This window comes from Ornithorhynchus anatinus, chromosome X1 (assembly GCF_004115215.2).
Source record: "Ornithorhynchus anatinus isolate Pmale09 chromosome X1, mOrnAna1.pri.v4, whole genome shotgun sequence".
NCBI lineage: Eukaryota > Metazoa > Chordata > Mammalia > Monotremata > Ornithorhynchidae > Ornithorhynchus > Ornithorhynchus anatinus.
In genome coordinates, this window is record NC_041749.1 from 40,437,045 (window position 1) to 40,580,643 (window position 143,599).

General features: G+C 46.5%; 3 protein-coding genes and 1 long non-coding RNA gene across 4 annotated transcripts in view; 2 read left to right on the top strand and 2 right to left on the bottom strand.

The window, feature by feature from the left end:
* The first annotated feature begins 5,749 nt into the window (after window positions 1–5,749).
* LOC120638054 lies at window positions 5,750–19,140 on the top strand. Its single transcript, XR_005659511.1, has 3 exons — window positions 5,750–6,104; window positions 8,465–8,606; window positions 17,969–19,140. It is a non-coding gene; the product is annotated as an uncharacterized LOC120638054 (long non-coding RNA).
* Window positions 19,141–30,067: 10,927 nt separating this feature from the next.
* LOC103166612 lies at window positions 30,068–32,998 on the bottom strand. The gene is made up of 3 exons (XM_007659402.3): window positions 32,928–32,998; window positions 31,973–32,068; window positions 30,068–31,193 (listed from the first exon to the last, which is right to left on the bottom strand). Exons 1-3 carry the CDS (start codon window positions 32,982–32,984, stop codon window positions 31,065–31,067), a joined length of 282 nt encoding a protein of 93 aa, XP_007657592.2. The 5' UTR covers window positions 32,985–32,998; the 3' UTR covers window positions 30,068–31,064.
* A 17,945-nt stretch (window positions 32,999–50,943) lies between these two features.
* On the bottom strand, window positions 50,944–121,164 carry RAD50 (RAD50 double strand break repair protein). Its single transcript, XM_029050770.2, has 26 exons — window positions 121,059–121,164; window positions 117,229–117,393; window positions 115,708–115,791; window positions 114,957–115,108; window positions 112,978–113,163; window positions 112,593–112,797; window positions 108,300–108,428; window positions 107,867–108,032; window positions 107,233–107,426; window positions 105,101–105,307; window positions 103,726–103,908; window positions 102,514–102,671; window positions 101,326–101,501; window positions 100,739–100,976; window positions 97,594–97,783; window positions 95,201–95,327; window positions 94,856–95,049; window positions 93,469–93,579; window positions 92,882–92,974; window positions 92,689–92,802; window positions 90,325–90,452; window positions 87,978–88,202; window positions 70,758–70,843; window positions 69,510–69,652; window positions 55,749–55,882; window positions 50,944–51,351 (listed from the first exon to the last, which is right to left on the bottom strand). The coding sequence occupies exons 2-26, from the start codon at window positions 117,355–117,357 to the stop codon at window positions 51,165–51,167; spliced, it is 3,939 nt and encodes a 1,312-aa protein (XP_028906603.1). The 5' UTR covers window positions 117,358–117,393; window positions 121,059–121,164; the 3' UTR covers window positions 50,944–51,164.
* A 19,908-nt stretch (window positions 121,165–141,072) lies between these two features.
* The window catches only part of IL5 (interleukin 5), a 2,789-nt gene continuing 262 nt past the window's right edge, over window positions 141,073–143,599 (top strand). Inside the window, exons 1-4 of the mRNA XM_007658048.3 lie at window positions 141,073–141,170; window positions 141,363–141,395; window positions 142,383–142,514; window positions 142,631–143,599. The exon at window positions 142,631–143,599 is cut by the window's right edge and continues 262 nt beyond it. Of these exons, the coding sequence (XP_007656238.2) occupies window positions 141,081–141,170; window positions 141,363–141,395; window positions 142,383–142,514; window positions 142,631–142,774 (399 nt within the window). The 5' untranslated portion in view covers window positions 141,073–141,080 and the 3' untranslated portion in view covers window positions 142,775–143,599. The remainder of the gene's footprint in view (window positions 141,171–141,362; window positions 141,396–142,382; window positions 142,515–142,630) is intronic.

A 143,599-nucleotide genomic window follows, 5' to 3' on the forward strand; every position in this document is an offset into this window, starting at 1 on the left:
CTTACTATGTGCAGAGCACTCTACTAAGTGCTTGGAATGTACAAATTGGTAACACATAGAGACAGTCCCTGCCTTTTGATGGGCTTACAGTCTAATCGGGGTAGACGGACAGACAAGAACAATGGCAATAAATAGAATCCAGGAGAAGAACATCTCATTAAAACAATAGCAAATAAATAGAATCAGGGTGATGTACATCTCATTAACAAAATAAATAGGGTAATGAAGATATATACAGTTGAGCGGACGAGTACAGTGCTGAGGGGACGGGATGGGAAAGGGGGAGGAGCAGAGGGAAAGGGGGGAGAAGAGGGTTTAGCTGCAGAGAGGTGAAGGGGGGGTAGAGGGAGCAGAGGGAAAAGGGAAGCTCAGTCTGGGAAGGCCTCTTGGAGGAGGTGAGCTTTAAGTAGGGATTTGAAGAGGGGAAGAGAGTTAGTTTGGCAGAGGTGAGGAGGAAGGGCGTTCCAGGACCGTGGGAGGACGTGCCCCAGGAGTCGTCGGCGGGATAGGCGAGAACGGGGGACGGTGAGGTGGTGGGCAGCAGAGGAGTGGAGCGTGCAGGGTGGGCAGTAGAAAGAGAGAAGGGAGGAGAGATAGGAAGGGGCAAGGTGATGGAGAGCCCTCAAGCCTAGAGTGAGAAGTTTTTGTTTTGTGCGGAGGTTGATAGGCAACCACTGGAGGTTTTTAAGAAGGGGAGTGACATGCCCAGAGCGTTTCTGCAGGAAGATGAGCCGGGCAGCGGAGTGAAGAATAGACTGGAGTGGGGAAAGAGAAGAGGAAGGGAGATCAGAGAGCAGGCTGACACAGTAGTCCAGCTGGAATATTACGAGAGCCCGTAACAGTAAGGTAGCTATTTGGGTGGAGAGGAAAGGGCGGATCTTGGCGATATTGTAAAGGTGAGACTGGCAGGTTTTGGTAACAGATTGGATGTGTGGGGTGAACGAGAGAGCCGAGTCAAAGATGACACCGAGGTTGCGGGCCTGAGAGACGGGAAGGATGGTTGTACCATCCACGGTGATAGGGAAGTCAGGGAGAGGACAGGGCTTGGGAGGGAAGATGAGGAGCTCAGTTTTGGTCATGTTGAGTTTTAGGTGGCAGGCAGACATCCAGGTAGAGATGTCTTGGAGGCACATCTCTACCAACTCTATCGAATTGTACTATCTCAAATGCTCAGTACAGTGCTCTGCATACAAAAAATGCTCAATAAATACCTTTGATTGATTGGAAAAGCAAAGCAAAAAGACATCTATGTTATTATTATGATTACTCTCAAACGTGAGCACGCAGAGAAGTAACGTACAAAATATTTATTAGAGTAGTGTCACGTCAGTCTCAATCATTTCCAAGGTCACTTATAAATATATAAATATAATTTTAAAATATATAACTTTTAGAAACTCATAAATAATGACATTTAGCCCCTAGTGCTGGAAATTTGCTATATAGATCTTCTGGGAGATGTTCTTCAGCTTTTCCAGGAATTTCTTCAGTTGGATGCTGTTGGTTCCGGTCACCGGACATTTTTTCTGGAAAGGGAAAAGCATTCAACTTATTCATTCACTTGTATTTATTAAGTTCTTACTTTGTGCAGAGCGCTTTTCTAAGCGCTTGGGAGAGCACCATATTACAATAAACAGACACATTCCCTGCCCACAAGAATTTACAGTCTAGAGGAGGAGCTTAGGCCACGGGTGAGAAGGTATTTCCCCTGGCTGGTGTCTCTCCTCTCTCAGGGGACCCCCTCCCCTCCCCAGCCTGGCCCAGCTAAGTCTCTGGTGGACAGCAGGATGAGCTGCTTCTGCCTGGGCATGGCTCTCTACCCTTCTTCCTCTGGGTTGGAGGGACTGTTTTTGCTTTGTTTTGTTGTCTGTCTCCCCCTTCTAGACCCTGAGCCCGTTGCTGGGTAGGGATTGTCTCTATCTGTTGCCAAATTGTACTTTCCAAGTGCTTAGTACAGTGCTCTGTACACAATAAGCACTCAATAAATATGAATGAACGAATGAATTAATGAATGCCTTCTCTACTGAAACTTCCTCCCCAACCCTCATCGGGTGGCCCCACCAGACACCCCAAGAGACACACCGACCGAGCTTTCCTATCGGTCACCCCCCATCAGACAGCCCTACAGACACACCAAGTGGACTCTCTGCTCAGGCACCCTCTCCGCATACCCCCACTGGACAGTCACAGCAGACCAGGCTGCAGGATGGCCCTCAGGTGACCTGAATTTCCAGGAATTTGTTCCAGGACAATTTTGCCCATCACTAAGCGGGAGTTTCTCCCTGCCCTCCCCTGGGATGGATCCCTCCAGACCCTTCTGGGCCCCTGGAGCCCATCCCCTTTCCCTCCCCTCTACCCACTTGCTTCCCACCCTCCCACCACCCCCAATCCTGGTGGCCATGGGACTGACTCTTACTCCCTCCCACCCTCCTTAAGCCCGAAGGCCCTGCGGCTGAGCGTCCTCTACCCCCAGAGCCTCGCGGCTCTGCTGCTCAGCAGCCCTCATCCCCTCAGACTGACAGCTTCGCTGCTGAGCACCCACTACTCCCAAGACTGGCAACCTGCTTCTGAGAGCCCCTTCCACCCAGACTGGCGAAGCTGCTGTTGAGCACCCTCTGTCCCGAGACTGGCGGCCCTGCTGCCAAGGGTCATCGGGATCCAGCGCGACCCTCCCGCCTGAGGTCAAAAGCGGTGGGAACTGGCGGCCTGGGGCCATGGGGAAGCAGCCCCGGTAGAAGACAAGGGGAGTTCCGGCCAGGGTCCCGACCGTCGTGCGGTAGGAGAGCAGGCCCCACTCACCTGGTGCACCAGGTTGAACAGGTTGATGTAGAGGCCGACCAGGTGAGGGATGGTCGTGCAAGTCTCTGTGGCCTGTTGGAGCACGCTGGTGGCCTGGCAGAGCGTTGCTAAATCTTTGGGGCTCTAGAAAGAGAAGAGAGGGTAAGCCAGGTTCCCACCTCAGTCAATCAATCAGCCAATCAATCAACTGGATTTATCGAATGCTTACTGTGTGCAGAGGACTAAACGCTTGGGTGAGTGCAATAAAGGAGTTGGTAGTCATGTTCTCTGCCCACGATGAGCTGACGAGATTTCAGGCTAAAGGGGAACGGTCTGAGGCCCCCCCCCAAGGGTCCAGTTCCCTCACCCACAATCCCGTGAGATCCAACATGCTGCCACATACCCACACAAACAAAACTCTACATATACAGCTGCATGTGCAGTCACACAAAGTTCTCCACACGTAGTTCTATGCATTTGCGGGCACACGCACAGCCAACATAATAATGTTGGTATTTGTTAAGCGCTTACTATGTGCAGAGCACTGTTCTAAGCGCTGGGGTAGACACAGGGGAATCAGGTTGTCCCATGTGGGGCTCACAGTCTTAATCCGCATTTTACAGATGAGGTAACTGAGGCGCAGAGAAGTTAAGTGACTTGCCTACAGTCACACAACTGACAAGTAGCAGAGCAGGGATTCGAACCCATGACCTCTGACTCCAAAGCCCATGCTCTTTCCACTGAGCCATGCTGCTTCTCCATGCAGTTCTATAGACTGCACCTATACATACAGTTCTACACACAGTCACAAGTTCAGTTTTTCACACACAGTCACACACACAGTTCTATACACACATGGCCATACACACAGTTCTAGTGGCTAGAGACCAGGCCTGGGAGTCAGAGGCCCTGCATTCTAGCCCCAGTTCTGCCACTAATCTGCTGGGTAACCTTGGGCAAGTCATTTAACTTCTCTGTGCCTCAGTTACCTCATCTGTGAAATGGAGATTAAGGCTAGAAGCCCCATGTGGGATGTGGACTGTGTCCAAACTGATTAGCTTGTATTTACCCCAGTGCTTAGTACAGTGCCTGGCACATAGTAAGTGCTAGGCAAATACCATTTTTTTTTACAAAAAGGTCTACACACACCTAGCCACATACACAGTTCTAAACATACACAGCCCCTCACACAGTTGCACTGTTCTGCACAGCCACACACAGCTCTACAAACGCAGACACTCACAGCCACACATTCAGCCTCATTCACTTAGTCACACACAGAGTTCTGCAGCCACTCACACAGTCACCATTATATATACATACACATACATACACTCGGTCACACATGGTCACACACACACATTATACTCCCTACAGACTTTCTGCAGGCTGCTTCACACAGTCTCACAGACAGTCACACTATGGGACATACAGTCTAGCGGTCGTTCACACCCACAGCCTCCGCCGACAAGCAATCAAATCTCCCTTCCTCTTCCTGCTCCCAGCTCCGCACTTTGTCTTTAGTTTGTGGTGAAGCTGAGGTGAAGCTTCAGACACACGTTTAGCTGTGGTGAAGATTTGAAAGTCCCAAAGCAGTTTCGGGAAAAGAAGCTTTTGCTCCTCCCAGGATGCCCTGGGGCAGACTGGGCAGATGGGTGCCCCGCTCTGCTCTCCTCTGTCTCAGGCCCAACCGGAGATCGGGAGCTGTTTATCCCAAATCTCCCATTCGTTCCCTGAGGCCCACAAAACTCTCCTGGTCCTTTGGGGCCGGTCTTCATCAGCTCCCTCCTCCTCCTCACCTCTCCTTGCCCTCTTACCCCCCAACCCCAACCCAGCCCAGCGAAGCTAGCATCCACCTCCAGAGGGAGATTGCATCACCCTTCGGACAGAGAGGAGATGAGAGGGCTGAGGAGGAGAGCCGGGGGTTCTCCTGGCCCAGACAGAGATGAGCCAGCCTCTGCCTCTCCCCACCGTCGGCCGGATCGGATCTAGGGGGATGGATTCCAAAGCCCTGCCGCTGGCAGTCACCTTAGCGACCCTACTCACCGAGGATGTGGGTGAGAGATGCCCCGGGGATGCTGGGGAGGCCGGGGGGACTGGAGGGGGAGGGGGCGGGGTGGGAGAGGGGCCAGAGTCATCACCGGAGCCTTGGCTTCCTGTCCCTCGTGCTCCCAGTGCCGTCCAGGATTGGAGCAGCTCTAAGGTGAAAGCCTAGCTTTGCCTCAGGCCCAGCTTGAGATAGGGGAGAGAGGAGGAGGGTCATCGGCTTATTTTGGAAAGGGCTGGAGACAGGCTACAGTCCAGGAGGCAGGAGGTCCTAGTTGGGCATCCCAGCCCTCACAGAGGGAGTGGTGGGGAAGGAATCAGGACACCTGGGTACCACTTCTGGTTCTGTCCCTGGGCACCTCTGGGAAAAGCCCTCAGCCTCTTTGTGCTTTGGTTTTCCATCTGAGGGATGGCTGCAAGGGGGTCTGTGAGCCCACAGGCTAATGTGGGAAGGCCTTTGGGCCCCTCCCGATCCCCCATAGAGACAGTGACCAATAAAACAGGGTCTGTTTAACATTCTCCAAGCTGCTAAAACCTCCAACATCTCCCAAGACCTTCCTGGAGTGGATGACTGACTTCCCAGAACTCAGGGGATCCTAGAAGAAACCCCTGAACATTTTCTCATGGGATTTCCTCCAGTCCCATTGGCCTTCTGGGGTCCAGGGTCAAGTTAGCCAAATCTTGGCAGGCCCCACCCGGGCATGGGGCTTAGCATCACGAGGTCATGGGCTCCTCCCTCAAGCCTGAACTCATCTTGCTCAAGGGCCTGCAATGCTCAGCTTCCTTTGTCCTGGCTTTGTTTTCAGGCCCCTCGCAGGGTCCCTGGCTCAGGCAGTGCTGAATGAGCAGAAACTGTGCGCCGGGAGTGTCGAAAACAAATCTCTGTGGGGTGGGAGCAGAGTTCAGAGGCATTTGGGGGAGGAGTGGAGCCCCCAGGGTGGAGGAGACGGACCAGAGAGCGCCTCTCCTTGGAGGTATCCACCGTGCTCTGCTCCCCAGTTGCCACCTGGCCCATCGCGCTTCTAGAGGGGTCGTGGGGTCATGGGGTCACGGGGTCGCAGCACGGCGGGTCCAGACCCTGGTACTCACCATATGCGGCCGAGGAGAGGACGGCTGAGAAGAGGACGGCAGGTGGAACGAGGAGTCTGGAGTCTTGATGGAAAGAGAAGACACGAGTTAGCAGAGCGCATCGGAGCTGGGACCTCTCTCCCTCTATCTGGGATCCACCCTGGGCTCTGGAAAAGCCCCAGCTTCTCCGGGGGACTTAGCCGGAGGGAGAGGTGAGTTGGGAAGGGGTAGATTCTAGCCTTACCACACAGGGTGGGAGGGTGGGTGGGAGGAGGGGGGGTGTGTTATTGATAACAATAATAATAGCTGTGGTATTTGTTAAGCACTTACTCTGTGTCAGGCACTGTACTAAGCACTGGGGTGGATACAAGCAAATCGGATTGGACACAGTCCCTGTCCCACGGGGGCTCACAGTCTCAATCCCTATTTTACAGATGAGGTAACTGAGACCCCGAGAAGTGAAGTGACTTGCCCAGGGTCACACAGTAGACAAGTGGAGGAGCCAGGGTTAGAACTCATGACCTTCCGACTCCCAGGCCCATGTTCTATCCACTACGCCTTGCAGATGGGGACTCGGTAAGAATGGGTGGCCCAGGCTAGAGGAAGGAGGACACAAAGACAGGGAGGAGGGTTCCCCCTTTTGTTTGATCAGAGATAGAGGCTCAGAGAGACGGGCCTTGGGGAGGGGGACACGGAGGAGAAGCCCCCGTGGTGATGTGGATGAAGTGGGAGGGTCTCTTTAGGGAACAGAAGGCTGAGAAGGGTGTTTGTGTGATGACAGAAGACCCTCCCTGGATGTGGTGTAAGCGATTAGAGGGATTCCCCAAGTGGGAACAGCTCCCAGGTAAGACCTGCCCCTCGGGCTAAGCAGGCTGATAGCTGGAGAATGGACATTGGCAAGGCTGCTTCGGGTTTTGTCTCAGGGTATGGGGCTGACCCGGCTGCCAGTGGCTGACCCCAGGCTCCCCCATTTCTGGTGCCACCACAGAAAGGGACACAGAGGCTCTGCCTCAACCAGACTCTCTGGAGAGAGAAGGCCGGGGTCCCAACTCCAGCCTCCTGGCGCCTTTTCGCCGCCCTCCCAGAAAACCCGAGCAGAGCAAGATCGAGGGGATATTGAGCCCTGGGGCCCAAGAGAATGGACCGAGACCCCCACTGCAACCCACCGACATATTTCTGGGGCCTCACAGCGTGGCTGTAGGTGAAGATGAGAGACCATCCCAATCCCTCTCCAGTCCTGAACTGTCCCCTGGTCATCCCAGGGCCCCAGGCTCCTCAGACAGGTTAATCATCAGGGCCAGGAGCCAGGAGGCTTGGGGTCGCTGCACAGTAACCCAAAGAGCTGTGGAACCTATCAGGTTTCCAGGAAACAGGAGCTCTGAACCCCATCTCTCAGTACAGTGCTCTAGGGAGCCACTGACGGGGCCATAGCGGCATCAGCAGTGCCGACCCTGGACATCCCCTCTAGGTACGTGCAGGCTTCGGTGGGCAGGGGTGTCCTCCCCAGCTTGAATTCACTCCTCAAGAGTCCCCTTGTCCCCAGAAGATTCCTAGAACGGGTTGAACAACACATCTCTCCCCAGATCTGATCTGCTGAGACTGTTCACACATCCGCTTCCTTGTCTCAAGTGGCAATGGTGAAACTTCAAGGACCAGAGTGTGAGAATCACAAAGATTGTGTTTTCACTATGGCAGAAACTGTCCCAGCTAGAGTCAGAAGGGACACCCCCACCCCCCACGCCCCCGACCCCAGCCCTGCCTCCCCACTGCCGACCCGCGCCGGCCTCTCCAGACGGGGTTTCGGTTGCCAGCCGGAATCCGGATCCGCCCGCCGACCCGTCGAGCCGGAGCAGACTCCGGGACTTTCTCTCCGAGCTCCCGGGGCACACGGGATGGGAACGATCCCAACGGCTCCAGACAGAGAATTCGACTTCCCTCCCGCAGGGTGGGAAATCCTGACTTCGGAAGATGCCCAACTCCTCACCCTCCTGGCCGCCAACCCTGTTGTCCCCAGATCTGTCCCACTTGCCCCCTCCCCAGAAACTGGTGAACTGCTTCTTGCCTCATTGGTCCCCAAACCCCATGGCAAAGGGCCCGGGTCTCTTCTTACCTGAGTGTCTTCAAAGACGTCTATCACTTTTGTGTCAATACAGGGAAACTTGAACAAAGGACAGAGATGAAGAGAGAGATCAGGAGATATGGAGAGAGAGATTGAAAGAGAGAGAAAGAGAGAGAAGATAATATGAATCACCCGACACCGGTGCCGGAGAAACATCTCTCTTCGTACTCTGTCCTGGGCTCCCATGCCTCTTTTCCCAAGAAGCTCCGCATCCCGACCCCTCCCCGAGAGGCAGCTGCCCTCCCATTCTGGTCCCGCCCGCTCAGCGGGCCCTTCCCTCTTCCGAGAGACCCCTCCCTCCCCCTCCAGAATCCAAAACGAATAGACCCCCCTCTCCGGGCAAGGAGGTAGAGGGTCCACCCCACCCCCACCCTCCACCGTGAACCAGGAGCATACGTACTTTCCCCTTCAAGGTGACGTTCAGCAACTGAATGTTTTCCTCCATCCAAACAGCCCAAAGTCTCTGCGGTCGTTGCAACACCATCGCCCCGACCCAGGAGGACAGCCAGAAGACTGTGAGCAACGTATGGGGGCCTGGTGCCATCGGGACTCGTCTCGGCGGGGAGGCGCAAGGTGCAACGAGCGGTTTGCCAAGGTGCGTCTGACAGAGCTAACCTGGCAGGGTGGCTATATTTATGGGTGGAAAAATCTGCTGAAGCCATAGGAAACACTTTGTATAGGTGACTTTGGAAATTCTAAATTTCACCAGAGCGGGCTGCACCTTTGAAAATTGCATGGACATCAACGGCTTCACTTCTAGGAGAAACGATGCCTCATATAAAAATGTTCCTATGGAATCAGACTGATAGGAAAATGAAACCTCTTTTGAGAATAAATTAAAAAGTTTCGGTTAAAGGAAATTGCACCATAATCAACTACAGAAAATTAATCTCTCTCATCAGCCTGGTCTGCAGACTTTTAAATTTCCACAGGTAGCCGGAGCCCCGATGCTGAGCAATCCCACCATCTCCTGGGGAAAGAAAAGATACAGTAATAGCAAGAGAGTTCGATCTGAACTCTAGGCGGAGGGTCTGGCTGGCGGGGCAGCATGTGGTCAGCGTGAAGACCATTCCTGGGGACATCCAGGGAGCAAGGGAACATTCTCTCCCCACCACCTGCCTCCTCTTAGAGAGATCAAGGAGACAGAGCAAAGAAGGGGCTGCCTTGTAGATGCTTGGCTTCAGGAAGATGATCCAAAAAGATAGTTCAGATCTCCCCCTATCCGAGTCCATAGAGAGGCCTCGGACCAGGGGGAATAACTGCGGTATTTGTTAAGCACTTGCTATAATAATAATAATGATAATGTTGGTATTTGTTCAGCGCTTACTACGTGCAGAACACTGTTCTAAGAGCTGGGGTAGATGCAGGGTAATCAGGTTGTCCCACGTGAGGCTCACAGTTAATCCCCATTTTTCAGATGAGGTAACTGAGGCACAGAGAAGTTAAGTGACTTGCCCACAGTCACACAGCTGACAAGTGGCAGAGCCAGGATTCGAACCCATGACCTCTGACTCCCAAGCCCGGGCTCTTTCCACTGAGCCACGGCTGCTTCTCTATGTGCCAGGCACCGTACTAAGCGCTAGGGTGGACTGTAAGCTCGTTGTGGGCCGGGAATGTGTCTGTTTATTGTTATATTGTACTCTCTCAAGCACTTAGTACAGTGTACTGCACACAGTAAGCGCTCAATAAATACGATTGGATGATTGAATGAATCCAAGCAAACCTGGTTGGACCCAGCCCCTGTTCCACATGGGGCTCACGGTCTTAATCTCCATTTCGGCAGTCCAACTAGCACCTTGATTTCAGGGAATTTCAATTCCGTCACAGACCGTCCAATTGCGTGGTCCGAAATAATAAATCTGATGATATTCTTTCAACCCTTATTTGCCAAGTGCTGGGGTCGGCACAGGATAATTGGATTGGACACAGTTCCTGTCCCACACAGAGCTCACAGTCTAGGGGAGAGGGAGAACAGGAATTTAGAGAAGTGGCATGGCCTAATAGATAGAGCAGGGGTCTGGGAGTCAGAAGGTCATGGTTTCTAATCGTGGTTCTGCCACTTGTCTGTCATGTGACCTTGGGTGAATCACTTTACTTCTCTGTGCCTCAGTCACTTCATCTGTAAAATAGGGATTGAGACTGTGAGCCCACTGTGGGACAGGCTCTGTGTCTGACCTGATTTGTTTGTATCCGCCTCAGTGCTTAGTAGAGTGGCTGGCACACAGTAAGCGCTCAACAAATAACACGATTATTATTACGTTTACCCCTATTTTCAGGTGAGAAAACTGAGGCACAAAGCTGTTAAATGACTTGCCCAAGGTCTCACACCTGGTCAGTGGTGCAGCTGGGATTAGAACCCGTGTCTCCTAGATCCCTGGCCTGGGCTCTTTCCACCAGGCCACGCCGCGTCCCGAAAGCCTCCCAGAGAGGTCGGCCAGAGTCGGTAGCTCCGTTTCACAGATGGGATGACTTAGAGCAGGGGGAGGGTGACTTTCCAGGGCCCACCCAGGTGGTCTTCAGAAGGTACCTTAGTCGTGAGCCCTGCCCCGGCCTCCATCCCAGTGGGTCCCTGCGGTGGCATGGGGGAAAAGTCCCGGGAATGGCTGGAGCCCAAGCCGGAGTGAAATCTGTCATCTTCTCTGCCTCAATTTCTTCCCTGCCCCCCCACAACAACCCCAGCCTTCATTTCCCTCGTCCGCTGCCTGCTGGGTTAGGTCAGGCTTGGGATTATGGGTGGGAAAGGAGACAATTTCTTAAGCTTCACGTCACACTGTACACAGCCGGGAAGATGTTCCCTCAACCTTTTTTGGCCTCATACCCAAACACAGAGTGAAGACACATTTTAAGGGGGCACTGACTGTATTTACTTAGAGCCTACTGTGTGCAGAGCCCTACAGTAAATGCTTGGGAGGGAGCACCTAAAGAAATGCACCTTGCTTTCTGTCCTGCGGGCAGGGATCATTTCTACCATCTCCAGACAGTGAGCTCGTTGTGGGCAAGGAATGTGTCTTTTTGTTGTTGTATTGTACTCACCCAAGTGCTTAGTACAGAGCTCTGCACATAAGAAGCACACCTAAGGGATAGAGCACAGGCCTGGGAGTCAGAAGAACCTGGGTTCTAATCTCAGCTCTGCCACTGGTCTGTCGGGTGACCTAGGGCAAGTCACTTCACTTCTCTGTGCCTCAGTTACCTCACCTCTAAAATGGTGATTAATAATATGAACTCCATGTGGGATTTTGACTGTGTTCAACCTGATTAGTTTGTATCCACCCCAGCGCTTAGTTCAGTGCCTGACACAGAATAAGGGTTTAACAAATATCACATAAAAAAAAGCACTCAGTAAAATACCATTGATGTATTGATTACATCTATTAGACTCTCCTCTTGTCCAGTAGATTACTCTGCATACAGATAAGCACTCAATAAGCTATAACTAAGTAATTGATTGAAACGGGTGGTAATTAGCTGATGGGGACTAGTTAGGTTTTACCCTCTTCTTCTTCTTCAAGCACCTCTTCTTCTGTTCTTTGAGGCACAGGGAAGTTAAGTGACTTGCCCAAGGTCACATAGAAGGCAAGTGGCATAGCCAGGATTAGAACTCATGTCCTCTCATTCCCAGGCCGGTGCTCCTTCCACCAGGCCACACTTCTTCTCATTTGAATGCTCTGCTCAAGGGCAGAGGGATGTGAGATGTGCTGCCCAGGGGTGCAAAAGACATTGTTTCTTTCCTTTTACCCGCTCCATTTTCACTCATTCATTCACTCCATCGTAATAATAATAATAATACTAATAATAATGTTGGTATTTGCTAAGCGCTTACTATGTGCCAAGTACTATTCTAAGCACTGGGGTAGATACAAGGTAATCAGGTTGTCTCACGTGGGGATCGTACTTATTGAGAGCTTACTGTGTGGAGAACACTGTACTTGGTGCAGAGCAGTGGCTCCATCCCAGCTGCCTCTCATCCACGCACATCACATTCCCACAAACGTTCGCTCAACAAGTCGTGTCCATTTCACCCCAAAAGCTGTGCATGTTTATTCATTCATTCATTCCGTCGTATTTCTTGAGCTCTTACTGTGTACAGAGCATTGTACTTAGCACTTGGGGGAGTACAATATAACCATAAACAGACACATTTCCCTGCCCACATTGAGCTTATAGTCTAGAGGGGGAGACAGACACTAATAGAAATAAATAAATGAAAGATACGCTCATAAGTGCTGTGGGCCTGGGAGGGGAGATGGTTAAAGGGAGCCAGTCAGGGCAACGCAGAAGGGAGTGGGAGAAGAGGCAAGGAGGGAGAGTGAGGGAAGGAGTTTCAATAAGGCCTTCAATAAGGCTTCGAATAGGGGGAGAGTACTTGTCTGTCGGATCTGAGGAAAGGAGGTTTTCCAGGCCAGAGGCAAGACAAGGGTGAGAGGTCGGCGGCGAGGTAGACGGGATCGAGGTCCCCTGAGCAGACTGGCGTTAGAATGTGTGTGTGGACCAGAGCCCAGCCCAGCCCACTGCTCTGGCTGGGCTTTGGGGGCTGAGGACTCTCAGAGGTATTGAGGGCTGGGAGGGGGGCGAGAAACGGGGGTGCACAGCTCACACTTTCTGCCATTAGAATGTCAGCTAGGTGAGGGCAGGGAAGGTATCTCTTGCTTTGGTTGGACTTGTATTATATACTGCACCCAATAAGCACTCAATAAGTACCCTTCTTCCTCCTGCTTTTTCTCCTCTTAGGGATCTGATTATAAACTCCTCGAGGGGCAGGGATCATATCTATCAACTCTGTTACTGTACTCACCCAAGCATCCAAGTATTCTTTCAATCATTACCCCTGCTTAATCAATACCCCTGTTTGGTTGATCGATAAAGGAACTTACCTGTTTATTGTTATAGTGTACTCTCCCGAGTGCTTAATACAGTGGATAGCACACAGTAAGTGCTCAATAAATATCAATGAATGAATGAATGAATGAATGAATGAAAGCAAGAGGGAGCCAGGGAAGGAGATATCTTGGGGATTTCAGAAGTGGACAGTGATTCTTGCTTCAGTGGCTTGAAGAAATTGGAATGGTGAGAGGGGACAGGGAGAGGGGGAGAGAAGGACAAGTAGAAAAAGCAGAGAGATGTAAAAAGAAAAAAGAAAAATGAGGAGCAATTTGGCCTATGAGGAATAGTGTGGCCTAGTGAAAAGAGCATGGGGTCTGGGAATCAGTGGACATGGGTTCTAAACCCAGCTCTGCCTCTTTCCTGCTGCATGTGACCTTGAGTAAGTCCTTCTCTGCTACTCAGTTTTCTCATACATAATATGGGGATTCAATTTCTGTTCTCCTATCTCTTAGACTTTGAGCCCCTGGGGGACAGGGACAGTGCCTGACCTGATTAATTTACCCCAGCGCTTAGAGGAAGTGCTCGAAGCATAGTAAATTCCATGAAAAAATAAAAGAAAAAGAGGAAGGAAAGAAAGTGAGGAAGAAGAGGTCGAGGAGGAAGTGAAAGGGAAGAGCAAGAGGAAAAAGGAAGAAGAGGAAGAGAGACAAGAAGAGAAGCAGCGTGGCCTAGTGGATAGAGCATGGGCCTGGAAGACAGTGGAGCTGGGTTCTAGTCCTGGCTCTACCACTTGTCACTGTGCGACCTTGGACAAGTCACTTCACTTCTCTGTGCCTCAGTTACTTCATCTGTAAACTAGGGATTAAGACCCAGAGACCCATATGGGGCATGGACTGTGTCCATTCATTCTGTCGTATTTATTGAGATGTCACTGTGTGCCAGGTACTGTAACTAAGCTCTTAGGAGAGTACAATACAACAATAAACAGACACATTTCCTGCCCACAACAAGCTTACAGTCTAGATGCAGGGGAGACAGACATTGTAGCTTGTACCTACCCCAGCACTTAGTTCAGTGCCAGGCACATAGTGAGCACCTACAAGTACTATTAAAAAAAGAGATAGAAGAGAAGAGAAAGAGAAGAGGAGGGCATAGTTGGTAAGTAGCTCCATTCCTGTGTGGGAGATGAAGCTCCTTGGGTGAATGAAAGGTTACAGTGAAGAGCAGGAGCAGAAGGAGTTAAAATATTCTCCAGGGAAAATACAATAGTTTGTAATCTCTCTCCTTGAGGGCAAGGATCACTGTCTACCATCTCAACTGTATTGTATTCTCCCAAGGGCTTAGTACAGTGCTCAAGAAGGAGACCTTATTAAATATTATTAAATATTATTTATTGAATATGTTAAATACAGTAATTACATTAAATACATGATGGTATGTCATTATATACCATTGATTGACTGATAAGAGCTTGGATGATGGGAGAGAAAGAGCAGGGTGAGCTGTTTATCGTTTTTTTTTTTAAAGAGCATTTGTTAAGCACTTACTATGTGCCAGGCACTGTACTAAGCTCTGGGGTAGACATGAGCTAATCAATGCAGTTGGATGCAGTCAATGTCCCTCATGGGGTTTACACTCTTAATCCCTATTTTATAGATGAGGTAACTGAGGCCCAGAGAGGTGAAGTGACTTGCCCAAAGTCACGCAGCAGACAAGTGGCCAAGTCGGAATTAGAACCCATGAGCTTCTGACTCCCAGACCTGTGCTCTAGCCACCCTGTTTCTCATGTAGAAAGTTGAGACCTTCACAATTTGTGCCTAATAGAGAAGCAGCATGGCTCAGTGGAAAGAGCATGGGCTTGGGAGTCAGAGGTCATGGGTTCGAATCCTGATCCACCACTGGTCAGCTGTGTGACTGTGGGCAAGTCACTTAACTTCTCTGTGCCTCCATTCCCTCATCTGTAAAATGGGGATTAAGACGGTGAGCCTCACGAGGGACAACCTGATTACCCTGTATCTACCCCAGCGCTTACAACAGTGCTGTGCACATAGTAAGCACTTAATACCAACATTATTATTATTATTCGAGCACCCAAACTTGAGCCTCTCTGCAGCCTTGCCTCGCTGCCCCTCTGGGGCCAGACCGGGAAACTGAGGGAGTACCGGGAGGGTCTCCACATCCATTCTGCCCCATACTTGGCCCACTTGGTGCTTTCCCTGGACTCCAGTAGGAAAAAGGGTGATTTGCTCTCCCAGGTGAACTGGGAGTCCAGTGGCCTGGTGGGAAAAGCCCGGGCCCGGGAGTCAGAGGAACTGGTTTCTAATCCCGGCTCTGCCAACTGCTTGCTGATCTTGGGCAAATCACTTCCCTTCTCTGTGCCTCAGTTTCTGGAGTCGGAAAATGGGGATTTGGTGCCTATTCTCTCTCCTACTTAAGGCTGAGAGCCCTCAGGCAGGACAAGGACTGAGTCTGACTTAATTAACTTGTAGGTACCCCAGTACTTAGAACAGTGTTACTCATAGTAAACACTTAAGTACCACAGAAGAAACAAAGAAAACAAACACTACCTCTGACAACCCACAGCCCTTTGCGGGGCGTGGTCTCTTCGTCCTGTGAACCACAGCCACCTGCTCCTCCTCTCCCCTGCCTACCTGTTCCTGGACCTTACTGGCATTAACGAACTGCCCAATTATTATGGTGGTATTTATTAAACACTTTCTATGTGCCAGACACTGTACTAAGCACCGGGGTAGATACATAATAATTAGGTTGGACACAGTCCCTGTCCCGCATGGGGCTCAGAGTCTCAATACCCTCTGAGACCACTTGTGTCCAAAATAGAGAAGGCACCATCTGAATCAGGCAGGAAAGATCACTCCTTTGGGTCTCACCGTCTCCCTGAGACCCTCCCTGAGATCCTTCCTACGACACTACATTTGTAAGAGCACATCTCTTTCAGGAGACCTTCCTCAACTAAGCCCTCATCTCCTCTCCTCTCACTCCCTTCTGCTTCACATTGCACTGGATTTGCTCCCTTTTTTTCACCCCACAGCACTTACACATCCATAATTTATTTATTTATATTAATGTCCATCTCTCCCTTTCAACTGTAACCTTGTTGGGGGCAGGGAACTTGTCTACTGATTCGGTTATATTGTACTCTCTCAAGTTCTTAGTTCAGTGCTCTGCACACAGTAAGCACTCGATAAATACCACTGATTGATAGATTGGTTGATAGTATATTTTTGAACTCCTCTTGGGAGAGGCCTACTGTAATAAGGTCTTGGGAAAGTTTGAGCCTTGATCCCTCCCCTAAAGGAGCTTACCCTCTAATGGAACTCCACTCCTCTGGGCTCATGGTGGGTAGGGAACGTATCTGTTTATTGTTATATTGTATTCTCTCCCAAGCAATTATTACAGTGCTTTTCATACAGTAAGCACTCAATAAATTCCACTGAATGAATGAATTCATGGTTCCTCCGTCTCCAAAGCTCACTGATAATAGTACTTTGATCTGGTCGAGCAGGGTCGGCAGCCACTTCTCTCTGTCAATGCCCAGATTTTCAGAGCAAGGAAGGGGCATCAGGAGATGCTTGGTATTAGCACGGCCCATCCCTCACAACCTCCTGGAGGGTGGAGGGTGGAGAGGGAGGCAGCAATTTTTCTATCCCTCAGGGCCTTGTGTCTCAGAGGCAGTTCTATGTCTCTATCTCTCCCACTCTCAAACATCTGTTGCTCAGTGAAGTCTTACTCAATCAATCAGTCATATTTATTGAGCAATTACTGGGTACTAAGCACTTGGGAGAATATAACACAACTAAAACAGTCAGTCAGTCGGTTAATCAAATTTATTGAGCACTTACTATATGCAGAGCACTGTACTAAGCTCTTGTACAGTATAACAATAAATGGACACATTCCTTGCCCACATTCCTTGCCCACTTAATGGCCCAAATTGGTCCTTTCGACCTGACCCGAGGCCTGGAGGTGACGGGTGATTTGACAGTTTTGATTGCTTGGAAAGGCGCGATCAGCTAGTCTGTGGTCTTGCAGATGATGTGTGTCCCTTGGTCAATAACAACAGCAGCCATTATGGTACTTGTTAAGTGTTTACTTTATGCCAAGCCCTGTTTTAAATACTGGAGTAGATACAGGTCATTCAGGTTGGACACAGTCCCTGCCCACATGAGGCTCACAGTCTTAATGCCCATTTTACAGATGAGGTTCCTGAGGATCAGAGAAGTTAAGTCACATGCACAAGGTCACACAGCAGACCTGTGGTGGAGCCAGGATTAGAACTCAGGTCCTTCTCACTCTCAGGCCCATGTTCTATCTAGTGAAGCAGCGTGGCTCAGTGGAAAGAGCCCGGGCTTGGGAGTCGGAGGTCATGGGTTCGAATCCCAGCTCTGCCACTCATTAGCTGTGTGACTGTGGGCAAGTCACTTAACTTCTCTGTGCCTCAGTTACCTCATCTGTAAAATGGGGATTACCTGTGAGCCTCACGTGGGACAACCTGATTACCCTGTATCTACCCTCAGCGCTTAGAACAGTGCTCTCCACATAGTAAGTGCTTAACAAATACCAACATTATTATTATTATTATTACTAAGCCACGCTGGTCACAGTGAATCTCGTTAGAGAGCTCCCAGAAGAAGAACACTGCCAACAGAACTGTGGCCGTGTTGAGGTGGAACAGGTTTTCTTCCTCCAGAAATTGCCTTTACCCCCCTCCAGAAAGGGAGTCCATCAACACCAGTAAATATTGGTTCTTGGGCCACACCCTGGAGGTCTCTGGAGCCTTTCCCATCCTCCCAGGACTCAGTTGTCCCAAATTTGCCCTGCTTTTACCAGAAGCCTTTGCATTGGGTCCCAACTAAGCAGTTGTGTAACAATGTTTCTGAGAGTCCTTCTGTCCCACCAGACTTCAGTGCATTCCTGGGCAGACAGACACAGTCCTGCCCCATGATTCCATGGGTGAGTTCAGAGGGGAACTTGCTTTATTTTATTTTTTTATGGTATTTGTTAAGCACTTATGTGCCAAGCACTGTATTAAGCACGGGGGTAGATACAAGCTAATCACATTGGACACAGTCCCTGTCCCAGCCAGGGCTCACAGTCTTAATCCCCATTTTACAGCTGCGGTAACTGAAGCACAGAGAAGCGACTTGACCGAGGTCACACAGCAGAAAAGCGGTGGAGCTGATATTCCTGAGGACAGACCACTTGGAGGAGTGTGCCATCAGCTATCGTCACAATTTGGAACAGGATTCTCTCCCATTTCCCCCTTCTCACCCTCAACAGTGTGAGAAACATGTCCAGTCTTTGCAATCAGGGGAGATCTGAAACAACTTGTTTGAACAGAGATGGTTAGTGGAGAGATAGAACCAGTAAATGAGGAAGTCTATTCTGGGCCTTGTTGACTTCCTTGGGAGATCAGAGAGGTCACTAGATGGCTATCTGTGGCTCCCACTGTACCCCTTGAGGATTTTCACCAGGTCACCCACAGTCCTGATGGATCACTGCCAAATGCTGGGACCTCCCTGGGCAAGGAAATGCCAGCCAGAGTTTTATCTTCAGAGTTTATCTTCTCCTCCCTCAGCTTTTGATAATCTACAAAGAAAGACCTGAATACTCGTACAACCGACCCTGCTAACAATCTCCCTTCCCTCACCCAGTGGCCTTGAGGGGAGTTAAGTGGCAGAAGTTGGGGTTTTAATCATTCAGCTGTATTTATTGTGCACTTACTGTGTGCAGAGAACTGAACTAAGCACTTGGGACAGTACAATGCAATAGAGTTGGTAGGCACGATCTTTGCACGCAAGGAGCACAAGGGGTGGTTTCTGGAGGAGAGTGAAAGCTCACTATGGGTAGGGAACTTATCTGTTTATTGTTATATTATACTCTCCTAAGCACTCAGTACAGTGTTCTGCACACAGTAAGCTCCCAGTAAATGCAACTGACTGACTGACTGACTGAGCAGAGGGTGAGCGAACTGGAGGAATGCTAAAATTCATGAAAGAACAAACCTGAAATTGCTGTTTCCGAATTCCCACAGCTCGAGACGAAGATGAGTGGGATTTCACAGCAGCTGTGGGGAAGTAAGTTACTCAAACACAGGCAGGGGGGTAAAAACATAGGGAATTTGTCCCCACTGGAGTGGCACAGACATTTCAAGACTGTAAAGTCTTTGAGGGCGTAGAGCCTGTCTACCAACTCTACTGTACTCCCTTAAACACTTTAGTTCAGTACTCTCCACACCAGAAGCACTCAATAAATACCATCGGTTGATGGAAAAGCCTTTGGAGAAATTCGGGGATGAGCGTCGTTAATGGGTGGCTGGAGGGAAAGTTGGGATACAGAAGGGGAGAAGTCGTAACGGTCCAACCATCAGGTGGTTCTTTCGGGCTTCCTGACACCACTGTCAGGGACAGTATCCTGGGCAGGTTGGATGTTGGTCTGCCCTGGTTCTGACGGTGCGGGCACGGTCTGAAGACCCTGCCTCTGACTCCCTTGAAGACCGGTCATGTGTGTGTGTGAGTGTGTGTGTTCACGCATGTGGGTATGTGTGCTTAATCTCCAATTGGAGATCATGGGGCTACCACCTTCTGGGACTGCGGGAAGCCCCAAGTGAGCAGATGAGTTCAGAGATTCCCTCAGCGACTGAGGGGAAGGACTGGAATCACTGCCGTCACAAAAACAGGGCTGACTGTATTACTTTCGGGCCGGGTTCCTGCCCTCCAACTGCCTCCCCCGCCCCCGCCAAGTCCCACCCCACCTCTGACTTCCACGAGGCTGTGGGCCCCATTTCCACACACGGGACTTTTTCACTCTGTGGTGGACTGAAGAGAGCCTAGCATCAAGACATATCTGATCACCCGGAAGGTGGCTCAGTCGTCACTGCCACCTCACGGGGCTGCTCCGGAAGCCTGAACGCTTGATCCCCATTACTAAATTTAGCATGGCTGCGGCCTTCCGCTCACTCACGTTACCCCTGGTAAAGGGTGTGGGGGAGGACAGAAGGGATTTGTGTTTTAAAATAAAATTTTGAAGTAAAGAGAGAGAGTGAGAGAGAGTGAGTGAGTGAGAGAGAGAGAGAGACAGAGAGAGAGAGAGAGTGAGGCGGTGGGGAGGGGCTCTCTGAAAAGGAAGTCGTAAGTCAAAAGTAACTACTGGAACCTCAGATGGTCTCTTCGTGAGGCCTTTTGGATTGCCCAGATCGGTCGATCCGGGGTGGTCGGTTGGAAGCTGATGGTTGCCAACCGGGCCTCGGTCTTGCCTTGTGCAGGCGGGGAAAGAGCCGTAGCGGGTAGAGAGGGGAGGACGGTTTTGGCTTCCTTTTAATTTTGTAATCAGGAGCGGACAGAGTGAAAGTCGCTGCCTGTCCTGAGAGCTCTGGCTGGTGGCATTTCCCTGACTCACCAAGTCTTTCTGATGGGACCTGGGGTTTATCAGGCACCTTGGGCTCTCGAGGAGACTTCGGTCCAACCTCTCAGCCGGATAAGGGGCTGTCGGCCCTGGTCATGGGAGAGGATGGGCGGGTGGGAAGGTCGGGGGAGGAATCCTCATTTTTAGTTATTACACAAACCGGTTTGTGAAAAAAAATGCACACACACACAAAAAATGCCAGTCCTGGCACAATCAACGGATGACAAAATTTCCCCTCTGATCATAATGAAAAGCTGATAAACTGATAAAATTGATAAACATTTCGGCTCAGTTTTCAGAAAACTCTAACCTTTGTGCCGAAGAGTTTAGTCAAACGGAAACGAGAGCCTCCGAGGAGTGTTGCTAGCCAGTCTGGATCTCTTTCTTTTCTTTTTTTTTTTTTTGGCGTGGGGGTAGGCAATTATTCAATCCGTCATGCCAGCGAGATGGAGGCAAACACGCCCTGAACAGCGTCTGAAACCCAATATGCCGAAGACAATGCTAGAGGTCTTTGACGAAGAGTTCGCCTACTGGAAGCTAACAAGTGTTGCTCACTTCACATCAAGGCTCCAAGCGCTTCCCTTCAAAATGAAACCAGACAGATTGCGTAGCTCCTGCTGCAGAGAGGGAGGGCTTGCCCAGCTCCGCTCCCAGTGTTGTCCCCGGAACCTGTGTCCTCCCCAGCCAGCTGTGTCCCACCCTACCAGTCTGGCCCTGCTTCCCTCAAGCCCCCAACTACCCACTTGACATCGTCATCATCATCATCATCATCATCATCATCGTCATCATTATTACTATTATTATTCATTCAATAGTATTTATTGAGCGCTTACTATGTGCAGAGCACTGTACTAAGCGCTTGGGATGAACAAGTCGGCAACAGATAGAGACAGTCCCTGCCGTTTGACGGGCTTACAGTCTAATCGGGGGAGACGGACAGACGAGAACAATGGCACTAAACAGCGTCAAGGGGAAGAACATCTCGTAAAAACAATGGCAACTAAATAGAATCAAGGCGATGTACAATTCATTAACAAAATAAATAGGGTAACGAAAATATATACAGTTGAGCGGACGGGTATCATTTTTTGGCAAACGTTTACTATGTCTCGAGCACCGTTCTTAGCACTGGGGTAGATACGTGTTAACCAGCTCAGACACAGTCCCTGTCCCACATGGGACTCGCGGTCTAAGCAGAAGGGAGAATATGTATTAAAACCCCATATAATAATAATAATAACAATAATAATAGTACTTCTTAAGCACTCACTCTGTGCCAAGCACTGTTCTATGCAATGGGGTAGATAACAAGCTAATCAGGTTGGACAAGGTCCCTGTCCTACATGGGACTCACATGCTTAATCCCATTTTACAGATGAGGGAACTGAAGTATGGAGAAGTTAAGTGATTTGCCCAAGGTGTCATGGCAGACATGTGGCAGAGCTGGGATTAGAACTACTTAGCCACTGTTGAGGAAACTAAGGCAAATATAAGTTAAATTACTTACCTAAGGTCATACAGCAAACAGTTAGCCTAGCCGGCACTAAAACCCAGGCCCTCTGACTCTCAGGCCTAGGCTCTTTCCACTAGGCCATGTTGCTTCTCATGAGTCAGTTTGTGCTCCTTCTCCTTTTCTAAGGAATTCAGACTCATTTACGTTCTCCTCCTGTTTCTCTGCTGTGCTCAGAAGCAGTGTGGCCTAGTGTAAAGAACCCGGAAGAGGAAACCAGAAGCCCTGGGTTCTCATCTCAGCTTTGCCACTTACTTGCTTTGTGATCTTGGGTAAAGTCACTTTCTCTGTGCCTCAGTTCCCTTATCTGCAAAATGGGGATTCAATACCTGCTTTCCCTCCCACTTGCTCTGTGAGTCCCATGGGGGACCTGATTGTCCTCTATCTACCCCAGCACTTAGTACAGTGCTTGGCATATAGTAAATACTTAGCAAATACCCAGTTATCATCATTATTATTGGTATCATAATTATTCAGAAGTCTTCCCAGGCCACTGCAAAATGGCCGGTTTTTCTTGGCTCAGAGTTTGAAGACTGACTCCAGTTCTTCTGGCTCCATGTCTTCCTCTGGGAGATGGGATGGGGAAATGGTGTCCTTTCAACCAGCACGAAGCTGCAGCAGCATGGCATACTGGATAAAGCATGGGCCTGGAAGTCAGAAGGTCACTGGTTCTAATTTTGACTCCACCATTTGTCTGCTCTGGGATCTTGGGCAAGTCACTTCACCTCTCTGTGCTTCAGTTGCCTCATCTGTTAAATGTGGATTGAGATTGTGAGCCCCACCTGGAACAGGGGCTATGTCCAACCCGATTTGCTTGTATCCACCCCAGTGTTTAGTACAGGCTTGGCACATAGTAAGCACTTGAGAAATGCCACAACTATTAATATTATTGTCAAAGATGTCCCGGAGTCCCTGTGGCAGGCTCTGAGTAGATGAGTAAGGATGGAAATCAATTAATCAATGAATCGATGTATTTATTGAGAGCTTATGGTGTGTAGAACACTGCACTAAGCGCTTGGGAGAGTACAATGCGACAGAGTTGGTAAACGTGTTCCCACAACAAGCTTACAATCTAGATCAATCAATCAATCAATGGTATTTATTGAGCCTTTACTATGTGCTGAACTCTGTCCTTGGGAAAGAACCAGATAAAAGAGTTGGTAGAAGCATTCCCTGTCACAACGAGTTTACAGACTAGAGGGAGAGACAGATGTTGATATAAATAAATAATGGATATGTCCAAAAGTGCTGTGGGGTTGAGGGAGGAGTAAATAAAGGGTACTTAGAGGGTACATATCCAAATGCAAGGGTGACACAGAAGGGAGTGGGAGAAGAGGAAATGAGAGCTTAGCTGAGGAAGGCCTCTTGGAGGAGATGTGATTTTAATAAGGCTTTGAAGGAAGAGAGAGTGATATGAAAGCCTTATTAAAAGGAAAGGAAGAGGGAGGGCATTCCAGGCCAGAGGCAGGACATGGGCGAGAGGTAGGCGGTGGGATAGATGAGATCGAGCTATGATGAGTAGGTTGGCATTAGGGGAGCAAAGTGAGAGGGCTGGGTTATAGTAGGAAATTAGAGAGGTAAAGTAGGAGGGGCTAAGGTGACTGAGTGCTTTAAAATGTACGGTAAGAAGATTTTACCCCAGTTACCACAGATTTTACTGTGGTTGTCCATCCACACCAGGTTCTTGAGTGAGGAAACATGGATTGAATGGCTTTGTAGAAAAATGATCTGAGCAGCAGAGTGAAGTTTGAGCTAGAGTGGGAAGAGACATCAGCAAGGAGGCTGATGCAGTAATTAAGGGGGATAGGATAAGTACTTGGATCAACGTGGTAGTAGTTTTGATGGAGAGGAACGGGTGGATTTTTCAGGCGTTGTGAAGGTTGAACCAACAGGATTTAGCGTTAGAGTGAATAAGTGGGTGGAATGAGAGAGAGGAGTCAAGGATAATGCCAAGGTTACGGGCTTATGAGACAAGACGGTGGTGCTGTCCATAGTGATGGGAAAGTCGAGGGAAGGACAGGGCTTGGGTGGGAATATGAGGACATGTTAATTCTGTGGTGTTAGGCTAGCCAAGTAGTGATGTCCTGAAGACAGAAGGAAATACTAGACTGCAAAGGAGGTGGGAGATCAGGACTGGTGATGTAGACTTTGGAATCATCTGCTGGAGGTGATAGTTGAAGCCAAGGAAGCAAATGAGTTCTCCAAGGAAGTAGGTGTAGATGGAAAATAGAAGGGGTCCAATAATTGAATCTTGAGGGACTCCCACAGTTAGGGAGTGGGAGGCAGGGGAAGAGCCTGCAAAAGAGATTGAGAATGAGTGGTCAAAGAGATAAGAGGAGACCCAGGGGAGGACAATGACAGTGAATCCAAGGTTGGATAATGTTTCCGGAAGTGGGGGATCCACAGTATCGAAGGCAGCTGAGGTTGAGGAGGATTAGGATGGAGTAGAGGTCGTTGGATTGGCAAGAAGGAGATCTTTGATGGCCTTTAAGAGGGCAGTTTCTGTGGAGTTAATGGGGAGGAAGCCAGATTGGAGGAGGTCAAGGAGGGAACCAGAAGAGAGGAAGTGGAGGCAGTGCGGGTGGAAAACTCGTTCAAGGGGTTTGGAGAGGAATGGTTGGAGGGAGATGAGGTGATAACTGGAGGGAAATTTGGAGTCAAGGGAGGGGTTTTTTTTAGCATAGGGAGACATGAGCATTTTTGGAAACAGTGGACATGCAATGGAATAGGATGGTATGGAAAAATTCCCGTCTTCTGTACTGACTGCTGGGTGTAGAGGAATGGGGATTAATGGGATGGGATGGATTAACATTGTTGGATAATAATAATTATGGTAAAATTATGGTATTTTATGGTATTATAGTATGGTGCGGTAATATGGATGAGGAAGGGATTGGTTCCTTAGTGTTTGCTGAGCCCCAGCCATGTTTGTTGAGCCTTATACTAGGTGTTTAGGGGACAAAAATAAAGTTAAGGGCAAGATCTCTACCTTGAGGAACTTTACAATCTCATGGGATGGAATTCCACTGAATGGGATGAGAGGGGGAAGGACCTGCAGAACGTGGTGGGAACAGCGTGGATCTGGGTGTCAGGGCACTTGGGCTCTAGGCCCGGCTCCACCACCAGTCTGCCGGTTGAGTCATCTTGAGCAAGTCACTTACCTTCTTTGAGCCTTGGATTCCTCATCTATAAAATGAGCATCAAATATCCACTCTTCCTTCTTCTTAGCGAACCCTATACGGGTTAGGGTCTCTGGTGGATCTGATGATCAATAAACAATAATAATAATAATAATTATGGTATATGTTAAGTGCTTATTATCAATCAGTAATATTTACTGAGTGTTTTGTGTGTATAGAGCAATATGGAAGTGCTTGGGAAAGTATCATACAGCAGAATTGGTAGATGATCATGAATCTAACACAGTCCTTGGGCCCATGGAAGGCACCTTATAAATAGGAGAAACTCCCTGAGATAGAGGGTCCCTGTCTAATTTTTATTTCTGTGTTCCTTCCCAGAGCTTATAGTACAGTGCTCTTCCACACAGTAAGAGCTTAATAAATATTTACTACTATTCCTACCGATCAATCAAGCAATCAGTTGTATTTTATTGAGCACTTACTATGGTCAGAGCACTGTACTAAGCACTTGGGAGAGTACAAAAGAATTAGCAGCTACTTTCCCTGCCCATACTCTTCGTCCTCCTCCTCCTCCAACTACAGAGAAGAAATGTCCACCTGGCTGTCTCTCTTGAGAGAGTTTTCTCTCTTCTCGCATTTTCTGCAAGGCGCAATTCCCTGCCAAACATGATAATAATGTTGGCATTTGTTAAATGCTTACTATGTGCAGAGCACTGTTCTAAGCGCTGGGGTAGATACAGGGTAATCAGGTTGTCCCACGTGAGGCTCACAGTTAATCCCCATTTTACAGATGAGGTAACTGAGGCACAGAGAAGTGAAGTGACTTGCCCACAGTCACCCATCTGACAAGCGACAGAGCAGAATTCGAACCCATGACCTCTGACACCCAAGCCCAGGCTCTTTCCACTGAGCCACGCTGCTTCTCTATTGACAGTGATGACAGTAGGTCTGGAGCTGAGGGACTCAGAGAGCTATTGACACCTAGTGGAAAGATTCTGTAAAGTGGCCAAGGTAGAAAGAGAGAGAGAAAGCGTGTACGTGTGTGTTTGTGTGTGTATGTACGTCCATTGGCCCAGCATGGTCTGGTGGAAAGAGCACAGAAATGGGAGTCAGGAAACCTAGTTTTAAATTCTGGCTCTGCCATTTGCCTGCTGCGTAACCTTGGGGAAGTCACTTGGACAAGGCCTCTAGACCGTAAACTCATTGCGGGCAGGGAATGTGTCCACCAACTCCATTACGTTGTACTCTCCAAAGCACTCAGTATGGTGCTCTGCACACAGAAAGTGCACAATAAATATGATTGATTGGTTGATTTAACTTCTCTGCACCTCAGTTTTCTCGTCTGTCAGATGGTCCTTCGATACCCGTCTCCTTCCCCCTTAGGCTGAGAGTCAGATGTGGGACAGGGACTGTGTCTGATCTGATTATCCTGTATCTATCCTAGTGCTTAGCCCAGTGCTTGACGCATGGTGAAGTGCTCAGTGAAAGCCAGCATTATAATCATTAGTGTGAGAGGAGTCCACCTCCCCTGCAGGTCACGAGGGATCTGACTGGTATCTGTGCAGCGGGAGAAAGATGAAGCTGAGATCAGACCTAGCAAAAGAAGGGTAAGGTCACGAGATGGATTCACTCATTCATTCAACTGTATTTATTGAGCACTTACTGCGCACTGAGCTCTGTACTAAGCACTTGGGAGAGTACAATACAACAATAAACAGACACATTCCCTGCCAGTATTGTGAGTTTACACTCTAGAGCGGGGGAGGCAGACGTCAGTGCAAATAAATAAATGACAGATATGTACATAAGTGCCATGGGGCTGGGTGGGAGGACGAACAAAGGGAGCAAGTCAGGGCACATCAGAAGGAAGTGGGAGAAGGGGAAAGGAGTGGTTTAGTCTGGGAAAGCCTCTTGGAGGAGATGGGCCCTTAATAAGGTTTTGGATTGGGGGAGAGTAATTCTTTCACCCAGAGCCATAGAATGGCTTGTCTCCAAACAACAGACTGTAAATGGGGCCATTGTGGAATGTGTAGGGTGTGTGTGTGTGTGCATGTGTGTGTGTGGGGGGGGGGTGTCTGATCCAGTGGAGGGCCACTGGATGGGTGAGGCTGAGGTGTGGGTCCTGGGGGGCCTCAACCCTAAAGAAAGAATCTCCAAGGGGCACATCTTATTAATTTTTTATGGCATTTGTTTAACACTTACTATATGCCAGGTACTGTACTGAGCACTGCGGTTGATAGATGATAGATTGGACACAGTCCCTGTCCCACCGGGGCTCAAAGTCTTAATCCCTATTTTACAGATGAGGTGACTGAGGCACAGGAAAGTCCAGACAAATGGCGGAGCCGGCATTAGAACTCAGCTTCTCTGATTGCCAAGCCAGTGCTCTATCCACTAGGCCAGACTCGGTGGTAGCTCACCCGAATTTGCTGTACAGGGGAGGCAAATGGGAAGGCGAGGAAGGAGGTTGGGGAGATGCACGGAAGCAGGGAGGAGGAGGGAAGGAGGAGGAAAAGGAAGGAGGGGGGATAAGAGAGGAGGGAATGGAGAGGAAATAAATCAGTGATATTTATTGAGCACTATTCTGTGTGCAAAGCACTGTATTGAGCGCTTGGGAGAGAACAATGCGATGCAACTGATAGACATGTTTCCTGCCCACAGGGTGGGAGGAGAGGAGAATGGCAGAGCAAAAAGTCCCTGCAGTCCTGCTGAGTAATAATAATAACAATGATAATGATAATAACAATGATAATAATAATTGTGGTATTTGTTGTTTATTATGTGCCAGTTACTGTACTAAGCAGTGGGGTGTAAAAAAGAAAATTGCATTGGACACAGTCCTTGGTCTACATGGGTCTCACAGTCTTACTCTCCCCTTTTCAGGTGAGGAATCGATGCACAGAGAAGTGAAGTGACTTTTCCGAGGTCACACAACAAACAAGGTGGGGAGCCAGGATTATCACCCGGGTCCTCTTGATTCCCAGGTCCGTGCTCCATCCACTAGGCCATGCTGAGTGACCTTCAAACACTCCAGAGTCTTGATTCCTAAGCCAATGGTCCTTGGAAAGGGGGTGGAAAGGAAATGGAGTACTTGCTGCCCCCCGAGCTGAGGAGATCCCTGGGTGTCTGCCAGGACTGGGAGTTTGCCTGCAAATGGGATGCTGACTGCACAACTGTCCTCCGGCTTTCCTGATCACTTTCCCCATCGAGAGGCAGAAGGGAGCGGCTTCCGGCTGCCCCGGTGCTGGTGGTCTCTCTCCCGGCTGATGCCTGGGCTTGGGGGCGGGGGGACCTGGGACTTGGGTGTCTGGGGAGCCAGGAGGCTGGCGGAGGGCAGGCTCAGAGGAAATGGAGAAGACACACTAGATCAGCTGAGGCTGAGGAGGGGGAACACCGGTGAACTACTAATGTCGGGGTGGGTGTAGGTGGTGCCTGGGCAGTGCGCTCATCACTGAAAAGGAAAAAATCATCAGCCTCGGTCTGCTGCTTCCTGTCTCCTTGCTCCTCTGTCCCGTCTCCTCCTGTCTCCTCTCCGCTCCCTCCTGTCTCATTCATTCAATCGCACTTCAATCGTATTTACTGAACACTTACCGTGTGCGGAGCACTGTACTAAGCGCTTGGAAGAGTACAATACAACAATTAACGGTCATTCCCTGTCACACCAGCTCTTCCGTCCATCTCTCCAAGTCTCCTTTCTCCTTCCTCCTGTCTCCTCACTTCCATCCTGTCTCTTTGCTGCTCCATCCTGTCTCTTCTCTGCTCTCTCCTGTCTCCTCCCTGCCCATTCCCATCTCCTTTCTGCCCCCTCCTGACTCATTCAGTTGTATTTCAATCATATGTATTAAGCACTTAACGTGTTCAGGACACTGTACTAAGCGCTTGGAGAGTTCAGTTCAACAATAAACAGACACATTCCCTGCCTATGATGAGCTCTCCTCTCTGGCCCCTCCTCTCTCCTCTTTGCTCTCTCCTGTCTCCTCTCTACCCCCTCCTGTCTCCTCTCTGCTATCTCCTTGCTGTTCCCTCTCTGAACCCCAGCCTCTCCATGAAGCCCCTCTCCGCAAATCCAAGCTCCTCCTTCCTGCCCTGAGTTTGGAATTCTTCGTTCTGGGCTGCCTAGCCAGAATGGAGCAATCAGTGAATGATATTTATCCATTGCAACTTCTACACAGGGCACTGTATTGAGCGCTTGAGAAGGTACAACAGAGGAACACATGATCTTGCCAGCCTGCTAAATGGGGGGGAATTACGGGGGGGGGGTGTCCCTCCAATTGGGTTTGGAAGAAGCCTCCTTCCCTCGACCCCGAGACCGCGACCCACAAAACCGAGATTTGGAGTGATGGAGAGGGAGCTGTGAGGGGTGCAGAACTGTTTGGGGAGCCCAGGGTGCCTACCCTCAGTGCTTCCCTCCACTCCCAGCCGTCACCTATCTGGGGGCAGGGAGGAGGGATGGGGAAATGTGAGGCAGAATAAATAGGAAGTATCCTGGGGAGAAGGGTCTAGAAACAGCTGTTCCCCGGGCTTCCCTTCCCTCAGACCGGGTGGTCCCTTCCACAACCGGGGATCCCCCCAAGCCCACCTGCTCTTCCCAAGGTGGGGCAGAGCCAATCGGAGAGCGACTGCCAATCCCCCTTCAGCTCCCCTCAACCCCCGCCATCACCACCGACGTCCTTCCCCGACCTGGAGTCTCCCCAGTGGTTTGGCTGGGGAATCCTCAGTAGAACCTGGGGACAGACACCGCAACACCTCCAACACACACCATCTCGATTTCAATCTTTATTTTCTTGCTGCTAGTTTGACCCAGTTTGGTGCCCACCGTGATACAACTGATTCTAGACAGCTGCTCAAAGCAAAGCCTCTCTCTTTTTCTCCCTATCCCCCTCTCTCCCCCTTTCTCTGTATATATATATATATATATATTATGAACTCTGGTAACAAAAGCTTACAATAAAAAAATCTATAAATACACAGAATAATAATAATAATTGTGGTATTTTTTAAGCACTCACTACATATGAAGACACTGTACCAAGCGCTGGGGTAGATATAAGATAACCAGGTCAGACAGAGGTCACACAGGTATTGACTCCCCCCTTCGGCAGGTGGGGAGACTGAGGCACAGGGAAGTTAAGTGACTTGTCCTGGGTCACAAATCGGGCAAGTGGCGGAGCCAGGATTAGAACCCGGCTCCCTTAACTTCCAAGTCTGTTCTCTTTCCCTTGGGCTCTGGAGGCAGGGTTCTTGCTCCGGCCTGGCTCTCCTCCTCCTCACCGCTCCAGCTCAGCCACTCTGTCTCGGAGTTGGCTGATGAGGTAGCAGGCTACCCAGAACAGGATGGGCCAGGGGAGTGCAGGTTCATCGCCCCACTCCCCTGAGGGCCCAAGCCTCTTCTTCCAGTCCTCTCTGCAACAGTATCTCAGACAAATAGTTCGATCCATCCATCCATCCATGCTATCGATCGGTAGGAAGACAAAGGTGTGCTTTAAATAACAGACGATAATAAATAAGACCAAGTAGAAATGGCGCCGAGCATCTGCTCCGTGTCTCAGTCTGCATCTCAATCAAGGCAGAGCGTGGGTCTCCATCTCTGCCCGCCCCAAGCTGAGCCGGGGTCGGCGGGGAAGCCCTGGGATGCGTAATGCTCTCGTAGCTGCCTGGAGAGATCCGGGGGAACTTTCCCCACAGAGCCTCTCTTCCTAGATCCGAATCGGTCGGCCTGGGGAGTCCGCTGAAGCGAGGGCTGTGGTTCGTGTTTCTTTTGGTTGAAGGCCTCTCGGATCGATTAGTCCCAAATCACGATGGGAGGGAAGGGTCGGTAGAGGGGCAGAGGGGGTGGAGGGGAGAGGAAGGGGAGTAGTCTGAGGATAGCCGAGGAGGGCCTCTGGAAGCACGGAGGTCAGAGAGTGGGGAGAGGCCAAGAGGGTGTGGTGGAAAAAAGGAAGAAGGCAACTGGAGAGTGGCATTAGCTGAGAGCGAGTCCACTAGGTCAGTACACAGGGCAGGGTTCAATCTGCCCGGGGAACAACAGATCCACCTGGGGTGATATGGGAGCACTGGTGAATGACAGGAGAGCTGCATGATAGGTATTCATGGACCCTGTTTCTCCCCAGCCCCCCACAAAGACCCTGGTGGGGGACTTGGTCTCAGTTGCAACCCTTTAGGGAGAAGAAGCTTTGGTGGAGTGGCCCTTCTTCGTATCCCGAAAGATTTTCTGGTAGAACGGGAGCATCTTCTTCAGGAACATCAGCAGCTCGACTTGGGTCTCCTGGTTCACTTCACAGTGCACCTGGAGGGAAAGCGGGGGTGGTTGACTAAGCACACGAAGCCGGAAACCATCGGCCCGAGCAACTGTCTGAGCATCCTCCCCCCCGCAGAGACGGGAGCTTGGGTTCCGCTAGTCGCTGCACCACAGAGGGTCCTGGAGCCCGTGGGGGAAAGAGAGAGGAGACCCCCACACAACATGCCTCCTCTCCCCTAGAATGGAGAATTGATCCATGGCAGGGAGACTGGGCTGGAGCCCTCCAAAGAAAGGGACAGCGGACCCCCCATCCTACTTACCTCCTCCCTCCTGGACTGGAATACCAGTTTAAACTAGGGTAGTTCGGTTGGAGCTCCCAGGGAGAAAGGAAGCCCAAAGGTGAGCGGCAGAGATCATCACGAATGGCCATCGAAAACCATTACCACTTCTTTATCCACCTCAGAGGCGGCCGGTAGACGGGAAGGCCAGGGGTCAGTTTCCGGGGGTTTCTGTGCTCTCCGCAGCCTCCTCTGCTCTAAGTCTTCTCTCCCCTACTCCAGGAGAAGAGTAGACCCCCCACCCCTCTACCTCCCGGCCTCAGGCCGCACTGGAGAACGAGTCCACCCGAGGAGGTGGGGCTGGGGGTAACCTCCCAGGTTGGGCCCAGGCAGGGAAATCTCCGCGAGGTCTCTCCTGTCATTAGGGGTCAGGGCAGGGGACCTCCTTCTTTGGGAATCCTCGGTCCCCCCCTTCCCCTCGCCCGGCCCCTTGGAGGCCCTGCCTGGCCTCATCTGCTGGACAGGGATGTGAGCTGGAGAAGTACATACGTGGGCATCGTTGGGACGCTGCATAATTCTCAGGATGTCCTGGATGGTCTCGCAGTCGGAAATGTTCTGAAGGGCTTTGATAATCTCACAGGACTTCTGTAAAGGCACAAAACCGAGGCGTGCGTGGAGCAGGCTTTTCCCCTCCTTGCCCTTTAGCAGCTGGAATTCAGACTCTTAGCTACTCCTGCCCCCCGAGCCAGAAAATGGAGTCAGTCTGCAGCAGGGCCCCTGGAGCAGGAGACTCCCAGGGGCCCCCCAGATTCCCTGAAGGACCTTGGGGCTTGGGGCCTGCTTCTGGAGTGTACACACATTTCTCTGGGAAAGGATGATGTGAGGTGCAAGGAGTAGGACAACTAAAGATCTTTAGTGAGTAAGGTGGGGACACAAAAAGCTGGGCTGAGGGCAAAGAATGGGTTAAATATGTCGAGGACAGGGCTTGGCCCCAGTGATGCCATCAGAGGGTTGATCGGGAGACTGAGGGACTGAGAAGACAAGTCACATGTTGGTGTCTGGGCTGGTCTCCCTGGTTCAGAACAGGACAAGAGGCTATGATGAGAAGGAACAGGCTAGATGAAAGAAGTGCAACTCTGGACCGCAAGACGGGAAGCTCCAGCCGTTAACTGGAATATTCCCAACTGGGTGAGGCCACAGAAGAAGCAGCGTGGCCTAGTGGATAGAGTGTGGGCCTGGGAATCAGAAGGACCAGGGTTCTAATCCTGGCTCCACCACTTATCTGCTGTGTTACCTTGGGCAAGTCACTTCACTTCTCTGTGCTTCAGGTACCTCATCTGTGCAAATGGGGATTAAGACTTGTGAGTCCCCTGTGGGACAGGGACTGTGTCCAACACGATTCATTTATATCTACTCCAGAGCTTGGTACTATTTTTTTTTTTTTAAAGAAGAGACACCCCACTCAGGACCGGCCTCTAACATCCTCCCTATCAGAATCTCTTACCTGGCTTTCAGCTTCCTTCTGTGCCTTTTCCCAGTCAAAATTGACTTTCCACACCATGCTGCCATTGCACAGGGACTAGGGAAGCAAACAGAAAGTTCTTGTGATTACGTGACCAGAGAGGGGAGCATCGTTCGCTGCTTTTGAATTTCTTGGAGTTAATTAATAAATAGGTCTGTGGCAGTGACAGACTACATGAGATTTCTGATTAGATTTTCTTCTACTCAAGATTCTCTGTCTGTTTCCGCTCCCCGCCCCCAGTGTGATAGCTGCAGACACTCTCGCCTGTCATCTCCTACTGCCCTTTCACCTCCTCAGGCCCAGTACACATTCACATCTCTCTACTGGAGCCCTGCTGTGCTTCTCTCCCTGAAACCCATGGGCTGGTGGACTCTCAGAAGACGCCACAGCCCTGGCACCCAAGGCGGCCTGTCTGAGGGATGTCGTGCCAGTGGCCCCGGCGCCTTCTGGTAGCCCAGTGGGGATTCATGGGGGATCATGGTTCCTCATCTTACAATGACCCCCGACAACCTGGAGATGCCTCTCCCCACCACTGGCCCTGGCCACGGGTGCTGGGAGGAAGGAAGCCCAAAGGTGAGAGGCAGAGATCATCACGAATGGCCATCGAAAACCATTACCGCTTCTTTATCCACCGCAGAGGCGGCCGGGGTAGGGCCCCGGGGTAGGTTTCCGGGGGTTTCTGTGCTCTCTGCAGCCTCCTCTGCTCTAAGTCTTCTCTCCCCTCCTCCATCCCACCCTCTCAGTTCTGTTCTACGGTTCCATGGCACAGTCAGCTCTGCTCTTTCCTAGAAGGCTCTGAGACTTTCCAGGCAGTGTCGGGGTCAGCAGATGCCCAGAGTTTTGGGGCTTCAGCCCCGTTCAAATCTGCTTAAATGATTAGAAAAAAAAAATGGTGACAAAGAGCAAGCAGCTTCTATTCCCCGGTCAATCAGAACAGGCAGGGGGAAACATGGCCGGAAGAGGGGTCATTCCCACTGGTGGCTTTGGATCCTATAGGGAATTTCATCGGACCCAAATTCCATCGAGACTTAAGAGGCCCCATTCTATGGGTCTTCGTGCTCAAGGACCGTGGTCGGCAGGGACGTTCACTGTCCCCCTTCCATCAATCCCGTCAGAGCGTTGGTTAATCAACCACCTCTCGAGGAGAAGCCTGTTTTCTGTAAAGGATGGATCTATCATACTTACTGAGCACTTACTGTGCTCAGCATGCTGTACTAAGCACTTGGGACAGTATAGTTACAACAGAGTCGGAAGACACGCTCCCTGCCCACAAAGAACTTACCTCTGGACTGTAAGCTCCTTGTGGGAAAGGGGATGTGTCTGTTTACTGTTAAGCTGCGCTAAGTACGGTGCTCTGCACACAGTAAGCACTCAGTAAATACAATAGAACGAGTCAGTAACCTACATGGTCCATGCCACCTTTGCAGACCTGGCCACTATAGCAACGAGGGTCTTCGGCTGCCTGACACCCCCCCCACGTACCTCCCCCAGCTGCACCAGCCCACATCCCCTCAGGCCCTCTGCCCTCATCAGGATGGATAGCCATTGCCAGCCTCGGTCTAGCAGTGGCATCTCTGGAACCGAAGGTCACAGTGTGCCAGTTTCAGGCTTACCTGTTTGTTGGGAAGGTTTAGGCTGGACAGGTAGCTGATCAATTCTTCCAAACGCGCATTTTCTTTGCTCCTGGTCACGGGCTTGGCCGAAATACAATCGATCCAGAAGACAGCCAAGAGGACAACTGTGAGTTTCAGGGATTGGACCATCTTGGCTTAGCACTAGAGGAGGAGGAAGTGCTGGGTCAAGGCCGAACTGAGTAGGGCTTCTTGGGTGGCCGAGGGCTCTTATAGGTGGAGAGGATGACGCTGCTGCCAATTCTGATGACTAGCAAAATCATCAAACCTCATCTTGATATTATCGTGTTTAGCTCGTGGAAAATATTAAAAAATTCAGGGCCTGAAAGGAAAGTATTTGATTTATGACGGAAGCATTAATTAGAAAGTATGATGCTATTTCGGCTAGGAGTTTCATTGGTGCCCTCATAAGGGTCGTTCCCTTCCGTCATCTTTCCCGATGGAGGCGATGTGGACGGATCCTCTATTTTGGTAACTTTGTGAGGAATTGATGAATCCCATCGACTGCACCGCTGACTGAGCCAAGGATCATTTTAATAATGTTTAATAATAATAATGTTGGTATTTGTTAAGCGCTTACTATGTGCAGAGCACTGTTCTAAGTGCTGGTGGAAATAATGGGGCGATGGCTTGTTCCCCCTTAATTAATTCAGTCAATGTCAACCTTAGTTTTTTTATTGTATTTGTTAAGCGATTACTATGTGCCAGGCACCGTACTAAGGTCTGGGGTAAATACAAGCCTATCATGTTGGACACAGTCCCTGACCCACGTGAGGCTCACATTCTCAGTCGTCCATTTTAAAGATGAGGTAACTGTGGCACAGAGCAATCCAGTGACTTTCCGAAGTTTATGCAGCAGACAAATGGCGGAGCTGGAATTAGAACCCAGGTTCTCTGACTCCAGGCCTCTGCTGTTTCCTCTCTCCTTCTCTAGTCGTGTCTTCGAGTTCCTGACTTTTGATCTCCTAACTTCGCTCCCTGGATGACTGTGAATGAATGGGGTGATGTGACACCTGGTGACTGTAAGCCCGGACAGACCAAATGGACCATCCAACGTCGAGAAGCAGCATGGTCTCATGGGTAGAGCAGGGGCCCAGGAGTCAGAAGGACGTGGGTTTTAACTCCTGCCACTTGGCTGTGTGACCTTGGGCAAGTCACTTCACTTCTCTGTCCCTCAGACACTCACCTCCCCACCTTCAAAATCTTATTAAAGCACATCTATCTCCTCCAAGAGGCCTTCCCTGACTCAGCTCTTATCTTCTCTTTTCCCATTCCCTTCCGTCACCCTTACACCTGGATTTGCAACCTTTATTCACACGTCCCTCAATCCCACAGTATTTATTCACGTATCCATAATTTATTTACTTATATTAGCCTCTATCTCCCCTTCTAGCTTGCTGTGGGCGGGGAATTTATCTATCAATAGTGTTATGTTACACTCTCCCAAGTGCTTAGTATAGGGCTGAGCCCACAGTATTCACTAAAATACAATTGATTAATTGATTGACCAGTTATCTCATCTGTCAAAAGAGGATTAAGACTGTGAGCCCCGTGTGGGATGTGAACTGAGTCCAACCTAATTATCTTCTATCTAATCCAGCATTTAGTACAGTGTGCAGCCCATAATTAGTACTTAACAAACATTATTAAAAAATCCCCAACCAAAATGAAACAAAACAAAAAAAATCCCCCAGCCTTCAGGAGGAACTCAAGCTACACTGTCCCAAATACAACTGAGCATCCATTAGGACCCGAGCACTGTCCCAGGTGTTTCGGCAAATACACTGACAGTGAAAGTCAGGGTCCCCGCCCTCAGGGATTTTTCAATCTTGGGCATGAATCTGCTTCAGAGAAGAAACTCCGTCCCTTTGGTCAATCTTCCCTCTGTCTAATCTCAGCCCCTCATGCCTTTGGTCAGGGTCTGCTGGCTTTTGTGACTAAAGCTGGCCAGGATTAAACACGTGACCCAAGAATCAATCGATCAATAGTATTTATTGCACACTTATTATGTGCAGAACACTATACTCAATACCACAGATTTGGTAGACGGGTTTCCTGACCATGACGAGCTCAAAGAGATGCTCTAGGTAGCTCCCCAGCTTCTTCAGGCAGGAGACAAGCCCCTCTTTCTCAAGAGGCTGTCCTCTACTGTCCTGCTCCTCATGATCCCCACATTGCTTCATGGAGATTAGAGGCTGCTGGACCTTAGAGCAAGGTAGGAGGCCTAATCAGTGGTATTTATTGATCACTTTCTGCACGTAGAGCAGTATACTAAGCACTTGGGAGAGTAATAATAATACTAATACTAACAAATGTGATATTTGTTAAGCACTTACTATGTGTCAGGAACTGTACTAAGTGCTGAGGTAGATTGGGTTGGACTCAGTCCCTGTCCCACACGTGGCTTAACAGTCTTAATTCCCATTTTACAGATCAGGTAACCGAGGCACAGAAAAGTGAAGTGAGTCACTCAAGTTCACCCAGCAGACGAGTGGCGGAGCTGGGAAGAGAAATAAAGTCCTTCTGACTCCCAGGCCAGTGCTCTATCCACTAGGCCATGCTGTTTCCCGTACAATATAATACAATGCAATTAGGTTAATTGACAAACTCCCTGCCCACAAGAAGCTTCCAATCTAGAGGACTGGGTAGATGGACAGAGTCCGCAGCACAGCTGGATGACCACACAGCCAAGGGTTGTGAGAAAGATATGTCGCCATCTTCCACACCCTCCGCAACTCCATCTCTTTCCTCTCCTTGGGATTCTTCCCAACTTACCTACTGTGAAACCCAGCATAAGCTCCTTGAGGGCAAAGACCATCCCATCTTCTTCTTCTTCTTCTTCTTCTCTATACCCCTGAAGCACCGAGTACAGTGCGCTGCCCTCAGGAGCAGAGTGGTCTAGTGGAAAGAGCATGGGCATGGAAGTCAGAGGGTCTGGGCTCTAATCCCACCTCTGCCAACTGCTTGCTGTGTGACTTTGGACAGGTGACTTCACTTCCTCTGTTTATCAGCTACCTCATCTGGAAAATGGGGATTAAATCCTACCCCCTCCTATTTAGGTTGTGAGCCTCATATGGGACAGGGATAGCGTCCAACCTGATTATTGTATATACACCCCAGCATCTAATACGGTGCTCTGCACATAGTAAATGCTAAACTAGTACCATAAAAAAACTGTGGGCGTTAGAACATGCAGGGAGGATGAAGGCCACAGGGTTCTCAGCAAGCCAACTTCTGGTGGAGGAGCTGGAATGACTTTTTTGGTCATTTGGCCCTGTGGTAGGAGCCACATTCTTCCTCTCCCAATCTGCTTGTGGTCTGGACTTACTAACAGTGGTATTTATGAAAGGTTTACTATGGGCCAAGCACTGGAGTGGATACAAGATGATTCTTTTTCCTCTCCATCAGCATCAGTGGATTTTATTGAGTGCTTATTATATGAAGAGCACTGTACTACTAAGCACTTGGGAAAGTACGTCATCATCAAGGATATTTACTGAGCACTTACGGTGTGCAGAGCTTATGGTGTCTTAAGTCCTTGTAGAGTACAATACAAACAGACTCGGTAGACATGATCCCTTCGAACTACCGCCATGCTGATCCGAGTGCTTACCGTATCCTGCCTTGACTACTGCACCAGCCTCCTCGGTGATCTCCCTGTCTTCTTAGTACGGTGTTCAACCCATAGCGAACGCTCAATAAATACAACTGATTGGTTGACTGATCGACTGATGTTTAGATAGGAGATAGGATGCGAGACTCCTGTTCTTAAGAGAGAGAGGGAAGACAGGTATTTTGTCGGCATTTTCTAGATGAGGAAACTGAGGCCCAAGATCACACACAGCAGGCCTGTGACAGAAGAGTGTAAGCTCACTGTGGACTGTGTCTGTTTATTGCTGTATCGTACTCTCCCAAGCGCTTAGTACAGTGCTCTGCACACAGTAAGAGCTCAATAGATACAATTGAATGAATGAATGAAAGAACTGGGACTAAACCCAGGTCTCCTAGATCCCCTCCTCCTAGATCCCCGGCTCATGTTCTTTCCACAAGACTGGGCTACAAGCTGTAAGGAGTTGGTCTGGGCCTACTTGTCACTTGAAGATTCAATACGGCATATTAATCAGCCTCTATGGTATTTACTGAGGGCTGGCTGGGTGAGGGGAGCTGTAATGGGCTCTTGGGAGAATACAATAGAAGCAAGGCCTACCCATCCCTGCCCGCAAGGAGTTTACAATCTAATGGAGAAGACGGACGAAAAATTATTTGCAAATAATGAGTCACAGGCAAGAATTGATATTTAAGCACCTTTTCGATTCTGGCTCCCTTGGTCTCCTTCTCCTTGGTCTCTCGGTCCGCCCAGGGTGATCTCTTCCCATCATCTTAACTTTTGTTTACCTCTGTCGTTATCGATCATTTCTGGTAAACTCTTCCTGTTGATCCCCTCGGTGTGTAGACAGATGCAGCACCTCAAACTTGCCTTTATCTGCTTTATTTCCCTTCATTTTCATACAAGGCTTTCACAAATTTCCCCCGGGCAGCCCTTTTCAGTATTTGCTTATTTTGAGCGAATATCTTGGGGTTTCAATGGTTTAAGAGATTAAGTTTTGGCTGTTTCCCCCCACCCCCCAGCATCCTTCCCATGGACCGCCAGGGGACTGGTGGGGTTTCAACGCTTTCTCGCTCCATCTCTGGTTGCCCTCTGGGGAGGGGACCGGATAAATGTGGGGCAGGGGTGGGTTGGGGGGAGGAGGGAGAGGTTGCACCTGGTCACGTTGGGTCGCTCTGGGGCTCGGGCTTCCTCTGGGCCAAAGATTGCATCAAAGCCCCACTGCTTGGGTGGAACCAGGAGAAGCAGTGTGGCCTCGTGGATAGAACACGGGCCTGGGAGTTAGAAAGACCTGGGTTCTAATCCCGTCTCCACCACCTGTCTTCTGTGGGACCTTGGGCAAGTCACTTCACTTCTCTGGGCCTCAGTTGCCTCATCTGTAAAATGGGGATCAAGAGTGTGAGCCCCATGTGGGAAAGGGACTGTGTCCAACCCAATTTATTTGTATATACCTCAGTGTTTAGGACAGTGCCTGGTACATAGTAAATGCTTTGCAAATACCACAATTATTTATTATTATTATTAGTGTAATTACTTAACTTCTTTGGGCCTCAGTTACCTCATCTGTAAAATGGGGAGGAAGATTATGAGCACCACGTAGGGCATGGACTAGACTGGGTCCCAAATGTTTAGCTTGTATCTACCCCAGAGCTTAGTACAGTGCCTAGTACATAGCAAGTGCTTAACAAATATCATTTAAAAAAACACGAACCAAAACCAAAACAAAACTCCCTCCCTTCCGATGTTCTGAGGCTAGCCTCCAAGAACTCTCCCCGAGTGTCTCCCCTCTGACTGCCTGGTAGAACCCACTCTCCAATCAGTCAATCATGGGAAGCAGCATGGCCTCGTTGAAAGAGTATGGGCCTGGAAGTCAGAGGACCTCGGTTCCAAACTCTGCCACTGCCTTGTGACGTTGGGAAGATCACTTCACTTCTCTGGGCCTCAGTTTCCTCATCTGCTAAATGGGGATTCGAAACCTGTTTTCCCTCCTACTTAGATCTAACGCCCCATGTGGGACCTGGTGATCTTGAACCTACCTCCGGACGGGATTGGGAGGCAGTGAGTTGAGAGGCCATGGAAGATATTGGGCAGAGCACAGAACCACCTTGAGAGTGATAGAAATGGGCAGGAAAAGTTCTCAAGACTCTCCGGCTGAAAGGGACCTAGAGAGAGCAACTGATCTATCTCTCTGCCTTCAGGATGGACAAACTGCTTCTCATTAGGGGGTAGAAACCAGGGCTCAGGGCCCTCGGTGAACCTACCTTCCCTCTTGCTTTTCACTAACTGCTCCAATCTAACCCTTTGCTCACAAGGAGCCAGAGATTCCCTCCCCTCCCGCCTCTCCCTCCTCAGTCTCCTCCAGGCCTCGGCCCTTATCCCCTGTCAAAGCCCTCCTAAAATCCCACCTCCTTCAACAAGCCTTCCTCGACTAATAACCGATAAACCAATTCTTCCTCAGCTGTCTCTTGCTCTTATTTATTGATTTCTGTCCACCCTCAGCACTTGCGTACATAAGCATGCGAGGTTCAGCTTCAGCTATCTAATAATAATAATAACGATGGTACTTATTATATGCTTACTATATGCAAGCACTGTTCTAAGCACTGGGGGGATTCAAAATAATCAGGCTGTCCCACATGGGGCTCACAGTCTTAATCCCCATTTTACAGATGAGGTAACTGAGGCACAGAGAAGTGAAGTGATTTGCCCAAAGTCACACAGCTGACAAGTGCCAGAGCCAGGATTAGAACTCATGACCTACGACTCCCAAGTCCGGGCTCTTTCCACTAAGCCTTGCTGCTTTCCCTGTGAGCTTGCTGTAGACTGGGAATGAGTTCATTGTTATGTTCTACTCTCCCAAGTGCTTAGTACAGAACAGTGCTTTAGCGAGTATAGTAGAGTTAGTAGATATGATCCCTTGTCCTTAAGGAGTTGACACTCTAGTTGGGAAATGAATACTAAAATAATTTAGAGAGAGGGAAACGGAGCTATGTGTAAGAATTAATGCTCAAGTAGGGTATGTAAGGTATATATGTAAGTTCTAAGGGAGTTCGTGAGTACATAAGGGTTTAGGTGACACAAAAACACTAAAGAGGTAGTTGAGGGTAATTTACCTTGAGGATAATCAAAATTAATTGGGGAAGGTCCCATGGGGGGAATACATGTTTTCATAAGCAGCGTGGCTTAGTGGAAAAAGCAGGGGCTTAGGAGTCAGAGGTCATGGGTTCTAATCCCGACTCCGCCACTTGCCTGCTGTGTGACTTTGGGCAAGTCACTTAACTTCTCTGGGCCTCAGTTCCCTCATCTGTAAAAATGGGGGTTGAAAAAATGTAAGCCCCATGTGGGACAATCTGATTACCCTGTATCTACCCCAGCGCTTAGAACAGTGCTCTGCACAGAGTAAGTGCTTAACAAATACCATAATTATGATTATAACAGTCAGTCATATGTATTGAGTGCTTCCTGTGTGCAGGGCACTGTACTAAACTATTGGGAGAGTAAAATCCAACAGATTGGGTAGACACGTTCTCTGCCGACAACAAACTCACAGTCTAGAGGGAGTTATGTCAGATATAAAGGGAGAGAGAGTTCCAGGCCCAAGGAAGAATGTGACCGAGGGGTCGGTTTCAAGATAGACGAGATCGAGGTACAGCGAGTCGGTTGACATTAGAGGGGTGGCGTGTGTGGGCTGGGTTATAGTAGATCAGCGAGGTTAAGTAGGCGGGAGAGAGCTTTTTGAGTGCCTTAAAGCCAATGATAAGGAGTTTCTGGTTGATGCAGAGGTGGATGGGCAACCATGGAGGCTTCTTGAGGAGTGGGGAGATATAGACTGAATGGTTTTCAGAGAAATGATCTGGAAAGGAGAATGAAGTATAGACCGGAGTGGAGCGAGACAGGAGGGAGGAAGGTCAGCGAGAGGGCTTAGACAAGAGTCAAGGCCGGAAACGATGAGTGCTTGGATCAGTCTGGTACCAGTTTGGAAGAGGATAGATTCTAGAGAAGTTGTGAGTGTAGACTGTTAGACCCCTCTAGACTGTAAGTTTGCTGTGGGCAGGGAATATATCTACCATCTCTGTTATACTGTACTCTCCCAAGCTCTTATACAGTATTCTGTACACTGTAAGTCCTCAATACTATCAATTGATTGATAGAACTGACAGGATTTGGTGACACTGTATGTGTGGGTTGAATGAGAAAGATGAGTCGAGGGTAATACCAAGGTTAGGGCCTGAGAGATAGGGATGATGGTGGTACTGTCTACAGTGATAGGAGACTGAGGGAGAAGGCAGGGTGAGAAGATGAAGAGTTCTATTTTGAATATGTCATGTTTGAGGTTTAAGCAGAATATCTAAATGCAGATGCCCTGAAGGAAGGAAGAAATTCAAAACTGCGGAGAAGGAGAGGCTGGAGATATAGATTTGGGAATCATCCACGAAGAGATGGTAGTTGAAGCAATGGGAGTGAATGAGTTTTCCAAGGAAGAATGGAAGGGGACCCAGAACTGAGCTTTAAGGGACCCCCACAATTAGGAAGTGGGAGGTAGCGGAGGAGCTCGTGAAAGAGATTGAGAAGGAGCAGTCAGGGAAATAGGAGGATCGGAAGAGGACAGTTTCAGTGAAGCTGAGATTAGATAGTGTTTCTAGGAGAGGTGGGTGGTCCATAGTGTCGAAGGTTAGCAGGAAGCTCGAGGGGAATTAGGATGGAGTAGTGGCCATTGGATTTGGCAAAAAGAAGGTCATTGATGACCTTAAAGAGGGCTATTTCCATGGCATGGAAGGGGAGGAACCAGATTGGAGAGGGTCAAGGAGAGAGCTGGAGGAGTAGAAAAGTGGAGGCAGGAAGGTTGGAAAAGAACGGTAGGAGGGAGATGGGGAGATAACTGGAGGGTGCTGTGGGGTCAGGGCAGGAGTTTTCTTTTTTAGGCTACATGCACGTGCTTGAAAGCAGTGGGGAAGGAGCCATTGCAAAGTGAACCGTCCAAGATGGAGGTGAAGGAGGGAAGAAGGGAGAAGTCAATCGATAAGGTGAGAAGGGAGGGGGTAAGAAACACAGGTGGAAGGCGTAGAATTGATGGAAGGGAATGTGTGTTGTGCTTTGGCCGTACCTCCCAATCACCGAGTACACTGCTCTGTGGTGGCACTCAGTAGGTGTTCAATAAGTACTCACAGCAAATTGTAATAGTAATAGTATTTATTAAGCACTCTGCTGTGTGCCGAGCACTGAACCAGGCTCTGGGAAAGTATTTGGAGGTGGGAATTAGACATAGTTCCTGGTCCTCAAGAGGCTCACAGTCGAAGAAGGGGCTCTGGAGCCTCCTCCCCAGCTTCCACCACATGCCTGACTGAGCCTCCACTCAGCCCCTTCCCCAGAGGAAGGTCAGGTCAGGGGTCCCCGGGTCCTCCACGGGCCAGGAAGCTCCTCCGGAAGAGCTCGTCCCCTAGAGGGAATTTTCTCGTCTTTCAGATCTTTCGAATCTGATCGGTGCCAGCAGGAGGAGGAACCCTCTTTGTCATGGGGAGGGTTCTTGGAAGTCTGGGAGGGGTCTGAAAACCCACCCCCACACACTGACTCACGGATACTACCTTTGAGGGATCACCCACCAGTCCACCAGATGAGGAGATTGGCTAATCTCCTAGATTTAGAAACCTCAAAATTTCCCTACGCAAAGAAAACGTACCCTCTACAGATGCTCATCCATTGGGTACAAATGCCTAGAGGTTTGATTCGAAGCTCCACTTGGCCCTGGGCCGGAGGGGGGTTCGGCCGAGGTTGGCAGCCCACCTGCTGGGCAACCCCACCAGCGGCCGGGGCATCTTCCTCGCCCCCGCAGCGTCTCTGAAAACATGGGCCCGGGAGAGTCTCGCACCCTAGAAGGACTACCCCAGGCCAGAGGTATTCTGTGAGATGTGGCCTGGCCCCATGTCCCCCGAGTCTGGAGGTCCCCAGGGAATGTGGGGTACAAGCTTCGGCTGCCCTGGGGTTCAAATCCCCTCCTCTGCTCGCACCGTTCCCCCTGCCTGGAACGCCCCTCCCATTAGACTTTAAACTTCTTGAGGGCAGGGATTGGAGTGTTTAATTTCTGTCTTATCAGTCTCAAGCACTTAATACAAAGTTCTGTACAAAGTAGGCATTCACTAAAGTACTCTACATCCAATAGGGGTTCGGTACACCATCCAGAGATCTACATTCAGTAGATCCTCAGTACTCTGATTTATGCAAAAAGAAGCAAATGCCCTCCTCAAGAAATGTCCAAGGCCAAAGTGATATGGAAAGTTAAAGCGAACCACGTGGATGAAGGGGAATCCAGAGTGCCAGGAGGCTCGCGGAGGGCAAAGGCTGAGGGCATTAGATTGCAGGATCCTCCCGGGCGGGGATCTCGGCTTTTCTTTCTCCTGTTCTTCCCCAAGCCTAGAGAGTGGAGGGACAAAAGTGTTCCCTGGGGACCCTGGTCAGTCCCACAGAACCTCTTCAATCTCTTTGCTGGACAATTTTTTTCTTTTATAGAAGCACGTGCCCAGGACAGACAGGAGATGCTTAGTACAGTGCTGTACAGAACCGCTTGCCTTCCCTTGTAATAATAATTGTGGCATTTGTTTTTTGGGTTTTTTTTTAATGGTAACAGTTAAGTGCTTACTATATGTCAAACACTGTTCTAAGCACTAGTGTAGATAGAATTGAATTAGTGTAGATAGAATTGAATTAAGTGAATTAACCCTGTCCCACATGGGGCTTACGGTCTCACATGGGTTTCACAGTCTAAGTAGGGGGAGAACAGGAGAACTCAAATATGGAAAAGTTATATGACTTGCCCAAGGTCACGCAGCAAGAAATTGGCAGGGCCGGATTAGAACCCGGGCCCTTTGACTCCCAAGTTCATCCTTTTTCCTTTTAGCTATGCTGCTTCTCTGTTAAGCACTTACTATGTAGTAAGCGCCGGGGTAAATAGAGGGAATTAGGTTGGATGTAAACCCTGTCCCACATGGGGCTTACGGTCTAAGTAGGAGGGAGAATGGGTATTGACTGATTCTTTGAAACTCCATTTTACTGAGGCCCAGAGAAGTTAACCGACTTGCCCAAGGTCACATGGTAGGCAAGTGGTGGACCCAAGATTAGAACCCAGGGTCTCTGACTCCCAGGCCTGTGTTCTTGCGGCTTCCTCCTGCCTGGAACTCCCTCTCACTTATAGACCGCGGTACTTCCGATCTTCAAAGCCCTCCTGGAATTACATCTCCTCCAGGAGGTCTTCCCAGGCTGATCCCTAATCTCCCCACCAACCGTCATCTCGCCACTTCTTGAGCCATCTAAGAAGTTAAGTATTCAGAACGCCTAGAGCACTTTATGTATATGCTTTTATTTTCTCCTACATGCAATCTATTGTAGCGTCAGTCTCCCCTGCTAAATTGTAAACTCTTTGAGCCTAGGGATCCCGTCTGCTAACTATATTGTATCATACTCTCCCTGGTGCTCAGAACAGTGTTCTGCACACAGTAGACCCTCAATAAATGTAATTTTTTGATGCATCTATGCACAATTTACATCTGAGAGTGAGGTCTCGATACACTGTTCCGCATGAAGTAGGCACTCTAAAAATACTGATTTGGTTGTTGATGCCTTAACTGAACTGTGTAACTTTGGGCAGGTCATTTAATTTCTCTGGGCCTGTTATCTCATCTGTAAAATGGGGATTAAGACTATGAGCCCTTTGTGATATTGGTTAATCACTTACTATATGCCGGGCACTGTACTAAGCACCGGGGTAATTACAAGCAAATCGGGTTGGACACAGTCCTTGTCTCACATAGGGCTTTCAGTCTGAATCCCCATTATTCAGAGGAGGTAACTGAGGCCTGAGAAGTCAAGCGACTTGCCCGAAGTCACTTGTTTGCTGTGTCACAAACAAGTGACAGAGCCAGAATTAGAACCCATGCACCTCTGTCTCCCAGGCCGGTGCTCTATAGGGTACGCCATGCGGGACGTGAACTGAATCCAACCCAATATCTTGTATCGACCCCAGCACTTAGTACAGTGCCTGGCATATTGTAAGGGCTTAACAAATACCGTTAGAAATGGAAAAAAAAAACCTCGAAGGGCTGAAGCTAAAGGGGAACTGCTTGGAACGAAAGCTGTGCCAGGGATTGGGAAGGGGCAATACTGGAGACGTCAATGCTGAACAGTGGTGGGGCTAAGGCGTGAACGCTGGTGGAGCCAACAGTGAACACCGAAGGGGCCAACGGTAAACACTGGCCAGACCAAAGGTGAATGAGGGAAGGGCCAATCAATCAATCGTATTTATTGAGCACTCACTGTGCGCAGAGCACTGTACTAAGCCAAAGGTGAACGGTGGCTGGGCCTATGGGGAACACCGGTGGGCTCAACGGTGAATGCTGGTGGGGCCGACGGTGGATGGGGGTGAACGCTGTGGGGCTGACGGTGAACGCTGGTGAGGCCAAAGGTGAACAGCGGTAGGGCCAATGAAGGATGCCGGAGATACGGGCCCCTGGGTGGGGCTGCACGGGGAATCTTCCTGATGTGCGGTGGGCGGGGAAAGTCCGACGAGGAGCACACTGATGGGCAGATAAAGGTGCAGAGTGACAACCATGAGAGTGGAGCTTTACCCTGTAGCACCGCAAAAAGCATGGGGACAAACAAGACCATGTTGCCGAGGTGATGGAGTCCCCGCCTCCGTCTCCTCTTTCCCCTCCCCGGCGCCCACTTCGGGAGACCTCCCTCTCGCAGAGGCGGGGCCGCAGCCAGCCGGGGTGGGCCGGCTATCGATGGCCAGAGAGGTGGCAGGCTCAAGGCACGAGAGAAACTGCCCCAGCTATCTCTAGCTCCACTCACCCCACTCTGGGCCGGGAGCCCGAGTCCAGCGGGGGTATTCAAAGACGTTGCTGTTTCCGCTTTCTTTTTTGAAGATGGACCCTTGGAGATGCTTACTATGTGCCGAGCACTGTACTAAGCACTGGGGTGAATTCAAAAGCTCAAAATTCGGGTATTGTCCCAGATTCATAAGGGGCTTCTAAGCTAGGTGGAGGGAAACAGTCATTGACAGAAGAGGAAAATTATAGGCAAACCGCTGACAAAGGGAACTTTTTTTTATGGTATTTGTAAGTCACTTCCTATAAGTCAAGCATTATTCTAAGTGTTCAGAAGTTAATTTGGTTGGACATGGTCCCGGTCCCACATGGGTCTCACAGTCTAAGTAGGAGAACAGACAGAACAGGAGAACTGAGGCACAGAAAAGTAAAATGACTTGCCCAAGGTCACAGAGCAAACATTTGGCAGAGCTGGAATTCGAACCCAGGTCCTCTGATTCTTTCTACTAGGCCATGTCATGCCATGCCATGCCAGTCCCTCTAGACCGTGAGCTCGCAGTGAGCAGGAATGTGTCTGCTTGTTGTTATATTGCATTCTCCCAAGCGTTTAGTACAGTGTTTTGCACACAACTGAATGAATGAATGAGACTGGGAAAAGCCCATTTCCAGCGAGAAATGCTGCTGGAGCCTCTAGGACACCTGACGGTTCAGTTTACTTACAGTTCTCTACAATTCTGTACCTACTCAGCGCCTTCTTCAGCACTCAGTAAGGCACGTGATACATGTTCCAAGGAAAATAATGGCGCTAAAAGACATTAAAAGACCTGAATGACATTAGGGAGTGTCCGGCTGAGAGAAGTGAACAACTGGTCTTATAACCACGATTAACTTAGGCATTATCACATTATTCTGAACGCTTAGAACAGTGTTTGACATAGAGGAAGTGATTTACAAATACCATCAAAAAAGTTCTCTTTGTCTGTGGTTTGCTTATAATTTTCCTCTTCTGTCAATGTCTGTTTTCTTCCACCTAATAATAATAATATTAATGTTGGTGTTTGTTAAGTGCTTATTATGTGCCAAGCACTGTTCTAAGCACTGAGGTAGATACAAGCTAATCAGGTTGTCCCACGTAGGGCTCACAGTCTTCATCCCCATTTTACAGATGAGGTAACTGAGACACAGAGAAGTTAAGTGACTTGCTCAAGGTCACACAGCTGACAAGCAGCAGAGCCGGGATTAGAACTCATGACCTCTGGCTCCCAAGCCCGTGTTCCTTTTACCGAGCCACGCTGTTTGAAGCCCCTTATGAAACGGGGACAATACCCGAATTTTGAGCTTTTGAATTCACCCCAGTGCATAGTACAGTGCTCAACACACAGAAAGTATCTCCAAGCATCCATCTTCCAAAAAAGAAAGCAGATCTCACCTAAATGCAGGCCCGCTCGGAGCAACTGTATTTGTAGTCTCCTAAGTGCTTAGTACATTGCTCTGCACACAGTAAGTCCTCAATAAATAGCATCGATTGCTTGACTGGAGGGATCTCACACGACTGGCTTCGTGTGGGTTATTGAGGCAGTATCGTTGTGGCGACTGTGGGCCCAGTTTTGGTGCACAGTAGTGCACTAGGCCCAGAGGGGAATTAGGCAAGGTTTCGGCCCTAGAGGAATTTGGATTCTAAATAATTGGTATTTATCAAAGACTTACTATGGAAGAAGCACTATGCAAAGCACTGGAACAGATTCAAGATAATAAGTCCCTGGCTTCCCGGGACTCGATCCCAAAGGGAGAGTTGGAACCTTATTCCCCGAATTTACAGGAAACTGAGGTCCAAGGTGGTCAAAGCGACTTGTCCAAGGTCTCCCAGTTCATGTTCTTTGCACTAGACTATACCACCCCCACCAAAGAAAGGCATTCGGGGGAAGGCTAGTCTGTTATTCTCTCTTGGAGCAGAGGGCTCTGGGAATCTACAAAATCGTCACTTTCAGGCTCTGTGTTCTTTCCCCCCACTGCAACTCCAAGGAGAGGTAAGGAAGGAGCTACCAGAATGGGTCTGGGAGGATCCGGGGCCTAGGTGGGAATGGGCGATGTGGTGGAGACTAGTCAGGGAGGAAGGAGAGCAAACACGAGTGACTTCAGGGCTGTCGCTCCTTCCTCTCGCTTCTCACCTCTCTTTCGTTATCCCTCGTCCGTCGTAAACCCGCACCCAGCTTTCCTCCCTAATCCAAGCTGAATTTTGGTCTTTCTCCATGCCTCTGAAATCTACGCCTTTGGTCTCCAAGGCCCAAATCCTTGTTGATGTTTGGACTACATATCAGAATGAGATTATGAGTCTATAGGTCCTTAGACTTTGGGTTAAAACGCAAGGAAGTGAAGTCTTGGGTGGGATCTGCCCCCACCCCTCCCCGCCCTGGTGGCCTACAATGTGGCATTTACTTGCCACTGATGCTCCAGGCGTAGGCTGAGGCCACATGCAGTAGTCCCAGACCACCATTTTGGGACAGGGGAAGGAAGTAGGGAGGGTGGGGAGATGAGGAGGGGCATCCTGCTTGACCCCACACTTGGGGACCACCTCCATGATTCTTGCACCTGGGCAGTGTGAGGGACGGAGGGCGGAACAGGCTCGTCACTCCGTCCCTGTGACCAGAGATGGTTCCCTCCCACCTTGAGCGCAGGGCTGGAGTGGAAAAAGCGGGAGCCACTTAGGTCAGCCATTGACCTGGCTTTCAGCAGGCCTATCCCGTCTAGGGCAGATTCGGCACCAAACACCTACATGATCAGGATTTTTGGCGCCCAGGATCCTTCCGCCTTGGGACCTCCCCCCTTCTAGACAGTGAGCCCGTTGGGGGCAGGGATTGTCTTTATTTGTTGCTGAATTGTACTTTCCAAGTCCTCAGTACAGTGCTCTGCACTAAGTGCTCAATAAAAACGACTGGATGAATGAATGAATGACCTGCGGCCGAGTTTCACGGCTCAAAGGTGGCGCCCGTGTTCACCAGGACCTAGGAGGGGGAACCCGGTGGTGCTGGGGCAAGGGTTCCCTGGGGTAGCATTCTAGATTGGGGTGAACGCAACGGATTTTCGCAGAAGAGCCCTTGACGTCACCACCTTAGCTGCAGGGGACATCGTGTCCCGATGTCTTGTATCTTCAGGTGCCATCAATGACTGCCCTAAAGCCACTCCAAGCAGGAGTTCATTCATTCAATAGTATTTATTGAGCGCTTACTATGTGCAGAGCACTGTACTAAGCGCTTGGGATGAACAAGTCGGCAACAGATAGAGACGGTCCCTGCCGTTTGACGGGCTTACAATCTAATCGGGGGAGACGGACAGACGAGAACAATGGCAATAAATAGAGTTGAGGGGAAGAACATCTCGTAAAAACAATGGCAACTACATAGAATCAAGGCGATGTACAATTCATTAACAAAATAAATAGGGTAACGAAAATATATACAGTTGAGCGGACGAGTACGGTGCTGTGGGGAGTTGGAGCTGGTTCCTCCCCAATCCTGACTTCCTCTAGACTGTAGGCTCGTTGTGGGCAGGGAATGTGTCTGCTTATTGTTATATTGTACTCTCTCAAGTGCTCAGCACAGTGCTTTGCACACAGTAAGTGTTCAATAAATATGACTGAATGAATTCACTACCTCACTCTGTCTCTACTGGAATTTTTTTTATTCTAGGGGAGGAAGGAGAGGGGGTGTACCCATATTACCACGTATCCTGAGGTGGCAGCTTCGGTCCCAGGGCCTTCCACTGCATCAGCGCTGGATTGGTTTGTTTCTACGTTAAAGCTTGTGTGCTACAATCCCGCAGATGTTTTTTCTCTCATGTTTCCTTGGTGAATTAAAAAAAAAAGCCCGAGCCTGTGAAATTCCAAGTTTCCTCAAAGACCACCTCCTGCGGGTCCAATATAACATGGGAAATAAAGACATGGGCCATCCAAATCGCAATGGAATTTATTACATAGAAAAACCTGACATTCAAAAAACTTAGCTCCAAAGCCTCGCATGACTGGGTACTCTTAATATTACCGGACTGGACTGAAAATGACGTGATGCCTGAACTCTAAATAAAGTATCGTTGGTGGTAAGGGCAGATACCAAGCAACTGTGAGGAAAAAAGGTAGTGTCTCACCAAGGGAAACTGGTTCCGGAAAATTCTAGTGGACATACGAGCCCAGGGAACTGACGCTGCATTTCACTATCTCTGAACACTGGTCGATGTTTTTTTTGATCCTATAAAATTTCTCCACATACTCAGAACGACCCAAGAGCTCCACAAAATCTTCGTCGTGGGTGATCACAAGAAGCTGAAAGTTGCGTTGCTGTGAACGGCTCTTTATTATCCTGAAAGAGATAAATCAATCCATCGATCAGTGGCATCTACTGAGTGCTTACAACGTGCAGAGCACTGTACTGAGCGCTCGGGTGAGTACAATACAACAGAATCAGCAGACACGTTCCCTGCCCGTAGCACAAATCGAGCATATCACTGGAAACGATCAGCTTTGACCCCTTCTCCAGTAGGCCTCCGTGTGAAAAAAATCTCCCCGACTTGTTGTCCCCATCTCAGAAGGTTCAAATTCAAAGCCAGGGTCCCCTCCGCGCTAGCCCCACACCCTCTATTTCCTGAGTAGAGGGGGGAAGGGACTTTCACTTTTCATCACTCTTTCTCCTGCCTGAAAGAGTCCCCCTGCCCTCCTGGGGCCCCAGGTTCAAAATGCCCTCGAAAGAAACCGAGCGATGGCAGGCAGAGATAAGCGCGGAGGCCCGGACAGATGTTTTTAAGCTGATTTGGGCCAATTTCCAGGTAGGCCTTTTCCTGGCTGATGCATAATTGCTATGACACACAAAGGCTGAGTGGGCAGGCTGGGAAAATTTGGGGTACTTATCTGCGGGGCTGAGAGAGATGTAAGCTTGAGATGGGACTTGAAGGATTTTTCTCCTCTAACCGCTGCTTTACTCAGCTCCCTGACGAGGTTCCCCACACTGCCGAGAAGCTAAAGCTTCGCCTCTGGTTTAACCACCTTGGCTCGGCTCAAGGCAGGCCTGCCCCGGGCCCGTAGCCTGCCGGGCTAACCTGCAGGTTGGGAGTTCCGTCGCCGTCCCAAACCTGCCGCCCCGCCGGGTCCTTGCCTGGACCGGGCCAAGGGGACGTGGTGGCGGTGTGTGTGGGGGGAGGTGGATGCTCACACGTAACAGGGTGCTGGTGACGAGGCGCACCCCTCCCACACATGGAAAATACCATCGCCATCAGAAGCGTATTTGATTTGTTCACAGATACATCCATACAAGCTAGGGGCTAAAATGTGAAGAATCAAGATTAGTTCTTATTGGGTGTAAAATTCTCATTCTTTCTCTCTCCTTCTTCCCCTCTTTTACTTCTCTCTCTCCCTCTCCCTCCCCATCTCTATTCATTCATTCAATAGTATTTATTGAGCGCTTACTATGTGCAGAGCACTGTACTAAGCGCTTGGGATGAACAAGTCGGCAACAGATAGAGACAGTCCCTGCCGTTTGACGGGCTTACAGTCTAATCGGGGGAGACGGACAGACAAGAACAATGGCACTAAACAGCGTCAAGGGGAAGAACATCTCGTAAAAACAATGGCAACTAAATAGAATCAAGGCGATGTACAATTCATTAACAAAATAAATAGGGTAACGAAAATATATACAGTTGAGCGGACGGGTACAGTGCTGTGGGGATGGGAAGGGAGAGGTGGAGGAGCAGAGGGAAAAGGGGAAAATGAGGCTTTAGCTGCGGAGAGGTAAAGGAGGGATGGCAGAGGGAGTAGAGGGGGAAGAGGAGCTCAGTCTGGGAAGGCCTCTTGGAGGAGGTGATTTTTAAGTAAGGTTTTGAAGAGGGAAAGAGAATCAGTTTGGCGGAGGTGAGGAGGGAGGGCGTTCCAGACCAGCGGGAGGACGTGACCCAGGGGTCGACGGCGGGATAGGCGAGACCGAGGGACGGCGAGGAGGTGGGTGGCAGAGGAGCGGAGCGTGCGGGGTGGGCGGTAGAAAGAGAGAAGGGAGGAGAGGTAGGAAGGGGCAAGGTGATGGAGAGCCTTGAAGCCTAGAGTGAGGAGTTTTTGTTTGGAGCGGAGGTCGATAGGCAACCACTGGAGTTGTTTAAGAAGGGGAGTGACATGCCCAGATCGTTTCTGCAGGAAGATGAGCCGGGCAGCGGAGTGAAGAATAGACCGGAGCGGGGCGAGAGAGGAGGAAGGGAGGTCAGAGAGAAGGCTGACACAGTAGTCTAGCCGGGATATAACGAGAGCCCGTAATAGTAAGGTAGCCGTTTGGGTGGAGAGGAAAGGGCGGATCTTGGCGATATTGTAGAGGTGAAACCGGCAGGTCTTGGTAACGGATAGGATGTGTGGGGTGAACGAGAGGGACGAGTCAAGGATGACACCGAGATTGCGGGCCTGCGGGACGGGAAGGAGGATCTCTAATATCTATCAAACTAGATTCGTATAGTCTGCTGCCCTTAGAGTTTGAGGATAACGTTCTCTGCGTCAGTCCCTTGCTCCCTGAGCCGAAGTGGAAGCTGCCATTCCGGTCTTGCCGTGGGACTTGCTCTCTGTCTTCCCTGGTGCTATTTCATTCATTCATTCATTCCATCACATTGATGGAGCGCTTACTGTGTGCCAAGCACTGTTTTAAGCACTTGGGAGAGTGCGATACAACAACAGACACATTCACTGCCCACAACGAGCTTGCGGTTCTGCCTCTCACTCTCTTTTCTTTTTTTTGGTGTTATTTATTAAACGCTTACCATGTGCAACGGACCGTGCTAAACTAGGCAGGGGGGAAGATATGAGAACTTTCCACAGACTTCTACTCGAAAGAGGCACTCTCTTCCCATCGGCCACTGTCACCTCCCTGTAAGGGTTCTTCTTACTGGATGGTCTTGGGGACTCTGGGAGACCCCAGGCCAATTATTTCCATTCCCCTTCCACCACCAGAGTTTTAGGCAGAGGCAAGGAGGGAGCTCTCTGTTGAGACACTCACACCCTCCTATCTAAAACCACATTCATTCATTCATTCAATCCTATTTATTGAGCCCTTACTGTGTGCAGAACGTTGTACTAAGCGCATGGAAAGAACAATACAGCAATAGGAGAGACAATCCCTACCCACAACAGGCTCACAGTCTATTGCTCTCCCTGTTAGATGGTAAGCTCCTCACCGCTAGGGAACCTGTCATTTCTTTATTCTGTACTTCCCAAGCACCTAGCATGGTGTACCCCATCAAGTGGATACTCAATAAATATTACTACTAAACTCAGGACTGGATAATAACGATCATAATGGTAATTGCAGCATCTGTTAAATGTTTACTCTGCCAAGCACTGTTCTTAGTGCGGGGGAAAATACAAGTTAATCGTATCGGACGTAGTCCCTGTCCCACATGGGGCTCACAGTCAAAGTAGGAGGAGAACAGGTACCGAACCCCCCCTTTTACAGAAGAGGGAATGGAAGCACAGGGAAGTCAAGTGACTTGTCCGAGGTCACACTGGAGTAGACATCTCGCTATGGCTCTTGTGTCCCTCCATGTCCCTCTTTTCCCTGTCCCGGTGAGGTACGTGGACCTTGCTCCTAGCATCCCTTCCTCTCCAGCTGACAGCCTGGCCCCCAGAGGAACCAGGGGAACACATAACAAAATTGTTCGTTTTGTACGCTATAAGGTACTTGTAAAGCTCTTACTATGTGTCAAACATTGTTCTAAACACTGGGGTAGGTGCAGACGCAGTTCCTGCCTCCATATAGGGGCTCACAGTCTTAAGTAGGAGGGAGCACAGGTATTGAACCCCCACTTTATAGTGGAGGAAGCTGAGGCACAGAGAAGTGAAAGTGACTTGCCCAAGGTCACACAGCAAGCAACTGGCAGGTCCAGGGTTAGAACCCAGGTCCTCTGACTCCTAGGCCCGTGCTCTTTCCACTAGGCCATGCTGCTTCAAGTGGTAGTGTTAACACAGTGCTCAGCAAGTCTGTTCAGTGTGCAGATTCGGTTTTCCCCCTTTCCCCTCCTTCCCTCCCTCCCTCTTATAATTCATTCAATCATTCATTCAATTGTTTAATCAATCAATTCCCATGGCAGGAGTTTCTAACCATTAGCCAACAGCCTTAGGTGCCAAAGTGCCAGGGGAAAAACCAGTGCTGACAGGAGATGCAGGGAGGAGAGACTGGGAGGACTGGCTTCCTCTTCCCTTTCCACCTCCTCCCAGTCTGGACACTCCCCTCTACCGCCGCCACCATGAAGGCACCCCTCCTCTTCCCCGCTGCCTTTCGGCAATCATCGGAGATCTTCATCAATGGTATCTGCTGAGCACCTTCTATGCGCAGAGCCCTGTACTGAGCACTAGATTAATGTCGGCCTCCCCTTCTAGACTGTAGTTCATTGTTGGCAGGGAACATCTCTACTAATTCTGTGGTACTGTGCTCTCCCAAGCATTTAGTACGGTACTCTGCACATAGTACGCGCTCAGGAAATACCACTGATTGATCGACTGGGAGAGTCCAATACAACAGAGTTAGCAGACATGTTCCCTGCCCATAGTGAGCTTCCAGTCTAGAGGGGGAACCACACAGTCCTTCTGTAAACCCTTCTGGCTTTCGTCGCCTGCCGAATGCCGGGTTCGCTCCAGCCTATTTTGGACCGGAGCTCTGGGGCCGACTCAATTTAAAAGAGGAGAAAATTCTCCCACCACCAATCTGTCCCAGGAAATTTAAAAGATACTTACTCAACCAGAGCATGTGCGAGAGACTCAATGTTTTCTCGATCCAGATTAGTCGTCGGTTCATCCAAGGCAAGAATACCACAGTTCAGACAGAATGTTTCTGCCAACGCCAGGCGAATAATGAGGGAAGCTAGCACCTAGAGGGAGGGAAAAAAAAGGAGACACGTCAGAATTAGAGATGGCTTGCCCTTTTCTACTCCAAGGTAAGTAGTTAATGAAAGGAACTAAAAAGACAGCCTTAGTTGGGGTAGGGAGGAGATATAGGGGCATTTCCAGCATTTTCTGAATTTTATAGGGTGAAAGTGGAGCTCCTGGAGCCCGTCTTGCTAGGCTTTTCTTTTCTTATAGACTCTTTGGGCACTTTTGAGCAGGTGAGGGTTGAGAGTAGACGGATTTGGGATTTTATCTGAGATCCTTGGAAATGGTCACATTATGAGTTTAGGAAAATGAGGAAAAATAATCTGTTCCAAATAAAAGAGAGTCTTTCCAAATTTAAAAGAGAAGTAACTCTTAGGGGACATGAGCAACAACCACACCCAACGCATAGCTTGGTCTTCCACTATGGTTAATCTACTTTGTGGTGAGATACAATTTTACAGCCCACGAGTTACCCCGACCCGCAACACACACACACCCCTGACATTACGCCCACAGAAGTGAGCTGAGGTTTCCTCTCCCCCAGGCTTTTTTCGACTGCTTTTTTCCCTACCTTGTCAGTCGGCTCATCGCTGAGTCCTATCGACCAATCGATCAATCAATCGTATTGATTGGGTGCTTAACTGTGTGCAGAGCACGTACTAAGTGCCTGGGAGAGTAAAACAGAAGAGATACATTCCCTGCCCACACGAGCTTAAGGTCTAGAGGGGGAAATGGACACTGATATAAATATAAGAATTACAGATATGTACATGTGGGGCCGGAAGGAAGGATGAATAAAGGGAGCAACTCAGGGTGATGCCGAAGGGAGTGGAAGCAGAGGAGGGGGATGAATAAACAGAGCAAGTGAGGATGATGGAGGTGGGAGAAGGGGAAAGGGGGGCTTAGTCAGGGAGGGCCTCTTGAAGGAGATGTGCCTTCAGTAAGGCTTGGAAGATAGGGGGAATAACGGTCTATCGGCTCCGAAGAGTGAGGTCGTTCCAGCCCAGAGGCAGGACATGGGTGAGAGATGGGCGGCGAGACGGACGAGATGGAGGTATAGTGAGTAGGTTGGCATTAGAGGAGCAAAGTGTGCGGGCTGAGTTGAAGTAGGAGGGTAGCAAGTTGAGGGAGGAGGGGGAAAGGCGATTGAGTGCTTAAAGCCGATGGTGAGGAGTTTTTGTTTGACGACGAGGTAGATAGGCAACCAACGGAGGCTCTTGAGGAGTGGGGAAACAGGGACTGAACATTTTTGTAGAAAAATGATCCAGGCAACAGAGTTAAGTAGGGACTGGAGTGGGGAGAGATAGGAGGTAGGGAGGTCAGCAAAGGGGCTGACATAGTAATCAAGGCGGGACAGGATAAGTGCTTGGATTTATGTGGTAGCAGTTTGGATGGAGAGGAAAGGACGGATTTTAACGACGTTGTGGAAGTTGAACAGACCGATTTAGTGATAGACTGAATTAAGTGGGTTGAATGAGAGAGAGAGGGGGTCAAGGATAACACCACGGTTACGGACTTGCAAAACAGGTAGAATGGTGGTACTGTTTAGAGTTATAGGAAAGTCAGAGGAAAGACAGGGCTTGGGTAGGAAGATAATGAGTTCAGTTTTAGACATGTCCAGTTGGATGTGATGGAGGGACATCCAAGTAGAGATGTCTTGAAGTCAGGAGGAAATGTGAGACTGCAGAGAGGGAGAGAGATCAGGCTAGAGATGTAGAATTGGGAATCATCCCACAGATGGGTAATTGTCCAGCCGCTTCCTGAAGGACAATTTTCCTTTGGAAGACTGGGCTCCTCGTCAGTGGATTTGACAGGCACCAAATATGCCTATGGGCATACTGGCCCCAGGAAATGGCTAATCTGGGACAACGGCTCTTGGATGAGCTCGCCTCAGCCCTGGGCCACCTCAGGGACAGAGACCGAAGCCACCATTACCGCTCCTCTGCGAGTCATATACCGATCCTAGGGATTCCAAAGCCCCAACCGCTCATATGGACAAAACCCAGAACAGTGTGGCTGACCCCACCTGTGGGTTTCACTTAATTCACCTAATATTTCACCTCCTTGACCCGATGCTGGGCCAGCCCTAAAACAACATTTTTTTGAATATTAACTGTATTCCATTCATTAAGTGCTCACTATGTACCAAGCACTGAACTAAGCGCCGGGGGGGAATGCAAGATCACCAAGTTGGAGACTGTCTCTGTCCCACACGGAGCTCGCAGTCTAAGTAGGGGGGAGTGTAGGATTTAATCCCCGTTTCACCCAGGGTCCCAGAGAAGTGAAGTGACTTGCCCAAGGTCACTTAGCAGGCAAGGGGCAGAGTCAGGATTAGAACCCAGGTCCTCTGACTCCCAGGCCTGAGCTCTTTCCACTGGGCCACCCTGCTTCCTAACGTGAAAGATTGAAGGCGCTACTCTTCCAGCCCGGGAGATGATCAGGATCCCGACAAGGCTCTCCTGCGGGTGTGACGACATTAATTCGGTACTGAGAGTTGGTGAACCTCACTTTGCTTAACGGTTGACAGATTCTTCCTCAGCCCACCAAAATCTCTCCTTACTGGTTCGATGATACTGTTAAGTGCTTATTATGTGTCCTACACTGTTCTAAGTGCTGGGGTAGGTGACAAATTAATTAGATCTCCTGCTCGAGTTGAAGCATGGCCCTCTGGTTGGGGGCTCAGCGACCCTGAAGCACCCTTCCCAAACAGATTCACAAACATGTCTACCAACCCCATTATAACTGTACTCTCCCAAGCGCTTAGTACAGTGTCCCGCACACGGCACACGCCCAATAAATACGACGGAAGGGGGTCCACTACGTCCTCCCACTGTCCCCACTGTGTGGCCCTGCTTTGGGAACCTGCCCCATTCTCCCAAACTCCTCTAAGTTCAGTGACCACATCTGGACCCAATTTGGTTTTCAATTTGGTGCTCTCAGTTTAGAGAAGCAGCGTGGCCTAGTGGATAGAGGATGGGCCTGGGCGTCAGAAAGACCTGGGTTCTAATCCTGGCTCTGCCACGTCTGCTGTGTGATTTTGGGCAAGTCACTTTCCTTCTCACAGCCTCAGTTTCCTCATCTGTAAAATGGGGATTAAGACTGTGAGCCCCTTGCGGGACAGGGACTGAGCCCAACCTGATTTGCTTGTCTTCACCCTGGTGCTTAGTAAAGTGCCTAGGACATAGTAAGCGCTTAACTAATATAATTATTCTTATTATCCTTTCCTGCAGTCCCTTGTGCCCTTTAGGCACCTCTCGCTCTGCAGCACCCATTTCCCAATCTGAAGGAGTCGCAGATTCCTACTGTTAAAAATTGCTAGTGACTCTGAATTCACATCTAATAACACACTACCCACCATTACACCCTGCAGATTAAAAACCTTCAGTTTTGTAATCTGTCCTCTCGCTGCTTTCCTCTATTCTATTTCCTCTTCATCCCTGCCCAATGAGTGCCAGTGACAAATCTGCTGAGCTTGTTTTCAACTCCTTCGTCCAAGTCACCAATGAAGACGCAGGACGACACTGCGCTTGTCCTTGCCCCGGGACCAATCCGTCCTCAGGGCCCTACACGGGCCGTCCTCCCTCGGCCCCGTGAGCCACCACTGTTTCAACTGGGTTTTGACACTCTAGCCTAAATGGGATTGGCCCTGGACAGCTACTCTCTTCTGGTAATAACAACAACAATCATAATAATAGTGGTATTTGTTAAGTCCCTTCTATGTGTCAAGCACTGTACTGAGCGTTGGGATGGATACGGTGCAAGCAGAAGACACACAAAACTGACTCTCACAGATATTATAATAATAATAATAATGTTGGTACTTGTTAAGCGCTTATTATGTGCAGAGCACTGTTCTAAGTGCTGGGGTAGATACAGAGTCATCAGGTTGTCCCACGTGAAGCTCACAGTCTTCATCCCCATTTTCCAGATGAGGTCACTGAGGCACAGAGAAGTGAAGTGACTTGCTCACAGTCACACAGCTGACAAGTGGCAGAGTCGGGATTCAAACCCATGACCTCTGACTCCCCAGCCCGTGCTCTGTCTACCGAGCCATGCTGCTTCGCCACTTAGACTGCTCGGGAGGGGTTGACTGAAAGCCTCATCTACATTTTCCTCCTTATTTGGAGGTCTTTAATAGAAACCTGCCAGAATTTTGCCCTCTCTTCCCCACTCTTATCTCAACCTAAGTATTCTGCCAGCGGGCCTCTTGTTTCCTTGGCCTCCTGTGCGGTCTCTCCTCAGTGGGCAAGGCAACTCTAACTTGCTCTTTTCTCCCACGGTCTTTCCGGGCCTGAATTTTAGCCTTTCAGTCCAGCACTCTGGCTGGGTGCCCTGCTCTGCCATCTCTCAGCTACATCTTCCCTGTGGTCCCGAGTTAAGATCTTGAGGTCTTCTTTTTTTATGGTATTTCTTAAGTGCTTACTATGTGCCAGGCACTGTATTAAATGCTGGGGTAGATACAAACAAGCTAACCAGGTTGGACACAGTCCCTGTCTTACATGGGGCTTCCGGTCTTAGGGGGAGGGAGAACTGGTAGCTCACCTCCATTTTTCCAGCTGAGGAAACTGACGCCCAGAGGCTCCTAGGAATTGGCTGTGTACCTGTCTGACAGCAGTACGGCCAAGGCTGCTCTCTCAGCTGTCCAAAAAGGAAGACCGCGGGGTGGGATCACCGATCTTAACCGACCCAATCAGATTCCATCTGTGCCGCTTCTTGCTGTGGGCTGTCATGAACTCTGGAGATTAAATTCATCTGGCACGATTTCCTTTTAACAGCGTTCTGTAAGTTGCTTCTCAGTATCTCTACGGACTTCTAGGTGGTTGCAAATTGACTGTTTGATAAATTATTGTAATATCATCCCAGGGATCAATCTTAAACCAACCGGCCTGAAATTACTTAGCTCTTCCTCCCATTTAAACCCTGGCTCCGTTGGCCATTTTCCAACTTTCCCCCGCATTTCCCAAGCTGTTAAAAATTGCTAGTGACTCTGAAATCATATCTGCTAATACACCACCCACCATTATACCCTGAAGATTAAAACCCTTCAGTTTTATAATCTGTCCTCTCGCTGCTTTCCTCTATCCTGATTTGGCTTTCGACACTCCAACTTAAATGGGACTGACCCTCAACAGCTACTCACATTTGATGATAACACCACCAGTAATAACAATGGTACCTGTTAAGCCCCTTCGATGTGTTAAGCACTGTACTAAGTGCTGCGATGGATACGATGAAAGAGATGGGACACAATCCTTGTCCCACGTGGGACTTTCGGTCTAAGGGGGTGGGAGAACAGGTATTTTATCCCCATTTTTCCAGCTGGGGAAACTGAAGCTCAATGACTTTTAAGTGACTTGCTCCAGGTCAGACAGCAGACAAGGGTGGAGCCAGTATCAGAATCCAATTTCCTGACTCCCAACCCTGTCTCTTTCTGCTAGGCTGCTGTTTGGATTGTGTGGACCAAACTGGGATATAAAGTGAAACCCTCTGTGTCCTGCCTCTGGCCCGGAACACCCTCCCTTTTCATATCCAACAGAGAGTTACTCTCCCTACCATCAGAGCCTTACAGAAGACACATCTCCTTCGAGAGGCCTTCCCTGACAAAACCTTCCATTCCTCTTTTCCCGCTCCCTTCTGTATCCCCCTGACTTGCTCCCTTTATTCACCATCTACCTCCACCCAGCACTTGTGTATATATCCATAACTCAATTTAATATAAATTAATGTCTGTCTCCCCCTGAAGACTGTAAGCTTACTGTGGGCAGGGAATGTGTCTGTTATATTGTTGTCTTGTACTCCCAAGTGCTTAGTATGGTGCCCCACAAACAGTAAGCGCTCAATAAATATGACTGATCGACTTGTTTTCTTTTTCTAGTTACTGAGGAGGTGGGGGGAGTGAACTTTTTGCAGTTCTTCTCTTTGGTCTAAATATAATAGAATTAGGAATGAGGTCGGCATGTGATCGTTAGAACCTAAATAACGACCTTACTTAATTCTTTCCTGAACAACTACCTAGTTGATTCTCCTTCTTGCCAGGGCAGAAAACTGTCTCCAGAGCAATCTAAAAATCCGAGTGGTCATCTGTGGCCCACAGATCTGACTCTCTCACAGATATTATCCATTTAGACTGCTTGGGAGGAGATGACTGAAGGTCTCATCCACCTTTTCTTGCTGATTTGGAGGCCTCTAAGGGAAACCTGCCAGGATTTTGCCCTTTCTTTCCCACTTCTGTCTCAATCTAAGTATTCTACAATCACTAAATTCCTCTTTTCTCCCACTGTCTTTCTGGGCCAGAGTTTTAACCTTCCAGTCCAGCACTCTGGCTGGCAACCCTGCTCTACCATCTCTCAGCTGATCGAATTACATCATCCCTGTGGTCCTGAGCTAAGACTCTTGAGGTCTTTTTTTTAAATGGTATTTGTTAAGCACTTACTATGTGCCAGGCATTATACTGAGCACTGGGGTAGATACAAGCTAATCAGGTTGGACACAGTCCCTGTCCCACATGGGGCTCACAGTCTTCATTCCCGTCTTACAGATGAGGAGGCACCTAGAAGTGAGTGACTTGCCCAAGGTCTCACACCAGACAAGTGGCAGAGGTGGGATTAGAACCCAGGTCTTCCTTCTCACTTTCAGGCCTGTGTTCTAACCACAAGGCTTCCTTTCCTCTGTCCCTCACCTTTAGGAACAGCACTCCAAAAAGTCACAGGTTTGTTCTTTCTGAATCTTGCCTTCGTAACTCACAACTCGTCCTAGAATTTCCCAAGTCTGCTCTAGAATTTAGACATCCCAGCAGAACAGTGGAAATCGCAGGCCTTTATAAAAGAGAACGGATATTTCAAATAATGTACCACTTCCAAAACAATTATGAAAAATCAGAAGAATATCAGCATTAGAATATTGGAAATTGCTGCTTTCTTTTGAAAACGATCCTTTATCAGTCACATGCAACATTAATGTAGGAGGAAGTTTATCATCTTTTCAAAGTGGTGAACTTGCTTTTTATTCTCCTACTCCTCTGAGATAAGCTTATCTTTTAGTTTAATTATCAGGAATGATATTGTTTAGTCCACTTCACTGCCTCTCCCCTTCCCTCCTTCCTGGAAATGGCATTCCCCTTCACAACCAGTAGACCCAGCTCTCCCCATCCTCAGAGCCCTTCAAAAATCATATCTCCTCCAGTAGTGCTTTCCTGATTAATCTTTCATCTCCTCACCTTATTTCTCCCCTCAGTACCACTTCAGCACTTCCACGTCACTGAAATATTTTCATATTCTCGCCTCCTTCCCAACAGCACTTATATATAACAATCAATCAGCTGTATTTACTGATGCCTACTGAGTGCAGACAACAGTACTAAGTGCTTGAGAGAGGAAAATACAACAGAGTTGGTAGATACGGTCCGTCAGCCATGTTTTTACACTCTACTGCGTCCTCTTATCTGTAAGCCATTTTAGTGCTTGTTACCTCTGCTAAACTGCAGCCTCCTTTGGGGCAAGAGTTTTGGCTACTGACTCTATTGTCCTCTCCCAAGTGTTTAGCATAGTGCTCAGCACTGTGTAAGCACTCAATTAAGTACAACTGATTGAATCACTGAATGGACCCTTCTTTCCTCAATCAGTATACTGAATCAACATGGGTTTTGTGTTACAGAACATGTCACTACGGGACTTACTTAGAGTTTAAGCATATACTTCAAAAAACAAAATCTGGCACAGAGGCTCTACTCAGCCAGAAACCACCCACCAATCATTATATTTCCTTGCACAAGTTCTGAAGCACTAAAACGGGTGGGGCTATTATGCGGGTCATAGTAACATTAAGTCTAGCAATAAGGAGGGGGGGAAGAGGAAAGAAAGGTAGTAGGGGACACTTGAGATGCTATCTATGACTTCTATTGCTCTCTCCCAAGGGCGGTACACAACACTGTCCAGTTCCGCTCCTCCTTCCCTGGTCTGTGGCAATCTTGATGAATTAACTACCCCAACTGATTTGTTCTGTGCACACTCACTCGGTGAAAGCTCTCAAGGGACTAACGCTGTTACCATTTTACAGTACCGAATCTCTGATTCCCTCCTCAAATATCAGGGTGGGAATAAATATGCAAGCAAATACACTCTTTATAAATTCCCGCTTATAGTATTTTTCTACTAAAAATGACCATGAATTGACTCCCACTACACCTCATCTCCAGGCCTCCACACCTCAACGTTGCCTAAATGAAGCCCGTGGAACTCCTGTTCCATCATGGACCAAATTCCCTTACAACCATGAACCTGCTCGTCTTCCAGTTTCTCCTCCACAGTGACCTGGCTCTCGCCTGTAAGCGCTTAGTACAGCGCTTTCCATTCCCATTCTCAGCTCTGGATCGCTTCCCCAAGACACTTCTTCCTCTCCTATGCTGCAGAGTGCTATTGCTGAAAATCTGGGCACTAGGCAGCTGGCTACTTCAAGTTCTTTCTTGCGTTCTACAATTCTCTGCTCATCTACTCAGCAACAGTAACTTCTTTCTAATGGACTCCCATGTCCATTGCTTCTAACAATTATGATAGACCTTTAATTCCCCCTTGAAGCTCCCATTTCCCCCACTTCCCTTTTTCTCACCCACATCAACTAATCATTTGTCAATCTTATTTACGGAGTGCTTGGGAGAGTACAATGGAACAGAATTAGCGGACATGTTCCCTGCCCCAAATCAGCTTGTGATCTAGAGGGGGAGACAGACAATAATATAAATCCAGGATTTATAATGTCTAATTTAAAGACAGGTACGTAAATTCTGTGGGGTTGGGGGTGGGTCCAAAGGTCACAGATCCAAGTGCATAGACTATGCAGAAGGTAGAGTGAGCCAGGGAGAAGAGGACTTAATCGGGGAAGGCCTCTTGGAGAAGATTCATTTTCATATTTCATATTCATATTCATTTCCGAATAATGTTCCGAAGGTGGAAAGAGTGGTGGGATTACTCTGAAGAAAAAATTAAAACCATTAGAGATGAGGCCCTCAAAGTCTATTTTTTAAAAATAGCATTTCTTAAGCACTCGCTATGTGCTATGCCCTGTACTAGGCACTGGGGTAGATACAAGCTAATCAGGTTGGACGCAGTCCATGTCCCGCAGGGGGAATCACTGTCTTAATCCCTATTTTATAGAGAGGGAACCGAGGCACAGAGAAGTGAAGCGACATCTCACTTCTCTATGAGAAGCAGCATGGCTTAGTGGAAAGAACACGAGCTTGGGAGTCAGAGGTCGTGGGTTCTAATCCCACTCCGCCACTTATCAGCTGTGTGACTCTGGGCAAGTCACTTAACTTCTCTGTGCCTCAGTTACCTCATCTGTAAACTGGGGATTAAGACTGTGAGTCCCACGGGACAACCTGATTACCTTGTATCTACCCCGGCACTTAGAACAGTACTTGGCACAGAGTAAGCACTTAACAAATACCATCACTCTTATTATTATTGCTTGCCCAGGTCACACGGCGGACAAATGGCAGAGGCGGGTTTAGAACCCCGACTCCCAGGCCCTGGGCTCTTTCCACTAGGCTATCCATCCTTTGCTAGGTCACATCTCACCTTCATCTTTCTCTGGCTAGACAGAGTTGGTGACAGTCTGGTATTACGATCCAGACCAAAGAAAATGTCTCCAGAGCCACAGTGTTGTTTGACCTTCTCTAAGGCTGTCAGATTGGACCTCAGGTGTCAACCCCGGCTCCCTGAACAGTTCCACCAGCATCGCTCAGGGGCTATCCTCAATATCAGATGGCAAGACAAGACTGCGAACAATGAAGTGCTGGAATGTAGTCAGCCTTCTAGCATCAGAGCTAAGCAGCGGGTAGGACATGTGAGGAGAATGAGCCTCGGCAGGACACCCAAACAGCTGCTGAACGGGGAGCTGAAAGTGGGAAACCAAAGCCAGGAGGGCAGAGGAAACGTTTTCAGCTGCACTCAGCTGAAAATTGAGAGTCAACTGTTGAGGACAGACCAGCATGGAACAAGGCCATTGAGAAGGGAGTGGGTCTCCATTGAGAAGGGAGTGGGTCTCTTTGAGCAAAAGCTTGCTGTGGAAGCAGAGTCAAGGAGGCAAAAGAGAAAACAGAGCCAGGTCTTGCAAACATCAAGCACGACAACTCTACTTTTTCGGTGCACAACGTGGCCAGGACTGTGGATACCGCACCTTGCAAACACACACACTCTTTTAGGTGAACCGCATCAGTGGTGTCTTCCTCAAATATGAAGGGAAACTACACACACACACACAAACACAGTCTAGAGAGAGTTGTAAGGTTGTTATGGTCAGGGAATGTGTCTGTTATATTGCTATATTGTACTCTCTCAAGGGCTTAGTACAGTGCTCTGCACACAGTAAGTGCTCAATAAATACGATTGACCGGCTCACACTCATTTATGTACCCATTTTTCTTTTCTCATCTTCAATCTGTAAATTATTTTGTGCCTGCCTCTCCCAGAAGACTGTAAGTTCCTTGAGGGCAGGGATCATGCCTTCTAATTTTATTGTACCCTTTCAAGTGCTTAGTTCAGTGGTCCTCAATAAACACAACTGATTGATTCCCATTTCAGACTCAGCTTTTCCTCTGAGTTACCCTGAAAGACCACCATCACATGTCTAAATGGCCTGCTCTGCTGCAAAAATGGTTTTAAAAATGACAGATGGGAAATTTTAAAGATTAGAAAAAAAAAGCTTATAATTCTTTCCCACCCTAAAATCAATGGATGGCATTTATTGGGCATTTACTGGGTGCACAGCACTGTACTATGCAGTTGAGAGAATACAATATAACTGAGTCATTCCCTGTCCACAAGGAGTTTACAGTCTAGAAGGGAAGACACACATTAATATAAATAAATGAATAATTACCCATTCTGTAGTTTATCACACAGGTTTACGTTTAAGACTGTGTTTGGAAGGAAAACATTGAAAAGATGGCTCCTGAAGAGCATATCTATGGAAATGTTACAGTTTAGCACAGAATGACCCAAATATAGGATTGGAAAGGATTTAAGAGGCGAGAGCTCCTCGCCTTAAAATAGTGCCGCTCACCAGCAATCTTGGACAGACAAGCAGTTCGTATTTTTTCTTTAAAAAAAAAAAATCAACAAGGGGATTCCTCAGCCTACTGAAGGAACCCATTTCACTGACTCACCATTAAAGCAATGAGCTCTCACTTGTGGTTAACCTAAATCCCTGCAATTTGACCTGATCTTTTCTATTCTGTCCTAACAAACTGAGGAGAATCAGTGCCTCCATGACCAGTGAAACTATCTTAATATAGTCTAATAGCAAAGGTATTTCTGAAGTTTCCTCCTAAGTAGTTTCAATTCCTCTAGATCCTGTGCTAAGATCTTCACCAGAGACACGGAGCCAAAAGTGGGAAAATCAGACATTATGATGGTGAGGGCTTTTATAAGGCTGCAGCAGGTTTAAATTTTTGTGGTGAGAAATGGTGAATGCTGCCTTATTTTAAATAATAACAATACTTGTGGAATGTGCTAAGCATTGCACCAAGCAGTGAGGTAGATACAAGATAATTTATATTATAAATGACCTATTTATTCATATTAATGTCTATCTCCCCCTCTAGACTGTAAGCTTGTTATGGGCAGGGAACGTGTCTGCCAATTCTTTTGCATTGTGTTCTCCCAAGGGTTTACTATGGTGCTCTGTACTTAGTAAGGGCTCAATAAATATGACCGATTGACTGATAATCAGATTGGACACCATGTGGGAGCCATGAGCCTCACAATCTAAATAAGAGGGAGAATGGGTATTCCGCCCCCATTTTACAGATGAGAAAACTGAAGCAAAGAGAAGTTCATCAAGTTGCTCGGGGTCACACAGCAGGCAACTGGCAGAACTGGGATTTAGAAGTCCGATCCTCCGACTCCCAGGCCCGTGCTTTTTCCATTAGGCCTTGCTCCTGTTCACTTTTGATGGTATGTGGCAGGAATTGTGTACCGAGGAGTCCCTCAATAACTGTGGGGGATTGGCTGGTGAAACCCCGGTGACTGAGGTGAAACCGCGAATATCATCTGCTCCCGACGGTGGTTGCACATGACCTCAATCTTCTCTATCTCGCCGCTGACCTCTAGCCCGTGTCCTGCCTCTGGCCTGGACTGCCCCCCATCCCCATCTATGACAGACAATTACTCTTCCTTTCTTCAAAGTCTTATTGAAGGCACACCTCCTTCAAGAAGCCCTCATTTCCTCTTCTCCCTCTCCCTCCTGTGTTGCCCGTGCATTTGAATTTGCACCCCTTACTTAGTCCCCATCCCGGCCCCACAGCACTTACGTACATATCCGCAATTTATTTATTTATATTACTGTCTGTCTCCCCCTTTAAAATGAAAGTTGGTTGTGGTCAGGGAACGAGTCTACCAAATCTGTTACAGTGTACTCTCCCAAGTATTTGCACAGTGTTCTGCACACACTAAGTACTCAATAAATACAACTCTGACTCAGTCGATCACAAGCTTACTGTCAATCAACAATTTCGGTCCATTACTAAAAAAAAGCCAAAATAGCACTGGTGTGCCATTTTAGAAATACAAAAATCAAGAGCTGGAAAGTAATCTTTTGACTGTTCCTTTCTCCAGTCGGCCCCTTATGACAGAGGGGTGACCAGTTTGTGTCATGACTACACACTGATAAAAGATGAGGAGAAAGTGGAGAGAAAAGTAACAAAAATTATTTAATGGGAAGGACAATGGGTAAGAATAGAAACAGTCTAGCCTAACTGACAGAGCACGAGCCCGGCAGTCTGAAGGATGTGGGTTCTAATCTCCGCTCCGCCAGGTGTCTGCCGTGAGACCTTGGGCAAGTTGCTTAACTTCTCTGTGCCTCACTTACCTCATTTGTAAAATGGGGATTAAGACTGTAAACCTCATGTGGGAAATGGACTGTGTCCAACCAGATTAGCTTGTATCTACCTCAGTGTTTAATGCAGTGCCAGGCACATAGTAAGCACGTAACGGAAAACATTTTAAAAAAAAGTTTAAAAGGACTACAGAACCGATTACATTCTCTATTGAACTGTACTCTTGTAAATGCTTACTGCAGCGCCCTGCACAGAGTACAAGCTCACTGACTGATTATCGGGTGATGCAATATCTGTCTTCAGATACACGAGTTCTTATGAGGATGCTGTCCAGTTGTTCTCCATGACAATAGATGTGTGCAAAAGAGGAAGGAGATTTAGTATGACCTAGAAGAGAGGCTGGAACAGAAGACCTGAGGAAGTCCCTTCCATTTTTCTATTCTCTTATGACCACTTCCTGAGAGCGTCCGAAGACCGAAGAAACAATCCCTTTACTTGAAATTAAGCATTTTCTAGATAATCCTGCTCTGTAATTAGCAGATTTCCACAGACAGCCACAAACTGTCCTAGTATGTATGATTCTAATGATTTAAGTTAAGATGCTTACACATTCGATAGGGTAACAACACATATCTTGTAGTATGCCTCCAAATTTCAGAACTTCTCCTGACAGGAGCTACTCTTCCATTTTCTGACTCCTAGACCTGTAAACAACTACCACATTTTGCTCCCTCTTGCCGAAAAAAAAAATCATTTTCTCAGTGTGGTTTAATAATTCACTCTCAGTCACATACCTTTTGCCCAGCACTGCACCTTCCTCGCATATCCAAGGCAGTATCTCCTTTTATCATTACTACTCGATAGTTATAACTTCGCCTTTTGTCAGAAGCTGATACGTTCTCATCTGCGTCCGACCGAATTTCAATATATTCAATATCTGCCAGGGGAAGAGAATGCAGCTTCAGAAAGTGGAAAAAAACAGTTCCTCTAGGATAAGACACTGAAAATGAAAGTTCAGACGATGTTCCTCACAGTTTAAATTCGCTGATGAAACTACCAGAAAGAAAGTTTATATTCATTCAAGACTGGACTGTATATATATATATATAAAAAACACGCTTTTTTTTAATGGCACTTAAGCACTTATTATGTGCCAGACACTGTAAAAAGCAAGATATTCACGTTGGACATAGTTCCTGTCCCCCATAGCTCTCACAGTCTTAATCTCCATTTTAAAGACGAGGTCACTGAGGCCCAGAGAAGTGAAGTGACTTGCCCAAGGTCACTCAGCAAAGTGGCGGAGCCGGGGTTAGAACCCAGATCCTTCTGAGTCTCAGGCCCTTGCTCAATCCACTAGACCACGCTGTCTCTCTTTAGATAGGAGACTTTCTCATATTTGAACTTTTCCAACAGAATCAAATCCCAAGTCATTCATGTTTTCTGCTACATCTCAGGTTCACTATCATTTGGCTGGAGAATGAACTTGTAAATGCTGGTCTGCTTGAAGATCAAGACAGTCACAATAACCTTCTTGGTAATGGATCCTGCCAAGATACTATCTTGTTGAAATTCTCAGAAAGATACTTAATGGGAGGTAATAAAGGGAGGGGCTACGGGTGAGGATTGGGGGGTGATGGAGGAGAAGCAGTGTGGTTTAGTGGAAAGAGCACGGGCTTGGGAGTCAGAGGATGTGGATTCTAATTCTTGTCTATGCCACTTGTCAGCTGGGTGACCTTGGGCAAGTCACTTAACTTCTCTGTGCCTCAGTTATCTCATCTGTATAATGGGGATTATGACTCTGAGCCCCACGTGGGACAATCTGATTACCCTGTATCTACCCCAGGGCTTAGAACAGTGCTTGGCACATAGTAAGCACTTAGCAAATACCATTATTATTATTAAGGGATAACAGAGATGGGGAGATCGGAGGGGGCAGGGAGATGGTTCACAGGGAGGGTCAGGGACTTATTAATATGCTGTAGTCGTGGTACAGTACTGAGGTTTGGGTAAGAGAGGATTATGGAAAAAACACTATTAATTACCTTGACCTCGATAAGTAGTTCGCCAGAGATCACGAATGATTTTGTTGATTTCCTCCATTTTCATGCTGTGGAATTTCATTATTGCTCTACGGAAATATAATTAAAAATGATTTAAAAGGTGCAATGATAAATCCAACCTGACCAATTTCAATCTAAATAAAAAAATGCTCTTCTAAGTAAATATACTATACAATTAGCCTATGCACAGTAATATACAATACAAACATACTGCAAGTATATGCAAAATGTACTTGGTCAAGTTGAACCAAGGAGAAAAAAGTAGGGAAATCTTAATCAGTTGTGTTTATTGAGCGTTTACTGTGTGCAGAGCACTATACTAAGCACTTTGGAGAGTACGATATAACGGACACATTCCCTGTAGACGATGAGCCTACAGTCTAGAGGGGGAGACATTGATATAAATAAATAAATGACTGATATGCACGTAAGTGCTGTGGGGCTGGGAGGGGGGAATGAATAAAGGGAGCAAGTTAGGGAGATGCAGAAGGGAGATGAAGAGAAGGAAAAGAGGGCTTAGCCAGGGAAGGCCTCTTGGAAGAGATGTGCCTTCAGTAAGGCTTTAAAGCTGGGGAGCGTAACTGTCTGTCGGATATGAGGAGGGAGGGCGTTCCAGGTCAGAGGCAGGGCCAGCAGCGAGAAATATGAGATCGAGTACAGTGAGCTTAGCATTAAAGAAGTAAAGTGTATGGGCTGAGTTGTAGTAGGAGAAATGTGAGGTGTGGTAGGAGGCAAGGTGATTGTGTGCTTTAAAGTTGATGGTAAGGAGTTTCTATGTGAGGCAAAGGGGGTTGGGTAACCACTGGAGGTTCTTGCAGAACAGGGAAACATGGCCTGAAAGATTCTGTAGAAAAATGATCCAAGCAGCAGAATGAAGTATGGACTGGAGTGGGAAGGGACAGGAGGCAGGGTGGTCAGCAAAAGAGGCTGATACAGTAATCAACGTGGGATAGGATAAGTGCTTAGATTTATGTGGTAGCACTTTGGATGGAAAGGAAAGGAAGGAGTTCAGCAATACTGTGGAAGTTGAACCAACAGGATTTAGTGAGAAATTGAATAAGTGGGTTGAATGAGAGGAGTGAAGGATAACACCATGTTAATGGGCCTGCGAGACAGGAAGGATGGTGGTGCCATAGACAGTGATGGGAAAGTCAGGGAGGGGACAGGGTTTGGGGGGGAAGATTAAGAGTTCTGTTTTAGACATGTTAAGTTTGAGGTGATGGAAGGACATCCAACTAGAGAGGTCTTGAAGGCAGGAGGAAATGTGAGACTGAAGAGAAGGAGAGAGATCAGGGCTGCAGATGCAGATTTGGGTGTCATTCACAAAGGCAGTAGTTGAAGGCATGTGAGTGAATGAGTTCTCCAAGGGAGTGGGTGTAGACGGACAACAGAAGGGGACACAGAATTGAACCTTCAGGGACACCCACAGTTTGGGGGTGGGAGGCAGAGGAGGAGCCCACGAAAGAGACTGAGACGGTGTCAGCCAAGCTGAGGTTGGATAACGTTTCCAGGGGAATGGGGTGGTCAACAGTGTTGGAGACCGCTCAGAGGTCGAAGAGGATCAGGATGGAGTAGGGGTTGCTGGATTTGGCAAGAAGGAGATTTACAGGGCAATTTATAATACTATTATGCTCTTGATATGATACAATTTACCCAGCTACTTCAAAGTATATAATAATATTTGGTAAATAATAAGTGCTTATTGTGTGCCCAGAGTTGGGATTATCAATTGAGACAGTCAATCAAGATAATTCAGACACATTGCTGCCCACTCGGGGCTTACAGTTTGAGAGGCAGGGACAAGCGGATATCTTATTCCCATTTTACAGAGAAGGAAACTGAGACCGAGAGGTGAAATGATTCGACTAAGGTCTCACGGCAGGCCAACGGAAGAGCCAGGCCTAGAACCTGGGTTTCCGAACTCTTTCCACTAAATCACTCTGAAGAAGAGCTATCAAGCAGTAGGAGCATGGTTTGAAGGTTATCCAGCGCCCTGGAGGGGTAGGTGCTTCTAATTCTTCATGGTCAAGAAGTTGTTCCATTGGAGTGGCAGAGCTGTGAAAAAGCTTGTTGGGTACTTTCCCCCATCACCAGCTTCCCGCTCACCCTGCCCGCCCCCTCATCTCATTCATTCATTCAACTGTATTTATTGAGCGCTTACCGTGTGCAGAGCACTGTACTGAGCGCATGGGAGAGTACAATATAACAATCAGACATCTTCTCTGCCCACAACGAGCTTACAGTCTAGAGGGGGAAACAGACGTTGATTTCCCTTCTCCTTCTGGGGAAAGGGCTGGGCCTTCAGGAGATCCAAGGCAGGCATTTTCTAGATAATCTTCAGTACTCACAATTTCACAAGATATTACGCCAAAGGAAGTGGGAATGGGATCAACTTTTTCCAGTACCTCCAGATTGTAATAAATTGCCTAGAGGCTGTAAAAACTCCCTGTGGGCAGGAAGCGTGTCTACCACCAGCTGTATTGTACTCTCCTAGCATATAGTACAGTGCTCTGCACACAGTAAGCACTTAATAAATAGCACTGATTGATTGAGACTCTAAGTGTGTTGTGGATGGGGAATCTGCCTATCAACTCTGTAGTGTTTGTATTCTCTCGGGTGTTTAGCACAGTGTTCTGTGCAAAGTAAGCACTCAATAAAAACCATTGATGATGTATTAGAACATTATTGCACTCTCCCAAGAGCTTAGTACAGTATTCTGCATAGAGTGAGCAATCAATAAATGTGACTGATTGGAGTCCATACCTACTTCTGGGTGGGGAATAAGGTTGAATCTGAGGGCAAATCTTGCTGTGGAGCTCTGGAAGGGGGCCTTGTAGGTGATGGGGGGTGGGGACAGGAGGCAGTTGCCCCATATTGTTTGGGGTAAGCAAGCTGTGCTTACTCTGAGCAGAGGTTTCCCCGTTAAAAGTGAGAGAGAGAGAGAGAGAGAGAGAGTGTATGTGTGATCATTTTCCTGGTTGCTCCCTGAAGGGAAGCACTAGGGAGCTTCAGGTTTATATATATATGTACATACACAAAGACATATGTATACGTGTGTGTATATGCATATATATGTGTGTGTGTGTGTGTATGTATAACAAATCAATCAATCCTATTTATTAAGCACTGATTGTACTAAGTGCTTGGGAGAGTTAAAGCAAAGACAGATTTATGCTTTTACATGCAGCATTTGGATATGATGAGATGGCATTTCACCTGGAATTTGGCTAATGACTACTGAGAAAGAAGAGGGCTAGCGTGAAAATCGGTTAAATCAGCTAGTTTTGGGTTGCAAGGATAACATCAGCTCCCAGATTGCACTGCTCGATCTTTCCCGTCTTATTGGGTGTCCCCCATTTTAGTCTCAACTGTATATATCTCAACTGTATATATTTTCGTTACCCTATTTATTTTGTTAATGAATTGTACATTGCCTTGATTCTATTTAGTTGCCATTGTTTTTACGAGATGTTCTTCCCCTTGACTCTATTTCTTGCCATTGTTCTCGTCTGTCCGTCTCCCCCGATTAGACTGTAAGCCCGTCAAACGGCAGGGACTGTCTCTATCTGTTGCCGACTTGTTCATCCCAAGCGCTTAGTACAGTGCTCTGCACATAGTAAGCGCTCAATAAATACTATTGAATGAATTATCCAAGAAATCCCTCTCTATGAAAAGTTTGGCAAATAATATACCCTCTGACTAGAAAGCTTTTTTTTTTTTTTTTTTTAAAGAGAGTTTGTTACCTTAATATTGAACTGGAAAATCCCATCTGGGGCTCTGCCAGTTCAGAAAGAGCCTCTGACCCGTTCTCGAATTTTCCTTCTGAAGTAGGAATAACGTGGATGTAGGGACTCCCTTGCCCAGGAGGAGCGGCTTGGTAGGGAAGCAGCGTGGCCTAGTGGAAGGAGCACGGGTCTGGAAGTCCAAGGACCTGGGATCTCATTCCGGCTCCACTTCTTGACTGCTGGGTGACTTTGGGCAAGTCACTTCGCTTCTCTGAGCCTCCGTTTCCTCATCGGTGAAATGGGAATTCAATCCCCATTCCCTTCCTATTTAGCCTGTGAGCCCCATGCGGGAAAGGGACGGTAACCAACTTGACTGTCTTGAATCAGCCTCAGTACTTAGTACAGGGCTTGGCTCAGAGTGAGTGCTTAACCAATATCACAATGATTAGTAATATTAATTGCTCCAGACGTACCACACCCTCTCACGCAGGACAAAGCTGACATTCCGGGACGGAGAGAAGGTGGCTAGCTCTCCTATGTGGTGGGGAAAACCAGGCTGTTTCAATACACACACTCACACACACACACACACAGAGCTCAGAGGACCCTCCACCCACTCACCCCTTCCCACCAAATTCCCCTAGCTTGACAGTTTCCAGCAGTGATGGAACAGTTTTTGTCCCTTAAATTGTACTTCAAAAGAAAAAAATAGATATATGTATGCACCTGTGGACATGATTTTTGGAACCCCTGGGAAAAAACCCTCAAGGTTCCCCAGTTTCAGCAAGGTTTATAAAGAAACACGCACATTTCATACTGGTCTATCAAAATGGAAAATTATTTTACCAATCTACCAAAAACTAAATGAAAGAGAGAGTCATAAGAGGTTCAGAGTGGGAGATTTAAATTCCAGGATCAGGATGATTGACACATACACAGAAAACTCAAGGTAAACTTCATTTTGCCCTTCCTGACCTCAAACACTGAAATCCTCACTCAGCCTCAAATATGCAGCTTAACCTCAAATACCTCTTGTTCTTAACAAAAAATTTCCATTTGTGTTAAAAAAACCCATTTTGTTCCTGTTTATTTTTTAACCAAAGGTTTCTACATAGAAAGAAGAAAAACAATTGTAAAAATGAAAGTGACGAGACTTTCATAATAAACTTAGAGCCTCTATAAAGCATCTATACAGCCCCTGTCATCCAAAGATCCTCACCTTTCTTTGGAAAATTGGCTTAAAGTCTTGTGTATGTGTATCATAGAAATAGAGAGAGAAAGATAAAAAAAAGAACACCAGACTAAAAAGGCTTATATGCAAAGAACCTGAAGCGCACTTAACTTCCATTGCAAGCTTCAATCTGATAAACTTAAAAATGGAACTTAGCATCATGCTACTTACTTCCGGAAAAATCATTTCATTATCTTCTGGTTCACCAGCAAAAAAGGAAAGAAATGACTCAACATATAAAACATTTCTAATAGATAAAGTATTACAAAATAGAGCTACAATCAATATGATTCTAAGTCAGTTTTACCATTATAAAGCAAAGTGGAAGTGGTAAAATGGAACTGGAAAAAAAACTGCCAAGTGACTAAAACCCATACTCTACTTATTATTGACAGGGATGCATTCTCTAGCTCAAAAAAATCTCCATTGTGTTTCTTCTACGTTGTACGCTTATCCTTAGAGACCAACTATCTACACCCATATGTGAAAGGCTGATTTTTTTTTTTTTTAAAGTCCTTCTTTAACCTGCCCCCTTCCAAAAACACACACACACACACAAAAACAAATCTGAGTCTCATCTTTGGGAAAGTATTGGAACGCCTATTTTTCAATAGCAGTTTTAACTGATAAAAATTCAAATCCGTGGGTCTTGATTGACAGAGCTCTTTGAAATGACAGCAAAGAAAACGGCATAGCACAAAGTTAAAGAAATGAAACACATAGGAAAGCCTAGGAATGCAAAGACAAAGCAATTAATCAAGAGTATCTGTTCATTCATTCATTCAATAGTATTTATTGAGAGCTTACTATGTGCAGAGCACTGTACTAAGCGCTTGGGATGAACAAGTCGGCAACAGATAGAGACAGTCCCTGCCGTTTGACGGGCTTACGGTCTAATCGGGGGAGACGGACAGACGAGAACAATGGCACTAAACAGCGTCAAGAGGAAGAACATCTCGTAAAAACAATGGCAACTAAATAGAATCAAGGCGATGTACAATTCATTAAAATAAATAGGGTAACGAAAATATATACAGTTGAGCGGACGAGTACAGTGCTGTGGGGATGGGAAGGGAGAGGTGGAGGAGCAGAGGGAAAAGGGGAAAATGAGGCTTTAGCTGCGGAGAGGTAAAGGGGGGATGGCAGAGGGAGTAGAGGGGGAAGAGGAGCTCAGTCTGGGAACGCCTCTTGGAGGAGGTGATTTTTAAGTAAGGTTTTGAAGAGGGAAAGAGAATCAGTTTGGCGGAGGTGAGGAGGGAGGGCGTTCCAGGACCGTGGGAGGACGTGACCCAGGGGTCAAAGGCGGGATAGGCGAGACCGAGGGACGGTGAGGAGGTGGGCGGCGGAGGAGCGGAGCGTGCGGGGTGGGCGGTAGAAAGGGAGAAGGGAGGAGAGGTAGGAAGGGGCAAGGTGATGGAGAGCCTCGAAGCCTAGAGTGAGGAGTTTTTGTTTGGAGCGGAGGTCGATAGGCAACCATTGGAGTTGTTTAAGAAGGGGAGTGACATGCCCAGATCGTTTCTGCAGGAAGATGAGCCGGGCAGCGGAGTGAAGAATAGACCAGAGCGGGGCGAGAGAGGAGGAAGGGAGGTCAGAGAGAAGGATGACACAGTAGTCTAGCCGGGATATAACGAGAGCCCGTAGCAGTAAGGTAGCCGTTTGGGTGGAGAGGAAAGGGCGGATCTTGGCGATATTGTAGAGGTGAAACCGGCAGGTCTCGGTAACGGATAGGATGTGTGGGGTGAACAAGAGGGACGAGTCAAGGATGACACCGAGATTGCGGGCCTGCGGGACGGGAAGGACGGTCGTGCCATCCACGGTGATAGAGAAGTCTGGGAGCGGACCGGGTTTGGGAGGGAAGATGAGGAGCTCAGTCTTGCTCATGTTGAGTTTTAGGTGGCGGGCCGACATCCAGGTGGAGACGTCCCGGAGGCGGGAGGAGACGCGAGCCTGAAGGGAGGGGGAGAGGACAGGGGCGGAGATGTAGATCTGCGTGTCATCTGCGTAGAGATGGTAGTCAAAGCTGTGAGAGCGGATGAGTTCACCGAGGGAGTGAGTGTAAATGGAGAACAGAAGAGGGCCAAGAACTGACCCTTGAGGAACTCCAACAGTTAAAGGATGGGAGGGGGAGGAGGCTCCAGCGTAGGAGACCGAGAATGATCGGCCAGAGAGGTAAGAGGAGAACCAGGAGAGGACAGAGTCCGTGAAGCCAAGGTGAGATAAGGTATGGAGGAGGAGGGGATGGTCGACAGTGTCAAAGGCAGCAGAGAGGTCAAGGAGGATCAGAATGGAGTAGGAGCCATTGGATTTGGCAAGAAGGAGGTCATGGGTGACCTTAGAGAGAGCAGTCTCGGTAGAGTGGAGGGGACAGAAGCCAGATTGGAGGGGGTCTAGGAGAGAATGGGAGTTAAGGAATTCTAGGCATCGATTGTAGACGACTCGTTCTAGGATTTTGGAAAGGAAGGGTAGTAGGGAGATAGGACGATAACTGGAGGGGGAAGTGGGGTCAAGAGTGGGTTTTTTTAGGATGGGGGAGACGTTGAGCACTTACTTTGTGTAGAGCACTGTACTCGGCACTTGGGAGACTACAAAGGAATTAGTGGCCATTATCCCTGCCCCTGAAGAGCTTTCATTCTAGTGAGGAAGGCAGACACAAATGATTTACATGTTGGAGGAAGAAGGAAAGTGGACACAGAAGTCAGTGAAAGTTTAATAGGGTATCATAGAGTAGTAGATAGGGCCTGGAAGTCAGAAAGTCATGGGTTCTAATTCCGGCTCCGCCACATGTCTGGGCAAGTCACTTAGCTTCTTTGGGCCTTAGCTACCTCATCTACAAAATGGGGATTAAGACTGTGAGTGTGTCCAACCTGATTAACTTGTATCTACCCCAGTGCTTAGAACTGTGCTTGGCACATAGTAAGCGCTTAACAAGTACCATAATTACTATTGTTATTATTATTAAAAATGTTACAAGTAGAAATGAACACCTAAGTATATAGTTGGCACAAAAGAGCTCAGGTGGTAATTGGGAGGGAAAAACTGGAGGAGAAATTAATCAGAGAAGGCTTCCAGGAGGAGAGGTTATTTCAGAAGGGCTTTGAAAACGGATAGGTCTGGGGTCTGCGGCTTCAAATGGGAGACAGGGCAAATGGGGGTGGAGGAGGATGAGAAAATAGGGAGTAGGTTAGCTGGAGAGGAAGGGCGTGTCAGTTGGGGTTTATTTAATCCAACAATCGATCGATTGATCGTTTACAGGGAAAAGCGTTGGGGTCACCCATCCAGAAACCCGATCCTGAGACTCTAGGAGTACGAGAGGAACCGATGCCAGTGGCTCGGGGAACGTCAGCCGCGCTGTCTCTCGTCCTTGCTGATCGAGTCCCGCCTGGAGCATGGAGTACCAAGAGGGCAGAGGTGGGAAGCGGTGCAGCTTATTGCCAAGTGTGGAGGTGGTCTTCCCCCCACGTCAAGCCAGTTACAGGTAAATTGGACTATGCTTCAAGTCTCCCGATTGCACACAGCTGTTCTGTGGCCGCTGGACCACTGGGCAGGATTGAGTGGATCAGCTGGGGGGACGAAGAGCTTTTGAAGTTTTTGTTTGAGAGGAATGGGTAATCTGTAGATTGTAAGCTCCTTGTGGGCAGGGATTGATCAAATCTGTTGTACTGTACTTATCTGAGTGCTTAGAACAGCGGCAGACACCCTGCGAGTGCTCAGTTAACACCACCGTTTGATTAAACCTTGAAAGGTCTTTGAGGAGAGTGGAGAAGGGTAGAGAACATTCTAGGCTGCTGAATAAAGTCAGGGTTGGAAAGGGAGAGACCAGAAGCAGGGAGGTCGGCGCAAAGGCTGGTGGAGTGGTCACATGTGGTTTTGACAAACAGCTGGACCAATGCAGGGGCTGTTCCAACACAGAGGGCGGGACGGAACCAGGAAAGGTGGCAGAAGAAAAACCCACAGACCCTAAGGATAGAGCACAGGTGGAGTTTGAAAGAGACAGAGGAGCAAAGGGACACAGGGAGGATAGTGGTGGTGTCAGCTCTGAAGGTTAGGTGGAGGAGAGGATTTGGGGTGGAAAATGAGAAATTCAGACAGCCTTATGGAGCTTGAGTAGCACGGGCTTGGCAGTCAGAAGAAACTGGGTTCTAATCCCAGTTCTGCCGCTTGTCTGCTGTGTGACCTTGGGCAAGCATTTAATTTCTCTGTGCCTTAGTTACCTCATCTGTAAAATGGGGATTAAGACTGCGAGCCCCATGTGGGTCAGAGACTGTGTCCAACCCGCTTTACTTGTATCCAGCCCAGGGCTTAGTACAGTGCCTGGAACACAATAAGCGCTTAATAAATACCATTGTTATTATTATGATTATTATTAGTGGATGTGAGGTGTCAGAGCTAGCACAGTAGATTGGGTAGTCTTCTAGAGAGATGTGGAAGACTGGTAGCTGAAGCCACGGGAGTGGATGTGCTCCCTGAGGTAGTGAGGTCAAGTGAGAAGAGGACACCCACATTTAGGCCGTGAGAGGTGGAGAAAGAGCCAGAGAAGGAGAGAGAGGAGCGGTAAGAGGAGAATCAGGAGAGAACTGTGTACGTAAAAACTTGGTTACACAGAGTTTCCAGGAAAAGGGAGAGGGCCAAAGTTTTCACGGCAACTGAGAGGATTAGGCTGGAGTAGAGTCTGTTGAATCTGGCACAGAGGAGGTCATTGGTGACTTTGGAGAGAACGGTCTCAGGGGAGTGAAGACGGAGGAAATTGGACTACAGAGAGTAAAGAAGGGAGGTTGGAAGCGAGGACCTCCTGTTTGAGGAGCTTGGACAGAGGAGTGGGAAAGAGGGCGATGGGGCAATACCCGGAGGTGCAGTGGGATCCAGACGGGTTGGTTGTTTTTTAGGCTAGAGGAGATGTGAAAACATGTTTGAAGGCAGAGGGGAAGCGAGCGGCTGAATATGGCAGCCAGGGAAGAGAAGAGTATGTGCTGGTACTTCACTCCTCATACAGCACTTTCAGTATACAAATCCAAGGTTTGACTTCTAGAAATAAGGCTTTCACATCTATCAGTCAGTGGTATTTATACAGAGCACTGTATTAAGTAGGAGCTGGAGGGAGAAGTATCTAGTTACAGAAGCATCGCCCAAGTCACTGGAAGAGATTCCATGATTGCCAGTACTGGCTTTAAAGTATTTGAGAAGAAAATCACTATGAAAAGAGCAGCAAAGCCAAAAGCTTGAAGTCCTTCAGTAAGGGTCCAGAGGCTTGAGTTTTGGCTCCCCATTTGCCACTGACTCATGGGCAAGTCACTGAATTTATTTTTATATCAGTTTCTCCAGTCTGGCTCACTGAGGTAACAGTGTCTGCCTACCAAACAGAAAAGGCTCATGTATGATGCATCAGGCATATCTGCTACTGAAAAGCACGTTGAATTCTCTGGATGAAAGTTCAGGTATGAATTGGGAGTGTTACTATCCATTCGAGATTATACTGTATAATCCGATGAAGGCCATATATGTCCAGATCAATCTCTTGCCACCCATCCCTGATCCTTTTGATTCATTTCTGATGGGAGGTATTTGTTTCTACATATGTAAAATAGAAATTGCAACGACAAGCTCTAGAATTCTGACACTTTTTTATGGTATTTGTTGAATGCTTACTATGTGCCATGCACTGTTTGAAGCGCTAGGGCAGATACAAGATTATTAGGTTGGACACCATTCCCTGTAGCTCATGAGGCTCACAGTCTTAATCCCCATTTAACAGATGAGGTAACTGAGGCCCAGAGATTATACACTTCAGATTAGACTGGTATTTCACAGTGCTATGTTGGGAGGGAGCCGGAGGGTGGGGGAGAAAAGTTGGTACTGAAGAACAAAATTGCCAGGGTAGCTCTGCACACCGTAAATATTCAAATACCACTGACTGTCTGAGGATTTTTTTTCCCTATATCTTTCTCCAGGCTCTCTTCCCCCAACCCTAACTCCTCCTTCCCCACCTCCAACTCAGTTCAAGCCAGGGAAGGTTTGTTTTGTATAGTATTTGTTAAGTTTTGATAGCTTTGATCTTCCTACTCTAGACTGTAAGCTCCTTGTGGTCAGGGAACCTGTCTGGCAACTCTACTGTTTCCTCCCAAGCACCTAGTACAGTGCTTGGCACACAGTAAGCACTCAATAAATCCTATCTGATCGACTGACGTTAGGGTTCAACGGCACCTGGAGGTGGAGGGGGAGGAGAGGAGGGGATTTTAGGGGTGGAAACTATTTCTGTTCTTTAAACCCACCTGCCTGGTGCCACCACATACCTGTTACGTTAGGGCAGGGAGGATGCGGGCAAGGGACTCTGATGCTATAGGGAGGGTCAGGATTTGAGAAAAGTGGCTCCTTCATTCTGGGAGTCCTGGGCAAATGCCTGTTTTTGCCTGCCTCTAAAATTGCCTTCGGGAAATGTCTCCATAAAGACCATCAGGGAGCACTCTGAGTGTGTCCAAGTAGTAGTAATGGAATTTACTGAGCACTCACTGAATGCAGTGCACTATACTAAGTGCTTGGAGAGACCACTCATTCGTTCCATCATATTTATTGAGGCTTACTGTATGCAGAGCACTGTACTAAGCGCTTGGGAGAGTACGATATAACAGTAAAAAGACCAGAGGCACAAGAGCTAAGCTCGGTGCCCCCAACGAGCTTAGGAGGGCCAACCAAGTGCAAGAGGCTGAAGCCATCAGAGGAGCTGGGGAGAGAAGAACAGCTCTCCTGGCTGGGACAGGAGATGGAAAGGGGCCTGCAGGGAAAGCAAGAGCCGGAAATCAGGGACAAATGATGGACAGAGGGGCAGAAGTGAGGGTGGGGAGAAGGAAAACAGGGGGACCTTCAGGGGAGATGAGTGGAATCGACGGACCCGGAAACATTTCCTAACGCCTCTCCATCACCCTTCCTCATCACCTCACTCTCTCCTCCACCTCCTCCACATGTCAGCCCCTTACCAGGGGAGGACGAGCAGCTAAATCCACCCAAGGTGCACCCACCTAAGTTTGCCCCTATTCCCAGGAAATGCTACCTAAAAAGGAACAGAAGGGAACGATAAGAAGCCAAACACAAGGACTATTTTAAAAGCTCTGTGCATTGGCATCCTGCAGCACGGAGTGATAGCGAGGTCCACGGGAGGAGCTGGAAAAGGAATAAAGGGGAGAAAAGGAGATGAGTTGGCAGCAGCAGGAAAGAGGAGGCAACGGGGGAGGCGAGACAGGCAGGGGCCTGAGAACTAGTCAGTCAGTCAATCGTATTTACTGAGTGCTGACTCTGTGCAGAGAGCTGTACTAAGCACTCGGGAGAGTAGAACATAACAATGAACTCATTCCTAGCCTACAACAAGTTTACAGGGGAAGCAGCGAGCTTAGTGGAAAGAGCCCGGGCTTGGGAGTCAGAGGTCGTAGTTTCTAATCCCCGCTCAGCCACCTGTCAGCTGTGTGACCTTGGGAAAGTCACTTCACTTCTCTATGCCTCAATTACCACATCTTTAAAATGGGGACTAAGACTGTGAGCCCCATGGGGGACAATCTGATTACCCTGTATCTACCTGTGTGCTTAGAACAGTGCTTGGCACAAACAAATACCGTTATTATAGCCTACAGGGGGAGAAAGACATTAATATAAATAAATTACAGATATGTGCAGAAGTGCTGTGGGACTGGGGGTGGGAGGGGGAAGTGAATTAAGGGAGCAAGTCAGGGAGATGCAGAAGGGAGTGGGAGAAGAGGAAAGGGAGGCTTAGTCAGGGCAGGCCTCTTGGAGAGCTGCCTTCATTGAGGCTTTGAAGAGGAAGAAGGTTGGGGTTGGCCTTTAAGGAGGGAGTTCATTTGTGGAATGTGCAGCCATTTTGTTCATCCCTTCCCCTTCATATCCAACAGACCACCCTTCTCCCCGCCTTCAAAGCCTTCCTAAAATCACATCTCCTCCAAGAGGCCTTCCCTGGACTAAGTCCTCTTTTCCACTACTTGCTCTCCCTTCTGAGTCACATATTTACTTTGAACTCTACCTTTTAAGCCCTTAATCCACCCCACTCAGCCCCAAATTAACTTCTGTACATATCCTTATACCCTGCCATTTCCCCTAGCAGTAATCTCTTTCTTTCTTTACTGGTATTTGTTTCGAGCTTACTATGGTCAAGCATTGTTCTAAAGCGACGGAGTTAATATAAGTTAACTTTACCCTGTCCCCCCTCTAGACTGTAAGCTCTTTTTGGGCAGGGATCGTTGTCGCACTATGTCTTCTGTATTTTCCCGGGATCTTCAAACAGTGCTCTGCCCACGGTAAGAACTCAATAAATACCACTGATCAATTGATTCATTAAGTTGGAACAAAGAATTGAAATTCAGCTCTTGAACTTGTGTCAATCTTGATGATCTTGTATGACTTCAGTGCTTAGTACAGTGCTTGGCACCTAGTAGGGGCTTAAGAAATACCACAATTATCAGCTCACCATCTTAATCCTCATTTTACAAATGAGATAACTGACTTGCCCAAGGGCATGCAGCAGACAAGTGACAGAGCCAGAATTAGAACCCAGGTCCTCCCAGGCCCATGCTCTTTCCACTGGGCCACGTTGCTTCTCTATGATTATTATTATTAATATTACTACTATTACATCATCCTGACTTGGCTGGAGGAGAAACAAGACTATGTTCCCCTAGGCTGTGGCTACTCACTCTTCTAAACGGGCAAATGTCTCAAGTGGCAGAGTTCAAGAGAAAAAGGTTGCATACGCTCAATAACCACGATCTCAAGCTAGCCGCTCCTTGAGCCTCTCCAGGTTCTCAGTTCTTTTGTGCTCCTTGGATCTCCCGGGGGCACAGGGGCATTGCTAAATGTCTCTGTGCCAGGCTCAGTAGGGGAGAAACTATTCCCTTTCACCTATAAGAAGTGCAAAGTGACATCTGGGCCAGAGCATAACGCTTTGGGGCTCTATCTTTCCCCAAGGGGTGACAACGAGAAGCAGCGTGGCACAGTGGAAAGAGCACGGGCTTTGGAGTCAGGGCTCATGAGTTCAAATCCCAGCTCTGCCACTTGTCAGCTGTGTAACTGTGGGCAAGTCACTTAACTTCTCTGTGCCTCAGTTCCCTCATCTGTAAAATGGGGATTAAGACTGTGAGCCCCACGTGGGACAAGCTGATTCCCCTGTGTCTACCCCAGTGCTTGGAACAGTGCTCTGCACATAGTAAGCGCTTAACAAATACCAACATTATTAACTTTATGACAACTTTATCCCTCCATACCCAGAAGGCTAATTGCTAACTGAAATTCCTCTCAAGGGCCTGACCCATATTGCTGCTTGTTTCTTCCACGTTTTATTTTCACTTTTTTATGGTACCTGTTAAGCGCTTACTATGGACAAGGTGCTTTAACTAAGCGCTGGGGGTCGATTCAAGATAACTGGGTTAGACACAGTCCCTGTCTCACATAGGGCTCGCCATTTTATTCTCCATTTAACAGATGAGGCAACTGAGGCAAAGAGAAGTGAAGTGATTTGCTCAAGGCCACCCAGCAGACAACTGAGAGAGCTGGGATTAGAACCCAGGTCCTCTGACTCCCAGACCCAGGCTCTTTCCACTAGGCCACGCTGTTTCTCAAGTTTCTACGCTAAATGCATATGGGTGCCTTTCCTTCAGGGTCCCTTCCAATGAGTAAAAGGCCTGTGACAAAAGTACCTCAATTGGCAAAAGAGATATAATACTAGGCTGAAGAAGTCTGAGATGATTCATTGGTCGGTTTTGTGCTTCTCTGGAAGTAGAAGGAAGGAAATCAACATTCTTTTCTACTTGTCTGGTCTCAGTTTGATTTAGCTAAACGATTAAGCTAATGGCTATTTCCAAAACTGCATCTGAGTTAAGTAGTCAGAAACGAGCAAACATTAACCTGTGACACAGGCTGAACTCGAGTAGGAACATTTAAAAGCATCTCATTTCCATTGACTCTCGAAAGTTTGGCAGAGAGTATTTAATATTTCACCCTCCCAAAGCGTTGTTTTCAATATTTGGGTGGGTAGGCTACTTACTCCTCCCTAATAGCAATGGAAGTTATGTATGACAAGAGGAAATAACACTCTCAAAGTACTACCTACTGAGTAACATATTCCAAAGTCACTCTTGGGCCATGAACTCACAGAACAAAGAAAACGAACATTAAATAATGGATTTACAGTTTCCAGTTTTACACATTTACAGTTATAAGCCTTTGACCATTAGAGGTGACATATATTCTCAGTGATTTTTGTAGTTGATTACCAATAACAGATGCTAATCTGTTTTTCTTGAAAATGGAAGGCTTATTTCCTGTGTTACCTTAAATAGGCAGGCAGATGCTATAAACTCTACTAAAAGCATTCTTATTTCTAAAAGGGAAAACAGTGGGGAATTTTTGGACTTTGCATTTCCTCTTAAGTGAGGAGACAAGTAGGCATTTTGATATTTAACCCCAAACCGGGTAAGTTCCCTAGGAAGGGAGAGCAGTGAGAAAGCCCGATGCCCTACGTGCGAGGAAGCTTCATAGACAGCATCATTTTTGATAAAATATTTACTAGACTGATGTAATGGGTAGGTGCATTTCAGTGAAATGCAACATATACAAATAGACTGAGTCTTCTTTTGAATAGTTCCTTCATCCTTCAATTTCCTGTTTCCTCACCATCATTCTCCCTTTCCTATGGCCACTCGACCAAATTTTTCTCATTCTGAACCCTGTCCCTCTGAAACTCCTAAAATTGCGAGAAGCAGCATGGTGTAGTGGCAAGAGCCCAGGCTCGGGAGTCAGAGGACATGGGTTCTAATCCCAGCTCCACCACTTGTCTATGTGACCTTGGGCAAGTCACTTCACTTCTCTGGGCCTCAGTTACCTCATTTGCAAAATGGGGATTAAGACTGTGAGCCCCACGTGGGACAACCTGATTACCTTCTATCTACCCCAGTGCTTAGAACAGTACTTAACACACAGTAAGCGCATATCAAATGCTATAATGATTATTATTATTATGAAAGCAATGCCCCAAACCCCACCGGCCGGCCTCTCCAGCTAGGGTGCACTCTTTTGTCCGATTCCACCTGGCTGAAAAGGTGAAGATGAGGAGGAGGTGCTGAGCAATGCCTCGCTCTGTCTGGCTTTCTGATTGTCTCTGGCCCGGGGATTGGGGATTCAGGCAAAGCGGGGGTGTGAGGAGCTGCTTTGGCGTGGCTCAGTGGAAACAGCAGGCCTTGGGAGTCAGAGGGCATGGGTTCTAATCCCACTTGTCTGCTATGTGACCTTGGGCAAGTCACTTAATTTATCTGTGCCTTAGTTACCTCATCTGTAAAATGGGGATTATAAGACTGTGAGCCCCACGTGGGACAAATCGATTACCTTGTATCTACCCCAGTGCTTAGAACGGTGCTTGGCACACAGTAAGCGCTTAACAGATACCAACATTATTATTATTATTTTTATTACTGTGGCTTCCACTCACTCTGGGACTACCTGAGCTAGGCCAATCGGCCCTGAACGAGGAACAGGAATTTCCCGGCGTGCTCTCCCAAATGGAGACCCTTAATTACAGGGTGGGGATGGGGCAGGGACAGGGACTCCAGCACAAATTCAATGGTCATTTGGCACTGCACACTCCCCTTCTTGTCCAAGTTTCACCTCACCTCTCTCTTGCCTCCACATCTTCTCTATGAGAATTTTCTTCTAACTCCTGTATCTAGCCTCCTCCTTCCTTACCTGAAGGACGGATTGTTCTCCCTCTTCACACAATCCTTGTCTTGAACTATTCCAACACTGACGAGGATTTTAACCCAGAGGCCAATTAGGTATAATCAATGAGCCCTTTTGGGCCTACACATTCTGGCCACAAACTCCACCATGCCAGATACCTCCATGGTACCAGACTGAACCAATACTTTACATCACTTCTGTATAAATCTGTAAATTACTCATTTATACTAATGTCTGTCCCCCTCAAGACGGCAAGCTCAGTGCGGGCAGGGATCACGTCTACCAACTCTGTTGTATTGTATTCTCCCAAGAACCTGGTATAATGCTCTGCAGACAGTATGCGCTCACTAAATACCACTGATTGACTGATCACCTGGAATTCTTTCAAAGAACCATTTTACTGCGCTCGCATTGCTAATATAATACACTTTTTAGCCTAGGATTAAAAGACTAAAAATTGAACGGAAGAGATAATTGTACAATGAGATTCTTTTGTACGTATGATGGCAAGAGGAAACTTACTGATCCAAAGTCTTGTAATAGATGTCCAGGTCCTTGTTCACAAGCTCTGTCGTTCGCATAACTATCATCATTTCTCTGTGCTTTTCTTCTGCATCCCGGAACTGAGGGTCTCGAAGTTCTTTCTTAAAATGAATGATCTCTTCCTCATATCCCTTCTGTCGCCCTAATGCCACACTGAGATTTCTCTTCAGCGTTTCTATCTTTTCTTCTAGCTTTTGATGTTCCCTGCAGAGAAGGAGAAAATAAGGATACTTAGAAACATCAAACTACCTATGGTAGAAAAATCACTTCCACTTGTAAATATGCTATTTTAACTATTTTTCTAAGCAGAAAAAGCAACCTTTCAAGTACTATCAGGCGCCAAAGACCAAGGTGAGCAGGTTCCCAGCAGGCAGCTTTGAAATTTTATTGTCCCAAGTCCTTAAGGAATTCAGAACGGAATGCCTGACTTGATAAGATTTGGGTGGAATGAGTGACCAGAATGATGTCAGCGGGGTACCCAAGCAGCACACAGCAGCACATATAATGAATCGGAAGATGGCAGACAAAACTGGGGAGAAAGAAGAAAGGAAATGAAGATTCAGAGAAGCACAGCTATGAATCAACCCATCAAAGGTACAGATGACTGGTTGGGAATGATGGCAAAAGCGTGAGCAGGACTGAGCAGAGCTATGGGGCAGACTGAGAATGAGGCACGTTAAAGACAGTATCAGACACTGCCTATAGATAGCACATGCAGTTGGCAATGGGCTGCATCCCTGGCAGAAGAAACATGACCAGCAGTGGCCAGCGAGTTTGAGGGGTCAAGCACAAATCACTAGACTACAATCATTTCCTCTGTTCAGGTTTTACGTCTGCAACACTTGGACCTAGGCTCGTCTGTTGTTCCTGGTGGTCGATCAATTCTACTTATTGAGCGCTTATAGTGTGTCTAGACTGATGTAACAGACTCAGGAGACAAGTTCCCTGTCCACCAGGAGCTTACAGTCTAATGGGGGAGACAAGCATTAAAATGAATTACAGGTATGTGTAAATGTTGTGGGGCTGGGGGGTGGGGGAAATGGGAACAAATCCAAGTGTAAGAGCGGTGTACAAGGGAGAGGGAGTAGGGGAAATGAGGGCTTAGTTGGGGAAGGCCTTTTGGAGATGAGATTTAAATAAGGTGTTGAAGGTGAAGAGAGTGATGGTCTGTCAGCTATCAAGGGGGAGGGAGTTCCCGGCCAGAGGCAAGGCGTGGGCAAGGGGTCGGCGGTGAGATAGATTAGATCAAGGTACAGTGAGTAGGCTGGCATTAGAGGAGCAAAATGAGCCATCTGGGGTGTAGTAAGAAATCACTGAGATAAGACAGGAGCGGGCAAAGTGACTGAGTGCTTCAAAGCCGATGGTAAAGAGTTTCTGTTTGATGCGGAGGTGGATGGGCAACCACTGGAGATTCCTGAAAAGTAGGGAAACGTGAACTGAAATTTTTTTAGAAAAATGATCTGGGTATCAGAGTGAAGAATGGACCTAAGTGGGGAGAGACAGGAAGCAGGGAGGTCAGCAAGGAGGCTGATGCAGTAGTCACGGGGGGACAGGATAGGTACCTGGATCAGCACAGGAGCAGTTTGGATGGAGAGGAAAGGGCATATTTTAGTGATGCTGTGAAGGTAAAAATGGCAGGTTTTGGGGACATTAAATATGTAGGTTGAATGAGAGAGATGAGAGTGTGCTCTGCACACAGTAAGCGCTCAATAAATGCAATTGAATGAATGAATGAGTTGAGAATAATGCCAAGGTTACGGGCTTGTGAGAGAAGGAAGGTTGGTGCTGTCTACAGTCATGGTAAAGTCATGTGGGGAGACAAGGTTTGGATGGGAAGGTGAAGAGTCTTGTTTTGGGTGTGTTAGGTCTGAGGTATGAGTGGGATATCCAAGCGGAGATATCATGAAGGGAGGAGGAAAATGCGAGACTTTGACTGTGGAGAAAGAGAGAGATCAGGACTGGAGATGTAGATTTGGGAATCATCTGCTTAAGAGATGAGTGCAAATGTGCTCTCTCCCTTCAGTAGCACATGAGCAGGGAGACCGCTGGCTTACAGATTCACATGCTCTAATCCTTGGGACTTGAAAGGGGGCTTGTCCTTCTCCAGTGTCAGGGCCCAGCCAGAGCTCCATATTGGAGCTCCCAGGAAGCTACTCCATTTTTAAAAAGAACAATTTTTGGATGCCCCAAGTGGAAGCGCCAAACACACAAGAATTTCCTCAGCTACACCCACATGCCGAGAGAGAGCTTTTCAATAAAGAAGTTTACCTTCGAACCCAGAGGCAGAGTCTGGACAAACAAAGAATAAAATGAAAAAGGCAATTACGTTTTCAACTGCAAAACTTGCATCTGTCCCATTTCTTTCGAAAGCTGCTTTCTTTCTTCTTCGACTTCTTTCAGCTCTTCGTTTCTTTTCCTTAAAGTAAGGTTATCCTGAAGCCATCTTTCTTGTATCTAAGTGCATATTAAATAAGAATCTGTTTAAGAGACCAGTTATGTTACATATGTCTTTGAGACACAAAACTGTGACGCTTCTGGAGGGAAATGTGCATTTGGAGTCACATTTTACATAACAGATCTATAACCAGAACGCACCTGAGATGGGAGGCCAGTTATTAGATCAACAGTATTTACTGAGTGCTTACCATGTGCAGAGCTCTGCATTTTGCCACTCTAAAATAATTTTGAGACACAGCATGGCCTAGTGGAAAGAGCAGGGCCCTGGAGTCAGCAGAGGGCTTGGGTTCTAATCCCAGCCCCGCCACTTGTCTGCTGTATGACCTTGGGCAAGTCACTTCATTTTTCTGTGCCACAGTTATGGCACCTGTAAAACGGGGAATGAGACTGTGAGCCCTGTGTGTGACAAGGACTGTATCCAACCTGATTATCAAATATTTGCCCGAGCACTTAGTTCGGTGCCTGGCACAGAGAAAGTGTTTAACAAAAAAAATCCCTTATTGAAATCTCTCATCATCGGCAATTATTACTTCTGTAGTCTCACTAGATTTATTCCAAAATGATAGATTAGCCACAAGTGATGACCTCCAAAGAAGTAATTACCATGGTCACGGCAGCAATGGCAGCTTAACTCTAGAACCACATTTTCTATAACAAATCATAGGTTTCCGTGGAGTCTGGGGTTTTGGCCTACGCAGATGTGCCGAGTTGAAGTTGTGCAATTTTATTTTCAGTAAGTAAAAGGAAACAAATCAGGGCTTTTCTGGACCTGGTCCAGAAAATTCAGTGAATTTAAGCTATCAGAAAAAGGTCAATTTAGGTACACGGTAATTTACTTAAAATTCATATCTGGAGACTATCATATAGATATAGTTGCATCTGGATCTGTAACATCTGGAAATTTGATATTCACCCCACCCCAACCCCAAAGCCCTTATGTACATGTTTTTAAATTACATATAAATTATTTGTTTATATTATCTGTCTCCCTCTCTATACTGTAAGCTCGTTCCCGGCACGGAGTGTGTCTATGTTGTACTGAACTCTCCCAAGCACTTAGTACAATACTCTGTACATAGTAAGCACTCACTAAATACCACTGATTGATATAAAGGAAAACTTGAATAACTGTTTCCTCTTGTTAGTAATAACTGATCATTTCTAGACTATGTAGTAGAAATATCTGTTCTACGTGTGAATGAAACAAACAATAGTCTTTTCCTCTTTCTGTCTCTTCTGCCTTCCCTCAATTCCTTTCTCTCCTTCCCTTCCTCTGGTTATTACTTTTTCTTTCTGGCTATGACTCTTCCCTTCTTATCTGTCATTTGTTCTCATCATCTTCACCCTGATTAGAATTTCAAGAGTGCCAAATCTAATGCAGAGAGTTTTTTTAACGGGTGCCCGAGATGGTATGAGAGACAAGGGCCCTACCCTAACAACTGAATGGGGGAAGACGAGCAGCAAACACACATCAGGAAGGAGAGGAAAATCACAGATGATAGCGACAGAACCCAAAGTAGACCAAATGATGAAGAAATATAGGAAATAAACAGCTACATCCCTGAATGCTAAGGGAAGCGGAAAGGGTGATCTGATCACGAAGGGAGGGATTAGTTGGGGAACGTACTCCTGGAGGAAGCAGCCTTATAAGAGGCCAGAGAGGGACGTGGTTTGTCAGATTTGGGGGGAAGGAGAGTTCCACATAGGGGGAGGATGTCTGGTGGGTCAGAGACGGGGGAGTTGGGAGCAAGGCACAATTAGGAGACTAGCCTGGGGCAGGGGGTGAAACCTGCGTGGCAGCCAACAAAGAGAGGGAAGGTTAGGCCCCAGCTGGTGGAGAGACTCACTTCTATCTGTCAATTAGCAGTTTCGCTTAACGTGTAGAGAAATGTGCAGCTACTGGAGGGGTTTGGATGGCTCCTGTTCCCCTAAAAGTGCCGACCCCTCTTTCACCACCTCTTTTCATTTTCCAGTGAGATGGTATTTTGGGTCCGCGTTTTCCAAACGAATCTGGTTTTCTCCTCTCACTTTCCCTTCCTTTGTTTTTCACACCACGGGGGGAAACCTGGGTGTGCTCTTCCAGAGGATACAAGTGGGAAGCCTCTGCACATACACTGAAATATGAACAGGCGGTTTGAACCTTACAATTCTGCTAGAACTTTATTCATTACAGGCCAAACACCTATATACACTACCAGACACAAGGTACCACCGATCCGTTGCCAAAACTTACTTTTTGCGTATCGATGTCTTGTCTCATTGTTCCCATTTCATTATTTATTTTTTCTTTTTGCTTCTCACACTCATTGATTTGAGTTGCTACTTTATTTAGCTCAGATTCTTTTTGCTACAAAAAAGAGGAAATATTATAAACATTCAAAATCCCAGATGGATGAACCTGTTTATTTCTTTCAGTTTCAAATTACCTGTTTATAGTTTTCTTTTCCATCTTGAATGTAATCCTCAATGTTTTTCACGTGGCTGTGGATATTTTTAATCTTTTCTTGGATATCGTTTAACTGTGGAAAAATAAGTTATTGACAAAAATGATTTCTTATGGATCAGAAAATAATTTCAAAGGATTTATGATCAAGAAAATACCTTCAATATTACAATAAAAAGTCAATTCAAAAACCACATTGAATTTAAAAGTTTTTCCATGAGAACCAACAAAAAATCTTAGTTTTTTTAAAATGACGGCACAGATAACGATTACCTGTAAAATACGACTTAACCCTCAAACATGACCTTTTTTCAATGTTTAAAGATATTTAAAATACCACCCTATCAAATATTTTAGTATCCATAACTCCCCATCTATTTCAGGATTTAAAAAAAAATCAATCAATCGATAGTACTTATTAAGCAGCTACTACTTGCAGACCACTCTACAAAGTGACTGGGAGAGGACGATAAAATAAATGGACACAATCCCTGCCCTCAAGTTGAAAACAGTGTCTATGTCACAGGCTAAAAAAAAAATTAATTTTATTTTCACAAAAACCCATCTGACCTTATCTTGTGCTATTTTACTATTCGTGTTCTTTTTGTCAATTAATTCTTCTTTCTCCTGTCGGAGTTTGTCTAGAGTAGCTTCCAAAGGAAATAGCTGTTCCTTAGCATCCTAAAGTAGAAAGACAGAAAAAAGTGATTAACAAAGAAAAGAACGACATGTTACCTTCTCTCTGTTTATGGCACATTGCTCTGGAGGTAATTCTTACGCTTAGAGAGAAAATTTCTGTATGACACTCTAAGATGAATAGGTGCCCTTTATTTATATTTATGCACAAGCCCGATACGCCAAACTGTGTGATGACAATATTCAACTTTGCTGGCTCACCAAAATTAATTTCCAAGTAAGCTTTTACCTAAAACTCATCCCACATAATGGAGTCTCCCGCCATGAATGACAGATGAGTCTCGGTCCTGAAACCTTGGGACCAAGAGCCTGAGGGAAGGGATTGTTTATAGTGGTAGTGGTTTGGGCAGGACCACTTCCATTCTCTTCATCCCTGCCCTTGTATGACTATAACCATAGTGATGACTGCACAGCACTGTACTGAGTGTCTGGGAGAGTCCATTAGAAGCAAAGATATGATTTCTGCCTTCATAATAATAATAACGGTATTAATAATAATCATGATATTTAAGCACTTCCTACGTGCTAAGCGCCAGGGTAAACACAAAATAATCAGGTCCAACATGGAGCTCACAATCTTAAATGGGAGGAAGAACAGATACTGAATCCCCATTTGGAAGGTTAGAGAACTGAGACAAAGTCAAATGAAGTGACTTGCCCGAGGTCGCACAGCAGATAAGTGGCGGAACTACTTTTTGGTGCTTCTGCTCCCGTCCTGAAAAAAACATGACCTAGGAGGCAAAGGTGCCTCATTTTTTAAGTTCCTGGATGGCAACAAGTCAGACCAGAGTGAATGGGGTGTATTTTTTTTTTCCACTGGCATTTGTAAAATGCTTACCACGTGCCAGGCACTGTAGTAAGTGCTGGGGTAGAAATAGGCTACTCAGGTTGGACACAGTCCATGTCCCAAGTGGGCTCACAGTCTTAATCCCCCATTTTCAGATGAGGTAACCAGGGCACAGAGAAGTTAAGTGACTTGCCCAAGGTCGCACAGCAGATACGAGGCAGATCACAGTACCTCTAGGGAGAGAATGGATATTGAGATTTTTTTGAGAGAGACATATAAATACCTGATACCCACCACATAGATTAGGTGCCATAGTTATTGATGGTCACTGAAGACATAGAATACCAAGAGGCAGAAAGAGGAGAGATTGCTGTTTCTAGTCTGTTTGATAATTTACTTAGAGGTAAGATTCAGTTTGCTTCATGCTGAGATTTTTTTTTTAAAAAAAAGAACTGACATCTGAATTATTCTTACTTTTATCTCTCTGTGTAAGGACTGAACTTCAGTGGACAATTCCACTGTCTGCTCCTCTAGTTGCTGACGTCTTTGCAAGTTACTGGAGATTTGGAGTTTCTCTGATTTAAGATCATTTACTGTACTTTTCAGGCCTTGAATCTGTTCCTGCTGGTCCTGTATTAGCTTCCGATTCAATTCCATTTTACTGGAAACTGCACAGAAAACACATTTTTATTAATAAATACCAAACGATGGTAGAGTAATTCAGGTTATTTCCAATGGGGTTTGTAAAAGGGTTTTAGGGGCGAGTAAAATACTATATAGAATAAAAAAGGGGTTGGGGGGAAATCCCATCTCTCTTACCAGTATCCAGTTTGTGCTGTTTTTCCTGCTTTTCTTGGTTAACTTGCTGAACAGTTCGATCTAAATCAACTCCTTGTAATTTAGCAGCCTGTTGTGCTATTTTTCTTTCAACATCCCTAAGTTCCATCTGAAAAAAATATGTCGGTCCTTTTCAGTACTTAACTCTGCACTTCTAAAGTTATGTGCAATAAACTCATTTTCAGAATATTTTTCTAGTTTAAAGGGACTGTTTTGGAAAATCAGAAGAGAAACTGCATACCGAGCAAAGAGTAAAAGTGACTAGAGACCTTGTAGAATGGCTCCATCCCTCCTGAAAAATCTCCACAGGACACCTATTTCTCTCTGCCTCAAACAGAATCTCTGCCCATCAGATTCAGGACTCTATAGTAGCACTCTCCTTCTCGCTTTTCTAGTCTCATCCTCCGGCTCGCATTCTTTGCTCCTTCCAAATTAACCTTATAACTGTCCCTGCTCTAGGCTCTCCCATCTGCCATCTAGTGCTTACACTGCACCCTCTTCACGGAACTCCCTCCAGCTTCAAGTCCACCCCCCTTTGTGATATTCAGCAAATAATTACGTAGAATTTCAGAGGAATTAAAAATACTCATAAAATATTATACATTAAATTAAATCTCGAATTACATTTAAAACAGTAAATACTTCACAAAGAACATTTAAGAGTCAGCAAAGGACTGCCACTCGGAGAAGCTGAATTCTAATCACAGCCCTGGTAATTTCTTTTGTGACCCAGGGGGATGCCCTTCCTAATCATAATAATGTCATATTTGTTAAGCGTTTACTATGTGCCACACACTGTTCCAAGCACTGGGGTAGATACAAGGTCATCAGGTTGCTCCACGTGGGGCTCACAGTCTTAATCCCCATTTTACAGATGAGGTACCGGTGGCCCAGAGAAGTTAAGTGACTTGCCCAAGGTCCCACAGCAGACATGTGGCAGAGCTGGGACTAGAAACCACATCCTCTGACTCCCAAGCCCGGGCTCTTGCCACTAGGCCAAGCTGCTTGCTCTCCTAATAAGCAATTCTCTTCCTCCTAATCGCTACTTCCTCATGTCGTCATCTCATCAACTAACTTTGGCATTTGTGTTTTGTTTTTTTTAATTTCATTTATATCCCATTTATCCATGTATTTATTTCTCCATTTTTCTGGTGGGGGGAGGGAGTCTTATTTTCGCTGTTAATAGATGTATCTATGTTTTGCCCCCCTTTTCCACTGCTTGTGTAATAATAATAATGTTGGTATTTGTTAAGCGCTTACTATGTGCAGAGCACTGTACTAAGCGCTGGAGTAGATACAGGGTCATCAGGTTGTCCCTCGTGAGGCTCAGTCTTAATCCCCATTTTACAGACGAGGTAACTGAAGCACGGAGAAGTTAAGTGACTTGCCCACAGTCACACAGTTGACAAGTGGCAGAGCGGGATACAATGTAAGCTCAAGGGCAGAGACCAGCTCCTTTACTCTTATTGAATGCTCCCAACCCAGTGACCTGAACCCACTAAGTGCTGGGGAAATAATAATGAAGAAACTGATAGGAATTTAAAAGATTTCACTAAGATCATTATAAAGATTCAGTAAAGGACTGCCACTCAGAAGCTGATTTCAAATCCTGGCCTTAAAAAACCACTGGTGATTTCTTTTATGATCTAGGAGAAAGGCCAGTGTCTGTGTTTCTTTATTTCCAATATGAGGTTGCTACTTAAGACATACTCAGACGGCAACAGAGAAAATATGACCACCAATTAAAAGAAAGTGGTCAGGGCTGTCAGTCCAAGCACCTTTCTTTTCAGCCGCACTTAAAACCACAGCTGTCACTTCACCGTTGGTGGCACTTTCAGCATGCGAAATCTGAAAATGCTTGCTCTCCTTCCACCTCTTCTGTTGCTTCCATTGAATCCTCCCTCTTCCTACATTGTTTCTCTTTGCACTTTTTTAACATGGTATTTTTGAAACATTCACTATGCACCGGGGGCTGTATGAACCGCTCAAAAAGCTAATCAGGCTGGCCACAGTACATATCCCACATGGGGCTCACAGTTTCAGTGCCACTTTTTTTTTTTATAGATGAGGTAACCGAGGCCCAGAGAAGTGAAGTGACTTGCCCAAGGACACCGAGCAGACAAGTGGCAGAGCTAGGATTAGAACCCAGGTCCTCTGACTCCCAGGACAGTGCCCTTTCCACTAGGCCACGCTGCTTCTAATGGTTAACATTTACTTACGGCTGTATGTGATTGGATGTATTCTTGAGTTCTGAGGAAAACAATCCTAAATCTGATTAATTGATTAAAAAACTCTGATGCAGATCCCTGGTAGACAGCATGGGAGTTAAAGTATTACTTATATCCTCATCCTAAAAGAAGGTAATGTCCCCTTACCTGGACCCTTTCCATAATTGTAATATCTGTTAAACAGGCTTTAGCACTTTCTTCTTCAGGCATCACGGTACACAGGACGGTCTCCTGTTCTTCTACGTCACATTTGAGGCGCTGAATGTCCCGGTTTAGGGTCTGTAGTTTGTTTCTTAATTCTGGTATCTCCTTTTCTTTCAACTCTACTATATGCTGCCTGAAGGGAAAACTCAAAATCAGAACTTGAACCTCGAAAAGTTTGACTTCCAAATAATAATAATGCCAGGCACTGTACTAAGTGCTGGAGTGGATACAAGCTAATCAAGCCCGCTGGTGAACACCCCAAATTCACTTCTCCCTGTCACGATTTCAGGTTTGGGGGCCAAAAATAGAACCAGAAGCCCTGGTTAAAACGGGGTGATGTTTGGCGAGGGGGCATTTCTCCCTGACTCCCTCAAATAACAGCCCCTTCCTGAGCAGTCAGAGCAGGGGACAAGATTGAGGGCAGGGGTGAGGGACAGTTAAGAGGGGGGGGAGCACTCATCTCCCCACGCTACACAGCACAGGGCCGAAAGTTGACATCACCCTTTAATTATTAAAGGGTCTCCGACGGAAAACCCCATTTATCGAACCCTCTCTAAATTATTGCCCCTTTTTCTCCTTAAGGCAAACCTATGCAGAGTTTCATTTGGCCCATAAAAATTACCCAAAAAAGGGCCACGTTGCAAAGGCTAATCATAAGAATTGGAAGAAATCCAACAGAAAAGCAGGGTGGCCTAGTGGAAACAGCACGGCCCTTCTAATTCCAGCTCTGCCAATTGCCTGCTGTGTGACCCTGGGCAGTAATCTCACCTGTAAAATGGGGATTAAATGGAGATTATGGGGGGGCAAGGACTGTGTGCAGAGTGATTATCTTGTCCCCCCCCCACCGCCCCTAGGGCTTAGTACCGTGCCTGGCATACAGTGCTGGATGCTTAACAAATAACCCACTCTAAAAACCAAAATCCAAATAGCATTTCTTTCATTCGAAACTTTGAATGTATACTTGAATAGCACTACCATCTAGTGGACAAAAAAAAGTTCACATCATGCACTACGAAACCAACGAATTTACCGTCTGGGGATAGGGGATGGATATTAATATAAATAATAATAATAATAATTATGGTATTTGTTAAGCGCTTACTATGTGCACAGCACTGCTCTAAGTGCTGGGGAAGATACAGGGTCATCAGACTGTCCCACATGGGGCTCGCATTCTTTAATCCTCATTTTTAGAGATGAGATAACTGAGGTACAGAGAATAATAATAATGATGGCATTTGTTAAGTGCTTAATATGTGCAGAGCACTGTTCTAAGCACTGGGGGATACAAGGTGATCGGGTTGTCCCACGTGGGGCACACAGTCTTAATCCCCATTTTACAGATGAGGGAACTGAGGCCCAGAGAAGTGAAGTGACTTGCCCAAAGTCACACAGCTGACAAGTGGCAGAGCCGGGATTGGAACCCATGACCTCTGACTCCCAAGCTCGGGCTCTTTCCACTGAGCCACACTGCTTTTGGATACGCACTTAAGTTCTACAGTGCTGAGGGAGGGGGGAATCTTTACAAATCCATCTTCAGGGGCAACACAGAAGGGAGTGGGAGAAGAGGAAACGAGGGCTTAATGAGGGACGGCCTCTTGGAGGAGATGAGCCCATAAGGAGGGCTTACAGTCTAGCATCTCCCGGTGGTAAAATGCTGTGCTATGAACTGCGGGAAAATTGCAGAAAGCTAAGTGAATAAAGCAGAAAGAATAGTGTTTCCATCTATATATCAAATCACGGTACACCCACAAAATAACTATTCCATGAAGTTCTTATAGGATGACAACAGAACACGGCACAAAAGGCACCGGGAAGGGCAACTAAAAACTATCAGGGAGCCAGACACCTTCTGCATACGCTAACAGGATTAAAGCTTCTATCCTCCAGACTGTGAGTTTGTTTTCTGTTTTGTTTTTATGTTACTTGCTAAAAACTTTCTATCTGCCAGGCACTGAACTAAGCACGGGGGTGGTACAAACTATCAGGTTGAACACAGTCCGTGTGCCGCATGGGGCTCACAGTCTTAATCCCCATTTTACAGATGAGGTAACTGAGGCACAGGGAAGTGAAGTGACTTGCCCATGGTCACCCAGGAGACGAGTGGCGGAGCTGGGAGTAGAACCCAGGTCCTTTGGACCCAGGCCTGTGGTCTATCCACTAGGACACACTGCTCCTCTCTTTGTGGGTGGAGAATGTGTCTACCGAATCTGTTGCTTTGTACTCTCCCAAGTGCTTAGTAGAGTGTTTCCACACACCGTATGCGCTCAATAAATACCACCGATTGATCAACTGATCTGGGAAGACAGAGATTCATGATCTTCAGCATCTGCTTGTGTAGCACCCTGTACGACGTGGAAAAGTTGAAGATATCTTCTAGGAAATTACAACTTAAAGAATGGAGAGGTGGGGTACAGAATTTTTGGTCACCAAATTCTTCAACATCAAAACTACTGAGGGTGGAGAGATCCCACCAAACACTTTTTCATATCACAGTTTTTCAACATGGAATTTTGGGGGGCAGGGAGAAAATAAGAATATGTTTGTGGATGAGAGATCCAAAGAGAATTCTTAGAGGGAAAAATCATGAATGCTAAAAGGAAAAATCAGACGCTAAAAGGCTCAAGAAGGGATAAAGATGGAGAAAGGATTTGTGATGTTTTGTAGAGGGAGGAGTTATGGTTGTTAGAAGGATGTACAGGCACTGCATGAGCACCGTATGAGCGAACACCCGAGAGGATGGGTACTGATAAAGGATGGTCAGCCTGTCTGTCCCGCCAACCCCTGACCTCCCCGGTGTCCTCTGGTTACCGCTGTTGGAAGCAGAATACAGGACTCAATGGGTCTCTGGTTTGGCCCAGGTAACAATTACGGTCACGGGCATCCCAAACTTGGAAATTTGAGGCCTAGCACACAACTCTGCCAGGCAAACTGGAAAGAATGTTGACTTGGTTCGTTTTATTACCTGTAACCCTCTGTGGAAGGAGTATATCTGGTAGGATTTTAATTTGGGTTGGTAATGTTTTTAACCGGGGATTTTTAGCCCAGCCTCCATGCGAAGGCAAGAGTGCTACATCTGTTTCCTTACCTTATTGGTTTAAGTCCCACCATGTCATCACGCCTTTTTTCTTTTCTCTTAAGGTCAGATTCCGTAGACTTCAGTTTGTCGGGAGCAAGACGCAGCTTGGACTCCAAGTCACTAATCACATCCCGTAATTCCGCCTCTGTCTGGAAGACTCTCTGGCACACAGGGCAACATGATTGTTTTTCATCTTTTAGTTGAGTAATAAACTGGGAGTAAACAGCTGTGGCTCCAGCGAGCATTGCTGTTTGCAAGAAGAAAAGGAAATCTCCAGTGAGGGGTGAGGAAAAACCAAGGTGGTCAAAACAGTCTCTGGTGTATTTTTTTTTAAGGGAAAGACAGGCTTTTTATGGGCCTGAATTGATCTCTTCCTCAAAAAAAAGTATCAAAAAAAATACATCTCTTCAGTTTTCAGGAGATGTTACAATTTCTCCACCCTCAGTGGTTTTGATGTTGAAGAATTTGGTGACCAAAAATTCTGTACCCACCTCTCCGTTCTTTAATAATTAATAAACAAATAGTCCATTCAGGGTAAGGGGGGAAAAACAACGAATAAACACTCACACGTTAAAAACCTTTAGCTTTGAACTTACCTCGCTGTTTGGCGCTCTTCTCAATTTCCTCCTTAAGTTTGACCAAGTCACTTTCAAAATCTTGACTGCCACAAACATCAAACAACCGTTCTTCATAACTGTTCAACTGCTCTTCTTTTTGCCTTAGCTCACTGCTGATGTGGTTTTTATTTTGTTCTGCTGAAACTAGTTCTTTGCTGAAAGGGCAATAGGCATATGTGATTTTTTTTTTTTTAAATGTATGAAGTCACCAGAAACAAATTCCAACCATTAAAACTTAAGGTTAAAAGGTAATGAACTATAGGCTTAAAGAATGCTATGGACCTTGTGGGTGCTCAAACAAATACCTGGTGACTGACTGTTGCAGAATTGAAATATTTCTGCCCCCAGAGTAAAGAAACACTAATGAAATCCCAAGTGCCTAGTACAGTGCTCAGCACATAGTAAGTGTTCAGTAAATACCACTGATTGACTGATTTTGGCAACCTTAAATTAAGGATTTGGCTCCAAAGTCAAGACAAACAATATCTCAATCTTGGTTTTGACATAAAAACAATAATGATAACACATACAAAGGAGATAAGCCAAAACTGATCATGGAACCAGTTACTCAAGAAAATCTCAAAGCTTTACAAAGTAGAGAGAAGGGAAATCCTTTAGGAAAAACAAACTTACGACGCATTTTAAAATAGCTAAACTTCCAGGTTATCACATCCATAACCATTTTATTGATGGCAGTGGAGATTGGCAATTCATCACAGAAAGGCATTATATTGATTTTAAACTGATCATGACAGAATTAGGATGGCCTCACTACTCTCCACTCCAGCAATGAAAAGTTAAGAAAAAATGTTAAATTTAGGAAGCAGTATGCTTAAATTTAAAAAGGTGATTATTCTGGGGGGTAGAAAATAGGGGTGAAATTGAATTAAATTGAGAAAAATCCTAAAAATCCAAATACTACTTATATGTTAGCAAAATTACTTTTAAAAGTCCTGGAAAATTACTGCGGGCATTCCTGCCAGAATTCAACTACTTGGTGTGCAGTTTGGAGAGATACTGGAGTGTTTGGAAGAATCAGTCAAGCAATGCTATTTGAGTGCTTACTATGTGCAGATCACTGTACTAAGCACCTGGGAGAGTGCAATACAAGAATATGGGGTGAAATTAACAGCATTTCAAATGAGCCCTATATGGGCAACTACTTACTTAAATTGGGCAAGTTTGTCCCTTGTCTGATTAATCTCTTTGGTTTTACAATGAAGCCAGTCTTCTAGTTGTTTCTTGTTGGGAAAATATCCCATCAACGTAGTTAACTCATCACTGTGCCTAGATTTTATTTTTCTGATCTGTTCATCTTTATCAGCCTACGGAAAGAAAATATTTTAATGTTTAAGAGAATGTAAGCACGGTTATTTTACAGAGCACCATATAGACTTTTTACAGTATTCGCTAAGAGCTTACTATGTGCCAGGCACTGAACAAAGCACTGGGATAGATACCTGATTATCTTGTATCCATGTCCCACATGGGGCTCACAGTCTTAATCCCCATTTTACAAGATGAGGGAACTGAGGCCCAAAATGTGAAGTGACTTCAGTGCTTAGAACAGTGCTTGGCACATAGTAACCCCTTAAAAATACCATTATTATTATTACTATTGAGCAAGGTCCCACAGAAGACATATGATGGAGCTGGAACTAGAACCCAGGTCCTTCTGATTTCCAGTCCTGTGCTCCCATCCGTAAAACGTAGCCCAAACCAAAAGCAATCAAGTGGACAGGACTCTAGGAAATATATCCCGACTTTCTCCCTTCATTCATCCTCCCTCCAGGCCCCACAGTACACACGTATTTATCTGTAATTTATTTATGTATGTTTATCAATGGCTTTCTCCCCCTCTAGACTGTGAGCTTGTTGTGGGCAAGGAATGTGTTTTTGTATTGTATTCTCCCAAATGGTTAGTAAAGTTCTTTTCTAAGTGCTGGGGTACATACAGGGTAATCAGGTTGTCCCACATGAGGCTCACAGTCTTCATTCCCATTTTACAGATGAGGTCACTGAGGCCCAGAGAAGTGAAGTAACTGTGGGCAACTGGCAGAGCCTGGATTCAAACCCATGACCTCTGACTCCCAAGCCCGGGCTCTTTCCACTGAGCCACGCTGCTTTCTCTATGCTATTGACGCCTGTCTACTTGTTTTATTTTGTTGTCTGTCTCCCCTTTCTAGACAGTGAGCCCGTTGTTGGGCAGGGACTGTCTCTATCCGCTGCCAAACTGTACTTTCCAAGCTCTTAGTACAGTACTCAGCACACACTAAGCGCTCAGTAAATATGACGGGATGAGTGAATTAACACAGCCTCCAATGGAAAACAAATTCAAATAGTCTCAAAGCAGGGTTAGAATGAAAAGAGAGGGAATACTTTGTCTTTGGTCAGCATCTCCATTTGGGTTCGTGTGGTGGTGTGCATGTTCAGCTGCTCCATCTCCTGGTCCAGTTTTCGCAAGACCCTGTCCAGGTCAACTCTCTCGCCCTGAAGGTCCGACACTTCTACTTTCAGAGCTTCTACAGTGCTGTTTTTCTCGGCTTTGCCTAATTCACGTTCCTAATGGAAAGAGAGGCACTGATGTATTTTGTAGCATGAGCCCGATGGCCGGCACGAAATAAAACACGACATTCACGACAAATCAAGTAATCAGGAAGGAGGAGAGGATTTTGGCTGACATTCCAGGAGCCGTCGAAATCACCTGAGGAATGAAATGCACTGAGCTTTTAGAGGAATCGTCGAATGCTGCTCGAACTAGGGGATCAAACTGTGAGCCCGTTAGAGGCAGGGAAGCTGCCTGCTAATTCTGTTGCACTGCACTCTCCCGAACGCTTAGCACAGTGCTCCGCACGTATTAAGCGCTCAATACCACTGTCTGATTGATTGAGAAAGGGAGAGCTGCAAATAACCAGGTCCCAGAGGGCTTTAAAAAGGCTGAAAAAAAGCACTCCCCTATTTAATTTCAAGTTGAAGACAGAGTAGTCATTTTTAAGTACCACCACTTGACAACTGCGAGGTAGGCTCCAAAGCCATCAAAATAATGCTATGCTTTTGAATTGGATAAAGTTATCTTTTTCTAAACACCTTCAATCCCCAGACACCTTCGGTTTTCTTAGCCTAACTTGTGTGGCCCCAAAATGTGGCGGTGACTGCTTTAGCCATAGCAAAATCTTCTTTCACCCCCCTGCACGGTGTCAGGCCAGCTTGCAGGATCTGGGCTACGTGGAAATGACATCGGGTGGGAGGCTGGGACTCGAGTCTAGGAGGGGCTGTGTCATGGGCTGTGTGGTGATGGCCTGGGGCATCACTTCAACTTCCACCCAGGAAGGGCCCCCTAAACACTCAACCAATCCAAATTTATGGCCTATTCATTCCGAGCCCAAACATCTGCTTGGGAACAGATCACAGAGTGAAAACTAGCTGGTGCCCTGCATTTTTTGACATTTAAGATAGCTGATAGAAAATGGGCACATGGATTTATCAATTGGGTATCTGGATAAGCTGGTGCCCCTAAATCACTTCCCTTTGATCTACAGCCTCAAAACCAAAATGTACTTTAATTTAATGCAATGAAGCATGGCAGGTGCCAGATTCATTTTTATAAAGGATCGATTTAACAAGATCTGATCTTTTTTTCATCAGTTTACCACATTTTCATAATGACCTATTAATAAAAATCTTGAGAAAGGATGAGAACACGATAGGTCTCAAATTACTCATCACTCAAAACCTCTCAGAACTGATAACTTACAGCTTTTCCAAGCTCACGATCCAGCTCGAGAATCCTGTCCGAAGACCCCTCCAGCTGCTGAAGTTCATATTTCACATTTTTCAACTCGGTCTGTTTCTTACTCTGAATTTCTGCTTTCAGCTCAATCACTCTTTCCAGTCCTGTTTTCTTATCCCTTATTTCTTCAATCTGTTTCTGTTTCATGGTTTCTTTTCCGATCAAGTCATTCTAAATACACATAAACAGTAAGCAGGGTTTAAGTAAATTTTTTAAGCTACAGGAAAATCTTATATAGGAAAATCAGGTTGCAGTTTTGCATACTGTGAGTCTGTTCGTCTGGACTGTAAGCTCCTCTAGACTACAGTTCACTGTGGGCAGGGAATGTGGCCACCGACTCGGTTATATTGCATTCTCCCAGAGCCTAGTACAGTGCGCTGCACACGGTAAGCGCTTAATAAATACGATCGATTGATGGACTGACTAGTCATCATTCCTCAAAAACCTTCTATGGCTGTTCATCCATCAAACCTAAAATCTCCATCCTTGGCTTTAAGGCACTGGATCAGCTCACCCCCATTTTACCTAACCTTATCTCTTTCCCACTCCAACCCACTTTGCTCCTAACACAACCCACTTACTATCACCATGGACCTATGTTCACATCCTCCCTCCTGCCTAGAATTCCATCCCTCTTCATATCTGCCAGACCACCATCTTCAGAGTCCTAAGATCACACCTTTTCCAGGAAGCCTTCCCATACTATAACTCATTTCCCCATCCTCTTCTCTCTCCCTTCTGCCTCACCTGTGCACTTGGGTCCATACTTTGATATCTGTCCCACCTCCACACCCTCACATTTATATTTTCCTGCTTCCCTAGCTGTAATTTACTTAAAGGACTGCCTCCCCAACTAGACTGTAAGCTCCTAGAGGGCAGCAATCATGTTTCCCAACTCTACTGTATTAAACTCTCCCAAGCACTGAGTTTACTATGCACAGAGGAAGCACTGACTAAATACCATGACTGTAACTTAATCCAGAGTTTAGACTGTGAGCCTGATTATTGTATATTATCTTGGGCTAGTGGAAAGAGCATGGTCCCGGGAGTCAGAGGAGCTGAGTTCTAATATCAGCTCCGTCACTTCTCTGCTGTGTGACCGTGGGCAAGTCAGTGGGAGTCAGGGGTCATGGGTTCTAATCCCGACTCCACTTGTTAGCTGTGTGACTGTGGGCAAGTCACTTAACTTCTCTGTGCCTCAGTTACCTCATCTATAAAATGGGGATTAAGACTGTGAGCCTCACGTGGGACAACCTGATTACCCTGTATCTACCCCAGCGCTTAGAACAGTGCTCTGCACATAGTACGTGCTTAACAAATGCCAACATTATTATTGTTATTATTTAGCTTCTCCATGCCTCAGTTGCCTCATCTGTAAAATGGGATATCAACACCTGTTCTCTTTCCTACTCAGACTGAGAGTTTCAAGTGGGCCAGTGATTCTGTCTGTCTTGACTCTACTGTATTTAACCCATTGCTTAATACAGTGTTTTTTTATGGTATTTGTTAAGCATTTACTATGTGCCAGGCACTGTACTAAGTGCTGGAGTAGATATAAAATAATCTGGTTGGACACAATCCCTGTCCAACATAGGACTCAAAGTCTTAAACCCCATTTTACAGAGAAGGTAACTGCGGCAGTGGAGTTAAGCGACTTATACAAGGTCACACAGCAGACAAATGGCGGAGTTAGGATTAGAACTCAGGTCCTCTGGCTTCCATGCTCATGCAATTTCTAATAGACCAAGCTATTTGGCACTAAATAAGTGTTTAACAAATATTATTGTACTTAGCCCAGCATTTAATCCAGTGCATGGCACAAAATAAGCACTTAATATATTGACTAATTTCTACATTTAATACAGAGCCAATCATTTGAGTAATTTACTTATAACTGTCTTTAAAATAAGCAGTTCTCTCCACCAGTCAGGTTTTCAGTGTGTTTCAATAAAAGAATTTTGGTTCCCACTCATTTTGAAAAATCTTACATTCAACACACGTATTTCCAGAGGCCCTTTTTGAAGATTAAATTAAGACAAGGCAAGAAGATATAAATAAATAAGAAAGTGGACTCTTGTTGCGTTTTGAATTTTTACCATGACTTGATTAGTGGTTTTAGCATCTCTTTCTTGTCTCTCCTTGACAAGCTTGTGGAAACTGTTAATCTGCCTTTCGGTGAATGGTGCTCGTTCATACCCATCTAATTCTAACTGGGTTGCCAAAGACTGGATGAGCGAATCTCTGGCTCTGATGTGTTCTTGATGGCGATCGGCTTGCAGTTGTAATCGACCTTCACAAAAGACACACACACACATAAACTCTTAGTAATCCCAACTGCCTAAAATTAAGAATCGGGGGGTACAATTTATTTTATGGATTCTGTATGAAAGGTACAGTGGGGAAGCCCTCTAAACTAACCCATGCTCCTGTAATTACACTACTGACATAATTACAGTATTGCCGTAATTAAAACAGACTGGTTTCAACTCCACACCAGTCACAGATTTAACCAGGAAAATCTGAATTCTGTAATCCTAAAGTGAGGTTGAAATCCAACTGTTGGCAAATTAAAACATTCTGTAGGGGCCCAAAGGATGGTTTGCAAATTATCCCAACTGATCTATTTAGAAAGGAATTTTTTTCCTAATTCGCCTGAGTCATAGAAAATAATGTGCTGAATAAATGCCACTTGAAAGATTTTCTTTGCACCACTGATCAAATCTATCATACCCTGTTCAACAAGCAGCTCTGATTTTTCTTGATTGAGCATTCTGGACTCTTTATTTACTCTGTCGAGCTCACGTTGGCAGTCTATCAATCTCCTCTCCTTCTCCCTTACTGTTCTCTGATGATTGTGGTACAGGTCATTTAGCTGATCATCAGTCCCTTGAAATACCTACACGTAATAACAGACAATAGGATAATACTGAAAAGCCCATTAAAATTAGATTGCAAGGAATTTAAGCAAGACTTTCCCTTTCAGAAAGCAGCCTATGTGGGCACAGAAAAATACCATTTAGAACAGGAAACATCAATTTCACCAAATAGCTCAAAAATCAATATATATATTATTTTCCTTTTTTCAAAAGGTGAAGAGCAACATTTTTTTTTCCTAGCAAGAGATTATTAGGTTGAGTTTTCAAGGGGAGAGAAAACCACAAACCTTCTCCATTTTCTGCTGCAGTTCAGAGTTATCTTTTTCCATTTGCTTCTTCCTACTCTCCAGCGCTTTAATTTCATTGTCAAGCTTCAGTATCTTGGAAAGGTTCTGTTCAATTTCCTTTAGACGGTTCTGAAAATGAAATTAAATTCACTCAAATTTTAATTCTTATAATAGGATTCCCTCCCTCTTTCTCCTCCCCTCCCCAACCGCCATCATCAAATGGATAGTCTGTGCTTTGAAAATGAGGACTAACTTTCCAGTCTGACTTATTAAAGAGTGGAGTAGTCTGTCATAAATGACGAATGCTCCTTGGTTCTGACACAAAGACTTTAGAACCGAGAATCCACCTGGAGGAACTTCATTAATTTAATTGTATTTATTGAGCGCTTACTTTGTGCACAGCACTGTACTAAGCGCTTGGAAAGTACAACTCGGCAACAAATAGAGACAATCCCTACCCAACAACAGGCTCACAGTCTAGAAGGGGACAACAAAGCAAGTAAACAGGCATCAATAGTATCAATAGAAATACATAGAATTATAGATATGTACACATCATTAATAAAATAAATAGAATAATATGTACATATATACACAAGTGCTGAGGGACGGGGAAGGGGGTAGAGGGAGGAAGTTCTTCCTTGCCTAAGTGTTTCATTTCCCATACCTGTCCTCCCCTCTGCATCATCTATACACTTGTTAGCAAATTAAAACATTCTGTAGGGGCCCAAAGCAGAGTTTGAAAATCACCTCTACTGATCTATTTAGAAAGGAAATTTTTTTTTTTCTTTCCGAGTACGTTTGAGTCATAGAAAATAATGTGATGAATAAAAGCCACGTGAAATAATTTCTTTGCACCACTGATCGAATCTTCCGTACCTTGTTCAACAAGCAGTTCTGACTGGCCGTGCACCCTTTAGAACTTACTCCAGCCCCATACCATTTATGAATGTATGTCCTTATATTCTGCCATTTTCGCTCCCTGAAATCTACTTTAACATCTGTCTCTCCCTGTAGACTGTAAGCTTTCTGTGGGTAGGGATCGAGTCTCTGTTGTATTGTAATGATAATACTAATAATACTTTTTAAGTGCTTTCTATGTGTCAAGCACTGTTCTAAATACTGTGGCAGATACAAGTTAATTGGGTTGGACAGAGTCCCTGTCCCACATGGGGCTCACACTCTTAATTCCCATTTTACAGATGAGGTAACTGAGGCCCAGAGCAGTTAAGTGACCTGGCAAAGGTCAAACAGCAGACATGTGGCAGAGAAGAACAAAGGTCCTCCTGACTTCCAGGTCCATGCTCTAACCACTAAGCAACGCTGTTTCCTGAGCATTTACCACAGTGCACTGCACACAGTAAGCTCTCAATCAACACTGATTGATTTGAGTGCCTGTAGTCTGCCCGGAGCCACTCACTCCATTCATTCAATTGTACTGACTGAGCACTTACTGTGTGCAAAACACTGTACTAAGCGCCTGGGAGAGTACATCGTAACAACAAACACATTCCCTGCTCACAACGAGCTCAAAGTCTAGAGGGAGAGACAGACATTACATACATATATACATAAATAAATTATAGGTATATTCAGATATATACATAAGTGTAGTGGGAGGATGAATGAAGGGAGCAAGTCAGGGTGACATGGGAGTGGGAAAAGAGGAGAGAAGGGCTTAGTCAGGGAAGGCTTCTTGGAGGAGATGGGCCTTCAATAAGGCTTTAAAGAGGGGGTGAGTAATCATCTGTCTGATATGCGGAGGTAGGATGTGGATGAGAGGTTGGGGGTGAGACCGACGAGATCGAGGTACAGTGAGAAGGTTAGCTCTCTTATCCCTATGAGCCACATTCCTAACCGGAGCAGTGGGGATAACAATACCTTGGGCAATTTTTGTCTGAAAAGGGGCCCATACACAAGCAGACATTTGCACAGAGCACCTCCACGGGGGCACAGGTTTTCCAAAGTGTGGCACCAGTTCCCTAGAGAGCCAGAATTTCACCTCACGACGACAGTTTAACATTAGGTCGCCAGCTACGGGGGGGGACAGGCATGCTTTGGCTCAGTAGAATCCACTTAGTCCACTCAAAGTAGGGGATGAGCCCCATGTTGGTACTGAGTTTCCAGTGGCTCTAATACCGAGATGAGGGTTGAGTATCTAATCCCTTAATTCCCTGTGAGTCACTGATTTAAAAGTGAATCACACTTTTTAATTCACTGATTAAAAAGATCCAACTTTATAAAAATAGCATTTTTACAATAACATAACTCTAGTGCTCTATGGGGCTTTACCGAGTAAGTAAACTCTGGAGTCAGAATACAGGGATCACGAGAGGAGAGGAAACTGAAGCCGCTCTAGCATGTCAGGTTACAAGAAAGAAGGTTCATCCAGAGGACAAGTAATCCTGTAGGTAGGATGTACTGTCAAATGAAAAAGAAAGGCAATCTAAAGTTGAAAGATGAAAGGTCAACAGGACTCAGCAAAAGCGGCTTAAATAAAGGAAGGGACAGTGATGAAGTGGAAAACAGTCTCAAAGTGATGGACAAAAATGCACAACAAAACAAATCGGACAATTACAATTGAAGGGGTAGGGGAGGAGAGCGGAAGGCAAAGGCCAAAGTTAATCTCCAGTGAGAATGATCCGTAAGGGAGTGACAGCCAGTGGGCGGATGGGGGAAAAAATTCCTACACAAAATTAAAGAAGGGGGAAATATAGGGTTCAGAATGCAGCCTCACCACAGAAAGAGGCTTGGAAGAAGTTGAACTACTCAGGGGAAGAATGAAATGAGGGACAGAGAAGAGATGCAATGAAACAAATAGGCGGCTTATATTTTTTTAGGGATTAGAACTCGAAATCTCTCACTCCTAGACCCGCTACACCACTCCTCCTCTTTAGGGCAGAATAATACGTAGAAAAAGGTAGAATCTGAGCACAATCCACGACGGAGAAATCGAGGAATTAAAAGCAGAAGTTAGAAACACAGTAAATCTAAGGAAGTGGCTGTGACTGATTGTCTCCCTGAGAGAGGACTCCTGGCATGGCTAGAGCAACGGGTGAGGGGTGGCTGAGTCGAGAACGAGGGAGAGTGAGGTTGTTTGCTGGGGAGAAGTACAGTGCCTAAGTGGGAGTGTGGCATGAAACATTGATGATCCCCAATTAGCAGCATGGTGTGGTGAGAAACAACACGGCGTAGTGGACAGAGCCCCGGGGCTGGGAGTCAGAAGGTCATGGGTTCTAATCCCGGCTCCGCCACTTGTCTGCTGTGTGACCTTGGGCAAATCATTTCATTTCTCTGGGCCTTGGTCACCTCATCTGTAAAACGGGGAATGAGACTGTGAACCTGTTTTCTTGTGTCCACCACAGTGTTTAGAAAAGTGCCTAGCACATAGTAAGAGCTTAACAAATACCACAGTGATTATTATTACGATTATTACCAATGAAAGAGCCAACCTGGCCTCCCCATCTTTCAGTTCCATAAACTATTCCAGGTTTAAAGACAAGTTTCTGCGATTGAGTTCACCTACATTTTTCCAGAAAACATTTTACCAATGTTTCTGACACGAACAAACCTCTTATTTATTGATGATGTATTTATTGGCTGAGCAGTAGGAGTCTTAAGTGCTCTTCCAGATCATCATCAAGACATACGAATGCCCAAGTATCAATGCTAACTGTTGTGCGCAGGAAGCACATCTAGCAACTCTCTTATATTATATTCTCCCAGGCGCTTACTACACTGCTTTGCCCATAGTAAGTGCTCACTAAATATGACTGATTCATTAACAATTATCATTTTTACTGTCAATAATTTGATCTCTTAAGATCAACATGATTTTACTCAGTCCCTGCCCTAATGCTCACTACATAGCTTATTCATTCCGCACAGCCTGCTGCCTCTGGTGCTTTATTTTTAAAAACTCCTCTCTAGGCTTTGTGGTTCTTTATGTGGCTCAGTGGAAAGAGCCCGGGCTTGGCAGTCAGATGTCATGGGTTCGAATCCCGGCTCTGCCCTTTTCAGCTGTGTGACTGTGGGCAAGTCACTTCACTTCTCTGTGCCTCAGTTACCTCATCTGTAAAATGGAGATTAACTGTGAGCCTCACGTGGGACAACCTGATTACCCTGTATTTACCCCAGCACTTAGAACAGTGCTCTCCACAAAGTAAGTGCTTAACAAATACCAACATTATTATTATTATTACCAAGATCAAGACACCTAGCAGTACAATATCTTTGAGCTGTCTCTCTATAAAACACGAAAATACATTCCCAATACAAAGTAAAGCAAATTACCTTCAGTGGATCAAGGTCATTTTCATAAGTTTTGACAATATCCTTAGAAGATGTTAATTGAGCTTCCTTACTGGCAATCTGATCTTGAATTTCACAGGCCTTTTCCTTATTCTGTTTTAGGTACTTCAGTTCTGTCTGACATTCCTTCACCCGACCACTTTGGGTCTGCCGAACCTGGCGGAGCGTTTCCAGGGCTTTGATATATCTTTAAGGAGAGAATATTAAATGTGCTCTTCAGGTATATCAAATTTCAAACTGTAGTGTTTTCTCAACCTGCACTACTGAATTAAGGCAGAATAATTTGTAAAGAGACATATGAAAACTATATTTTAATAAGAACTGGAGTTTCATTTGGCTTTTCATTTGTAAAAGAAATGAACCTGACCTTGTTGCGGAGAATATCTCATCAAATTTTTGCTTCAGAGCCTTCCCTTCACTTAAAGGCCAATTTGAATCTTCTTGATGACAGAAAATGACATTGTTGAGCACCGATTTGGAAACCCCGAAGGAGCTGATCATCTCTTGGTCTATTTCTGTACATTTTGAGCTGATGCTAACCTTGTCACCATGCCTGAATGCAAAAAAGGAGAAGTACCCATAAAGAGAATGTTAGGTGTCTTAAAAAGAAATTGAGGGCTTTTGATATATGTAATTTGGTCTCCCCTTACAGACTACAAACTCCTTGTGGACTTGCAAACTCGTTGCAAACAGACTACCGATGCTACTCTATCGTACTTTTCCACGCACTTAGTACAGTGCTCTCTATACATTCAGCAGCTAATAAATACCATCGATTGAATGACTGATTGACTGTACTATTACTACTACTAATAATACTAATGATGGTATTTAAGTGCTTAGTATGTGCCAGGCACTGTACTAGGCGCTAGGGTGGATACAAGCAAATCAAGTTGGACACAGTACCCGTCCCATGTGTGACTCAGTCTCAATCCCCATTTTACAGATGAGGAACTGAGGCACAGAAGTGGAGTGATTTGCTTTATTACATGAGCAGTGTGCAGATTTGCTATGTGGATATATATGTGTGTATACACACACACACACACACACACACACACATTTAATGTGGAGAAATGCCTTCCCAACTCTAACATATGTAATGCTTCACTAAATTTTCCAGTGCTTAGTACAGTGCACTGCACACAAAATGACTACTAAGCAGAGATCAAAGCGGGGGCAAACAATTCTCAAGTAGTTGTTACAGTACACATTTTTTATTATAGGATTTCTACCCGATAGAATGGAAGAAATGGAGAACGTTCTTCCCCAAACAGGGAAATTCCAGGGTGATATGATCCCCAAATTGGAAAAAGTAGATTTGGCATAGAAAGAATTGTTTGGAACACAGGCACCCGGCTTCGGTCATGATGTGATGTTGTTACAATTTCCAGCCTCTGCCTCCCTGTACTGTACCGTGAAGTTCTCTGTGTTTCTTTTGTTTCCGCGACTGTAGGGTTATAGTGACAGGCGGGTGTTCTGCTAGATGTGGGTATAATGTAGGAATTTTGATAGGAAATTCTCAATGATGTTGTAGCTTCGAACCATCTACTCCCTAACTCATGAATTCCCATCAAATCAATGTTCACTCTAATGCAATTTTTGCAGAACACAAGTTTCTTCAAGAAAACAAGTACTGTGTTAAAGAATAAAGGACTAATGATGCCCACATTTCTATTAACTTGATTTGTGCCTTGGCCAACATGTAACAGAAGCACCAGTGAAATCACTGTAAGCTCGTTGTGGGCAGGGAACTTGTCTACCAACTCTGATATAGTGTACCCTCCCAAGCGCTTACTACAGTGCTCTGCAACACAGTTCGCACTCAGTAAATACTACTGATTGATTGATTTCTGCCACAACTCTTTCACTCTGTGCTTAAGCTACAACGTCATTAGGGAAGTAGGGAACATTGTCTAACAACGTGAATTTCTTAGACGGCTCACCAGTACCGGAAGGAACTGTCTATGTGCGATGTCGAAACGACGCACACTATCCTTACCGCAGGGTTTTGCAAGAACCCATGTTTCATGAGAAGTGGGTATATTATCTTTATGAAGCCACAGTATTATTTTCACTAATAGAAAAATCTAAGTTAAAATGGATAAACTGCCTTCTCTGAAAATTCCAGAGTGTGTATAAATTATACACTGGGCTCTTAGAAAGGTATATTATTTATTTTATGTCTTACGGTTACTTCTTAATTAGGACTGCAGAAGGCTACAGTGAGAATCCACCCAATGCACCTTGCTTACTCTGTGGGATGAATTTAAGCAAAATTAATTTAATTTTGTAATGCTAAAATTCTAAGACTTGTAGGTAATTTGTTACAAAACCCATACTTACTTTGACCTGGTAATAACACCCTCCAGGGTTTTAAATTCCGTCTTTTTCCCTTTCTGAGAACACACCATGGATCGCTGGACAGCGACGAGTTCTCCATTCACATCGCGAAACTGCAGGCGAATCTGAGCTCGAACATCTGTTTCGTGAGCGACCTGTGAGGGCAATCAAACAAATAACACCACACCAATAATAGCTTATTTGCTACTATTAGCAAATAGCCACTCTGTAGTACGGTGTTATGACTGCAATTAGGGGAAAGGAAGTAATCGGTGGTTATGTTTAGCCTATAAACACAGACTCAACTTAGGTTTAGACCAAAAAAAAGAAAGTTTAGTTCTTTTAACTACCGAGAGAAAAAAGTAAAACCACAGAAATAAGGACGCCTGGGTGGTATACTTGGAGGCAGGATTTCTTTTTTTAAACAAAAGATTTCATTATCTGTTTCAGGAACCATGCTGCTTCCCAGTGTCATCTTCATAATTTTAAAATATTGATAGGCAGAAGCTTTCTGGAAATCAGTAAAAAAAATACACAACTATTCTATCAATGGAATACTGACTTTGAAAGAACATAATTTACCAACATCAAAACTGTTCACACCAAAAAAATGAAATTGGGTCTCTAATGCCCATGTTATACCTCTAATCCAGTACTAGTTTTTTTTTTTAAATGGCATTTGTTCAGCACTTACTACTTGCCAGGCATCGTACTAAACGCTGAAGTAGATACAAGATAATCAGGTAGTACTTACTTTTGGATCATGAACAAATGTATTTCCTTTAGTGCCAGGGGGAAAATCTCCAGTAGAAATATACTTCAAACATTCAATGATAGTCTGATAAATTAGAAAATTAAACACCCAATTAAAAGAGGATCAAAAGAGTTCTCAAAATCATTATTTTATAATCTGCTGATCTGATTATGCTTAGGCCTGAGTGATCTTTGGATCTAGGTTTTTGCTCAGGGTTCTTTAATTTTAGGATATGATCAGTCTCATTTAGCGTTATATATCAAAACTGATTAAATTGGATCAAGCTCTAGTATGACAGAATATAGGTCTAAGGCTAATAATGTCAGCGTGATCTACCTTGAACAGGTAATTGGTTAAATTTCATTTCTAATAGGGTTAGTTTGACAGGTACGTGTTGATCACAGGGGCAGACGGCCAAGGTCAGGACTGGTGTGATGACTCTGTGTTTGCCAGGGAAGCATGGCTCAAATCCCAATGGCTACTCTAAGCCCTGGTGCCGGATCCCGACCAGTTTGCATCTAGAGTCCCTCTGGCCCATAGAGAAGCATCATGGCTCAGTGTAACGAGCCTTTGGAGTCCACGGCTTTGGAGCCAGAGGTCATGAGTTCGAATCCCAGCTCTGCCACGTGTCAGCTGTGTGACTGTGGGCAAGTCACTTAACTTCTCTGTGCCTCAGTTACCTCATCTGTAAAATGGGGATTAAGACTGTGAGCCCCACGTGGGCCAACCTGATTCCCCTGTCTACCCCAGCACTTAGAACAGTGCTCTGCACATAGTTGGCGCTTAATAAATACCAACATTATAAGCTCGCCCTCTGATTATCAGTCTAGTTTGAAATCACTGGCACAACCACAGAACAGAACCTATTCCCTATTGGTGGGGTTATTAATAATAATAATAATTAGGGTACCTGTAAGTGCTTACTGTGTGCCAGGCACTGTTCTAAGCGCCGGGGCAGGAGTTAATCAGGTTGGACACAGTCCCTGTCCCTTGGGGCTCGCACTTGTAATCCTCATTTTTTACAGATCAGGTAACTGAGGGACAGACAAGTTAAGTGACTCACCCAAGGTCACACAGCAGACATGTGGTGGAGCCGGAATTGGACCTCGGGTCCTTCTGACTCCCAGGCAGATCTACTAAGCCATGCTGCTTTGGACCGGAGCCTCCATCTACCCATTTTCCTCCCCATTTGCCCACTATTTAATGAGCTGTTAAACTGTCTCCATAGTGCAGGGTTTACCAATTTGACTGTCTCCCAGCTGTCTGATGTATTGCTCCCCTGATAGATAACATTATACCTCACTGATAGATAACACACAGTTAAAATTTGCCTCAAAAAGTAATCTTAATCCCCTAACGCACTGAGAATTCGGAATGACATCTAAGTAAAGGTAGGTGATTGTGACAGTTTGTAAGGGCTTTGGTTTCACTAAATATTTAATGGACTCCAAAATCTCATATACAACTTTTTCATTTTTTAGGTTACTCAGAAGTCAACACGGCGAGTATATAAAAACTTACTGTTTTGCCTGCACCATTGGGTCCAACCAAAATTGTCAAGGGATTGAAGAAAGTGATAATTTGTTTATCTTTATCCTCTATTCCAAAACTCCTGACGCCCAAAATGCTCATCTTTTCAATCTTAGACATGCTTGCAACTCTTTTCTTTCCTTGAAATTTGAAATCCTAAAAACATAAAAGCTTTATTTAAAAAAACAAACTCCTAGTAAGATCTCCCACAATTCTGCATCAAACTTGGCTGGAGGTAGAGATTGATGAATTAATGGTATTGATTGAGCACCTGTGTACTGAGCGCTTGGGAGAGTAAGATATAGCAGAGTTGGTAGACATCTTCCCTACCCGGGAGCTTAGTCTGAGGAAAAGCTTTCAAATCCCTGTTGGAGATGTGTTGTTAAAGCCTTTCACATTTGAAGTGGAGAAGTGTGCTCTACCTAAATTTAGGTTCCAAGTCTACTGTGGAGAGGGGATGTTAGCATGCATAGTTCACGGAGACTGACAACTGTATTTTATCATGCTGTTGCTTTCCAGAATACCCTCTTCCTATCCACTCCAATGGCCACCGTGCTGGTCCAGCTCGTCATGTGCTGGTTTGACTACTAACTCAGCCACCTGCCTAATCTCCAGCCTTCAGTTCACATTTCATTCTTACACAGATCATTTTTCTCACATCTCGTTCCGCTCACATCTCCCCGCTCATCCAAAACCTCCATCGGTTAACTGTTCCCCTCTGCATCAAACAGAAACTCTTGCCCATTGGGTTTTATGACACTCAACCAACTCTTGCCCATTGGGTTTTATGACACTCAACCAGCTCTCTCCCTCCTACTCACCCCCTCTCTTCTCCCACTCCACCCCAACTCACTTCATTCCTCTCAAGCTACTCGCTGGGCCTCTCGTTTGCCGCCTCAGCCACCGATCTCATGCTCAGGTCCTCCCTCCTGCCTTGAACTCCCCACAATTTCAACAGACGACAGCTCTCCCCGTGTTCAAAACCCTTCTGAAATGTCAGCCCCTCCAGATGGTCCTCCGATTTCTCATCTCCCCACCTTCATTTCCCAAATGTCCCTGCTGCCATTTAGGTGGTCACAACCACCACAGCAGACAGCGCTTACGGGATATTAGTTCCTCCTATCTGTAATTTATTTTATTGTCTCTCTTTAAATTGTAAGGTCCCCGCAGGCAGGGATCAATGTCTATTAATTCTACTGTAGTTTCCCAATCGCTTAGCAGTGCTTGGCACACAGTAAGCACTCAACAAATCACCCCCTCCCCGACAGTTTGAGCGTTTAGGCAGATCGCCATCCAACGGCCTATTGAAAAGCTGCTGCCAAGAAAACCATGTGCTTTATAGGATAGTGAAGGGTCTCCCAAGAATTTACTGTACCACCTCATCAAATCAATCAAGGGTAGCAGAGGACGGCATAGTGGATAGAGCCTGGTAGCCCGGTCATAAATTCTAAACCCGGCTCCGCCACTTGTCTGCCGGGTGGCCTTGGGCAACTCACTTCACTTCTCTGTGCCTCAGTTACCTCATCTGCAAAATGGGGATTGAGACCATGGGCCTCACATGGGACAGGGACTGTGTCCAACCTGATTTGCTTATATCCACCCCAGCACTTAGTACAGTGCTTGGCACACTATAAATGCTTTACAGACATGTAATAATAAAGGGTATTTATTAAACACTTACTGTGTGCAGAGCACTGTACTAAGTGCATGGGAGAGTACATTAAAACCAATTTAGTAATAATAATAATAAAAATGACGGTATTTGTTAAGCGCTTATTATGTGCAAAGCACTGTTCTAAGCACGGGGGGGGGGGTGATACAAAGTTTGCCTCACATGGGGCTCAGTCTTAATCCCCATTTTACAGATGAGGTAACTGAGGCACAGAGAAGTTAAGTGACTTGCCCAGTCACACGGCTGACAAGCAGCAGAGTCAGGATTAGAATCCACGACCTCTGACTCCCAAGCCTGTGCTCTTTCCAGAGCCACGCTGCTTCTATGATCCCTCCCCTCAAGGAGCTTCTAATCAAAATGTTGACTGTAGAGGACCCTACTCTTGAAGAACTTCATCTAATAGGGAAGTTGTGGAAATTGGGAGGGGAAAGTCACGGGATTCGGAGGAAGGGGAAAGTCACAGGGACTGGGGAAGGTGGAGGAACATAATAATAACTGTGATACCTATTAATAATGAAGGTATTTGTTAAGCGCTTACTATGTGCCAAGCACTGTTTTAAGTGCTGGGGAATACAAGGTGATCAGGTCGTCCAACGTGAGGCTCAGTCTTCATCCCCATTGTACAGAGGAGGTAACTGAGGCACAGAGAGGCCCAAAGTCATACAGCTGACAAGTAGCGGGGCCGGGATTAGAACCCATGACCTCTGACTCCCAAGCCTGGGCTCCTTCCGCTGAGCCACGCATGTACTGTGTGCCAAGCACTGTTCTAAAGTGCTGCGGTGGATAGATGCTCAGGTCCCCCCGGGGCTAACAGTTTCAGTAGGAGGGGAGCCCAAATATTGAATCCCCACTTTGCAGATGAGGGAACTGAGGCATAGGGCAGTTAGGTGACTGGCCCGGATCACAGGGCAAAAGTGACCAGAGGGGATTGGGATTATGTGGCTCAATGGAAAGAGCCCGGGCTTGGGAGTCAGAGGTCATGGGTTCAAATCCCGGCTCTGCCACTTGTCGCTGTATGACTGTGGGCAAGTCACTTCACTTCTCTGTGCCTGTTACCTTATCTGTCAAATGGGGATGAAGACTGTGAGCCTCACGTGGGACAATCTAATTACCCTATATCTCCCCCAGCGCTTAGAACAGTGCTCTGCACAGAGTAGCAGTGTGGCTCAATGAAAAGAAGCAGCGTGGCTCAGTGGAAAGGGCCTGGGCTTCGGAGTCAGAGGTCATGGGTTCGACTCCCGGCTCTGCCACTTGTCAGCTGTGTGACTGTGGGCAAGTCACTTCACTTCTCTGTGCCTCAGTTACCTCATCTGTAAAATGGGGATTAACTGTGAGCCTCACATGGGACAACCTGATTACCCTGTATCTACCCCAGCGCTTAGAACAGTGCTCTGCACATAGTAAGCACTTAACAAATACCAACATTATTAAAAGAGCATGGGCTTCGTAATCAGAGGTCATGGGTTCGACTCCCGACTCTGCCACTTGTCCGCTGTGTGACTGTGGGCAAGTCACTTCACTTCCTCTGTGCCTCAGTTCCCTCATCTGTAAAGTGGGGATTATCTGTGAGCCTCACGTGGGACAAACTGATTCCCCTGGATCTGCCCCGGCGCTTAGAACAATGCTCTGCACATAGTAAGCGCTTAACAAATACCAACATTATTATTATTAGTAAGCGCTTAACAAATACCAACAGAAAAACAAAAACCCGGCTCCTCCGCCTGCCAGGCCCGTGCTCTATCCACCAGGCGACGCTGTCTCGTGGAAATGCATTCGTACTGACTGCGCGCTTACGGTGTGCAAGACACTGCGCTGAGCGCTGGAGAGGGGACGAGGGATCAACAAGCTGACATTCCCTGCTCAGGACGAGCTCCAGCTCGGGAAATGGCTGGAGGAAAGGGGGAGAAGGGAGGAGAGGAGGCGCCTCTGGACGAGCTCCCCTCTTGGGCCGGCTGGACTCTGGCCAAGCAGCACGGCCCTCTCCCGGCATCCTCCGGGGCAGGCGGTTGGCTCGGGGGGGGGGGGGGGGGGCCGCCGCCGCCGCCGCCGCGCAGGCGCACTGAGGATAACCTCGGCCCCGATCCGCCCCCCCACCGGAGCGCCCCCCTTTCTCCCGCCCCCCCCCCCCGCGGGACGCCCTTCCCCCTACCGGAGTCTCCCCCTCCCCGGTGAGGGGCGAGCGGTGGGCGGCGAAGGGAAGACGAGAGGCAGACGGCGACCCGCGCCTCAGCCTCGGCGGCCGCGTCCACTACCGCTCTCCCGCCTGCCTCAGCCGCGCACCAACGCCGCGGCCCGCACTGCGCTTGCGCGGGGCCCCGCCGCAGCCCGCGAAACTGCACCCACCAACGCGCGTGCGCGGGCCGAGCCTCAGCGGGATGTCATTCATTCATTCATTCATTCATTCATTCATTCATTCATTCATCCTAACATTCATTCATTCATCCATCCACTCATCCATTCATTCATGCATCCATCCATTTATTCATGCATGCATCCATCCATTCACTCATCCATTCATTCATTCACCCATCCATTCATCCATCCATTCATTCATTCATCAATTCATTCATCCATCCATCCATTCATTCATGCATCCATCCATTTATTCATGCATGCATCCATCCATTCGCTTATCCATCCATCCATCCATCCATCCATCCATCCATCCATCCATCCATCCATCCATCCATCCATCCATCCATCCATCCATCCATCCATCCATCCATCCACCCATCCAACCATTCATCCATCCATCAATTCATTCACCCATTCATTCATTCTCTCGGACATTCATTCTTTCATTAATTTGTTCATTTGTATTTATTAAGCGCTTACTGTGTGCAGAGCACTGTACTAAGCACTTGGGAAAGTACACTACAACAATAAAGAGTAACAATCCTCCCGCCCAAAACAAGCTCACAGTCTAACATTCAATCAGTCATACTTATCGAACAATTACTGTGTGCCAAACACTGTACTAAGCCCCCCGATTAGATTGTAAGCCCATCAATGGGCAGGGACTGTATCTGTTGCCGAATTGTAAATTCCAAGCGCTTAGTACAGTGCTCTGCACATAGTAAAAACCCGCTCTTGACCCCACTTCCCCTTCCAGTTATTGCCCTATCTCCCTACTACCCTTCCTTTCCAAAATCCTAGAACGAGTTATCTACAATCGCTGCTTAGAATTCCTTAACTCACATTCTCTCCTGGATTCCCTCCAATCTGGCTTCCGTCCCCTCCACTCTACTGAGACTACTCTCTCTAAGGTCACCCATGACCTCCTTCTTGCCAAATCCAATGGCTCCTACTCCATTCTAATCCTCCTTGACCTCTCTGCTGCCTTTGACACTGTCAACCATCCCCTCCTCCTCCACACCTTATCTCACCTTGGCTTCACGGACTCCGTCCTCTCCCGGTTCTCCTCTTATCTCTCTGGTCGGTCATTCTTGGTCTCCTTCGCAAGCGCCTCCTCCCCCTCCCATCCTTTAACTGTTGGAGTTCCTCAAGGGTCAGTTCTTGGCCCTCTTCTGTTCTCCATTTACACTCACTCCCTCGGTGAACTCATTCGCTCTCACGGCTTTGACTACCATCTCTACGCAGATGACACACAGATCTACATCTCCGCCCCTGTCCTCTCCCCCTCCCTTCAGGCTCGCATCTCCTCCCGCCTCCGGGATGTCTCCACCTGGATGTCGGCCCGCCACCTAAAACTCAACATGAGCAAGACTGAGCTCCTCATCTTCCCTCCCAAGCCCGGTCCTCTCCCAGACTTCCTTATCACCGTGCAGGGCTCGACCATCCTTCCCGTCTCTCTGGCCCGCAACCTTGGTGTCATCTTTGACTCGTCTCTCTCATTCACCCCACACATCCTATCTGTTACCGAGACCTGCCGGTTCCACCTGTATAATATCGCCAAGATCCGCCCTTTCCTCTCCACCCAAATGGCTACCTTACTGCTACAGGCTCTTGTTATATCCCGGCTAGACTACCGTGTCTGCCTTCTCTCTGATCTCCCTTCCTCCTCTCTTGCCCCGCTCCGGTCTATTCTTCACTCCGCTGCCTGGCTCATCTTCCTGCAGAAACGCTCTGGGCCTGTCACTCCCCTTCTTAAACAACTCCAGTGGTTGCCTATCGACCTCCGCTCCGAACAAAAACTCCTCACTCTAGGTTTCGAGGCTCTCCATCACCTTGCCCCTTCCTACCTCTCCTCCCTTCTCTCTTTCTACCGCCCACCCCGCACGCTCCGCTCCTCCGCCGCCCACCTCCTCACCGTCCCTCGGTCTCGCCTATCCCGCCGTCGACCCCCGGGCCACGTCCTCCCGCGGTCCCGGAACGCCCTCCCTCCTCACCTCCGCCAAACTGATTCTCTTCCCCTCTTCAAAACCCTACTTAAAACTCACCTCCTCCAAGAGGCCTTCCCAGACTGAGCTCCTCTTCTCCCTCTACTCCCTCTACCACCCCCTTCACCTCTCCAGCTTAACCCTCTTTTCCCCCCATTTCCCTCTGCTCCTCCCCCTCTCCCTTCCCATCCCCTCAGCACTGTACTCGTCCGCTCAACTGTATATATTTTCATTACCCTATTTATTTTGTTAATGAGATGTACATCGCCTCGATTCTATTTAGTTGCCATTGTTTTTACGAGATGTTCTTCCCCTCGACTCTATTTATCGCCATCGTTCTCGTTTGTCCGTCTCCCCCGATTAGACTGTAAGCCCGTCAAACGGCAGGGACTGTCTCTATCTGTTGCCGACTTGTTCATTCCAAGCGCTTAGTACAGTGCTCTGCACATAGTAAGCGCTCAATAAACACTATTGAATGAATGAATGAATAGTAAGTGCTCAATAAATACTATTGAATGAATGAATGGAGAAGCAGCATGGCTCAGTGGAAAGAGCCTGGGCTTCGGAGTCAGAGGTCATGGGTTCGACTCCCGGCTCTGCCACCTGTCAGCTGTGTGACTGTGGGCAAGTCACTTAACTTCTCTGGGCCTCAGATACCTCATCTGTAAATGGGGATTAAAACTGTGAGCCCCACGTGGGACAATCTGATCACCCTGTATCCCCCCAGCGCTTAGAACAGTGCTTTGCACATGGTAAGCGCTTAACAAATACCACCATTATTATTATTATTATGAATGCTTGGGAAAGTACATTACAAAAATAAAGAGTAACGATCCCCCCCACCCATAACAAGCTCACAGTCTAACATTCAATCAGTCATATTTATCGAACGAATACTGTGTGCCGAACACTGTACTAAGTGTTTGGGAAAGTACAGCACAACAATAAAGAGTGGTATTCCTGGCCCACGATGAGCTCACAGTCTGGGGGGCGGGAGACGAACATTAATACAAATAAATAAAATGACGGATCTGGACATAAGTGCTGTGGGGCTGGGAGGGCGGAAGAGCAAAGGGAGCAAGTCAGGGCAACGTAGAAGGGAGTTGGAAATGAGGAAAAGCAGAACTTACTTATAGTCATAGTGGTATTTATTAAGGCAATATACTAAACACTCCGGTAAATGCAAGCTAATCAGGTTGGATAAAGTCTGTGTCTCCCATGGGGCTCACAGTCTTAATCCTCATTTTGCAGATAAGGGAACATATCAGGATGTTGCAGAAGGGAGTGGGTGAAGAGGAAAGGAAGGCTAAGTCAGGAAAGGCCTCTTGGAGGAGATGCGTCTTCCGTAAGACTTTGAAGGTGGGGAGAGTAATTGTCGGATATGAAGAGAGGATGTTCCAGGCCAGAAGCAGGATATGGGCAAGAGTTGGTGGCGAGATAGACGAGATCGAGGCACAGTGAGTAGGTTGGCATTAGAGCGGTGAGCTTGGAGGGTTAAATAACTCCTTCCTACTTAAGCTGTGAGCCCCACGCAGGACAGGGATTGTGTCTGAGCTGGTTAACTTGTAACTACCCCAGTGTTTCAGACAGTGTTCAACATGTGGTAAGTACTTAATAAATACCAAAAAGAAAAAAGGTTCAGGTATGAATTCAGTCCAACAGCATCAAAGTCAATGCTGCTGAAGTCAATGATGCCCTGCTTAACAAAGCTTTGCGCACATGACAGAGGGATGGAGGGCTACATCATGGCCTAGTGGGAAAAACCAGGGAATGGGAATCAGAAGAGCAAGGGTTTGGACCCAGCAATGCCGCTCACTCCTATTTTACTAAAGCAAGTCTCGTAACCTCATTGGCCCTCAGTTTTCTCTGTGTGGGACAGGGAGGGACTGTGTCCAATCTGATTATCTGGTTTCTACCCCAAGAATAATGATATTTGTTAAACACTTACTATGTGACAAGGAAACAGAAACTCCTCACCCTTGGCTTTAAAGCACTCAATCACCTTCCTCTGCCACCTCGCCTGCTCTCTCTTATCTCACTTTGCTACCTTCCTACCACAACTTAGCTCACACACTTTGCTCCTCCAATGCCAACCTTCTCACTGTACCTCGATCTCACCTATCTCACCGCCGACCTCTCGCCCACGTCCTGCCTCTGGCCTGGAACGCCCTCTCTCCTCAAATCTGATGGATGATTACCTTCCCCACCTTCAAAACCTTAGTGAAGGCACATCTCCTCCCAGAGGCCTTCCCTTCTCCCACTCCCACCTGCATCACCCTCACTTGCTCTGTTTATTCATCCCCCTCCCAGCCCCACAGCACATATGTACATATCTGTAATTTATTAATTTATTTATATTAATGTTTGTCTCACCCTCTAGACTGTAAGCTCACAGTGAGCAGGGAATGTGTCTGTTACATTGTTATAATGTACTCTCTCATGCGCTCAGTATAGTGCTCTGCACACCATAAGCGCTCAGTAAGTACGAATGACTGACTGACCAACTGATTGGAATAGATACAAGATAATCAGGTTGGACACAGACCCTGTCCCACGTGGAACTCACGGTCTAAGGCAGAAGTTTATTCATTCATTCAGTAGTATTTATCAAGCGCTCACTGTGTGCAGAGCACCATACCTAGTGTTTGGGAAAATACATTATGACAATAAACAGTGACATTCCCTCCCCACAATGAGCTCATAATCTAACTGAGGCACAGAGATGTGAAGCGACTTGCCCAAGGTCACACAGCAAGCAAGTGGTGGAGCTGAGATTAGAACCCAAGTCTACCAACTACCAGACCCATGCTCTTTTCACTAGGCTATTCTGCTTCTCAAGGATTTATAGCATAGAGTAAGCACCACCCCAGTGCTAAGTACAGTTTCTGGCACAGAGTAAGTGCTTAACAAATACCATAATAATAATAATTTTTAAAAATAAATATTGTAACTATTGTTACATTGCCTGAATCACTGAGATGAATTCAAAAGCAAGGGGGACAGAACAAACCTTTTAAAGATGCAGTGAAGCACCGAGTCAGACAAGCAGTGTGGTAGAAGGATGTTGGGAGACCACTATAGCAATCAAGAAAGGAGCAACTTTTTCTGAGCAGAAGCTTTAAGAGACTCATGCAATCAAGTGGCCAAACGAAATGTAGCCCAAACATGCCTGCACAATAGGGGAAAATTTTTATTATTATTATTTTAATCATTATTTTGGTATTTGTTAAGCGCTTAATATGTCTCAAACACTTTAGTAAGCACTGGGGTAAGTAACAGTTAATTCATTCATTAATTCATTCAATAGCATTTATTGAGCGCTTACTATGCGCAGAGCACTGCACTAAGTGTTTGGAATGTACACTTTGGCAACAGATGGAGACAATAATAATAATAATGTTGGTATTTGTTAAGCGCTTACTATGTGCCGAGCACTGTTCTAAGCTCTGGGGTAGACATAGGGGAATCAGGTTGTCCCACGTGAGGCTCACAGTCTTAATCCCCATTTTACAGATGAGGGAACTGAGGCACAGAGAAGTTAAGTGACTTGCCCACAGTCACACAGCCGACAAGTGGCAGAGCTGGGATTCGAACTCATGAGCCCTGACTCCAAAGCCCGTGCTCTTTCCACTGAGCCACGCCCGCTCACAGTCTAAATGTGGGAGACAGCAAAGCAAAACAGAACAAAACAAAAACAAGACAACATCATCAAGATAAATAGAATCAAGGAGAAATACACCTTATTAACAAAATAAATAGGGTAATAAATAATATATACAAATGAGCACAGTGCTGAGAGGAGGGGAAGTGGGAAGAGCAGAGGGTGGGAGGGAGAGGGGGGAGGAGGGAAAGGGGAGCTCAGTCTGGGAAGGCCTCCTGGAGGAGGTGAGCTCTCAGTAGGGCTTTGAAGAGGGGAAGAGAGTTAGTTTGGCGGAGGTGAGGAGGGAGGGCAATCCAGGACAGCAGTAGGACTTGGGCCAGGGGTCGACGGCGGGATAGGTGTGAATGGGGGACAGTGAGGAGGTGAGTGGCAGAGGAGTGGAACGTACAGGGTGGGCAGTAGAAAGAGAGAAGGGAGGTGAGGTAGGAGGGGGCAAGGTGATGGAGAGCTTTAAAACCTCCGCTTTTGTTTTGTGCGGAGGTTGAGGCAACCACTGGAGGTTTTTAAGGAGGGGAATGACATGCCCGGAGCATTTCTGTAGGAAGATGATCTGGGCAGCAGAATGAAGAATAGACTGGAGTGGGGAGAGACAGGAGGAAGGGAGATCAGAGAGAAGGCTGACACAATAATCCAGCTGGGATATTATGAGAGCTTGTAGCAGCAAGATAGCCGTTTGGATGGAGAGGAAGGGGCGATCTTGGCGATATTGTAAAGGTGAGACCGGCAGGCGTTGGTGACGGATTGGATGTGTGGGGTGAATGAGAGAGCTGGGTAAAGGACGACACCAAGGTTGCGGGTCTGTGAGACGAGAAGGATGGTCATGCCGTCCTCAGTGACGGGGAAGTCAGGGAGAGGACAGGGTATGGGAGGGAAGATAAGGAGCTCAGTTTTAGAAGTTTTGAGTTTTAGGTGGTGGGCAGACATGCAAGTGGAGACCTCCTGGAGGCAGGAGGAAATACGAGCCTGGAGGGAGGGGGAGAGAACAGGGGAGGAGATATAGATTTGGGTGTCAGATCAGACGGGCTCCCTATCCCACATGGGGCTCACAGTCTACGTAGAAGGGAGAACTGATATTGAAACTCCATTTTACAGTTGCAGAAACGGGGGCATAGAGAAGTGAAGTGACTCGTCCGAGGTCACACAGCAAGCGATTGGCAGAGTCCGGGGTTAGAATCCAGGTCCTCTGACTCTCAGGCCTGTGCTCTTTTCACTGGGCCATGCCACTTCTTTGTGTTTGTGTGCATGTTTGCACGACGGGATTCACGTGTACGTGTGTCTAATGGTAATGTCTAGTTTACATTATACTTTCAGCTCTACTCCCCATATTGGCTACTAGTGGTTTCATATTCAACTACAAGGACAACTCTATATACTGATATTAAAAAGCAATCTCCCATCGAACTTCCTGTGTTGCAGGGGTAATGGAGCGGTAGAGCTAGAAAGAGTCGGAAGAAAGGTCAAGGATAGGAAGAGATGCTATCAGTTTGCCTGTAGTCACTGAGAAAACCCGGGGCATTAGAAGCGATTGCATTGATTAGAATTATTTCATGGAAGAGTGAATCAGCATAAGTCAAGTATACTTAACCTATAATGACTCGACCCCTGCCTGAATCTAGATTAACTCAACAGAAACCACAATTACTGGTTGATTCAATTATGCTAGCGCTCTTGAAGTCTTTCCTGTTAAAAGGCATTTGTAAAAGGGATGACCTGATTACTAGATTTTTAGAGCTTAACAATTAAGATACTGTGGTTAGATTGGTCAATCTTCTTTGGGATTCCAGAACTTCTTATCTATGCGTCTTTCTTCTCTTTAACATGCTTTGAGAAAAGAAAAGCGCCCTGGTGGTGGTAATGAAGTGACCTATGAAGTGGTTTTCTGTATCATTTTGAGAAGGGGGTTATCTTCAGTAGGGTTAACCTTTTAAACTTCAGTAGGGTTAACTTTCCAAATGTACCCTAGGCAGGCCCCAAATTTCTATTCTTTTTTTTTTAAATGGCATTTGTCAAGTCCTTACTATGTGTTGGGCACCGTACTAACAGCTGGGGTAGATACGAGCTAATCGGGTTGGACACAGTCCTTGTCCCACATGGGACCTACAGTCTTAATCCCCATTTTACAGGTGAGGTAACTGAGGCACAGAGAAGTTAAGTGACTTGTCCAAGGTCCACACAGCAGTCAAGTGGCAGAGCCGGGAGTAGAACCCAGGCCCTTCTGACTCCCAGGCTTGTGGTCTATCCACTAGGACATGCTGCTTCTCACATTCTTAAGAAATGGCAGCCAGGGCTTCAGTCGGTCAGTCAGTCAGTTACATTTACTCAGTGCCTATAGTGAGCAGTATGCTGTACTAAGCACTTGTGGGAGTACTGTATAGTAGAGTTGACATATATGATCCCTGCCCTCAAGAAGCTTATAATCTAGTGATTTGATTAGAGCATGTCGAATTCTTCATATTTTCCAAGACCAGAGGATTCTCAATGTTGGGTAATTAAGGGGTGGGAAGAGTGACCCTAGAATCATGTGACATCTGGCACATAGGAAGCACTTAACAAATACCATAAAAGAGCAAAAAACGATTTCATCCTCACAGTTCATACGACTACCACTTATAACCTTGCTTTTCTTTCTGCTCCCACTATTTGTAAACCATTTCTGCCTGTTTATTTGCCTCCGTTAGTTTGGAAGGTCCTTGAGGACAGGAAACATATTTTACTTCAGTTGCACTCTCCTAAGCACTTAGTACAGTGCTTTGCACTCTGTAGGTGCTCAATAGAGACTGTTGATTGATTGACTGAGGAGATTAAAAGGTCACCTTTATCTAATAATTGTCTTGTTTTATGCCATCAAATTGTTTCTGACCTATAGCGACACCACAGACTCATCTCTCCTAGAATGACCCACTCTCCATCTGCACTTGTTCTGGTAGTGGATCCATAGCTTTTTCTTGGTAAAACTACAGAAGTGGTTTACCCATGCTGGCTCCTGTGCAGTAAACTTGAGTCTCCACCCTCGACTCTCTCCCATGCCACTGCTGCCCAGCACGGGTGAGTTTTGACTTGTTGCAAATGGCCTTCCTCTTGCTAGCCAGTGGCCAAGTTAGGAATGGAATGGACAGGCCTCTGCTTGACTCTCTCTCCCGTAGCCGAGACTGGTAGAGTACCGGAAACTCTCCAGGTGCGACTCTGAGAGGGGTATCTAATAATAATAGGTAATACTACTACTACTACTACTAAAAAATGGTAATAACTGTGGTATTTGTTAAGCATTTATACTATGTGCCAAGCACTTGTACTAAGCCCTGGGGTAGATACGCATGGTGTAGTGGATAGAGCACAGGCCTGGGTGTCAGAAGGTGATGGGTTCTATTGCCGGCTCCACCACTTGTCTGCTGTGTGACTTTGGGCAAGTCACTTCACTTCTCTGTGCCTCAGTTACCTCATCTGTAAAGTGGGGATTAAGACTGCGCCCCAGGTGTTTTTGTTTTGTTCTGTTTTGCTTTGCTGTCTGTCTCCCCTGATTAGATGGTGAGCCCATGACAGAGCAGGGATTGTCTCTATCTGTTGCTGAATTGTACATTCCAAGTGCTTAGTACAATGCTCTGCACATAGTAAGCGCTCAATGAATTCTATTTAATGAATGAATGAATGAATGACAAGGACTATGTCCAACTTGATGTGCTTGTATCCATCCCCGGGCTTAGTACAGTGCCTGGTACATTGTAAGCGCTTAACAAAATACCATACTTATTACTATTATACAAGATAATCAGGTCCCACATGGGGCTCCCAGTTTAAATAGGAGGGAGAACAGGTATCAAGTGCTTAGAATAGTGCTTTGAATGCAGTAAGCGCTCAATAAATACTATTGAATATGAGTACGAATCCCCATTTTGTAGATGAGGGAACTGAGGCACAGAGAAGTGGAGTGACTTGGCCAAGCTCGCCCAGCAGACAAGTGGTGGAGCCAGGACTAGAACCCATGACCTTCTGATTCAACACTGGAACCCAGATCCTCTGGCTCCCAAGCCCAGGTTCTTCCCATTGGCCATGCTGCTTCCAACCGGGAAATGACAAGCACTTGAAACAGGAGAATGAGCATGATGTTGGAGAAGAAGAGTTGGATGCAGAAAATAATGTGGATGAAGAAGCAGCGGGATTGGGAGACAGAATTTTGGGGAGGTGAAAGACAGTGGAGGCTCCCTCTCTGCCCCCCTTCACCTCCCCTCAGCTAAGTCCCCCTTCTCCCCTTTCCCTCTGCTCCTCCCCCTCTCTCGTCCCCTCCCCTCAGTACTGTGCTTATTTATATATATTTTTATTACACTATTTATTTTGTTAATGAGGTGTACATCCCCTTGATTCTATTTATCACGATTGTTATCTTGTTTTTGTCTGTCTGTCTCCCCCGATTAGATTGTAAGCCCGTCAATGGGCAGGGATTGTCTCTATCTGTTGCCAAATTGTACATTCCAAGCACTTAGTACAGTGCTCTGCACATAGTAAGCGCTCAATAAATACTATTGAATGAATGAATGACAAGAGAAAGATGAAGAGCTAGGAAAGGAGACAGAAGGAGCTATCTTTTCCAGAGCTTGCAACAGTGTTTGACAAAACAAGTGCTGAACAAATACCGGAAGAATAAAGGAGCGGTCGGAGAGGTTGGAATTCAACTCAATCGCATTTATCGAGAGCTTGGGAGAGTTCGATATGACAATACACAGACACATTCCCTGCCCACAGCGATGTTACAGTCTAGAAGGGGCATGAGTATCTAGAGTACTGTCAGTGAAATCAGCACCAGAGAGACTCCAGGATAAGTCAGTGGTCATCAAGGTCAAAGACCGCCTAGAGGTCAAGGAGGATTTTTGACAGTATGAGGGACCACAAACCTTAGTCAAAAGGAAGTCATAAGACATCTTAGTGATCAGGGTCTCAGCAGAGGAAGAGCTGAACATCAGATTGCAGGGAGATCGAGAAGAGAGTGGTTGGAGAGGAAATGAAGGTGAAAAGGGTAGAAGCAGTGTGGCCTAGTGGATAGAGCATGGTCCCGGGAGTCAAAAGGACCTGGGCTCTAATCCCGGCTCTCCCACTTGTCTGCTGGGTGACCTTGGGCAATTCACTTTACTTCTCTGTGCCTCAGTAACCTCGTCTGTAAAATGGGGACTGTAAGCCCCATGCGGAACCTAATTAGCTTGTATTTGCCCTAGTTCTTAGTACAGTCCATGGCACATAGTAAACACTTAATAAAGCCACTAAAAAAAAGTCTAGAGAGCCCTTTCATTCATTCATTCATTCAATAGTATTTATTGAGCGCTTACTATGTGCAGAGCACTATACTAAGCGCTTGGGATGAACAAGTCGGCAACAGATAGAGACGGTCCCTGCCGTTTGACGGGCTTACAGTCTAATCGGGGGAGACGGACAGACAAGAACAATGGCACTAAACAGAGTCAAGGGGAAGAACATCTCGTAAAAACAATAGCAACTAAATAGAATCAAGGTGATGTACAATTCATTAACAAAATAAATAGGGTAACGAAAATATATACAGTTGAGCGGACAAGTACAGTGCTGTGGGGATGGGAAGGGAGAGGTGGAGGAGCAGAGGGAAAAGGGGAAAATGAGGCTTTAGCTGCGGAGAGGTAAAGGGGGGATGGCAGAGGGAGTAGAGGGGGACGAGGAGCTCAGTCTGGGAACGCCTCTTGGAGGAGGTGATTTTTAAGTAGGGTTTTGAAGAGGGAAAGAGAATCGGTTTGGCGGAGGTGAGGAGGGAGGGCGTTCCAGGACCGCGGGAGGACGTGACCCAGGGGTCGACGGCGGGATAGGCGAGACCGAGGGACGGTGAGGAGGTGGGCGGCAGAGGAGCGGAGCGTTTCAAGGACTTGGGACTGGAATGAGTTCAGGTAAATACCTACCTGAAAGATATAGTGGGGTCAATCAGTCGATCACTTAGTCATATTTATTGAGCTACTTGAAGACAAGAAAGCCTTTTTAGTTCCAGAGATAAACTTGTTTGAAGACTGAAGGAAAGGAGTCTGAGGAGTGTGAGAAGTTGAAGAGAGCAGTAAGAGCGAGGGAACGGGATGGGAGAACATTTTTTCTGTGGAGGGAGGAAATGAGGTTCAGAACACAGAGAACAGGGCTCCATTTTAATCAATTTATTTTTCAATAGCATTTATTGAGCGCTGTCTGTGTGAGAAGCACTGTTCTAAGCACTTGGGATTTAAAAGCAGGCAGAACTCCTCTTCGGAGTAAGTTGGAAAGGAGGAGAATGTGGAAGAGAGTACAGGACAGTGTGGAAGGAATGATGATTCCACTTGGGGTAGCTGACTTAGTACAGTGCTCTACACACATTAAGTGCTCAATAAATACCATTGATTGGTTGACTGGCATCTGATGGCTTCTATCATCACCATAAGTTAGTGAAGTCATTAGGGGTTACAGAGGGAGGATTTAGGTGCTTACTAGGTGCCAAGCACTATACTAAGCACTGGGGTAGAAACAAGACAATCGTGTCCTACATGATGCTCACAGTTTATATAGGAGAGAGAGGTGATATTGAATTCCCATATGAGGGAACTGAGGAGCAGAGAAGACAAGTGACTTGCCCCAGGTCACACAGCAGACAAGCGGCGGAGTGGGGAGTAGAACCAGCTGAATAGTTCAGCCCTAGAGTAGTTGTTGAAGGAGTCGAAGACTGGGTGTGAAGACTTAATTTTAATTATTCAGGAGAAAGGCAGCAAGTCGATCCAGAACTTAAATCGAGGAAGAAAGGGGAAGAGAAGTGCTGGTCATCAGTATGGCTGAAAGCTTTCATTCCTGTCCTGAGACTAATTTCCATGTTTGACTTTTCTGAGAAGACCAATTTTGTGAGGTCTAAATCTCATCCTAAAAGGATTTTTCTACTGGGATTCCTTTCAGCTCTGTTATAGTCCTTCCTCCTGCCAAGATCTCAATCAATCAATGATATTTACTGAGCACTTATTGGGTTTGGAAGAGTACAATACAATAGGGTTGGTAGATGTAATCCCTCCCCTCAGTGAGCTTTAGGTCTAGTGGAGGAACTTACACTCAACTGGAGTTCAGATCTGCTTCTCCATCCCAACTGAATGGGCTGAGGTAATAATAATTATAACAGTAATAATTGTGGTATTTGTTAAGCACTGACTATGTGCCAGGCACTATACTAAGCACTGGAGTGGATACAAGCAAATCAGGTTGGACACAATCCCTGTTCCACATAGGCCTCACAGTCTTAATCAAAGGTCCTCAAAAAAGCCTCTTGAGGATTGACTAGTCTGGCACACAGAGGCGGGACATTTTTCTACAGGTGACTTCTGCCTGAGTGAGGAGTGGGATTTCTACAGGACGAGGTGGGAGGAAATTCTGGTCGAGTCACAGGATAGAGTCCTGAGTTAGGACAGCTCCCTCCTTGACTTCATGCTGAATGTGAGAACCGGGAAAGGCAGAGGAGGAAGAAGGAGGAAGGTCTGGGAGGGGGCTTCAGTACTCCTGAGCGTTGTATTCCAAGCCCCAAGAGTCGGTCGCACTGGAGCTGCTGTCGTCACATTCCCAAGCAGGACAGTGGTTTGGGGATCCCAACACTAGAAACTGGGGACCCTGCTCCGCCTCCCAAACCCTGGTTGGTTAAAGCAGTCAATCCCCTTGCCCCCTTCTACCTCACCTCCTTACTCTCCTACCTCAACCCGGACCTCACACTTCACTCCTCCAATGCCAACCTTCTCACTGAACCTCAACCTTGTCTATCTTGCCGCTGACCTCTCACCCACATCCTGCCTCTGGCCTGGATCCCCCCACCCCCCTCAAATCTGACATACCATTCCTCTTCCTTCCTTCAAAGTCTTACTGAAGGCACATCTCCCTGACTAAGCACTCCTTTCCTCTTCTTCCACTCCCTTTGGAGTCATCCTGACTTGCTCCCTCTATTCAATCCTCCTCCCAGCCCACAGCACTTCTAAACTTATCCATAATGTACTTATTTATATTAATATCTGTCTCCCACTCCAGACTGTAAGCTCAATGGGGGCAGAGAATGATGTGTCTGTTTATTGTTTCATTGTATTCTCTCAAGTGCACAGTGCTCAGCACACAATAAGCAATCCAGAGATATGATTGATTGAATGAATGGACGAATGAATGAATGACCTGGAGGGATAATTAGGGATATTTCCTAATCCCTAACTAATGCTTTTTCCTATTACTGGTTGGGGGCTGACAGTAGGTGCATGTACACACATACACACACAAACACACACACACTGTCTCTCTCTCTTTTTCTCTCTCTATTACTGTTGCTCATTACAGCTCACAAAAAATCTAAAATCAGGTTAACTAGGCTATCACCTGGCCTGGCAAGGTGCGAGTTGATAATCCAAGCTGTTCATTGGTTGCCCTAGCAAAAAACTAAAAATTACACCTAAAACTTGCTTCCTCAACAGCACCCTATCTAAGGATGAATGCGAAATTTTGTTAACTCAGCAGCCACAGCAGCAGCAGCAATAGCAGGCTATCTAATGATAGGCGGGAGATTGAAGGATATCTCTTTTTATGTTATTTATTAATTAGTCAGTAGATCAAACCTTGTTATTTATTGACACTTAGCATGTATAGATCACAGTCCTAAGCACTCAAGAGAGTAAAATGCAACAGAATTAGCAGACATGTTCCCCGCCCATAACGTTAAGTGCTTATGATGTGCCAGACACTGTTCTAATTGCTGGGGTAGATACAAGACAATCAACTGGGACAGGGTCCAGATCTCAAATGGAGCTCACAATCTTAATCCCCATTTTACAGATGAGGGAACTGAGGCACAGAGAAGGTAAGCGACCTACCCACGATCAAAAAGCAGACAAATGATGGAGCAGAGATTAGAACCCAGGTCCTTCTGACTCTTGATATCTTTGATACAGTGGCAAGCTGAGTGTTACTAGCGCAGGGCAGATAGTTCCAGACAAGACTACAATCTGTCACCTACTATTACTGTTCAATGTAATAATTGATAATTATGGTACTTGTTAAACGCTTACTACGTGCTAGGCACTGTTCTAAGCTCTGGGGTAGATACAAGATAATTGGGTTGGACACAGTCCCTATTCCACACAGGGCTCACAGTCTGAATGCCCATTTTACAGATGAGGGAACTGAGGTAAAGAGAAGTTAAGGTGACTTGCCCAAGGTCACCCAGCAGACAAGTGGCAGAGCAGGAATTAGAAGCCATGACCTTCTGACTCCCAGGCCCATGCTCTATCCACGAGGCCATGTTGCTTCTACAGCTTTTCTAAGAGGAACATTTGTTAAATGTTTACTGTGTATCAAGCATTGTACTAAGTACTGGAGTACATACGAAAAAACACAGTAAAGGAATGAGTCTGTTAATCGAATCACATTCTATTCCAGTGCTTAATAAATACCATGATAATAATAATACAATAAGTATAATAATTATTATCACCTCACTGTGGGCAGGAATAATTACCAACTCTGTCATATTGTACTCTCCCAAGGACTTGGTACAGTGCCCTGAACCCAATAAGTACTTGCTCTGAACACAGTAAGTACTCAATAAATGGCACTGATGATGAAAATTATGATGATGATGATAAGAATAATAATGATAATAATAATTATAATCCCATATCTGGCTCCACTACAGGTCTGTTAGATTGTAAGCTCCTTGAGGGCAGGGCTCATGTCTTCTACTCTACTCTCCCAAGCGCTTAGGGCAGTGGTCCTCATATGATAGATACTCAATAAATAATAAATACTGTAATAAATATTGTAGGTACTCAATAAATACTCAATAAATGCCAAAAGTAAATAAAACTCTACTTCCGTGGAACTACCAAAATGGTAATTATGGAAAGTCACTTTCACTAGGCAGGTCAGGAGAGGAGAATGAAGAAACAAACAGACATTTATTAGAAGCCACCTCAGGAGGTATGGTTGCAAAGCATGGAGTGGACAATCAATCAGTGGTATGTACTGAGTGCTTACAGTGTGCAGAACACTGTACTAAGCATTTGGGAGAGTACATTACAATAGAGTTAATAATAGTGTTGGTATTTGTTAAGCACTTACTATGTGCAGAGCACTGTTCTAAGCACTGGGGTAGATACAGGATAATCGGGTTGTCCCATGTGAGGCTCACAGTTAATCCCCATTTTACAGATGAGGGAACTGAGGCACAGAGAAGTTAAGTGACTTGCCCACAGTCACACAGCTGACAAGTAGCAGAGTCGGGATTCAAACCCATGACCTCTGACTCCCAAGCCCGGGCTCTTTCCGCTGAGCCACGCTGTGATCCCTGCCTGCAACGAGCTTAGAGTCTAGAGGGGGAGGCACACAATAAAATAAACTAGAATGGAAATGGCAGAGTGAAAGGTATGTACATACATGCTGAGGGGATGGAGGTGAGGTGAAAATAAAGTACGTCAGGGGTCAGGTTCGAGTGCAGAGGTGTTACAGGAGGGAGGGCGGGTAGGGGAAACTAAGGCTCAGTCAGGGGGGCAGAACACCCTTCTAAGGTTGTCTGGAAACAAGGTTCCATGAGGAGTCATTAGAACCCAGGACTCTTGCAAACTGAGGAGGTGTCCCATCTTGAACAAAACCTCCCTTCTCTCCGACTTCGTAGCAGCAGGTGGAGGCCGTGCTCCTCATCCAAAACCATCCTCTACCTGTGATCACATTTGAAGCTATTGCTCAGGTCCTAGATCACCATCATACAGATCCCAGCTCAGCTTTGGTCAAACAAACAGCAACAAAAATTTCTCCCAAGCCCAGAGAGACAGAGAGGTATCCAGGCAATCAAAGGTATTCATTGAGTATTTACCAGTAATACTAATGGCGTTTGTTCAGTGCTTACTGTGTACTCAACTGCTGGGGTAGATACAAGATAATCAGGTTCCCAGGCCCAAGCTCTTTTCATTAGGCGGTGTTGCTTAATGCTTGCAGAACACCATACTTAGCGTTTGATAGAGTTTAACAGGAGCACAACACATTTTCTCTGCCCTCAGTTCTGCAATTTAAGGGAGGAGGCAGGCATTCACAAATTAAATAGCAACATCTACAGGAGTCGTCATAGATGTAGTAGAATGGTATTCATTAAGTGCCCCTATAAATAGTTTTGCATGTGAGCATACACAAACACGCTAACATACACATAAACACACAAGTGCTGCTTCTTCTGTCACCATGAGGTGCTACCCGCAGACCCAAGAGTGTCACTGGAAGGACTTCCCTTAATTCTGTCATCGTGCGCTAATCCATCCATCCATCGAATTGATTTGAAGGCTTACTATGTGCAAAGCACTATACTAAACACGTGGGAGAAGGCAATATAATGAAGTTGGTAGACATGTTCCCTGCTCAGATCTAGCCAAGATCAGTATGAAAAACACACGTTATGGAAGATGTAACTTGGACTGTCTCTATCTGTTGCCGATTTGTACATTCCAAGCGCTTAGTACAGTGCTCTGCACATAGTAAGCGCTCAATAAATACTATTGAATGAATGAACGAATGAATTGGCTCATGGAAGGCACTTAAATACTAGAGCTATTCTTCTTCTTATTATTATTCCTCTACCACTCAGCAGTAGGAGTAGCCACAGCAGCTGGCCATGAGGACCGAAGGGAGAGTTTTCTTGCTTAAAGCCCGTGGGCTGCTTCAACTTGCTGGACACTTCTACCTCAGCCCTGTTAGTGAATCTGTTGGAAAGGAGGTGATGTCCCAAGGAACTCTCCTCAATTATTGTGTTCCCTCTAGCTAATCTCTATCACTCTGCTCAAGGTGCCAGGGGTGACTTATGTTTGCCTGTCTCTTGTGTTTTTTACCCATCCTTCCATGGCTAAAAGCTCCCAAGCCCTATAGGAGAAAATAGACAAATGCAAATGTTTTTCGGTCTATGTGTCCACTGGGACTGAGGCTAAGCTAGACTGTAAGTTCCTTGTGGGCAGGGAAGAAGCAGCGTGACTTAGTGGAAGGAGCACGGACTTGGGAGTCAGAGAACCTGGGTTCTAATTCTGGCTCCACCATTCATCTGCTGTGTGACCTTGGGCAAGCCACTTAACTTCTCTGTGCCTCAGTTACCTCATCTGTAAAATGGAGATTAAGACTGTGAGCCCTACGTAGGACAACCTGACTACCTTGTATCTACCCCAGTTCTCAGAACAGTGTTTGGCACATAGTGAGCACTTTACAAATACTATCATCATCATCACAGAGTAAGTGCTTAACACATACGATTGATTGACTGATTGATTGATCGGAGGCTACCTAGAGACCCAGATCCATCCAGGGTTTCACATCTGCATCAAGAGCAGAATTTAATCTCCAAAATGGATCGGCGTCCACGGCCAAACAAAGCAACAAACTGCGATCTTTTGCGGAATTGGATTTGAATTTGACAAGAGATTTGCATCAGAATAACTAGGAGGAGGAGAGGAGACAGGGAGAGGCAAGATGAGGTGAAGACAGAGCCCAGGAGCAAGAAATAAGAGAGGGCAGCAGGAAGCTCTAGGAAAAGAAACACGCTGCCCGGTAAGCAAGAATGCGTGAGAAGATGGGGAGGGTGGTTAATCCTGGGAGAGAAATGGGGCCGATGAGAGACAAGGGAGAGAGGAAGGGAGTGGCTGCTGATGGAGAGGGAAGTGGTCACAGAAAACTCGGACAGTTCTGGAAACTTTTTGTTCCCGGGAGCAGGTCCATCGTGGAAGGATTGTGTGATGACAAGCAAATGGGACAGTAGATTAAGACTCTGAGCTTTACTTGGGACAGGGACTGTGTCCAGCCAGATTTGCTTGTGGCCTCTCCAGCACTGAGTAAAGTGTCTGGCCCATAATAAGCACTTAACAAATACCACAATTATTATTATCTGTAAAAAGGGGGTTAAATATCTGTAATCCCTCCCTCCTAGACTGTGAGCCCCATATGGGACAGGGAATAATAATGCTGGTATTTGTTAAGCGCTTACTCTGTGCAGAGCACTGTTCTAAGCGCTGGGGTAGACACAGGGAAATCAGGTTGTCCCACGTGGGGCTCACAGTCTTAATCCCCATTTTACAGATGAGGGAACTGAGGCACAGAGAAGTTAAGTGACTTGCCCACAGTCACACAGCTGACAAGTGGCAGAGCTGGGATTCGAACTGTGTCCAACCTGATTATTTTGTATCTAGACTCTAGCGCTTAGTACTATTATTATTATAATTGCTTAGTACCATTATTATTATTATTATTAAATAGTTCTGGCCTCGGTTTAATGATGAACATCAAGATTGTAACCCCCGAAAGACTACCACCTGACAGGTTGCTGTCAGTCAGTCCCACACCCATTTTCAGTCCAACACCCTTTCTTTTTCAACACCGCATTCCATTTTACATGGCTTGGTGCCCGTCTCCCACACTCACCGCTTCCAGAATCCCTTCCTCCCACAATCACCCTCTTCCTTCTGCTGATTGGAGCACTTTTCCTGACGGGAGTACTCACTCTTTCTATGTCCCTGGGGGCTGAAACAGAGCCTCAGCTTCCTGTGGATTTCATTCATTCCATCGTATTTATTCAATCGCATTTATTGAGCACTTACCATGTGCAGAGCCCTGTAATTGATGTTTAGGAGAGTGCAATACAACAATAAACAGGCACATTCCCTGCTGGAATTGAGCCAACTTGCAATTTTTTCCCTCCTTGAAACAGTGTATTCTCCTCTTGGAGGAGAAAACTAGTGATTCTTGCACCACTTCTCCTATTTTCAAAGAAAAGTTTTGACTCAACCTCTCACGAAGAGGCAAACTTCTGATTTTAAGGAAGTATAAGCAAGGAGCATTCCTCTGGCATAGAGGGGTTTTCTTAGACAGGATAAAATGCCCCCCCCCAAAGGAAATCTGGTTTTATAAGAGATAAAAATAAAATGATGCAACAAAAGAGATAGATAAATGGAATTACTCAGTTCCATGAGATGCCATTATTAGAAATTCTGTATCAGTACAAAGATCGTAGCAAAATTATTCATTTCCTTAGAGGCAGAATAAATTGGTTGGAGCTAGAACCTGGTAGTGTGCAAATTCTTTGCAGAAGATCAGCTCTGCTCGTTCCCAGACAATGAAGAAGCAACTGTGTTTCACACTGCTAGCTTTCTGTGCTTATCAGGCTAATATGACTTCCACAGATATTGCACTGAGGAGACTGGCTTCAGAAGCACTGATAATGCTCCAGACTCATCAGACTCTGCTGTTAGGCAACGGGGTAATTTTCTATCATTTTTCTCTGTGAACTGTGTTACCACTGTTGATTGTTGATTCCCCTTTTAAAATGCACTGAGTGATCCTGGATTGAGAGCTTGAGGAGTGGCTGGTCATTGAAGCTGCCAGTAGCGGGAGTGGGGGATGTGAAATCCAGAAAACTTTGAAACCAATTCTTATTTTTCTTCACTTTCAGACTTTAAAGATTTCTACACCTCATCAAAATGATGTAAGTACAATCTCGATCAAAGAAATGTCTGTAGTGGTTGCCAGAGACCACATTTTAAGCTGTTAAGGAGCCAAGTCATGCAATTTGCAGCTAGGGAAATTGGAGTCACCTTCCAAATGTCTTCTCTACTTACCCAGGCTTTTGTTAGGTACTGGTTTGGAGAGTGCCTTTATGTAAGTGTTGGTGACTTCAGATCATCTTTGGAGAGATTATCATGTGATACATAATACAAAAAAAGGATTCAAAAATGCTTTGTGTTGTGTATATCTGTACAATTTTAGCATCCTTTAGTGTAAATAAAAATGACAATCTATAATGCAGAATCCCATTAAATGAGCTAGAACTGAGCTACCAGATAAGGATTTTGAGAAATAAAATCAGATGGGAGTCTAGAGTAATTAATTCATTCAATTGTATTTTTTGAGGGCTTACTGTGTGCACGGCACTGAAAATGAGCATAATTAACCAAGCTTTCCTCTGATCGACTGTACTTTCCCCAGCACTTAGCACAGTGCTGTGCACAGAGTAAGTGCTCAGTAAATCCAAGTGGTTGATTAATCGACTGATTTCCTAGTCGTTGGTAATTTTGAATCAGACTTTCTGTACAGTTTTCAGCATTCTAAAACTTTTAGCTAAAAGACAATAAATCGCCCACTTCATCCTAAAAACTGCTGTTGGTTTATATGAAGTCTTTAGTGACTTTTTAATAGAGGACGGGGCGGGGATTTGATTATATTCCAAGCAGATAAACCAGCAGATTCATGTTCACTGCTTCTAAGAGAAAGAAAAAAGCAGGGAGACACATCTTTAAGTCAAAAATATATTCAGAATTCATATGTGGCAGTCTCATTTCAATTATATTCATTTTAGTCCCATGTGGGACAGGGAATGGGTCTGATGTGATTATCTCGTATCTTGTTTCTACTCCTAGGCTTGGCACTTAGTAACCACAAGTATTCTTCTTCTTATTGTTATTATTTTCACCAGAACCTCTTGTGCATTGAAGAAATCTTCCAGGGAATAGGCACACTGAAAAACCACACCACCAAAGGACATTTAGGCACAGAAGCCTTTTTTCACGGCTTATCTTCACTAAGAGACCACATATCCATCGAAGAAGTAAGTTTTAGCTGAGAACTTTTGTTCTGTTTTGCAAATCAATCGCAGTGTTTAGTCTGCCCCGAAGAGCTGGTTTTGGAGGTGCTTAGGCCCGTTCCATTCTGTTCTCTCTGCAGAAGAAGTGCAGAGGGCCAAGGAGAAACGTTGGAGACTTCCTGAAACACCTGCAGATATTTCTCCAACAGATCAAGACAGATGGCATCGGGAGAAAATGTGATTCGTGTAAAGCCGCAGAGACGGAGGAGGCAGAAAAGGCTTAAGCGCCGGAGGTTGAGCTGAAGTCCCCCGCCCCGGTCGTTTTCCATCACTATCCTGAAACAAATGGCAGTAAAGTTTTCAGAGCTCATTCTCCCCACCCTCTCCATTTCAGGCAAGATAGAACCTTTCCCTTTCGCATAATATTGTTTTCCCTTTTCCTTCTTCACCTTTTCCTTGGGCATTTGTTTATTCGTGCCTGCTGAACACAGTTACTACTACTGAACTGCTTGGAAGCACAGTCGGGAAGGGAATCCACCACCCCTCTGGAAGAAATAACACCACGGGACCATGGAGTCGAGATGCTCGGAATCTTACCTGGACCAAGAGCCTTCTGGACTTGGCAGCATTACCGGCTGTCTGAAGTCAGTTTGTGGAGATTTGTCATCTTTCCCGAAATGAGTGAATGAAAAAGTGACTTTTGAGTCCCCGGTACTGAAGTCAGTTTGTAGCAATTTGTCATCTTTCCCTAAATGAGGGAATGAAAGATGACTTTTGGGATCTTGGGAAGGGTAAGTGGGTTGTACTTGCCAAGCGCTCTTTGTTCTTATGTGGATCAGTATTCCCCCACCAAGCATTTAGACCCTTGGCTAATGGCCTTCAAACCCCAGGTCAACCTAGAGGTTGTTCCTGAGGCCAACTAAGATTGGTCAGTAGGCAAATGTCCCCAGTATAAAGATCAATGGGACAATGGAAAACTGTGAACTCCCTTCAGCAAGCTGGGTGTCCCAAAGAAGCTGGAGAAGGGGTGGAGATTCCTGCAGGATTATAGCCCTTAGGACATGCCCCTTCCCGTTGTCCTCTATTTGATGTCAGACTATATTTTTCAG

What these genes read in the sequence shown, in the direction of transcription:
- RAD50 (XM_029050770.2), bottom strand. Translation starts at nt 117,357, where the DNA reads ATGTCTAAGATTGAAAAGATGAGCATTTTGGGCGTCAGGAGTTTTGGA. An exon ending in GAAGAGCGCCAAACAGCGAG is followed by an intron (nt 100,977 to 101,325) that starts GTAAGTTCAAAG and finishes TCTTGCAAACAG; the next exon opens with CAATGCTCGCTGGAGCCACA. An exon ending in GTGGGACTTAAACCAATAAG is followed by an intron (nt 97,784 to 100,738) that starts GTAAGGAAACAG and finishes TTTTCCCTTCAG; the next exon opens with GCAGCATATAGTAGAGTTGA.
- LOC103166612 (XM_007659402.3), bottom strand. Translation starts at nt 32,984, where the DNA reads ATGGTGTGGAAAGTCAATTTTGACTGGGAAAAGGCACAGAAGGAAGCT. An exon ending in AGAAGGAAGCTGAAAGCCAG is followed by an intron (nt 32,069 to 32,927) that starts GTAAGAGATTCT and finishes GTGCCTTTACAG; the next exon opens with AAGTCCTGTGAGATTATCAA. An exon ending in AGCGTCCCAACGATGCCCAC is followed by an intron (nt 31,194 to 31,972) that starts GTATGTACTTCT and finishes CTTTCCCTCCAG; the next exon opens with GTGCACTGTGAAGTGAACCA.